At 36.6% G+C, this 144,179-nt stretch overlaps 1 protein-coding gene across 3 annotated transcripts; it reads right to left on the bottom strand.

Moving 5' to 3' along the window:
• Positions 1–42,336: 42,336 nt before the first annotated feature.
• On the bottom strand, positions 42,337–134,874 carry PKIA (cAMP-dependent protein kinase inhibitor alpha). Of its 3 annotated transcripts, XM_027620535.2 has the most exons (4): positions 134,726–134,874; positions 70,296–70,421; positions 48,977–49,154; positions 42,337–45,826 (listed from the first exon to the last, which is right to left on the bottom strand). In XM_027620535.2, exons 3-4 carry the CDS (start codon positions 49,125–49,127, stop codon positions 45,747–45,749), a joined length of 231 nt encoding a protein of 76 aa, XP_027476336.1. In that variant the 5' UTR covers positions 49,128–49,154; positions 70,296–70,421; positions 134,726–134,874; the 3' UTR covers positions 42,337–45,746. The 3 variants fall into 3 exon arrangements, with proteins under 3 accessions (XP_027476336.1, XP_027476343.1, XP_027476329.1); XM_027620542.2 differs by lacking the exon at positions 70,296–70,421; XM_027620528.2 differs by lacking the exons at positions 70,296–70,421; positions 134,726–134,874 and adding an exon at positions 56,065–56,199.
• Between the last annotated feature and the right edge of the window lie 9,305 nt (positions 134,875–144,179).

Here is a 144,179-nt window from a genome sequence, read left to right as displayed (position 1 = left end):
ATGACTGAATAGATATGAGTGAATGGTATAGTTTTCAAAATAGTTCTTTTAAGTAGGCAGAGAGATTTTATTTAACACATAATGGTTAGGGTTAATATGTTACTATGCTTACCATTTTCCACAAACTCTCATGTTGTCCTCATAACCTACCTGTGAGGTAGATGTTATTCTTCCCATTTTCATGTTGAAGACACTGAGATTCAATAAGACTAAGTGACTTTTTCAAAGTTACAGTGAATAGTAGTGGGGTTGGAATATGTAAATAGATTATCTGACTTGAGATCCATATACTATAGCAAAACTGCTTTTTCTTAGTAAGAATAGTGAGCCTACTGAGAACGACAAGGGAAGGCATTGGATGTCTACTCTCTCAAGTTTCAGATCAGGAAGGAGAGGACTGATAAACTGTCCGTGGAATGAAATAAAAGCAAATAATATGAATTACTCTTTATTTCTCTTAAGGACAGAATCTATGTGTGATGGTTAATTTTATGTGTCAACTTGGCTAGGCCAGTTTCTGGATAATTGGTCAGAAATTATTCTGGATGTTTCTGTGAAGGTGTTTTCTGGATGAGATTAACATTTAAATTGGTAATCTTTGAATAAGGCAGATTGTCTTCCATATTGTGGGTGGGCCTCATCCAGTCAGTTGAACAAAGACTGTCTTTCCCTGAGCAGGAAGGAATTCTGCCTTTGGACTCAAACTATAACTCTACCCTGGATTTCCAACCTTATGGCATAACCCTGCAGATTTTGAACTTGAAAGCTTCCACAATCATGTGAGCCAGTTGCTTAAAATAAACCTTTCGCTCCATATATATGTATATACACACTCCATATAGACATGTGTTTATGCACATGTATACATACACACATGTACATATGTATTACATAAGTATGTACTATACATATATGTATAGATCATGTATAGGATGGTTCTGTTTCTCTGAAGAACTCTGATTAATACCTCAATATGATTGACCCACATAGGTGGGTAACCAACACCTAAAAAGCAACAAAGTAAAACCAAGAATATTCTCTGGAAGGATTCATAATCTTTATATAACCTTTGCCATATTCACAAACTCCATTGGCTGCTTCTAGGTGTTAGAGGTCTCCTTTGTTCCCATCCTCTTTTTAAAGAGATACGTAATTCATCTCTTAGTGTATCAGTTTGGACTGATACACATAGAAGCAAACTATGGCCCAATTTCAAAAAAGAAATTTTTAAAGATTTTAACAATCTCCTCCCACTACAACTTTATTTTAGAAAGACTCAGAAAGATTTATTAAAAGACTTCTAACATGGGTGGTTGGTTAGCTAAACCAAGGACTAGAACTGAGGTCTTCTGTCTTCTAGCCCTTTGCCCTCCAGGCTATAATTTTATGTCTCACATACACAAAATTTTACATAGTTTAGTTCTAGACTTTAAATGAATAAAAGCCTATGACCTCAAGGGATTTAAAATGTAGTTAATAGAGCAAGAGCATGTGAAGAATATAATAACACATGACAGATAGCAAATTAATAGCATATTAGATATAATTAATGGCCAAATGAAAACTATAGGAAATTCGTACTAGATATTCAAAGTAGAGAGATTATCTGGGGCTGAGTTTCCAGGGAAGGATTGATGAAGAGTACTGGGTATAGAGAATGGAAGCCCTATAGATGTTTACAATCTAGATGAGGTGATAAGATAATTTAAAAAATGCTACAAATACATGCTCACATACCCGATGCATACACTGCTAGAATGAAAAGTTTAGATCAAAAGAAAAGTTTAGGTCAGAGCAATTATAGGGGAAAATGTCCACGTGGTTTGGAATTGGAAAAGTTTCTTGTAAGAAATACATTTTGTATTTGTTCTTGGAAGATGTGTAGGATTATGACAGGCATTTTGGGTAGTGAGTCGATCACAGGATGAACAAAGGGAAAATGCAGGAATGATAATGTCAAGATCAAGGGACAGTGAGAACATGTTGAAAAAGGAAAATTAATTAGATAAGTATTTACTGAGCACTTATTATATGTGGGAAATTTAAATTAGGCCCAGATTATAGAGGATCATGAGCTTTCAAACTAAAACATTTATTTTTTATTTTATTTATTTATTTGACAGAGAGAGACACAGCAAGAGAGGGAACACAAGCAGGGGGAGCAGGAGAAGGGAGAAGCAGGCTTCCTGCCGAGCAGGGAGCCTGATGTGGGGCTCGATCCCAGGACCCTGGGACCACGACCTGAGCCGAAGGCAGATGCCCAATGACTGAGCCACCCAGACACCCCCAGGGTAAAATATTTTTTTAAAAGTATAATTTAAGTTGAATATGTCTGGTAGAGACAGTGAATAAGGTAATCTCTTGGAAGGACCCTGAAATGACCCAAACCTAAAAGGATAATGGTCCGGCCTATTGTAGTAACAGAGTTGGTAGATATAGGGGTATAGTTTTATAATATTTAATATTACTCATCTCCAGGGTACAAGTGCACACATCTTCTCTTGCTAATTACACTAGCCACCAAAGGGTGCCTTTAAGTAGATCACCCACAAAAAATGGTAGCAAAATGTGAAACAAAATGCTACTTTTTTTATTATTGGTTGGGTTACTATCCAATACTTCCATTGTTAGAACTACAATAAAGCATAGTTGGGCTATATAACATAAGTTATTTAGTCAGCTTGGGCTGCCATAGCAAAGTACTGTAGATTAGGCTTAAAGAACAGAATCTTATTTTCTCACAAGTCTGGAGGCTGAAATCTGAGATCAGGGTGCCAGCATAGTCGGGTTCTGGTAAGGCTCTCTTTGTGGCTTATAAAGAATAAATTTATTGCTGTGTTCTTCCACTGGTAGAAAGAGAAAGATCGAGGCGCCTGGGTGGCTCAGATGGTTAAGCGTCTGCCTTCAGCTCAGGTCATGATCCCAGGGGCCTGGGATCGAGCTGCTTAGTGGGGACCCTATTTCTTCCTCTCCCTCTGCCATTCCCTCCGCTTATGCTCTCTGGCTCTCTCTATCTTTCTGTCAAATAAACAAATAAAATCTTAAAAAAAAAAAAAAATCTCTCTCTCTTCTTCTAAGGTCACCAATCCTATTGAAGTAGGACTCCCACCCTTATAACTTCATTAACCTTTGCTACCTTCTAAAGGACCTATATCCACATACAGTCACATTGAGGGTTAGGGCTTCAACATATGAATTTTGGGAGAACACAATTCAGTCCATAGCAGCATTTATTTAGACATAGTATTGGAAAACTAAAAAGTGACATACAATGTGTATGGCAGTGTAACTTATAGTGACTTACTGTTAAATGTCACCCAAAAAGAGTGTGTGTGCACAGGTTGACAGGATGAGGCAGAGTGTGTCTTTCCTTAATATTAGTATGGAAATCAAAAAGGATATAATAAATATTTCAAAGAGAATTCATAGGCCTTGTCAATGGGTCAGATGCATTTTTTTCATGTCATCTGCATGCATTTATCTACTTCCAGTATTAAAACAACTTCTAATAACATCATTAAAATATAATCTTACCATAAAAATCATGGATAGGGCCGCCTGGGTGGCTTAGTGGGTTAAGCGTCTGCCTTTAGCTCAGGTCATGATCCCAGGGTCCTGGGATCAAGTCCCGCATCGGGTTCCTTGCTCAGCAGGGAGCCTGCTTCTCCCTCTCCCTCTGCTGCTCCCCTGCTTGTGCTCTCTCTCTCTCTGTCTTTCTGTCAAATAAATAAATAAAATCTTAAAAAAATAAAATCACAGACATAGAAATAAAATTATAATAAAAACTAGTTTTAACTTATTACATATAATACATGCTCATTAGGTATTTGTTGAATAATAATTTATCTGTCAGTTTTACACAAACTAGATAAAATGGCTATTATAATTGAGGATTAACCATAACTCTATGGCTTTCTGGCAGTTAAGGTTACCCAAACTAAGAAGAAACAAACTGAGTCACAAGATCTTTTTTTATCAGTTATTAGGAAGTATTCTGATTCCTCAGGAATTCTCTCCTAAAACTGAATTATAAAAGCAATTTATGGTGAGACCATCGAATTGAAGGCAAATTAGAAAAATTAAGATGACCAGTCTGGACGATTAGAAGAATGGAAATGCTAATGGAAGAAATAGGAAATTGGCAAAGAAGTTCATTTGAAACAAAAATATGCATTTGGTAATTTATAATAATGGGAAACTTCAAGACAAAATATAAAGCTAAATATGGTATTTTCAATAATGCATAAGATGTATTTTGTCAAAGAAAGACGGATTTGTGTTTCTTTTTAGAGATTATTAAAGTTGTTGTGTTTTTTACAGATATTTCTGTAGCAAGATATGAAGAACTAAAATTTGGGTGACTTACTAACAAGTCAAATCATTTGTATATGGGAAATTACAGAATAAAGATAATGAGTTAATTATCACAAGATCGGGGGTAAATTTAATCATCTTCAACTTAAGATTCAGCGTTAAGTGAACCAACACACATTTCCAAACCAAGTGAAATTCCCTATAACTGTCATTGCCTCAAAGTTATAAATGAAAATTCCTTAAAACTATAAATAATAGTATTTTCACTGTTTTATGAAAGCACTTTGACTCTCTTAGCAAATAGATAAAAATTAAATGGTAAATAATGGTAAATTAAAAAAACAACTTATGGTAAAAAAGATACAGAACAAAATAGATATAACATAAATTTTTTTGATGTGGAATTATAAATACCCATAAACTTTATCTATCTAGCAAATATAATGACTCTGTTTTTTCAAAAGCAAATATGGCAATTGTCTTTCATTCTTTCAAGATTTGTCATTAAATTCCTAATGGAGGCTTATAGATTCTGGCTTTGATATATCTTTGCAGCCAGAGTTGAAATAATTAATATAGGGTTTATACTTTCTACTTCCACATGGTAAAAAATAAATAAACATGATTGGGTCTGTATTGAGCTATGTGGTATATAAATATGAAGTCTAAATATTTGAGGTTTCAATACTTTTTTTTTTACTATTTTTATTTACAGAGATCTAGTAGTACCAGTGTAGCCAAGAAATTTAAGGTAAATTTATTTTGAAATTAAAAATGAAGTTTTCATTATGTATCCTTTACAAATGGACCTTAGAAATGCAAAAATCGAAAAGAATATTCTATGTTGGAATTTTTGGGTTTTTACACAATGAAGCATCTTTATAGCAAACACTTTATAGTTCTTCCTTAGAGACAACAGAGAGAAATTACAAAATTACATTTTGTGCTCCAACTGATGAGCACTGTTGCCCAAAAATTCTGTGAAGTCTGGCTAAAAATTGCAGCAGCATCACAGTGTTAACACAAGTCTAGAACAGAATTGACCTAGTTGAGGTCAGTCTGTCCTTCGGAAGTTTATTTAAATTGAACACTCTTTTTTTCCCCAAGAACTTTGCCAGTTTATATTTTTATGTTCTCTTGGTCATATCTGACTCCAAGGACATAGTTTTGCTGAATTATCAACTTTATCCCTGGTGCTTGGTCCTCCTTGCCCACACTCAATGATGATCCCAATGTGGAAGTCAGACCCAATTCTTTTTTATTCCCTTAATGCCATTCCCATAAACATCTACATGTATAGTAGATTTGTGAAAACTTAGCATTAAGAACAATACGTTGAAACCACAGGTTTGATTATGATACTTAGAAACTAAAATATCAAAGATATAGTTAAAGTCTCTTATATAAGCTTCTCCAGTTTGCATTAACACCGATACTAAATTTTGGTTCTAAATACCAATTTTTAACAAACATACTACACAGGTGAACTTACTCTTAGGTGAAATTAAAACAGCTAAGCCATATCATAAATTAATAACATTTTTTTATCATTGGAAATTTCCATTTTAAGTTAAATCACTTCTTCAAATTTTGAAAATGAGATGAAGAACTTATCAAACTCAACACTCAAAAAACAAATAATCTAATCAAGAAATGGGCAGAAGACATGAACAGACATTTCTCCAAAGAAGACATACAGATGGCCAACAGCATGAAAAAATGCTCTACATCACTCAGCATCAGGGAAATACAAATCAAAACCACAATAAGGCACCACCTCATACCAGTCAGAATGGCTAAAATTAACAAGTCAGGAAATGACAGATGTTGGTGCAGATGCAGAGAAAGGGGAACCCTCTCACACTGTTGGTGGGAATGCAAGCTGGTACAGCCACTCTGGAAAACAGTATGGAGATGCCTCAAAATTTGAAACAGAGCTACCCTACAACCCAGCAATTGCACTACTAGGGATTTACCCCAAAGATACAAATGTAGTGATCCAAAGGGACACCTACAGCCCAGTATTTATAGCAGCAATGTCCACAATAGCCAAACTATGGAAAGAGCCCAGATGTCCATTGACAGGTGAATGGATAAAGAAGATGTGGTGTGTGTATATGTGTGTGTGTGTGTGTGTGTGTATACATATACATATATATATATTTAATGAAATATTAGCCATCAAAAAAATGATATCTTACCATTTGCAACAATGTGGATGGAACTAGAAGGTGTTATGCTAAACAAATTAAGTCAGTCAGAGAAAGACAATTATCATATGATTTCACTCCTATGTGGAATTTAAGAAACAAAACAGAGGATCATAGGGGAAAGGAGGGAAAAAAAAACCAAGATGAAACCAGAAAGGGAGACAAATGATAAGAGACTCTTAATCAAAGGAAACAAACGGGTTTGCTGGAGGGGAGAGGGGTGATGGGGTAACTAGGTGATGGACATTAAGAAGGCCACGTGATGTAATGAGCACTAGGTATTATATAAGACTGATGTATTACTGAATTCTACCTCTGAAACTAATAATACACTATATGTTAATTAATTGATTTTAAATTTAAAATTTTTTTAAAAAATTGAAAATGAGAAGGTATGTTCTTTTTATTATTTTATATGTATTTCCATATAGGAACTTTCAAAATATCCAAATGATTTTTCACATTTTTTCACATCTCAGTCTAATGTTTCACTCTTAAACAGCAGTATCTTTTATCCTTACTTTTAGTAATATAGGATATGAAATTGAATAAAATGTAATATGTTTTCTAAGTAAAAAGGTGACCATGAGGAAGACAGACTAATATGTTAAAGTTTAATATATTTTGTGAATGCTAGGATGCTAAAAATCTATAAATTGATAGAATTAGATTGAATACCATATTGAAAATAATAGAATTTAGAAAAACTTAAAAAGAATTAAGTCAGATAATGTTTCATGCTATTTTCTCCAGGGAAAGAAATGTTGAATTCACTTTTTTTCCCTCTTCCATAAATTATTTTTACCATTTCGTAATCCCTCAATTCCCTTTGCCATTTCTGTTTCTCAAGGCAGAAATTCTATTTGGCTACTTGTCCAACTGCAGCTTCCAATGTAATTTTGTATTGATGTTAAGAAGCATTGCCTAAAATCTCAGAAGGTAACAGAGTCAGTGACCATTTTTGCATAATATATTCTGGCTGGCTATGTTTTTCTACAGAGGTACTTGACGGACTAGAAATTCATCTCATTCAGTAAATTATGGGAATTGATTTAACAAAAATAAATAGTGAAAAACAACAAAATAATGACAAATCTCAAATTAAAAAACTCACTCTGACTTTAAAAAGTACACGTATTTCTAATAACATAATAATGTAATCACAACTAATTCTAGTTTTTTGTCATAAAGGAAAAAGGTCAAGTTCATAGAGCTGGCTGGTAGAAAGATGATTGTGTGGGAAAAGAAATAGTGCAGAATAGTGATTAGACCTTTGGTCTCTAGAGCAGGAGTTGGCAAACTACAGTCCATGGTTCAGGTGCCTGTTTTTATAAATAAAGTTTTATTGGAATATGGCCACCCACATTTATTTACAAATAGTTTTTTTTCCCCAATATAATGGCAGAGTTGAGTATTTACAACAGAGACTGAATGGCCTGCAAAGCCTAAAATATTTACTTTCTGGCCCTTTAAGGAAAAGTTTATCAATCCACCCCTGCATAACAAACCTTGATTTGTACCCTTCCTTTCCTTGAAAAATGGATTGAGCTTCTCTGAGCCACCCATTCCACACTTGTAAGATGTGGATAACAGTAGCTAATTTACAAGGTTACTATGAAGATTAAATGTGGAAGTTCAGGTGAAGCACATAGTACATAGTACGGTGTTAACAAATAGCTGGAATTATGAGCTTGTGTTAGGGCATGTTTTGTTCTGTATTATCTCACAGATCTATTTATAGATACTACAATTATTCGCCAACATAATTCATAATCTTTACTAATGTTATAATGGCTAAATTGTTAGCCTAAGTAGAATATTTTAAAATACCAAAAATATGCCATATTTATTCATAAAATTTAATGTACAATACATAATTATGTTTCTTAACACAAGTAGTTTTATTCTGATTTAAAATATTGTGAAGTGCCTCCAGTACTGATTAAGGACTTTCTCCCCTGTCTCTCCCACCTAATGCAACTAAAATCCTTGTACAGAGGTATGGAGCAGCTATCTGAAGACTCTGAAAAATAAATGGTAGCAGTGAGACTGGGAAAGAAAGGCACTACTCGGAGTATTTACAATTTGGCAGTGAGTTTCCTGTTATTATTTTTGTTTTTTTTTAACCTCCCAGCCCAAACTGAAAGGCAGTCCAAATCTCAGAACTGTGCACCAACATGGACAAAAAAAAGAGCTTTCGGTAGAAGTGCTATCTATCTGGTTTGAGGAGTGAGAAGGGGAAGGTCCATGGAATAGAGAGAGAAGGGGAATCCGCTGGATGTTTTCTCTTCTGGCCCTGCCATCAGGCAAGCTCCAGTCTTGAAGCTACAGTCTCATGGTGGCAGGGCAGTTGCAGAGGCCCAGAAAGCCCTAAATCTGTGAAAGAGGCCAATCCTTGTCTCTGACTCGAGAGAGTATGGTCAGAAGACTGTGGAAAGACTCCCCATTGCTTTTATTTTTTCTCTCTATCCCCTTGCACTGGACCTGGAGGTCAGCTCAAGTCACAGGATGAATGTGGTAGAGTAGAGAGACTGAAGCCAAGATTACTCAACATAAAAAAAAAAACAAGGAAATTTCAAGAAACTTAAAGGGAAAAGTCTACAGACCAACTCTGAGATGACCTAGATGTTGAAAATAATCAAAGACTTTAAAGCAACTACTATGACCATGCTCCAAGAAGTAAGGAAAATTTCTATTGAATAGAAACATGGAAAGTCTCAGTAGAGATAAAGAAGCTATAGAAAAAATATCAACCTTATATTTTAGAAGGGAAAAAATAAATCACAATCAAACTGCTAAAAGTCAAACAAAGAAAGAGTCTTGAAAGCAGTCAGAGAAAAATATGAACTACTATAGGGGAATCATGACTTGAATGACTAGATTTTTCCTCAGAAACCATTGGAGGTCATAAAGCAGTAGAAAAACAATTTTAACATGCTGTAAGAAATTACCTAGGGTGGTTTGAAATTCTCTAGGAGCTACTTGGGTATAATCTGAAATTGGCCCCCAAAAGTGGAGTGCAGGGAAGGACCAAAGAAAGAGGCAGGCCACTCCAGGTTGGGAGGTGACTGTTTTAATAAGCGAAGGAAACCTGCATACAAGGCTTATCTTGGATGACAGCAAGATGAATGGATCATCAAATCTTAAAAATTTATGAAGAGGCCTTAGTCACATATGCTGTGTAGGTGTTCTCAACACCACATCACTATCTCAACGTATGTCCTTGGAGCAGCCTCTGAGAACAAGAAAGGCAAGTGAAATCTGCATTCCAGGGACAGGGAATGGGGGTGAAGAGGCTCCAAGTGCTCCTGTCCAGCTCATGGGTCAGTTGGTGGTCACGTCTTTTCGATGACATTCCTCAACAGCCTGTCAGCCTAAAATTCCATATTCAGCAAAAATATTCTTCTTCAGGAGCAAAAGAAAAAATCACGTGTGAACGAAAACTAATAAAAGAATTTGTTATCAACAGACCTGCTCTAGCAGAAATGCTAAAGAAAGTTTTTTCAGGTGGAAGGAAAAGATATTAGAGGGAAAGTTGGAAGCTCAGAATTGCAGGAAAAGCAACAGATATGATAAATCTCTGGGTAAGTATAACAATAGAGTAATTGTTTCCTTTTAATGTCTTTAAAATATGTATGATGATTAAGAACAAAAAATTATGGGTGCCTGGGTGGCTCAATCATTAAGTGTCTGCCGTTGGTTCAGGTCATGATCCTGGGGTCCTGGGATCGAGCCCCTCATTGGGCTCCCTGCTCTGCGGGAAGCCTGCTTCTCCCTCTCCCTCTCCCTCTCCCCCTACTTGTGCTCCCTCTCTCGCTGTGTCTCTCTGTCAAGTAAATAAATAAAATCTTTAAAAAAAAATTATGACGGTTTTCAGTGTTTATAGGTGAAATAATACAACAATTACAATATTAGGGGGGAGTTAAGGGATCTCTCTAGTGACAAGATTTCTACATTCCACTTGAAAGTGGTAAAATATTAATTTTAATTATAATGTAAAAAGCAAGTATATACATTATTATCCCTAGAACAACTACTAAAATAGCTGTACAAATATAGTCAAACCCCAAAATAAATTAAAATGGATTACTAAAAAATATTCAAATAATCCAAAAAAGCAGGAAATGGAAAACAGAATAATTTAACAAATAATAGAGGAAACAAGCATAAATAATAAAGCAATAGACATAAATCCAAACAGATAATTACATTAAATGCAAGTGGTTTCAAGCTACCACTTATGAGATTGACTTAGAGTCAACAAAAAAGAGAACCAACTATATGCTGCTTACAAGAAATCTACTTATGATTGGTGGTTTAAAAATAAAAAATTGAGAAAAGATACCCATGCAAACAATAATCACAAGAAAGTTTGAGTGCTGTATTAACAACAGGCAGAGAACACTTTGCAGCAAGAAAAATTAGAAGGAATTGAGTGACATTACATAATCATTGGAAGGGTTAGCTCAACCAAGAAGACATAACATTTAGATTATATAACTAACAACAGAGCTTCAAAATGCACAAAGCAAATGCTGATAGAACTAAAGAAACAAAAACTCAAAATTAGTCTGGAGATTCCAACTTTCCTCTGTTAGTCAATAGAACAAATAGACAAAACAATAATCAGAAATGTTTAAAAAATCAAACAGTTGAATCAATTGACATTTGTAGATACTCCCCTCAACAACAACAGAAATACAAATTCTTTTCAAGGCAGTTGGAGCATTCGGTGAGATAAAGGATAACGTTAAGAGTTTGGAAGAATTGTAATCACCAAAGTATATCTTTGACCATAATGAGATTAAAGTAGAAATCAGTAAATATGGTACATGGAAAATCTCCCCATAGTTGGAAATTAAACGATACATTTCTGAATAGCCCACAGGGCAAATGCAAATAAAACCACAATGAGATACCACTACACAATATTATACATTTTTTAGAATGGCTAAAACAAAAACAAATAGACAATTCTAAGGGCTAGCATGCATACAAAGCAACTTTAAATCTCATATTTTGTTGATGTGAATGCAGAATGCTACAGCCACTCTGGAAAAACAGTTTGACAGTCTCTTACAATGTTAAATACAGATTTAACCATTTGATCTAGCCATTCCTAAGTATTTATCCTAGATAATTGAAAAGTTATGTTCACACAAACCCTTTGCATAAGTCTTATAGTTTTATTCATAATTGCCGGAACTGGAAACAACTCAAAAGTCCTTCAACAGCTTAATAGATAAAGAAACTGGCATATCCATACAATGGAATACTACTCACCAATATAAAAGAGCAATGATAGATACACTCAACAATATAAGTGGATCTCAAAGGCATTATACTGAGTGAAAGAAATCAGTCTCAAAACGTTATATTCTAGGGGCACCTGGGTGGCTCAGTCGTTAAACATCTGCCTTCAGCTCAGGTCATGATCCCAAGGTCCTGGGATCAAGCCCCGCATCGGGCTCCCTGCTCCACAGGAAGCCTGCTTCTCCCTCTCCCACTTCCCCTGCTTGTATTCCCTCTCTTGCTGTGTCTCTGTCTGTCAAATAAATAAATAAAATCTTTAAAAAAAGGTTATATTCTATATTATTTCATGTTTTTGACATAGAAAAGTCAAGTTTACAGGGACAGAGAATGGATTAGTGGTTGGTTTGGAGTAAGGGTAGAAGAGGGAGAATGTATGACTATAAATGGATGGCACAAGGGAGTATTTTATGGTGATAGAAATACAGAATATTCTTTATCCTGATTATTATGGTGGTTACATGAGTCTGTACATTTGTTAAAACCTGAGGAACTATACCAAACAAACAGTTTGCATTTAAGTTTTTAAAAAATTGTTACAGTAAACCAAAATGGCAGTTTGGGATTTATTTACTTCATTAATTAGAATAGAAATAACTAGTCAGCAGGCAGAAATTAGGTCAAGATGAACTTATTGTTTATTCAAGCAGATTAACACAACTAGTTGGTTGGCCATTTGACAACATATTGGAACTAAGAATGCATTTTTTAAATTGTTGTAATGGATCCAAAGACGAAAACCAAACGTGAATAACTTCTTGATAAAATTTTTCTCTCTCATGGTAATATTTGAGATCTCTTGGTATGTATGATATTCCTCTAATGCAAATATTATTTTATAATAATTTTAGGAAAAATCTGTTTATAAATGTGAGGTTCATTTCATAGTTTAGACTTAACTTTTTAAAAATGTATTCAAAGAGGTCTGACATTAGTGTTCTTGATCCTTTTGAATTCCTATACTTTTAGCCCAGTTCTTTCACTAACTAGCCATGCAGTCCTTGAGCAAATCAATGACCATCTCCACCCTGAGTTTCTTCTTTCATAAAACAAGGATTTTATACTAACTCTAGGACCCATTCCATCTGAAAACATCAACATTTCATTATTCTATTAGTATTCTTTACCCATTTATGGAAGGAATAGCTCTGGGTAGGCCTGCTTCACCAAAAATATCTTTGCATTGCTTGATGCATCACTACATTAGACAATATAAAGCCAATCTCAAATATTATTAGTAATACCTGACTCAGCCAAACTGTTAAGGATAAGGCAGATTATCTACTTAAAAAGGCTATTTTGATTAAATGCTAAGTCTCTGGACAAGGACAGATGTATGTTAGAATCATGATCCTATCTCCTATCTCCAGTGACTTTTGACAACTTTTACAAACTCCATTAGAGGTAATAGTAGCTCCTCAAAAGGTTGTTGTGAAGACTAAGTCAAGTAATACATGAACATACCTAACAGAATGTCTGGCACATAAGAATTTACTATTATTAGACTCAGGTAGGGATGCCTGGGTGGCTCAGTTGGTTAAGCGTCTGCCTTTGGCTCAGGTTGTGATCTCAGGGTCATGGGATCCAGTCCCCGCATCATGTCAGGCTCCTTGCTCAGTGGGGAGCCTGTTTCTCCCCCTGCCTGCCACTCCCCCTGGCTTGTGTGCTCTCACTCGCTCTCTGACAAATAAATAAATCTTAAAAAAAAAGACTTGTAAACTCCAATTTCTATTTTTCTCTTGAAGTTAAGTAATTGAAAACTCAACAATACTCTGTATTTTCACTAGTCAAGAGTGATAAGCATAACATCAAAGACTCATCAGGAAACACATGTACTACTGCCTCAACATTTGTGGGAGGAGGAGGCCAAGACAAACGTGTGTCAGAAATGCAGAACAGTGAGAAAAACCAGGTGAACAAATCAGTCCCTTAAATAGGAAACTACTCACTTGTTCTGTAGCACCAAGAGTGGACATAAAAATAAAAATCCAGGAGTACTTTGGAAAACTCAGCTGTCACTAATACTTCAATTAGAACATCTCTATCCAATTGCAAAATTTTGCATTACTCAGAACACACATTTCTTGCATAAATCTTTCCATTTCCTAGCTATAATTATTTATGTATTCTTTCTTGATAACTGTGATGATTTGAAAAGAGGTTCCTCTTTCCTAGAGCTGCTGTAAAAAATTCCCACAAACTGGGTGGCTTAAAACAACAGAAATTTAGTTTCCTTCCCCACTTCCTTTATCTTCCCCTCCCTTGCACTCCCATTAACTACACTAGCTCATTCTTATCTTTAAGTGTAGAGATCATGGTTTTATATTTTATTTCAGTCCCTCATTAAATCCAGCATAGTGCCAGGCCCTAAGCATGAATTTATAATCATTACAATTCTATTTTATAGTTCCAGAAAATTTTGTTGAATTGAATTAAACATCTAAATCCTTGAAATGGGATATTTTGAGGAACCTGTAAGGGAGAATTTGAAAGCTAAGAGAGGTGGGAGTGGTATAAAACAATAATGATTCTGTCCAAGGGACAATGTTAGGGGTATTGTGAAGATGATGCATTCTGTCCAACTTATTCATCAAGATGCAGAGCTTCCCATATAATAATAACTCTACATTTATTGAGAGGGAGATTTGTGCCAGGCATGCTTCTTAATACGTTATATATAGTATCTCAGCTAATCTGCTGAGCAGTCCCATGAGATAGGAACTATTTATTTTCCCAACTGTGGCTTAGAGAGGTTAACTAGTTTTCTCAAAGTTACACAGTTAGCAAATGACAGAACCTGATTCATTGATTTCAAAGCTCAGTAGTTTGACTCCAGAAGCACACTTCATCTGGAAAATAAAATAGTATTGACTTGCTTACTTATACTAGCCTGCTTCCTGGTCCAAAGGCTGGGAGAGTTGACAGGTAAGTACTTTTTTTAGCCACTTCTCTTTCTGTTGTCATTGATTTAAATAAATATTTATTCCATTTTTGTAAATAAAAGAATTCTTTATTGTGTACTTGCTCATAGTTTCAGAAATGTCAATAGATATTTTAATTTTAATTTTCCCAAATTTCTTGTTAAGCTTCAGACCTTTGAGAGTTAAAAGTATTAAAACTATTTCTTTTTAAGTTAAGACTATTATAATTTTTATTAAAGTTTCTCAAGGTAAACTTCAGGAAAAAATAGAATAAAACAAATTTAACTCTGTGCAAACCAATTGATTACTTCTCTCAAAACAGACTTACCATTTCTTATAGTTCATTTTCTTTATGTTAGCATATAATTTTTCAAATGCTCTCAAGAATCATTGTTTTCAAATTACATATTAAATTTTCAGGCTTGTTAATTTATGTAATACATAATATCAGAGGGAACACAAAATTCACTTCTGGTGGAGTAAACAATTCATAGTTTACATTTGGCCTTTAGTCAGATTTTAAGAGGATTGCAATCGCTTAGTCAAAGATTTGTTTAAGACTGAACAACATGGGGTGTTTTGAAGTACTTAAACTTCTTGTGAATAATTTATATTGAATTCAGTTTTGTTCAGACATTTCTAGTAGCTTGGAAAATCTTCATGAATACCAATGAATTAATTGATAGTAAAACATTTACACAATGTTAGTATTATCTAAATAATATTAGTAACCAGAGCAAGAGAAGAAAAGGAAATGATGCTTGGTCACCCCCTAGTGGTTTTTTCATTGGGAATTAGTATTGGTTAGCCTATGCACAGAAAGAACTGTGAAAGATTCCATACAAAGTTGACAATTTGTGTTCTGCTATGATTTAGAGCTTCCATGGTCTATAAAAATACTCTGTTGTTTCAAAATCTGAGAACTTTCTGTGAAATGGAGATTTGGTGAAAGAAAGAACAGAAAGAGGAAGGAAGGAAGGAAGGAAGGAAGGAAGGAAGGAAGGAAGGAAAGAGAAAGAAGGAGTGAGTATCCTAGATACTAGGATAGAGTAGTAGACATATAATCTTTGCCAATATATATAATAAAAGACAGAAGGTAGGGAAATTAAATGGTATAAAATTATTATTCTATTCATTACTCATTAGAGCAAGAAAACTGGAGCATGGAGTTAACAAGAATATAGATAGATCTTAGAAGAATATTTCTGTACCATATTTTTAGTATAGAAATCCACTGGTGGCACAAAAGGTATTTAAGAAATATGTGCCCAGTTCTCATGGTTATGTGATGAGTAATCATAATGCTAGTAACATAGCTGTTGACAGAGCTCTAGGCATTCCCATTTCTGATGGCCTATAAAATGTTTTCTCTTGTGTTGGCTAACTGAACATCATAAAAAATAAAAAAATAAGATGTTTTCTCTTGAACATACTGTCATGATCCTAAATAAAATATATAGTATTTAAATCTATCAACATCCCCTAAAAGTCTTTCTTCCTTCAGAGCTTCCCCAGTTTCTGTCAGTGATTAGTGCCATTCTTCAGGGGTAGAGGCCATGATTAACTTCAATCTATTCTTTTTTTTTTCTTGTGGTAAAATTATTTCGAAAATAAAATTTCATATCTGTGAAGGGTTTTGACTATGTATTTTAAAAGCCCCACTTAACACAAACTTGCATCTATAACAAAAAGACCATTTGATTCAGAAAACATATATAGCTGACACTATATCAGATGGGTATTAGGGATAATTCAGGTTTCTAAGTAAATCAGTTTGAAGTACTAAGAAACACTGTAACTAGCACTAAAATTCATACCAGGAAAGGAGAGTTGGCTTCCATACACAGATAGTCAAAAATTGTGTGTTAAAATTTTAAAAAATAAAAATCTAATCATGTTTCCATAATCCCTTTCTCCTAATACATGGAAGAAAGCTAGAAGGCAGAATCTTTTAGAATAATATGACAGACTTAGAGCTTTTCCTCCATACTGAAGTTTTCTCCCTTTTAATCATACGTACCATAAGCATAGCTTTGAGGATAGCTTCAGGAACTTTAATTAAAAAACATATCAGAAAAATTGAGTGGATCTGGGACAGTTCAATACTGAAAAGCCTGAGAAAGAGAAAGAAACAGAAAAAGCCAGGGCTGTGTTGCTAAGAGCTCTACAAAGGTAAAAGGGCACACAGCATACCTTATAGGAGATTATGATAAGGAGGATAATGCTAAACTGTATTCAGTTGTGTTTTTAAAAATATTTTGCTTTATCCATAATATTTCTAGATAAAAATGCTTTTTCTTTTCTTTTTTTTTTTTTGTCATTATGTCCAAGATGTGAAGGTATATCTGGTCCCTCTTGCTCTATCTTGGTCAAAAGTGAAGTCTATATTAACAATTTGATTTTTAAAATATGTAACAAATTTTATGAACCAATGTGATAGAGATTTATTTATCTAAATTTAGAATAATAGGTAGTGAAGAGGCCCTTATTATTTGTTTAATATACAGTCAGTGCACATGAGTATTCTTTGAAGTATCCAGACCCGATCTCTTCCTGTTCATGTTACAGAACCATCTTGTCATGTTTTTATTTCACATTTATTGTGAAATGTGCCGTTCTTTGTTAATGTCATGTCTCCCATAGCAATAATTGTTATGACAATGCCTTGGCTGTTTGAAAATTGTATTGAAAATATAACAGATCTTCTTGCCTATATTTCCCAAATATAATTTTAAAACCATTACATCATTACTCATGATGCTGTATCACTCATCTTGCTACGTGTGAATGAATATTTGCTATTATATCTCTCAAAGTTTGTTGCTATGCTTCATTGATAATGCTACAAATTCAAGGCTTAATCAGAATATGCAGGAAAATGTAAGCCATATTCATTTTTTGTCATGTTAAATTTAACATGTTTTTAATTTTATAATATATACTAAGCACCATGTCTTCCGACCTTGTCTTCTCTTAAACTCTTTGCACTGAAATCAGTGCATTCCTAAAATATGATCTCTTTCAACGTTGACTATACTTCTGCCTTCTACACATCATCACCAGTGGTGAATATGTTCAGATTTAGAAGAGCATTTTCATTTGCACAAAATAAAGGTTCATTCTTTCTCTGTCAGTATGATGTCACACATTAGTCAGAGACAAGAGAGGACTTCAAATTAGTAGACAGTTTTCAGGTCATATGTTATAGTCAACAAAGTATGTATAAAGCTGAATATCAAAACTTTTGAAGAAATAAAAATTGAAATACTAAACCCTACTAGCTTTTTAAGAGAGCTACTCCTATCGTCTTACTGAATAAAATTAGATCAGTAAATATTTGAAGTGTCATGTGTGCAGGGCACCTGGCTGATTCAGTCAGTAGAGCATGTGACTTTTGATCTAAGGGTTGTTAAGTTCGAGCCCCATGTTAGGTGTAGAGATTACTTAAAAGTAAATTTTTTTTTAAAGTGTCATGTGTGCTCTGTGTGTGTGTGTGTGTATGTGTGTGTGTGTGTGTGCGCAGCCATAGCAAGCAATATGTTAAGACATTTTTTCCAGGAGAAATTAGGTATTACAGTTCCTCTCCTCAAAGAAGTTTACAAGTTAGAAGATACATATGTGTATACAAATACACAAATCATGTGTTTACATGCTAACAGTGGGAAGAGGAGGGTTTGAGTAGGCTGTCTTCCTAAGATGCTTTAGACTGTCAAAGCAAGATATACTTACTACAAAAATATGAATTGTTCATGAGTAAGTAATAGATCATAAACTAGATATCATGTTAGTTTCCTATTACCAAAATTACTGCTGTTCTATGGCATGTTTAAGTGTTCTCCCTGCATTTCTTGTTATAGGGCCTATAATGGAAACTCAGTGGGGGAACTGAGTTGAAGAAACAATTGGTAACAGTTGCTGCTAAATATAAACCTGATGCTCATGCAGCCATCATACTAAGGATAGGGGTAGCAGTTTAATTCCTTTCTGTGGAGCGTGTACAAAAATATTTCTAACAGAATGGGGCACGTGGATGTCTCAGTCAGTTAAGGTTAAGCTTCTAACTCTTGATTTCAGCTCAGGTCATGATCTCAGGATCCTGGGACCAAGCCCTGCATTGGGCTGCTTGCTCACTGCAAAGTCTGCTTGAGATTCTCTCTCCCTCTTCCCCTCCCCCATGCTTGCTCACTCTAAATAAATAAATAAATCTTAATATATATATATATTTATATATATTTCTAACAGAATGACCTGAATATGAACATGCAATAGACCATTCATAATTGATAGCTTTGGAAAAAGAGATAATTCTATGCATCTTAATCCCCTCCTAGATGAAAGGGGCAAAGAGCCTTCAACATTCAAGGACCAGGTGCAGAGACCTTTAATCCATATCGGTCCCTCCCCGCTTCCTGACTCTAAATTATCCATTTGTAACACACTTATTCTCTTCAAGTTGTCCTTGATATTTCATTTTACTGTAATTCTATCTGTATAAACTTCTGGGGCTGGAGAGTATACCCCATAATTTGCCTAGTGACACTCACTGGATGGCTTTTTTTATTCTCAAATTTTGTAGTCCACAAAACTTGCAAAATATTTAATCTATGACAATTCCAGAGCAATGTGACAGGGTATGTTAAACCACAATTGAAATCAAAATAATTGCCTCAAACTGTTAATATTATTTTATCCCATATCCTTAGGATAGTAAATCTTTTGAGGCAACTGTAGATAGGAGTTTATTTCCTGGGGAAAGTATTCTCTGTGGATTTGTAACAGAAGCTTTGTTACTAAACTCTGATGTTATTCTCAATCATATTTTTTGTTATTTTTTTATAAAATAAATGTGTTCTCTCTCAACCAAGGTTAGGAAAGAATAATAATTCTGTTATTCTTTAAATTAAACTGCTTTCTAAACAAATAGCCTATCCTAAGGGGCAAACTGGGAAATAAAGAGGCCATTTGGTGGTTTGCTTAACAGACAAAGGCAACTGCAGGACACCCAGAAGACACATTTAAATTCTGTTAAGAATAGCAGCAAGTATTTTGGTTCTCAGCAGTATAGCACCACTTGTGGTTTCCTTGAGCACATGAAATAAGTCAGCGCAAGCTTGTGAATTTTTTGGGTGAATGGAAACAACTCCCCTCTGTCCTTGTTCCTTACTGGAATGTTGATATGTGCAGTGCTTGAAAATTCAGATCATTGATGGGAATGAGCCAGAGTTTACCCTGGCACTTGAAAAGGAGAAACGATTTCAATAGTACAGCAGTGTCAATTTTTTTCGTTAGCAGAACATGTATATAATAATATTCAGAAAGGCAGGATTTGCTGGTTATGTTGCCTTTGGGGTAATACAAATACAGTACGGTAGGTGAAGAGATGAGTAATCTTGGTTAGCTGTTACATTTCTTAGACTTGGTGGAAGTAGTAGACAAGAACAATCATTGAAATACCACCCCTTTTACTAAAATTCTAGAACGTAAAAAACTTACGAATCTTAGATTAAAATTTTTCATAAATTTTACTAGTACTCCGCAAATTTAAACCTTTCCAAGTCACTATGTATGTGGTTTGGTTTTTCAAGTGCTTATGGGTTCTATTTGTGTTGGCTGCCATGAGCACAAATGCTACCCAATAAAAAAATCAAGTGGAAAATGGAGGTATAACTGGCAGTTACAATAAGAATAAAAATTTATTGAGAACTGGGGAGTGGGTTTATGTTCAGTCAAGTTAGTGTTAGGGTTAGTGATGGTAATTAAGAATTGTATATCCTATAATCAGAGTCACTCCCAAAGATAGCCCAAAGAAAGAACCAACAAACTGCATGTCCCAGGCAATCAAAGAGCCAAACTCAGTTATGCGAATGAGAAAAGCAAGAAGACAATAGATACCTTTGGGCGAGAAAAGATCACTGGATTTGGAAAGGAAGGGACAACATGAAATTTTGTTTTCCTCTTTCAACTGACCACTGCAGACAGATTTGGCAGAGCTGATTCTGCAGAGCTGATTCTGGGAAGAGTTTTCGCCCCCTGCTGGTTTTGGTATTTACCCGAATTTTCCCTTGGCTCTATAAGGGAATAACAGCAGTTTACCAGAAAATCCCTCATTTTGATAACTTTGAAAGGGGCCCATATGGAGGCCCTCCTTTGAAGGTAGATATGGGGGTGTCTCTAAGGCCATTAACTTGACAGACTTTTGTTTATGGTTGTAGTCTTTTTAGAATGGAAAGAGATGAGTACTTAATGGAGGAAAAAGGGAAGAGGTAGGAGTTAAATCAATTTTACAGTCTTGTTTTAGGTACCTCTTACATTTCTAATTTCTCATTAACCTTTTGTAATGACTCTTTTAATGAGAACTATTTTGGAATTTTAAAAACCTTTTGGAGATTTCTGCTTGCCCATTAAAACAGGTATCACATTCTGTTTAGTTTGGCAACTCCTGGTGTTTTTTGTTTGTTCCTTTGTTTTGTTTTGTTTTTAGAGGGGGCAGGCAGAGGGAGAGGAAGAGAGAGAATCCCAGGCAGGCCCTTCTCCCAGTGTGGAGCCCAACATGGTGCTGAATCTCACAACCCCGAGATCATGACCTGAGCTGAAATCAAGAATTGGATACTCAACCGACTGAGCCACCCAGACGCCCCAGGGAATTCCTGTTTTTAAATGTACTTCTTAAATTTTATCAAATTGGAACATTTTCCATAATGGTCATTATATTTCTAGGCTGTAATTCCCCTGACGGCTGACAACAGTTTGGTAGGACCCTGGCTACAAATGGAGTTAACCCACATTTTTGTCCAGCCATATCTAGCCACAAATGGAGTACAACTCACATTTCTGTGTGGCCTTATTTTGGGACCCCTGACCTGATAGTTACCAAGCCAAGAACCTCAAAACACAAAAAAAGCTTAAGATTTTGCCGTTTTTGATAGATATCTGCAACTTCCTGGACATAAAATAAGCTGGTGTGCTGAAGGTGGTATATGTGACTCTTTAGAATTTAAGGATCGCATTAGCTAAGCCTTTGGGTTTTTCAGAGCCAAAATAATAGCTAAAAGGGACATGCTGCTGGGTTGGGCATTGTGTGTGTTTTACAGTGTACCTCACTTCATGGAAGTTGTCTTGAGTTTGGTGGGTAACCTAGTGTCAGTCTAACCTGTTCCAAGACTAACATCCTATCATGGGAGTCCTCTGGAGGTGGTGAGTGCTCTAACAGCCTTTAAATGCTCTACCCATGCCTACCAATTTTTGAGGCTTTTTGGCCTCCAAGATCCCCCTGCCCCAGCAGTAGCCTTTATTTACATAAAACAAAACAAAGAAACATGCAACTCAGTGTATCAGCAGTAACCAAGAGATGTTACTGAGTCCTGGCCATGAGAAGGCCTTGTGTGCACCATCACCAATTCTGTGGAAACTTGCTGAGGTTTTCTACCCAGGAAATTGTGGTCTGAAAGGCTAGGAACTTGGCTCTGGGCATATCCTTCTGTCAGCTCAGTCGGGCTCCAGGCAAAACTACCAGCTCAGTTTGCTCTGGGCAGAACCACCTGCCAACTCAAGCTGACCTGTGTGTAAAGGAAAGCCAATTAGATAGGGAACTCAAATGCACAAAGAGTGGAACTCAGAACCCAGAGGAGTTTACCCACAGCCCTCAGAAATGGCATGAAAGACCATGAAGTCAGGGTTCCAGGGTACCATGTCTGTGTTTCTCGTTGTCCCCAAATGCTACTGGACATTCACTTCAGATCCCATCACTGCCACCAAATCTGTTAAATAACAAAAAATCCAACTGAGTAAATTTTAAAGATCTAATTGGTTTTATTAATGAATTCATGAACCATCAGCACCTTCTCTAGCAAATAGGAGCTCCAAAGGACTACAGAAAAGGAAAGGTTTTTAAAGGTAGAGAAGGAAGAGAAAAAAGGAAATTATTAGCAAAGACTCCATTGTTTTAGGCAAAGTTACCCTTCTAAGGGGAATGGAGAGGGTCTATCAGTAAATTTCTTGGTGCTGACCAGAAAATTCTCATGTTCACTGGTTAAAGTTCACATTTGTGGGGGATTGAAACTACCTTCAGTTTAGGTATTAAGTCTTGGTTTACTGACTTGGGGTCTTAACCTAAGAGATGCCATTTTGGACCTGTAGTTTTCTTTTTAACAAGCTAAAACTATCTTTGCAGGTTATACCATCATATCATTAAAAACCAAGAAGTATCATGGAAAAAGTACAGCAATTAATTCAATATATAATAATCAGTGGCCTTCATACATATAAACAAAATTTAATGAAGAAAAGATCCTATACACTATAGTAAAAACAAAAATCAACCAACCACTGCCCACCAAAAAAAATCTCAAAACTTGGCATGAACCCAAAAAGAAATGCCCAAACCTATCTAGCAAAAGCTATAAACTACTCTTTGAAGACACAAAAGTAGGATTAAGTGAATGGAAAACAAATCATGTTCTTGAAGAGAAAAACTGAGTATCAAAATGATGTCAACAAGTTCATGTATTAATTTTACATGATTCCAATGAAAATACCATCAGAATTTTTTTCTGGAGTTTAAATTTTGATTGTAAAGTTAACTTGGAAAAACAAATAAGCAACAAGTAGTCACGAATAAAATTGGGTGAACAGGTGCAATGGTGTATATGATAGACTCCTGGCCTTAGCAGATGTTAAAGCATATTATAAGATCACTATAATTAAAAGGGTATAGGATGTGAATATAAGATGTGGTATATGTAGACACAATGGAATACTACTCAGCTATCCCAAAGAAAGAAAAATGAAATCTTGCCATTTGTTATGATGTAGATGGAACTAGAGGGTATTATGCTAAGTGAAATAAGTCAATCAGAGAAAGACAATTATCATATGTTCTCACTCATATGTGGAATTTAAGAAACAAAACAGAGGATCATAGGGGAAGAGAGGAAAAAATAAAACAAGATGAAATCAGAGAGGGAGACAAACCATAAGAGACTCTTAATCAAGGGAAACAAACTGAAAGTTGCTGCAGGGGAGGGGGTTGGGGGGAATGGGGTAACTGGGTGATGGGCATTAAGGAGGGCACATGATGTAATGAGCACTGTGTATAATATAAGACTGATGAATCACTGACCTCCACCTCTGAAAACAATAATACATTATGTGTTAATTAATTGAATTTAAATTAAAAAATAGGTAAAAAAATAAAAAATAAAGTTTGCATAAAACAAGTAAAAAAAATAAAAGGGTACAGGATTCTTCCTTGTATAGACATACTAAAAGTAGAAGACAATATAAATTCCAGAAATAGACTCAATTGTATATGAATATTTAATATATGGTAATGGTGGGCATTCCAAATGTATGAAGTATTATCTTCAAAAAGATAGACTTTTTAATAAGTAGTGTTGGATACCTGGGAAGCTACATGAAAGAAGATAAAATTTTATTTGTTCTATCATGATACATTCCAAATGTGCTAGATATTTAAATATTTAAAAAATGAAATCACAAAATAACCATAAAAAGCATTAATTCATCTACAAATTGGGAATGGGAAAAACTCTCCTGTGACTCAACATTCAGAAGTAATAGTGAAAAGGACTGATACATTTTACTACATAAAGTAGAGAATATTTTTGTGTGGTAAAAACACCAAAATAAAAATGTTTTAAATGACATTGGGAAAAATATTATACATTAAATATGTTTAACTTAGATCATAAACAAAATATTAACACTAATATATAAAAAGATTCTCAAAGAATAAAGTAAAGTATTTATTCATGAGAAACAGAGAGAGAGATGCAGAGGGAGAAGCAGGCTTCCTGCTGAGCGGGGAGCCCGATGCAGGACTGATCCCAGGACCCTGAGATCATGACCTGAGCTGAAGGCAGACGCTTAACCAACTGAGCCACCCAGGTGCCCGGAATCTATATACTTATAAGAAGAGAAAGTGCAAGTGGCATATATCACTTAATGAAACACAAATTAAAGCTGTACTGGGATACCATTTCTCATCTAAAATACTCTGTTTGCAGTCTGAGGGAAAATAGGCACTCAAACATTGCTGGTGGAAATGCAAAATATTTCACTCCTATTGAGGTGAATTTGTCATTATCAGGCAACATTACATATGCAGTTACATTCAGATCCAGAAATCCTATTTATAGGAATCTATCTCTAAGATGCATTGGAAAAAAATATAAAAACATGTATCCACAGTGATATTTATTGCTGTACTATTTGTAAGAGCAAAATATAGGAAACAATGCAGATGTCCATCAATGGAGGGCTGGTTCATAAATTGAATGATTTATCCAAAGAAAGGAACTCTGCAAATATGAAAAAGAAGGAAAAATATTTTTATATGCTGCTATGAAGTGATCTCCAACAAGTACTGTCAAGTGGAAAAAGCAAGGTGGAAAAAAAAGGTGTTTAAGTGTCCAAATAAAAATATGCATTAGGGGCGCCTGAGTGGCGCAGTTGGTTAGGCGTCTGCCTTCGGCTCAGGTCATGAACACAGGGCCCTGGGATCAAGTCCCACATCAGGCTTCTTGCTCAGCGGAGAGCCTGCTTCTCCCTCTGCCTCTGCCACTCTGCCTATTTGTGCTCTCTATCTCTCTGTCAAATAAATAAAACCTTTAAAAAATATACACATCAGGCTCCCTGCTCGGCGGGAAGCCTGCTTCTCCCTCTCCCACTCCCCCTGCTTGTGTTCCCTCTCTCGCTGTGTCTCTCTCTGTCAAATAAATAAATAAAATCTTTAAAAAAATGCATTTATTTAGAGTAAAATTTTAAAAATACTAAAAAAAATCTATCATCTATCATCTATCTATCTATCTTATAGGTTACCTAAGGGAAAGAGAGAAAATTGTATGAAGAGCACAAAGTTAGAGTCTTGATTTCTTTAAATGTACTTTGTTTTAGAAACATGTAAACAAAATGAAATCATTATTAAAATTAAAGCAACATAAATAAATGAACCTAATTGTGTATGTAGTTGATGACATAATTACACAGAGAAGAAATAATTTCAAGTTATTTTATAAGACATTAACAGTACATTCATAGTAAGCAATACGCAAAGGATAAAAAGACTTGTACAATCCTACGTTTTTGATAATCATATTGTGTCTGTATGATTTTGTGTGTATACATACACCTGTATATATTCTAAATATATGAAAAATTATTTGTTTTGATATGTTATATATAAAATATCATTAAGAAAGAAAAATTTGGGTGTGCCTGGGTGGCTCAGTAGGTTAGGCATCTGCATTCAGCTCAGGTCATGATCCCAGGGTGCTCTCCACTCAGCATTAAGTCCGCTTCTCCCTCTCTCTGTGTGATCTCTCTCACTTTTGCTCTCTCTCAAATAAATAAATAAAATCTTTAAAGAAAGAAAAATTTAATATAAAAATACAAATATCAAAGAGATTAAGTAAACACTATAATTCTAAATTTGAAATGTGAATACCAATATGAATTTATGATATACTATCTTTGTTTAGTTATTTCTTGCCTCTTTTCACTGAAACCCCTATGAAATTATGCCTAACCCAGTAGCAGTGAGCATCCCTAGGCATTTAGCACTCAGATTGTGGTCTTTAAATAGAGAAATGGCTAATTCAAGATCTTAGCACAGAAGGGGAAGCCTGCAACATCTTGTCAATGGAAAACAAAAATTTAACAAAGATGATGGAGTCTTGGTAAAAAGAACTCTGAAGCCACTAAGGAAGAATAAATGCACTGTCTGAAGACATATTCCAATACTTATATATTTATAATGTCATTTAAATATAAAAGGGTATAGAAAAGAAAAATTTCCTGGTCACTTGTACATGGGAGACCAGCCGACATAGTTTGTTTGAAATACTCTCAGTTCAATCTGATGTCCCACTGTAAAAATGAGGCAGAATTGTCCAGAATGTTGTCTATCTTGGTCAAAGATCATGTGATTTTGAGAAGAATATGTATTTTGTTGTTGGATGAAGTAGTCTATAGATGTCAATTACATCCAGTTGTTTGATGATGTTGAGTTCCAATATGTCCTTACTGATTTTTTGACTACTGGATCTGTTCATTTCTGATAGAGGGGAAGTCTCAAACAATGATAGTGGATTCACCTATTTCTCCTTTCAGTTCTGTTAGTTTTTGCCTTTCATAGTTTGATGACCTGTTGTTAGGATCATACATATTAAGAATTTTAGGTCTTCTTGGAAAATTGATCTCATTATGATTATGCAATGCCCTTCTTTATCCCTGATAACTTTCTTTGATTTGAAATCCACTCTGTCCAAAATTAATACAAATACAGTTGACCCTTGAACAACACAGGTTTGAACTGTGCAGGTCCACTTTTATACAGATTTTTTTACAATACAATATTGTAAATGTAGTTTCTCTTTATGGTTTTCTAATAACATTTTCTTTAGCTTACTTTATTGTAAGAATAAAATATATGTGTATCTGTAAATATATATTTTATATCTATTATATATTATATTATATTAATTATATGTTAATATATGTGATATGTTATATATAAGTATATGTGTGTATATAATACATATAATATATACATGTAATATATATGTATATAATACACATAGCATACTGAATATGTTTTAATTGACTGTTTATGTTATTGGTAAGGCTTCCAATCAACACTAGGCTATTAGTTGTTAAGTTTTGGGGGAGTTAAAAGTTATGTGTGGATTTTTGACTGTGTGGGCAGTCGGTGCCCTTAACCTCCACATTGTTCAAGGGTCAACTGTATTTCTGCTTTCTTTTGATTAGTGTTAGTATGGTATATTTTTCTCCATTCATTTACTTTTAAGCTATATATGTCTTTATACGTAATGTGGGTTTCTTATAAACAACATATATTTGGGTCTTGATTCTTGATTTACTCTGAAAATCTCTATTATTTGGTCCATTTAGAGCATTAACATCCAAAGTGATAATTGATTTAATTGAATTAATAACTATTATTACTGCTTTCTATTTCTTGCCCTTATTCTCTGTTTCTATTTTGTCTTCCACACTTTTTCTGCCTTTTGTGGTTTTTAATTGACCTATTCATCTGATTCCATTTACTCCTTTCTTGGCATATCAGTTTCTTCTTCATTTTTTTTTTTCTCTTTTTACCTTTTTTAGTGGTTGGCCTAGAGTTTGCAATATACATTTACAACTAATCCAAGTCCACTTTAAAATAACACTATGTCACTTCCTGGGTAGTGTGAGTATATTATAGTAACAAATAATTCTAATTCCTCTTTCTTGTCCCTTGTATCATTGTTGCCAAATCAAATATATTGTTGCTATTTTTTTTTATTTTAAACAAGCTGTTATCTGTTAGATTGATTAAAAATAAGAAAAATAGGGGCCCTGAGGTGGTTCAGTCCCTGGGATGGAGCTCTGCCTCAGGCTCCATGCTTGGCAGGAATCTGCTTGAGGATTCTCTCTCTCCTTCTGCCCCTCCCCCCGCTTAGGTGCTCACTCTCTCTCTCTTTCCCTCTCTCTCTCAAATAAATAAGTTAAAAAAAAAAAAGAAGAAAATAAAATTTTTATTTTACCTTCACTGATTCCTTCTTTGATGCTCTTTCTTTCTTTGTGTAGATCCCAATTTCTGATCTTTATCATTTTCCTTCTCTCTAAAGAACTTTTAACATTTCTTGCAAGACATGTCTACTGGCAACAAATTACCCCATTTTTATTTATGTGAGAAAGTCTTTATTTCCCTTTCCTCCTTGAAGGATAATTTTAGTTATTTTTGTCAGGTTTCTCCTTGGTAAAGTTATTCTTTTGCTTTCCCCTTTCCATGTCATGAATAAATGAATGTTTGTCCTTGGTAGTCAAATATATTATTTCTTTTAATAAATTCATTATTTCTTAAATTATTTAAGAGGGCACTTTTCTATGATAATACAGCTCTTCTATTCTCAACAATAGTAAAAATAGTTCAGTGATTTTGGTTCAGTTAACTTTATTATGTTTATTAGTTGCATTAAAATAATATATATTCAATCTTTTCCTTTCTGCGGAACAACACCAATCAAAGGAACATTGTGAGATATGTGGAATAACTCATAAATATTTTCTGTATCACTTTCCCACCTAAATCCTCATATTACAATCAAAAGTCTTCTAAGTACTTAGTCTTGAGTTAATTCATCAACAATCTCAAAATTACAGATTTTATCAAATTAATCTTAGTCACTAAGATTGTCTGTTGAAACATGGGACTTCTCTTCAAAAATTATTCTGTATCATAAGCTTGTAAGTGCTTAAGTTAAATATTTATTAGTGACATGACATATAACATATATTACTATTATTTCTACTGAGTTAACCCTTTGGAAACTGACTCAGATTTTGATAAATCATAGTTTTTTAAAATTGCCTTAATAAATTATTTTGACAAAACCTCCTGCATTTCTGATATATGGTTTTAGTAAGCAATTCTATGTTCCTGTCAAAGCATGTTTGATACTTCCCAAAAGGTTTTATTCTATTGCCAAGTAAAGGTACCTAAACAAAGAAGCATACATTTCTATGGCCATATCAGATTGACACAAGTGACCTTACATCAGGAGGTGTGTCAGGAAGTAATAAATATTATGAAGAATATTCTGTTTGGAATAGAGAGCCCAGAAATGGACCCTCAACTCTATGGTCAACTAATCTTCGACAAAGCAGGAAAGAATGTCCAATGGAAAAAAGACAGTCTCTTCAACAAATGGTGTTGGAAAAATTGAACAGCCACATGCAGAAGAATGAAACTGGACCATTTCCTTACACCACACACAAAAATAGACTCAAAATGGATGAAAGACCTAAATGTGGGACAGGAGTCCATCAAAATCCTAGAGGAGAAATTGGCAGCAACCTTTTCGACCTCAGCCACGGCAACTTCTTCCTAGAAACATCGCCAAAAGCAAGGGAAGCAAGGGCAAAAATGAACTATTGGAACTTCATCAAGATAAAGAGCTTTTGCACAGCAGAGGAAACAGTCAACAAAATCAAAAGACAACCGACAGAATGGGAGAAGATATTTGCAAATGGCATATCAAATAAAGGGCTAGTATCCAAAATCTATAAAGAACTTATCAAACTCAACACCCAAAGAACAATGATCCACTCAAGAAATGGGCAGAAGACATGAACAGACATTTTTCCAAAGAAGACATTCAAATGGCCAGCAGACACATGACAAAGTGCTCATCCTCGCTCGGCATCAGGGAAATCCAAATCAAAACTTCAGTGAGATACCACCTCACACCAGTAAGAATGGCTAAAATGAACAAGTCAGGAAATGACAGATGTTGGCGAGGATGCGGAGAAAGGGGAACCATCCTACACTGTTGGTGGGAATGCAAACTGGTGCAGCCACTCTGGAAGACAGTATGGAAGTTCCTCAAAAAGTTGAAAATAGAGCTACTATATGACCCAGCAATTGCACTACTGGGTATTTACCCCAAAGATACAAATATAGTGATAGAAAGGGGCATGTGCACCCCAATGTTTATAGCAGCAATGTCCACAATAGCCAAACTATGGAAAGAGCCAAGATGTCCATCAACAGATGAATGGATAAAGAAGACGTAATACACACACACACACGCACGCGCGCACACACACACACACACACACACACACACACACACACAATGGAATATTATGCAGCCATCAAAAAAACCAAAATCTTGCCGTTTGCAATGAATGGGTTGGAACTAGAGGGTATTATGCTAAGTGAAATAAGTCAGTCAGAGAAAGACATGTATCATTATGATCTCACTGATGTGAGGAATTCTTAATCTCAGGAAACAAACTGAGGGTTGCTGGAGTGGTGGGGGGTGGGAGGGATGGGGTGGCTGGGTGACAGACATTGGGGAGGGTATGTGCTATGGTGAGTGCTGTGAATTGTGTAAGACTTATGAATCACAGACGTGTACCTCTGAAACAAATAATACATTATATGTTTAAAAAAAAGAAGAAGAAGAAGAAGATAGCAGGAAGGGAAAAATGAAGGGGGGGTATCGGGGCGGGGGGGAGATGAACCATGAGAGACTATGGACACTGAGAAACAAACTGAGGGTTCTAGAGGGGAGGGGGTTGGGGGGATGGGCTATCCTGGTGATGGGTATTAAGGAGGGCATGTACTGCATGGAGCACTGGGTGTTATATGAAAACAGTGAATCGTGGATCACTACATCAAAAACTAATGATGTAATGTATGGTGATTAACATAACATAATAAAATAAAATTTAAAAAAAAGAATATTCTGTTTGGCTAAAGGTAATAAAGGCATGTTGCACTGTAACCTTAGGACCTTGAGGCTAAGGGAAGATATTTGTAATAAACATATCACAATTACCAGCTAAACTTTTTAATTTTATCACAACTGGTTTTAATGAGGACTCTTTGGAGTTTATGTGCATATATTTATGGCTTCCAAGCCAATGGAGTCTAAAAGGGAACTGTTGGGTTCCACAGTGTCCTTGGAAAGCACTGATGTTGGCTGCTGTTTCTGCTTTTCCCCTTCTTGGTACCAAGCTGACCCACCATTGCTTTCCAGAGTGAACAGCTTTCTAAAAAAAAATTCCAAAATAAAATCGGTGTTTTAAGAGACAGGGTATTTTTGCTTTTAGGACTGCATATGACCACAAGGAGGCAGATATCTATTACTTATTATTTATCAATATTTACAGAAATACAAAGTAGAAAATAGAAGTATAGAAAAATGTAGAAACATAAAAAAGTATAAAGGTATATTTTTATTTTTCACTTGAGATATGTACAAGAAAAGACTGGTTTAACTACTGCTAAATAACTTGCAAGGGGAACCAAGAGAATGGGCTTTTGTCTGTCCTTGAATCAGAAGCCTAAAAAAAGAAAACAGCTCTCAGAGGTGCCAGAAAGAGATAACAGAGGAAATCAGTATCATCAAATGACTAAGCCTGTCCAGTGGTTTCCGCGCCGCCCCCCACCCCCCTGCCCCGTCCTGGTGCCAATCCCTCATGGCTTTGCATTTTATTTTGTTATGAGAACTTATGTCTCCTTCTACTATTTATTGACATTGTGAAACTGCAAAGGTAACAGTTGTAAGAAAAAATCAGAGATGAACTTGAATTGACTCCAAGACAGTCCTGAAATGGTTTCCCTGTCTCTCTTTCCTCTTGATGGGAATTTTGCTCTTCACAATTTGGCTTTCCTACAATAGACTAGAGGAAATGCTCTAAGTATTTCATTTGCTAGGATCCAACTAAGCCAGGCTTTACGAGTCTGTGAGCTTTACATGGCTGGAGATCATTCCTGTGGTTAAATCATTGTTTAGTTATCATCCTGTAAGTACCTGCCACATAGAAGGAAATCATTCATATTTGTTCAATAAATGAAAAAGTTAAACCTTTGTGCCATTAGGTGGCACTACTCATTTAGAGGTTAAAGGGGGTGCCTGGGTGGCTCAGTTGGTTAAGCATCCCACTCTTGATTTTGGCTCAGGTCATGATCTCAGGGTCGAGATGGAGTCCCACATCAGGCTCCGTGCTCAGTGCAGTCTGCTTGTTCCTCTCCCACCCCAGCTTGAGTGTGCTCTCGCTCCCTCTTTCTCTATAAGTAAATAAGTAAAATCTTTAAAAAAAAATAGGTAAAAGCCATTTGACTATGCTCTCTAAGTAATCTAAGACTGTATATCTCATATAACAACACAACAACAATAACATTAATAGCTAACATCTATACTAAGTGCCCAGCACTGTTCTCAGTACTTTATACGTATTAACTAATCTCAACCTTTTTTTTTTAAGATTTTATTTATTTATTTGACAGAGAGAGAGACAGCAAGAAGGGGAACACAAGCAGGGGCAGTGGGAGAGGGAGAAGCAGGCTTCCCGCTGAGCAGGGAGCCCGATGCGGGGCTCAATACCAGGACCCTGGGATCATGACCTAAGCCGAAGGCAGATGCTTAACTGACTGAGCCACCCAGGTGCCCCTCACCTAAACCTGTTAACATTCTTCTTAATATTATTCACAGTTCCTAAGAGATGCTATTATTATTTCCTTTTACAGACAAGAAACTGATACCCAGAGTAGTTGAGTAAATTGGGAACAATGATACATTGAATTAGTAAGGAATCTTGATTTGGAGACAATTTTATTAAATTCAGTCTCTCCTGAATATATTTTCCATGTGTTTCCTAAAATTATCAATCATTTGGAGTTTCAGTGAATGGACAGATGAAAAATTAAGGTGTCTCTCTGATATTTGGCAAATTTGTGCAAAACTTGTAGTGGTGGCAGTTAGTGGCACTGGGTATCCTCTACCCCCTCTCCTAGAGTTGATAAATGGCTTAGTGGAAATCTATTGTAACAGAGGTGAAAATTGCCCTTGCCGCCAGTGTTATGCCTTTTTCCCCTTCATTTTTTCTTATGCTTCTCTTCCTCCCCAATACCTAGGGTTTATTTCCATATTTCCAGCACACTTCAGATTGATCTTAGAAGCCTCAATATGGAACTTCTTTCCTTTTTCTCTTTTTCCCACATAAGTTAGGTAGGGCTGAGTAGAGTGCAGAAAGTGTGAGGCAGAGGGCTTAAGGGAGAAAGCTGGATTTGGGAAGATGGAGACTGGAAAGCAATTGAGTATTCTTGAGGGTTGTAAGAATTATGAAGCAATAAAATGGAGGAAAGTAGTGGTATGTGAGCAGGAGGAGAGGAAGATGGAAACAGTGAAAGTGAAGAAGTTCAAATGGGAAACTCTTGGAATGAGGCAAGTGGGCCGAGAAGAATGGAGTCAAGGAGGAAGACAACTGTGTTAGGATGTTGTCAGATTGAACCATGAAGGGAGAGAACAGATGGTCATGTTTTGCTATTTTCAGCTGCAAATGCTGTCTTTGCAAGTCAGACTCATTCAAAATATTCTTGTATGGGCTGGAAGTACAGCAAGGCAGTGTTCTGAGAGCAGGGGAAAAAAAAAAACAATACTGTGAAGCAATTGTAATTCTGACAAATGGCAGGCTGAATATTGCTGGATATTTAATGCTTTAAGAAGTTCTTTACTTAGGACTTACTGTAGCATGGAACTCACAGATTCAATCCACTTTTATATTTGCTCAGGTTGGCTTGAGCTAGGAAATGTCTTAATTGTGTGCGTGTGTGTGTGTGTGTGTGTGTGTGTGTGTGTGTGTGTGTGTGTGTGTTTCTGATGAAGCCCATGAGGGAACACCTGTTGCAGACACAGTTTAACTTTTCTTAGAACTGCACTTTAAATCACTTAGATCTGGGGCAGGTAAAAGACCAGCGGAGAGAAAAAAATTCTGTTTCCAAAGAATTGAATTTATAAGACCAGAGGCTCTGTGTGGTAATGAGAAGGCCTGGAGCAGAAGGTTGGGCAATTAAGTACAAAGGAAAAGGGCATTAACTTGGGACTTAATATTAAAGCCTGTTCAGCAGGAAATTGAAATCTCTATTACTGGCTTCACAAAACTGTTGTCCATGTGATCTGTTGCTAATGAGGGAGGTAAAACTCGGGTGAGAAAATAGGTGGATTGTGCAGGAAGGAGGGAAGAAGTCCAAATCTTTGGGATCATGCAACTAAGAAGGGCTGAATGAAGACAGAGCCAGTGGTTCAAGACTGAGTGGAGATGACCTGCGTGGACCAGGGGATATAGTAGTTTGAAGGACCTGTGTTTCCTTGGGTAGAGATCCTCTAGAAGATAGATGAGTTGGCATAGAGTTTATTATTTCTGGGGCTACAAACTGACCTGAGAAACCTGAGCATAGGACCCTGCAGAAGAGCAACCTGCAGGAGCATTAATGTATTAGGTGACAGTTTTGGGCTGAACTCCAGGGCCTGCTCTGTAAGAACAGATGGAGATTCACCATTTTATCAGTCTCAGGGGATGTAGCCCTTTGCAGGGGTGGTGACTAGAAGAGAACCTGACGAGGACTTCTAGGGTATTGGAATACCTTGATCTTTGATCTGGATGATGGTTACCTGCGTGTGTTCATTTTATGGAAATACATAAAACCGCACACTTATGAGCACTTTTTAATATTTATTATACTTCAACAAAGTTAAAAAATAGTTGATGCCTTACCCTGCAATAAAACCAAAATCCATAGAAATGAGGCCAAGTTCTTAATATGATTAAAATTTCCTGGGGCGCCTGGGTGGCTCAGTTGGTTAAGCAACTGCCTTCGGCTCAGGTCATGATCCTGGAGTCCCGGGATGGAGTCCCACATCGGGCTCCCTGCTCGGCAAGGAGTCTGCTTCTCTCTCTGACCCTCTTCCCTCTCGTGCTCTCTATTTCTCATTCTCTCTCTCTCAAATAAATAAATAAAATCTTTAAAAAAATAAATAAATAAAAACCATTAAGCTTTCAACTAATTTAAAAAAAAATAAAAATAAATAAATAAATAAATAAAATTTCCTGGTGATTCTGACAGGAAGCCAAAGTTGAGAATCATTGAGAAAGAAGTAAACCCAAACATGCACACTCTACACCCCCTTGCCCCAAAAGTGAATCCCTTCTCTGCTAAATTCTTGGAAAACAGAGGCATATAGTTTGTGGCCTATGATATGTGCCCTTTGGTATGGATGTGCCAAATGGTAGCCAGACCATTTGAAATGTAGGTAGCCTGAATTAAGATATCAGTATAAAACAGACACTGGATTTTGAAGAATTGGTACCAAAAAAAGAGAATATGTATTAATTTTTATTGATTGTATATTAATGTCAATCTTTTCAATATATTGGGTTATTTATTGCTTTCTTATTTTGACGTGGCTACTAGAAAATGTAAAAATGCATGTTTGGCATGTAAAGTTGTTCTATTGGACAGCTCTGGTGTAGTTGATGGAGCATGGGAAATTGTCATCAGAGAAACTGAACATAGGTTTCCGTCCTGGCTTTGCAACACAAAAACTGCATGACCTTGGACAAGCCACTTAACTTCTCTGCACCTTAGGTTGGTCATTTATAAGGAGAGAAGTATATTCATATTTTAGAGTAATTGTGAGAAATAGAGGCAGTTTAATCAAGTGTCCAATGCATATTCAGAACCTGATAGCTATTATGTCCCTGAGAAAAGGTCACCTATTGGGGCGCCTGGGTGGCTCAGTTGTTAGGCGTCTGCCTTCGGCTCAAGTCATGGTCCCAGGGTCCTTGGATAGAGCCCCGAATCGGGCTCCCTGCTCGCCGGGAAGCCTGCTTCTCCCTCTTCCACTCGCCCTGCTTGTGTTCCTTCTCTCACTGTGTCTCTCTCTCTGTCAAATAAATAAATAAAATCTTAAAAAAAGAAAAAGAAAAGAGAAAGAAAAGGTCACCTACCTATGGTGCTATATAAAAAGACCTCTTCCTTTTGTACTTACACCACATGTCAGCAGAGAAGTATGGTGCCTTTAATAAAACTGAGGAGTGTATCAGGGCACGAGTGGAAAGCATGGACAAAGGACAGCAGCAGCTGCTCTGCCAGGCAGGATCCTGTCTGTGCCTCTTGTGTGCATCTCGGCAACTTCTCGCTTTTCCTCTGACATTTGGTTTTTTCAGCCACTGGATTCTTAACCTTGGAATACATCCTACTTTCATCTCCAAGCCCTTAGCCTATCTTCAAAAACTTAACTCCCACTTTCAGAATTCTTTCGATTCTATGTTGGGCTCCTTGACATGGATGCCCTCTGTATTTCAGATCTGTGTGCCTGAGACATGCTCTAATGCCCACACTCTTCCCTCTGCATGACCTCATGGAGCTTGTCAGCCACACCTCAGTGTCTCACCTCAGACTTAACACATATACTGTGCTCTAGCAAACTGGGATTATTTAAAAAATATATGACCCCATGTTTTCCTACCTGTGTACCTCAGTTTGTATCATTTTTTCCTATGTAGAATGTCTAATCTCTTTTTCTTCAATGAAATAAATATTTCAGGGAATCATTCTATCACATCCTTCTCCGTGATCTTTCCTGTTGAGAGACATTTCTCCCCCAGCATATGCATGGGATATTCCATGTTCATCTGTTATTGCTCATCATATGCAGACATTTATTATAAATATATATGTACTTGTCTTGCCATTACTATTAAATGAGTATACTTAATAAACCTTAGGGTCTCATGTGGCCCTGTCTTTGCATGGAGTCACATTAAAAAAAAGTCTCACCCAAAAACCAGAGATAATTGAAAAGTATTCTCAATCTTTACATATATCTCTTAGAAAGTCTAGTTCACAGCCTATAGAAATACTTTTTATTCTAATTTTCTTTGACTGTTTCTTCATTGAAACCTCTTGTCAACCCTCCCTCCGGAACTTTCTTTTAGAAACCCCAGTTTCATTGCTTTTCTAATGGTCTCCCTAATTCTTAGCTTTTTATTATGCAAATTGACTTAAATGAGTTAGCTTAATTTTTTTTTGTCTACTTCAACAATTACTTGATTTATTTTCAGCAAAGAACAACCTTTGTATTAATTCTTCATGAAAAAAATCTTTTTCCTCTTACTGCTCTAAGCTGTGTCTAGAGCGCATTGGACTTCTAGATCTGTTCTTCCAATTCTGTTACAAAGTCCTGGGAATCAGCTGAGCAAAAAGGAAATTCTCATTACACGGTGGGATTGAATGAAAATTCCTTATAATGAAGGATTGGAGTGGCATTGGGAAAAGGCTGGGAATACTGACAGAAGAGCTTTAGGCTCACTATCACATATTCCAGTTTCTATTAGTCAAAGATTTTTGTGGTATTTTTTTTTTAATTTTACTCCTCACTGCACCTAACGCAGCAACTTAAAATCACTAAATGCCCAACAAATATTTCCTAAATAAAATTGATGATTTACTAGATTTTGCTTAAGACCATCCAGGAAGGTAGGTTCTGTTTGTTGTCACTCCCTAGCTATAGCTATTTTTACATAATTTTTGCCCTTAAAATTCACAGTTACATATTGTTTTATGGATTTTAAAGAACATGTGGGATAAAAGAAAACTTAAAAATTCAACAAGCGAGTCATAATAGTCACACCATCCTACTCAAGGGAAATGTGTAAAATTAATCATGGTAGCCAAAGTGCAAACATGTGTTCTGTTAGGAGTAACCTACATCATTTCCTTGGCCACTCTTATTTCTTAGTTTCAGAGTCAAAAAGTACACAATGCTTCTTTAGTTAGTCCTGCCAGATTTCCAGTGTTAATTTGATTACTACTATTTTTCTGTGTTTTCGAAAAGATACAATATTCAGGAAAAAGACCTTAAGGTTTTGTACATCTGTATCAGTGCCCTTTCCTTCTTGAGTGTATAGACATGTCTCTTGGTCCCTTTGTATTATTTTCTCCTTTTTTTCTGTGAATTCCTGCCATTTTGAAGTTCATCATATTCTATCAAAACTCTCATTTCTTTAGCCTATTAGAGTACATTAGATTTTATTTCTGTGAAGCATATTCTTAGAAACTTCAGTGTCCCCTTGTTTAAGGACCAAGTCTGCTTAGAGATCTTGCTCTCTGAATAATGTGTTGTTTAGGCTAGGAGACTATGATATAATCTCTCTCTCTCTCTTTTTTTTCTTTTTGGTCTATTCTCAATTCTGGCAAATTGAAGGGGATTTGTACTACAGAATGCCAAATACCTTTACCAGGTTTAGCTGGATGGCTTACTCTAATTTGCTCATTTATTTATACATTATCCTATTGGATATTTCATCTCTGTATGTCATATCAAATCTCTGTGTGTGTGTGTGTGTGTGTAAATGTGCAGCATACAGTTTGAGAATCAAATTTAAAAATAGTTACATTAATAGGGCACCTGGGTTGCTCAGTCGGTTAAACATCTGACTCTTGATTTTGGCTCAGGTCATGATCTCAGGGTCGTGAGATGGAGCCAGCTCAGGCTCCCTGCTGGGCGTGGAACCTGCTTAAGATTCTCTCTCTCCTTCTGCCCCTCCCCATTCCCTCTTTTAAAAAAATAAAATTAAATTAAAAAATAAAAGTAGTTACACTATTTCATAAACTGGAAAAAAATTAAGCTTTTACCTTCTGTAAGGTGGTATTATACAGGCTTTACTATTTTCAACTATCAACTTTATCTCTGTATTGCATTTTTCCCTAATCAATCTGTGTGTAAATTTTGTTTGTTAACTACCTTGTGAGCTTCAGCAGGTCAGACATTCATTTACAAATTTATTGAATTTTAATAGACAACGAGGAGACAGAGATGAACAAAACAGGGCTTTTTCCCTGAAAGAGCTCATATTCTAGTTGGAGAGATACACATGTAAACAAATAGCTATGATCTAACAAGATACATTTGCAAATCAAGTGTTAGGGGATCAAGGAGTATAGAATAGCTAATTACCTAGGGTGGGGCTTGGGAATGAGGATGCAAGTCAAAAAGGCTCTAAAGGGTTAAATGGGACACAATCTGAAAGGACCAATGAGAACTTGCTGTCAAGCATGAAGAAGAACATCTCAGGAACAGGAAAACAGCTAACACAGAACAAGGCATTATATAAAAACAAAATGTGGCACTTATACCAAAAAGTTTTTTGTCTGGCTAAATTTAAGAATTTTTTTAAATTAGGGGAGTGAAGCAATCAGACTTATGTGTTAGAAAGAGACATCTGGTTGAGAGAATGCCAGATAAGGCAGGTCCTGATGAGCAGATTATTGCATTATATTAAATAAGTGATGATTTAAAGTGTTGTAATTCAGACAAAAAGAAGTGGGAAGTTTCAAGAAGTAAGTAATAATTAGAATTGATGGACTGAAAAACAAATTGGAGGAACAAGAGTTAAGAGAACTGTAAGAATTTTGATTTAAGTTTGCTGAGAAACCAGTGCTTCCATTATATGAGATCTGCAGCATATGAAGAAAAGCAGTTTTGGGAATGGATTTAGTGTTGGAACGTTGAATTTTAAGATATTTTTGGGAAATCCATATGGAGCTGTCCAATAAGTCCGGTGGTCAGGAATGACCTCTGGGATTCATCAGAGTAAAAGTGATTGATGACGTTGGCCTAGAAGAGGTCGTGTGAACACTGGGATTGCAGAAGAGTGAAGACAGAATCCCAGGGAACCACAGTACTTAGTGGGGTGGTAGAGAAGGAGGGATTTGTCAAGAAAAGTGAGGAGTTGCCAGAAAAAAGGAACAAAGGATTGAATACATACATATATACACCTGGGGGTGAGGGATAGGGTAGGAAAGTAAAGGAAGCATCTCAAAAGATTCCATGGTGAACGGGATTAAATGCCATAAGATAGGCTTGTAAAACATACATAAACTATCCATTATATTTGACCACTGGAATTGATATACTCACTTAGGTCTAATTCAGAGAACTAGAATGGGACTGGGTACAAAGAAGTTGAGTGGTTTTGCTTGTACATGGCTGCTTTGAGAGAAACTAGTGATACTGCTGGCAGTCATCCTGGAGTGGAATGGAATACAGAACTCTAAAACATCACAAGCTAATCTTGCCCATCTCTGGATGTCCAGGCTCCAGGTTAGCACCTACATATGTGCAACCATCCCTATAAAGAAATGAGTACTGTAGGACCTGGGGATGTAGCAAACATTATGGGGAGAATGTGGTGGAAGAGAAAAGGCACATCCATATTTGATGGAAGATGTGAACCTGGAGAATCTATGGGATACAGAGATTCCATCCTTAATTATGTAGCTACACCCTGGCAAACTATCAATTAGAATTACAGAACCATTAAATTTTATTTTAAGAGAAGCTTGAGTCCTCTGGAATATCATCATTTTTTAATTTCCACATTGACTGGGATTTTAGTGACAATACTAGGAGTCCAGAAACTACTGAAGATGTTGTTGGTAATAAGAAAAATTTAATTGGAAGTCAAACTGCAAAAGGATAAGAAATGAGGAGAAACATGAAAACAAGAGCAAAGATTACTATTTTGAGAAATACAAGTAGTGAAGTTAAGAGTGGAACTGAGAACTTGAATACATTTGTAGGAAAGGGTAAAGTCAGTAAAGAAAAAAGGATAATTAACAGACCTCCTGAAAGAAAATGGTTTAAAAATGTCAAAGATGACTTGGGAGACCTGGGTGGCTCAGTCGGTTAGGCGTCTGCCTTCAGTTCAGGTCATGATCCCAGGGTCCTGGGATGGAACCTTGTGTCGGGTGCCTGTTTCTACCTCTCCCTCTGCCCGTCTCCCCTGCTCATGCACTATCTCTCTCTCTCTCAAATAAATAAATAAAATCTTTTAAAAAATAAAAATAAAAAATGTCAGATAAAAACCTACATCTTAGACAGTAGTGGGAAACTTCTTCTATCCTTCGGGATATGATGCAAAAATCTGTACAGTACTCATGTCTAAAATGCAGTTGCAGACAATGAATAAGCATTGTTAGAAACTTTACAGTCATTGTGAAGACAACTAGAGTGAAATCAGATGGTTTGATGGGTTTTCATTGGGCGGAGATGGCAGAAAAACAAGAAAGTGAGCAATCAGGAGCACTGAGGAGGTTAACAGTGGATTCAGACTGGGAGGAGAGTTGCTACAGAAACATCCATCTTGATATAAACAGAAAGTAGATGTGGTGCAAACTAGAAAGTTAAACCAGTTATAGTCAGAAAGTTTTGTTGATTTTGACTTTATAGTGAGAGATGGCCAGGATCCCAAATCCCCACATTCTGGCCTACATAGAGGCAACAAATATACAAAAAGAAGAAACACCAGAGACAATACAAACTTGTTTTGCACTGGCTAGCATTTTGTTCCAAATCCCTGTGTAGTGTTTCATCCGTGTGACCAAAAAACATGAACTTAAAGATCTACATCCTCTTTTACCCTGTCTGCTTAAGACCTTGCCTGAACTCAGGGTGTTATTCGATGCTTACTTTCTCCTGGGTCCCACCTTGGATTCTGCTTGGTCTTTCCTGCCTTTATCTGATAAAAATAATATAATGAAAAGAGAGCAACACCAAAATAAAAGAAGTTAAACTCTCTGCTTTTTTCTATCCCAAGATGTTATTCCTTAATATAGTAAAACCATGGGTGTTTGTGAACACTCCATTTTGTTATTGACTCATTTTAAAGCTTTTTAGTGGCATAAACAGAGCTGGTGCATCTGGAAACTTTGCATTTTTTTCTAAATCAGTGGTTCTCAGGTTGTGAGTGTGAAGGTGGGAGCAGGAAAGATGCCAAAGTTGCAGAGGGAGTGTTTTCAAGGAGCAAGTGTGTTTGTGTATGTGTGTGTGAGAGCAAGAGAGAGAATGTATATGGGTGGAGGAAGGAGTGTTGTAAAATTTTCAGGGGATTCTGATAAACATTGGTCTTTCTTCTGATTGAAAATCACTGCCCTGCAGATGAGCAAGTAAGAACCATAAGAGCATAGTGTTTGTGGGGCTTACAATTAATTTACGAGTTTACTCTGGTAGATGATGAAGTCAAGGAAGTGGGCTATGGAATGGTGGTGAAAATTACTGGAGTAAAGGCCCCGAAAAAGTGAGGCCAGAATGCTGGTATGTCCACCACAGGATGGCTGAGGCTTTGAATTTCTCCTTTCTCATTCGAAGCACTTTCTCAAGCACCAAATACATAGTGTAATAAATACTCTTAATAGACTGTGCACATTTCAGAAAAAATGTATTACTTTTAATACCAATTATGTGAGCATGCAACATTACTAAATACAAAAGTCATACAAGCTCACAAATGACTTCAGAGACTGCCACTCTTTAATTAAAGAACAATCTAGGGCCTATTAAGACATCATAAGTCATAGATGCTTTCCTCTGTTTACTTGATAACTATACATTGTCTTCCTATTGCTACAAGCTTTACTCAGAAGCTAGGCTACCTGGCAGTTACATTCTTTACCCGTTATTGCTTCTCTGAAGAGAAAGAGCAACATCATTCATCTTATAAAATGGTGCATCTTCACTGTGTCTGAGTAAAACTCAAGTGTAGGGCATTTACAATGGGCAGTTCTTGGGATGTTGCCTAAAAATTGAAGACTGCCTGTTATATATTGGAAAAACATTTCTATGAATTATGAGAACAATATATTGGCATAGGATGTTTACAATTGATAAAAGGTAAATTTGACAAGTTCATACTTATTGCAAATGAGTAAAACTGAAATTTTCATATTTCTAGTTAATTAAATAAAACGAGTAGCATGGAACATAAAAAAAAATCTGAACCATGCCAAATTTATAGACTTCATGACAGAAAAATATTTGGGGGAACGTATAACACAAAAAAATAAATTCTAATTGAATTTCTTTTTTTTTTTTTTCCAAAGTGTACTTTCTATGATCTAGTCACATCTGTGTCATTACTTATCTAGGTAACCTTGAGAAAGACAATTCCCTGTTCTGAGACTCAGTTTCCCTCTATAAAATATGGAGGTTGAACCAGTTCATGTCTAAATGTTCCCTTACAGATAAAGATGCTCTATAATTGGCTTTAATTTTATGGTCATGTGCAGTAGAAAGCTCCTTGGAAAAAGACAAAGATAGGTTCAAATCTTAATTTCAACATTTATTAGCTTTTTAAACTTGGAAAAGTTATACCTTATTGAGCCTTAATTTCTTAATCTGTGAAATGGGATAACACTACCTCTTTAATCAAATTCTCTGAGGAGGAACTATTAAATGGGAGAAAATGTGCTGGGAAGTGATTAGCATAAGTTATTGGTTAGTGGGCATTCAATGCATAGTCTCAAACCTAACGCCTTAGTTTTCTACCTTTTCCTTTTGTCCTTAAAAATTCAATTCCATGTACATTATTGACTTGCAAGTAAAAGATATGACAATACAATTTGGAAGACACTGTGGACTTTTGCTGAGCAACATTGTAGGATGTGGACATTTTGGAAAGTAGATTTTTATCTTCTAGCTTGGGAATGCCTCTGGGTTTGAATATAGCAGACAAAGTAGCAGTAAGAGGTCAAAATAATTCAAAAGCTCCATATGACTTTGCAATTTAGCACTATTATATATTCAAAGACAAGCATGACACCACATGCATTAATAATAATATATCACATAGGAATATAAACTCTCCACATACACTCAGCACTAGTCCTAAACTTTACAAAATCACGTAACCAGTTTGGAATTCCACAACTTTAAGGATGGAGAGAACTTTACCTAGATTCACAAGAAAGCTATGAGGATAGCAAATGAGGATACTGAAAAAGTGATTTTATGGGTTGGATATTTTAAATGGACTACCAGAGATTGTCTAAAAATGCCTCAGGAACCTCTCTTCCCACTTGTGAGTCTATTAATAGGTGGGTTTCTTTGAATTTTAATAGGGCATTTGGGACCCTAACTGGTTAGAATGAAGTACTCTAATATTTACTATTTTCTGAGAGACTTACACTATTAACATTTTTTCTAGTAACGTATGATTGAGGACTGAATGATACCCTTGCCCTTATCCTACTCATTTGGAAAGTATTGTAAGGGGGGATGAGGGAAGATTGACCTTTCTTAGGGCTGAGTTCCCCATATATCCATGGAGATTATCTGTGGAAATGCTGCTTAACCTACCTCAAATGGGACTGTATCTAAGACCTTGAGGATAATTTAAGTGGGTCCTTTATTGTAAAGGGTCTTCCTGTTATCTGCTATTTGTCCAGTAACCCATGAGCCATTGGCATATTACCGGTTCCTTATTTATTACTACTGATAAATGATTTTATAATACTGACCAGTGGGATTACACAGCTCACAGAAACTTTCCATATAAGAATCATGAGATGTCAAAACACAGCAGAGGCTATCAACAGTATTAATGAGGATTTTGTTAGCTTCTAATGATAATTATTATTGTATCAGAATGCAATTCACACTAATTATTAGTAAAAGTTTACAAACATTAAAAAGTGCATAATAACATTTGTATCTGATAGGGCTGAAAAAAGACATGAAAAAACACAATGCAAGGGCTTTACTTTTGTGATTGGTGTCCACATGATTGCAAGATAATTTTTTCCATCTGTTACAGCTCCATCCAGATAAGCTGTCCTCTAAATTTAAATAGTAGCATATAGCACTGAGTAATTTGATTCCATAAGAACAAAATGTTTCCTGTTCTTAATATTATCTTATCTTTCCCACCATCCTGATTCTCCAAAATCCTCATAATTAAAAACTTAAAAAAATATATTAATTGGGGAAAGTTCTCCAATTGAAAATAAAACAAAATTTGCATATTGAATTCTGGTCTGTGCAGACACCAAACAGACTGAATTTCAAGTAAAATTCACATTAGCGGATATTTTCAAATGCCTCTATAATAAAGCAAAAAAGTCTTGATGAATTAGTTAGACTTAATTCATCAACAGTGAATCAAGGGGAAAGGTTAAGTTAAAAAAAAGTGTGATCTATCCTGTGTACACCACCACACTGTGGAGAAGGAAAAAGGCAGCCCTTTTAAAAATGAGTGGTATAAAAATTCACAGTCACATACATTATTTTTGTTTCTCATAAGCGATCAAAGAAGGGGGCAGTGCTGAGCGTCTATTTTGTACAATACAAAACAGTGTAAATAACACAGCAGGAACACACAGATACATAATGCTAAAAACAGTGCTTTCTGGATGGTTCTTTTACTGGGTGAATACTTAGACCAGAGATATTTAAACTCTGGGGTTCAACCAACCCTTTGCAATTAGACACAATTAAATCCTCTGACATTGTGAGGGGCCAGATGCTACAGGAAGAATCATCTAGGTCAGTGCTACTCTCTACAAGCATTTTATCATATGGTCAAGTGAAAGGATCCATATAAAAATGACATCCAAACACAAGTCACATGATTTCAACCATTGCTAATGACAGAGGTAGAGAAAAGTCTGTCTGCAGCCACAGCCTCTGCCCCCATTTTTAACATGATAATGAGCAGATTCCTACAATGCAGCACAGCTATTTTTCCCACCCCCTTTTCACTCTTGGAAACAAATTCATTCCAGCCAGGCCTGGAGATTTGAGACATTGTCAGATGTTGCTGAAGTTATCAAAGTGGGGTGTTAGCTTTCAGATTTTGCTGCTTCCCCCTGGGCTTCCCCACTTTGTTCTGTAGAAGTCCGTTGTGCATCTTCTTCACCTTCTGTAAGAGACAATAAAAAAAGGATAAAGGCAAAATAAAAAACTATTGCCTATATTTACTGACTCTTAACATATCATATTGGAAATTTCAGAAATACTCAAAAAGTCTGAAATTCTCATAGAGACAAGTGTATTTTTTTGGTAATCAATTCCTCAATTAGTGTTTCAAGGGCTGGCTAATTATGGTTCTATGAACTTGGGACAGCATGGCTCAAAAACAAAATAATAACAATTTTACAATGGTTAGTGATAATTTATGCTAGGAAATCTCAAGGCCAGGTCATGGCACTTATAGTTTCACAGGTTGCAGAAATCAGAAGTGATTTTAGGCAGAAATAAAAAATGGGAAGCAAGTTTACCGTTTCACTCCTGTCTTATTTTAAGAAATATTTAAAAATTGCATTTTATATTATTTATAGTACTTGTTGATAATCCACCTGATTTTTTAGAGGTTTAGTTAATTTAAATTAAAAGCAACAGTGGAAGATGAAAGGACATTATGTTAGCTCATTGGTCCCTTGCCAGATAGTTATGATGGCCTCTGGTCTGCCCTTAAAGAACATATGCACAATGCTAATAAAACCACTCTCATAATTGCATACTCAGCAGCAATCTCAGCTTGTGACATAGCAAACACTGAAATTAAACAACGCTTTCTTCCCATATTAGGTCACTTTATCTACAGTTCAATACTTGCAAGCTGTAGGCCAATCCTTGATTCAAAGATTCATATATCTGCATGTATTAGTTCATTATTAAGCAACCGATATAGCTTAGTGGACAAAATATTTTTGGATGTTCAATAACGTAAACTATATCAATGTTTGCTGATTGTTTGTTACCAACATTCAAATGGATAGAGGTGAGTGGGCCGTTCCATTCTTTAAATGAAAATGTTGAAAGGCAATTTCTCCTTTACTCTTAACAAGTATACACAAAACATTTCACCAGATACCATACTTTAGGGAAATTAAAAGCAGTTCTACATAAATATATATATATTCTGCTCCTAAAGGAGTTCTCAGGGTATGACTATATATATATATATATATATATATATATATATATATATATATGACTATACATATATATATATACACCCATACACACACACACACACACACACACACACATAATGCTCATAAACTATTTTTGTTATTACTGCAATGAACAACCTCCCAAGATGTGTAGATGGCCTGAATCTGAGGTGTGGAGATTCGCATGCAACAAAAACATGATAAATAAGAAAAGCTCTTGATAAAAGAATGAAGTCAAATTAGGGCAGATATAAGACAGCAGAATATATAAGGATGAAACTGACTGCTTAAATATAAGATGAGGAATTTGACTCCCATGAGGCTTGGGACTTTCTAGGTGTCTGGTAACACTTCTCAGGGCTTAGCATAATGCTGCAATTGCAGACCCGTTGCTAAAGAGATGCTTGTTAACAAGTCAAGGTAAACATGGGACAGCAATATTGAGTATAAACTAAAAAGAAGTTGAAACACTCATGAGTTACAGAGGAAGTCCTTCACAATACTCAGCTATTGATATTTCATTTGTCATTATATGTTTGTCAGTATTGCAGTTACTATTTTTAGTTCTTTATACTTAGAATAATAAAAAAGTTACTATTATTTATATTTTGGCTGGCTCTGGACTTTAGGTTTTGAAGACAAACAAAAATTTTCAGGGGCCTGGAGAATGGCAATTAAAATGTAGAAATGTTTAGAAAAGAAGGCATTTGGTGGCATAAAGGTATTTTAATTATTTTAAATTGTTTAATAATACCATTTGTATAAAATATAAAATTATTTTCTTATATTTATTAATATAAAATATCAATTTCAATTGTTATATAATAATTTAATATATTGTGTAAGATAGGTCTTGATGCTGATGAGTCTCAATTTTGGTGAAGACAAAAAAAGAAGAAATGGAACTGCTCTATTAATAATATTAGGAGTGTCTAAAATTAATGCAGATTATTTAAAATAGAATATTAACATATAAATAAAAATATAAATCTTATAAAAGAAATTAGCAAACTCTCAAAGACTACAGAAGAACTTTACTTACCTCATGCCACCAAATAGCAGTAATTCTCTAAGTCCCTTCTGAGAGCTGCTTTGATAAGTAACTTCTGGTAATTAATAATAGGGAAACAACAAAAGCTAAAATATATGTTAAGTCTGTATATTTCAAGGTGGTGATGTTAAAGTTTTATTTTCAATTTGAATTTGAAAAGACCAATCTATGACCTGCTGACCTTTAGCCACTGAATAAAGTACTATCCCTAGTACTTAGGGTAATATTGTTAAGCTGTTTCATTAACCTATACTCTGACTCAGTTTTCCAATAACTGGAAAGCTTTGTCATAAAAACTCTAATAGCAAAGAAGTACTGAGCGGTTACCATGAGCCAGAAACTGGTAAGTGCTTTTCATGTACACAACACTGTGGTTCCTTAATCATGAACTCCTTTTTTTCACTTTTAAAGGTTATTTTTATACAAGATTTGTTAGGGAAATACATCCAGTTTTAAATCTTGCAAAAGTATGGATGAAAGAACTATTGGGATTCATTTAAGTACTCAGAAGTACTTTGATATTACAAACTTGTTTTACTTTTCCATTGGTACTTGGGTAAGAAGAGTACAAAGCCCAATAATAAGACAAATTTTCCAAAAACCCATTCTATCATGAAAAGAAAACTGAAAGACCTTTTTACCTAAGACATTGATGTAACAAATTGTTTTACTTCCATTTTCAATAGAGACCTAGAGACCCTTTTCCTTCAAAATAGTTATTGAAATGTTATAGGTGGCCAATGTTACTGAAGGTAGGAGCTCCAACTTTGTTAAATATTCTCTGTAGAAATTTCAGAGCTTTTATGGAGATTAGAATTTTTTTAAAACCCATGTGCTTTATTGATTGCATTAGTAAAATAAAATTAAGAATTCTGCATTTGAGTGGGAAACCCTGTAAAGAGAAGTCACTGAAAATGGCGTAGTCCTTGACTTTCATCTTGCCTTAGACTGTTCTAACTCTACCAAATTACTTTCAAAGGTGGTTTTTCATGTTTTAATCCTCCTCAGTGAAATGCTACAAATAATCCCATGTTCACAGAGAGATGTGTGTCAAACAACTCACCTGTCTTGTTGATATCAAGACCTGCTAATTTCAAGGCTAATTCATTGCTGTTGCCACTTGCAGAGGAAACCAGGATATCATGTATTGCATTTCTTCTACCTGTTCTTCCTGAAGCAATGAAATCTGCATATGTAGTTTCCACATCAGTCATTGCTAACAAATATCCACATAGCAGGGACTACAAAACAAAGAAAAACTAATAGGTAAATATAATGTTGGTCAATGGTAACATTTAACAAAGACACTTGTTCAATTACTGGTCTAATATATGAATGTGAAATAATTGTCTTGCTGACGTGTTTGCAAAGCAAGTAATGCTTTAATCGTTGATCAAAGGTCAGCGAATTTTTTCTGTAAAGGCCTGGTAGTAAATAAATTAGGCTTTGAGGGCTATATGGTCTCTATTCCAATTACTCAATTTTGTGGTTATAGTGCAAAAGTAGTCCAAGTAAAATATGTTAAATAAATGTAATAAACTGTATTTGGAAACATAGTAATAGGACCAGATTTGACCTGAATACTATAATTTGAGGAAACCTGATTAGGTCATAAAATTCTCCTTTTCTAATATCATTTTAGTCAGTCTTCAACCTCAGAGATAAGAACTTGAGAGCAGTAGCATACCAAGGTTGGGGTTGGAATGGAAGTGGTCCATCCTAGAGATAAGCAGAATGCAAGTACATTGTCTGCAGAGTCTAAGAACAATAATGAAATTGGACCAAAATTCAGTTTGCTTTTTATTATCACCATGTACCAGCAATTCTTTTTTTAATTTAATTTAATTTATTTATTTGAGAGAGAGAGGGAGTGCACGAGCATGAGTTGGAGGCAGAGGCAGAGGGAGAGGGAGAAGCAGACTCCCCGCTGGCAGGGACCCTGATGCAGGGGCTGATCCCAGGACCCCGAGATCATGACCTGAGCCAAAGGCAGATACTTAACTGACTGAGCCACCCAGGTGCCCCCCAGCAATTCTAAGCAATGTCAGTGACCAAATAACTGCTCCCAGTCCAGGAGGATGGTTCCCTGTGGCCCCTTTGTTAAGTCATTGCTTGAGAGGAATAACAATCCTTCTTGACTGAATCTTTGAAATAAAATGTTCAGGTTTAAAAAGGAGTCAATTAGGAGTGCCTGGGTAGCTCAGTTGGTTAAGTCAGACTCTTGATTTCAGCTTAAGTCATGATCTCAGGGTTGTAAGATCAAGCCCTTTGTTGGGCTCCATGCTGGGCATGGAGCTTGCTTTAGGGTGTCTCTCTTCTCTCCCTCTGCCCACCCCCAAAAAGGAGCCAATGAAAGTGAGTTTTCTAAAAAAAATATTTTCAAGGTAAAATATGATATATGTATTAACAAAAGACCACCAAATACAAATCTTTGGTTTTTTCTATGTTTAAATTTATGTCCTTCCTGGGGCACCTGGGTGGTTCAGTTGTTAATGTCTGCCTTCGGCTCAGGTCATGATCCCAGTGTTCTGGGATTGAGCCCTGCATCGGGCTCCCTGCTCAGCAGGAAGCCTGCTTCTCCCTCTCCCACTCCCCCTGCTTGTGTTCTCTCTCTCGCTTTGTCTCTCCCTGTCAAATAAATAAATAAAATCTTAAAAAAAAATAAAATCAATTTATGTCCTTCCCTAAAAGTCAAAAGAAGGATGGTAAGATAAGAAACAATAAATTTCTGTTGCATTAATTTGTTTAAACAGAACTTTAAAATAATTTCCCTCCTATTCCTAAATATTCCAATTACATTTTATTATAGTTTAAGATTAAAAACATATCAATAATCAAGAGAAAGGAATCTTTTCAAAGTGTAAGAAATAGGGGGGAAGCAAAAATGGTGGAACCTATACATCATCATGGGCATGCACACTTGCACTCTGAAATAACTTGATGCCATCTACACTGCAATTTAGGATGGCAGTCAGTTGCACATCCTTTTAGGCTGAGTTGCCCCAATGCATATTGATGAGGGAGCTATTAATTCAATCTGGAGAAAACTTTTATGTTTTCTCTTCTTTAAGAGGAAGCTGAAACAGGAATGAGGGAGGAATAGCATAATACACTTTTGAAATAGGAAATATATGTATGTACATGCTTACTGTGACTATATTATGAGTAACTTGGTTTCCATTCACTCAACTATATCTACCATTATTTTTTAAGGGAATATGATTTAATGGCTATTATTTTATTTAAAATTTTAAAATGCTCTTCAGAAGATCCTGGGTTTAGTCATGGAGTGACTTTTGGAAAATCACTTGACCTCCTGTTCTTCCATTTTCTAATATGTAAGGGGAGAGCTGAAAGGCATGATGATTAATCGCACTTCAAGTGAAGATGTAAAAACAATGATCACTTAAAACGATCTCATTTCTAAAATTCTGAATTTGGAGATTCCTTTCATGGCCATAACCACCTATTCTTTTTTTCCCCCTCTTCCTCTTAATGAATCTGTTCTTCGCACTGGTTATATTTTTAATTCCTTTAACCCTTTCTTAGCTTCCTCCAGGTTCAGTCTGGATCAATCGCCAACCAATTTCATGTAACTTCTTTTTGGCATCAAGAAGGCCCTTTGACCTACTGTCACCTTGATCTTCCTAAGCCTCACCTAGGAAAACAGCATGGTGCACTTTCTCTGATCTCATTAACTGGGTAGCTTAGTGTTACCAGAAAAAGTCACAAAATTGTGCCAATTGGCTCAACTAGAAATTTTTTACTCTATTATTAGTATACACTCTGAGTTGTTCAGAAATTCTTTTGTTCACCTCTAGTTGACTCTTCCTTATGCTTTTCTCTGTGGGAAGGATTCCAAATGCTTTACAGGCCACACAACCAGATACCACCTGCCTTAAGATATGACTTTGCATCTTCCTTCTCTGAGAAGATATAGGACATCTGCTTCAAATTCTCTTAAATTTCTTCCTCTCTCAAACATATTTCTCTGTAAAACACTATTCTTTCTTTCCTAGATGAACTGGTTTCTTTCTTTCTAAGGCATGCTATTGATTCTATTTCCTGTCGCCTCCTATAGGACCTTGCTCCATTCATTATTTGTTTTCCTCAATAATTTGAGTCTTCTTTCTCCTCTGCATTTCTCCCATAAGTCTGTAAGCATGTTCAAGTCCTCTTACTAAAAAAAAAAAACAAAAAAACAAAACCAGAAAACAACAACAAAAAACCCAATCATTTAACCAAATATTCTTCCTCAACCTTCATACATCTTTACACAACCATCTCTTTCCTTTTTTAAATTTCTCAGAAAGGGTCAGCTACTTTTATTTTCTCACTTTCCTTGAACAAATCTTTAAAATGTCTGTATTCCATTGGCTTTTATGTAGTATGTTTTATGGAGATTACGTTCTTATGGATCACTAAAATGATTTGTATTAACATTAAGTTACTGCTTAATTATTACATTTCTTGTGAATGCCCATCCTGGTTTGATCTCTCTACAATACATGACATTGACAATTACATTCTCCTTGAAACTCTCCCCCAGCACATACTGCAAGCTACAGAGGCAAGATTATCACAGGTAGTATTATAGATATTATAGCTATCTGTATTTGAACCTAGACTTTCCATTAAGTTGTTATGCTATATCTAATATTTCTGTACTCATTGTTTCATCTATAAATTGTCATAAATATACTTAGTTCTCAAGGCAGCTATGAGAATTTATTTGGATTACATATCCAAAGAGCCTAATACAATGTTAAGCACATGGTAGGTGCTGATAAAAAAACAAAAACAAAACAAAACAAAACACCACAGCTATCACCTTACCATCCTGGTTCCATCCTATTTGACTTTTGTATTCTTCACAGATTTCTCTTCCTAGGGAACATTTTGTAGGAATTTAAGGTCAGTCCTTGACCTTTTTTTCTTCTTTCTTGTCTAACTTGAAAAACTCATCTAATCCATGGCTTCTAATTCCTCACAATGGATAATGCAAAAGTATGCATCTCCTGTTTAGACTGTTTTAACAGGCACCTCACACACAAGGGCAACTGCTTGCTACATAGATATTTTCACCTGGTTTTGCATAAGCATTTCAAACTCAATAAAACAAAATAAGATGACAACAAAACATAGAATAAACTGGCCTTACTAATACACTATGTTGAAGCATACTTTTGCTTATTTCTTTCACTTGATAGCCATGTCTAATCACTTGCCAGGTCATGTTGATTTTTATTTGATGTCACTCATATTTGCTCCCTGTAAAACACAGGGCAAGCTCTTCCCAGGATTATTGCTGAGCTTTTCCACAATCTGGAAAGAACCCACTTTTGTTGCTTTAACTTCAATCCCTAACTCTCATACTTGGTACGTTGCAGAATAATGCAAAATATTTTTCCAGAGCTTCTCTGCTGCTCTATTGCTGAAGTCTGTGATTCTCCCTGGAATGCCTTCCTCTAACAAACTTGCTTGTTGAATTGCTTGTTGAAATGGACTTAGCCCTCAGAATTCAGCCAAATAAATGCCATCTTCTCTTTGTCTTCTTTTCCCTGTCTTTTCAGCTGGCACTCCCACTTGGGCCTTGATTTGTGCATTATAGGGCACTTAAATTCTAACTAGCATTTTAGTACCTCTCCTTCTAGACCGAACATAAGCTCTGACTTATGTTCGGTCAGGAAAATGTAGTTCCTGTCTTAGGAACTACATTTTAATGTTTTAGTTACATACAATTTCTAGTAGAGTCCTTTGCATACCGTCAGTGCTAAATAAAAGTATGCTGAATAAAACTAAACAATGAAGAAAAAATATATTACATCCTTCATCAGTAGCCACAGAGAACTTCCCTCTTCCCTGTTTATACTAAATTACCAAATCCTAAAAATCCAGAAATTTTTACAGGTGAGGAATCTGAGGACTAGACAATTCTATGATCTGCCCATCTTCACACATTTAATTAAGTGTCTGGAATGAAGGTCTAAAAGTCTCACTTCATTTTTCTACTTTACCAGCTTGCCTGTCTGTGAGTAAGTTGTAAGTTTGAAGAAAGGTTTGACCTTGGAGTAATTCAGTGTTATTAGTTATAAAGATATTTTCATTATCTATTCTACCACCATTAACCAACACAGTATCTAATTTCTATGTTACTTTGACGATTTAGAATTGGACATGCATATCAACCTAATAAATATTATCTCATAAAAGTTAAGGAAAGGTGGAGTTACAGGAATAAGTTTGTCTAACAATCACTGTTACTGTCTCTCACTCTCAGTCTCTTTATGGCTTTTTAAAACACAAGCTTTTTTTTTTTTTTTTTAAAGCACAACCGCTATCATTTCTCATCTGATAGCAATGCTATGGAGTAGGCTAAAATATCCTTATTTTCAGATGAAGAAAATAAATCTCAGAGATACTAAGTGACTGCTAAATAACACACAGAACTCTGACTTACCCAGGTCTATGGGTTTTGCATAGAAAGCATTGTATTTTGCAATAGAAGTTTTCCCTTTTTTGCCATTATCATTTTTATACATAGACTCATAATAATACATGTGACTGTGGGGGTTTAATATCTAATTCACTTTGCTTTTAATAGTTTTAAGGAGATTTTAATAGTTTTAAGGAGATTTGAAACAGATAAAAGTGGTGACATTTTCCATGACAAGATATGAATTAAAAGAATGTGTGCTGTGTTATGATTTGTATATCTGGGAACGTTAAAAGATCCTGGCAGTAATTCTGCTTATAAAGAGGGGAGCCAACAACTTAATTTGAATTTTCGCTTAGTGTTCTCTTAAGTAACAAGAACATGGAATAAGAAAGAAGGTTTTGACAGATGTAAGTGTATATTGTGTTCACCTTTAAAATGTGTATATATGGTTTTCAATTGGCTTGAAAGACACTAATGGCATTTGTGAGAAGAGCTCATTCCTATAAACTTCTCTCCTTAAGTACTTACAAAACATAGTTACTAGATTGCTGTGCTGAGTACTGGGCATTCAATTATGGTCCATTATAATTATTATTATAATAATAGTTATCATAAAAGTAGTATTTCATTTTTATTACATTTTTTTCTCTGAACAATAGACTTATTTTTCACTAAAAAGAAAAATAGCTGACAAATAGCGCACATGTAAACACATGAATGAGGAAGAATACAATTACATTTTTAGACAAAATATATAGATGCTATGAACTCTTTTTTTTTTCCCCTCTCTTTCCATGATTATAGTTCTTTTAGTGAATTCCCATTAGGTGCTGAAAAAAGAGTTATTTTTACATGCATGGCAGCTATGTTATTTTTTCTTTCAGTTAAACAGACACAGCTCTTCAGTTTAGTGATATGACTACCAGAGACCGGAAATATCTTTGACACCAAATACACCACTGTATAATGACTTTGTAATTTTGCTTAGATATTCTGGGACGCTATTGCCAAATGATTATGTCTAATAGATACTCACCAAAAAATGATAAAAGTTAAAAAAAAAATCTAATGTCAGCAGCTGGTAGAGGTTTAATAGAGTAGTAGCAATTAGCACACATTCTGGCCTTATAAAAATAATTAGAATAAAACCTGCAAAATTTACCAAAAGTGGGCTCCACTAAAGTTTCCTGTTTATGTTGCTATAATTAGAATTTTGTAGATAAAGCAAAATGGTAGTACTAGATATAAACAAGATAAAATGGTTTTTTATTTTTTGTATCCAGTTAGAGAAAAAAAGCAAATTATACTAATATTCAGTCTGATTAGAGAGAAAGAAACACATTTCATTATTTAAGTACTGTACCATTTAAAGTTAGGTTAAATTTTAAACCATAAATCTCCAAATATTGATATCTAAAAAGCCAATCAAAATTCAGGACTAAGGAACAAGCTTGCTCTTTCTTTTCCCCCTTTTTAAAAAAATCTCACTTTCTCACTCTAACAAAAGAAACAGTATATTGGTATTCTAAAAATTCTTCATTTGTATAATGGATTTCTAAACTGAGATTCATGTTGGTCTTTCCCTTGTTTATGTCATTATCTTTTTAAATATCATATATACAAATTATTTGAGACTAAACCAAAAGATTTTACCCTTGTAGATTTCACAGATTTGAATAGATTGCAAGAGGCTAGGAAAAGTATGTACTTACGTCTCCTATATTAAATAAGTTGAAGCATTCCACATAGATGTGTATCTTAAAAGAAGTTGGGCGTATGAAGCTGCTAAAATGATTTTTATAGTGACATTGAGTCATGAGCCAAATGGTGACTAGATAACATGCTAATTTTACTCCTGTAAATGGGGACACATGAAATGAGACTCACAGACTTGGAAGAAAGAATGAAGAGAATGCCATCAGCAGGCACTGAAGTCTTCTCTCTAGTATGAATGGTATGATTTCTTTTAAGTTTAAAAGAGAAGGAAAATTCTTCCTGTCCTATATTACAAATGCAATTATATAACTTCTCAAAAGTGTGTTAAAAGCTTCTGAGTAGTTTACTATGTGCTTAGGGCTTGGTCTACATTAGTGTTTCTGGAGCATTTTGGTCTCAGATATCCATTACATTCTCAAAAATTATTGAAAACACTAGTGAGCTTTTGTTTATGTAGTTATAGCTGCTAATATTTATCATATGAGAAATTAAAACCGAAATATTTTAAAATATTTATTAATCCACTTAAAAATGTAAATAATAATCCTATTACATGTTTCCATAAATAATATATTTTTAATGAAATGAAATATATTTCCAAAGCAAAAAAAAAAAATAGTGACAAGAATGACATTGTTTTACATTTTGCAATTCTCTGGCTTAATTTTGTAAATGTCTGGCTTTATAAAAGACATCTGGTTTCTCATATCTGCTTCTGCATTCAATCTGTCTCAATATGCTGTTTTAGTTGAAGTATATGAGGAAAATCTGGACTCACACAGATTTTTTAGTTGGAAATGTTAGGAGAGTTTAAATAGCCTTTTCAGATGATTGTGGATTTTTTTTTTTTTTTGCAGTGTGGAATCTACAACCATTATCAATATGCTTTCCATACTCTGTTTTATTAAAATCTATTGTCTGTCTTGTACTTTAAATGGACCTTTTGCTTATGCATATATATATACATATGCATACATATATGTGTGTGTGTGTGTGTGTGTGTGTGTGCACGCACACATTTAGTATCAAGCATTGGTCATTTGGAAGATACTGCTCACTGGGTTATGCAAAAATTCCAAATGGTACTGTATTATACAATATCACATATGTTAGTTACACCACCTATCTCATCAGAAAAGTCTTTAAGGATTAGGAAACTGACAAGTTCACAGGGGCAGATAGTAAGTTTTCCAAAACTGTAACTTTTGTTTGAAAGCTCAGATTTAATCATTGCCAATAGATACAGTTGGGTTTTGCTTCCCTTGAAGTGACAAGCTCATTTTGTTCATTTTTAAGAAAATCTCTGCCAAATATCCAAGTTTGAAAAAAACCACAGTTTGCCTGTCAGTTGTTCTTTCAAGTAAAAATGGTGACTTATGAAAAAGTGGCTAGTTCAGCTCTCAACCCCAGTAGTCACCCAAGTAGTTTACTGGAGACAACTATTCACTTTGGTACCTGGCAGAAGTGCTTCATGTGACTTCCTAGTTCATCACAAAGAGGTTAAACAGATCTGTCCTCAGGGGACAAGATTTGACACAATATTTGTTACTGCTTCATCAAGTATATCTGTAGGCAAATCTAGCATTTTAAAAATATTAACTGTGAGTGTGTGATGGTGAAGAATACCAGGGTTACAGGAGAGTTTGGTGTTGCAACTTGATAAGTGCTGAGGTGCTAGCAGTTTTTCCCACCAGGCTTCTGCACCATTAGTGCAAATGACAGCCAAGTAAAAAAGGCAAGTATCATCAGTATTATTATGAAAATTATTTTGAACTTATGAACGCAGTGAAAGTATCTCAGAGACTGAATGAAAGAGTTTGGGGGACCTGAATTGTTGATATCATAGTAACAGGAAACTGATAAACGCTACAGATTGTAGAAGGAAACTCTTTGGTAAATAATTTAAGCAAATTTTTGATTCCTAAAATATTCTGGAAATATCAGCTGCTCTATTTCCAGGCGAAGGACTATCCATCTTTTTCTCCTCTTTTCCTGTTATAATTTCTTCTTGTTTATGTAATTCAAGCTTAAGAATCTAGTAGCTTATTTAAAAAAAAGCCCTTAATCTCACAAATCAGAGGGCTTCACACTAAGTGTGAAGCTCAGAGCAAAGTTCTAGAACTCGAAGCTACCTCAATTCCCTTTTTCCTTGAATTGAGCTATATTCTAGTCGCACTTTGGAGTTAGTGACAGCAAAGAAGAAATAAAAACCACAACCCTATTAATAGCCACAACTTAAAAAATTCTACAAAAGTTTCTTCTGTTAAGGTATAATTATAATTCCTGCACCAGGTGATGACATTGCATGCTCTAGAGTATTATTTAGTATAAAAAGAACAGGTATTACACTTCTGAAGAGTTTGGATAGTGTCCCATCAAAAGCATTCTTTCAAAAAGCAATCTCATATACTGAGTTATATCACACAGAGAGATGGCAATTTTTATTAACTAGGTGAAGTCAAATCTTTTTTTATTCTGAATCCAGGGCATTGACCTCTCTATCACAAAAACATTGCTAGAATCAATTCTGCCGAATATGAGAAAAAAAGTAGAATGTCTTTTTGATGGTTGTTTTTTTTTTTAAGATTTTATTTATTTATTTGACAGAGAGAGACACAATGAGAGAGGGAACACAAGCAGGGGGAGTGGGAGAGGGAGAAGCAGGCTTCCCGCCAAGCAGGGAGCCCAATGCGGGGCCTGATCCCAGGACCCTGGGATCATGACCTGAGCCGAAGGCAGATGCTTAATGACTGAGCCACCCAGGCGCCCCTGATGGTTTTTACAATAAGATTTTGACTAATACTATTAAACATGGTATCCCATCTGGCTTGGCTGAAGGAAGTACTTCACTTTCTCCCTGATTTTCAGTGTATATAAAAAATTCTCAGGTTCAAAAAAGTTTCAATGTTTGATACTAATGATTATTCTTCTCAATCTTTTCTCTTTTTCTCTATTCATCAATTCATCTCTGATCCCAGTGATGTGATAACTGTGACCCTTATGTCTTCATTCAAGGTTTTATATATAGATATCTACCTAGATATATATCTCTATCAATCTATCATCTATCTATCTATCTATCTATCTATCTATCTATCTATCTATCATCTATCTGCATATATATTTCCTTTTTTTGACACGGGCCCATTTTCACACTGGTTTTTATAAACTCATAATCTAGTCATTTGTATCATTACGTAAATTCTCTGAAACTTCCTTTAGCTCAGATTCAAATCTTTTTTTCCTTTCCACAATGCTTAACAAATCAAAACTTTGTAATGAGAAAGTCAAGCCTAAAAATGTTATAAAGCCAGAAGTACAGGCTATATTCTGTTAGGAAATAATTTCACTGTTGATAATCTCTTCTACCCCATAGTCTTAACTGCCACCTGTATATAGAGGACTATCAAATTAATAATTTGATATTTTTCTGAAGTATAGGCTGAGAAGTTTTTTTTTAAGATTTTATTTATTTATTTGTTTGCACACACAGGAGTGAGCAGGGAGAGGGACGGGGGGAGAAAATCTGAAGCAGACTCCTTGTTGAGCCTGGAGCCCAATGTAGGGTTGGATCTCACCACCGGGAGATCATGACCTGAGTCAGACACTTAACCCACTGAGCCACCCAGGTGCCCCTAGCTCAGAATTTTTATTGCCTACTAAATATTCCACCATTGATTGTCCTCAAAAACTCAAATTTGGTAAGTTCAAAACGGAATCTCTTTGCTGTATCTCCACCTCCACCCACAAACTATTCATTATTCTCATTATTTTAATGTATATTACTACTATTTTCTCAGGTACCTATTATAGAAATCTTAGAATTGTCTTCAATTACTCCATTCCCATAATTATTCACATTTCATCTTTACATCTAATCATTTCTCAAACCTCATTGTTTTATTTCTATCTATTCAATGTCCATTTTATATTCTTCATTTCCATTTTTCCTCTGGTCACTGGTTTCATCATCTCTTTCTTGACTACTGCAATTATATGCTAACTACTTACTTAACTAAATGTATTGTTCTCCAACTTACCCTTTACACTATCACCAGAATTAACTTTATAAAACATAAAGAACTTAAAAATCTTCAGTGGCTCCTGGAAACCCACCAAACATAGTTCAATTTTTTTTGCATGGCCTTCTAGAATTTGAAACCAACTTACTTTACTAGTATCTTTCCCTAAACTATCCCTCTCATGCATACTAAGGATCATTCACAGCTAACACTTGCAATATATGTTGTATTCAACTGGTTTTCTAATGCTGTTTTCTCAACCTAGAATGCCCTTCTCTCCCAATGACAACAAAATCCTAGTCATCTCTCAAGCCGAATTTATAAACCACACCCTCTTTCCATCTCCAGATATAATGAATAACTTTAAGAGTGTTCATTTAATTTGGCACTGTGCAAGAACTATTTTCCTGTTGTTCTTCTCTTACATTTTCCTTGAGATTTGGGTCTTTAATTTTTTAGTCCTTTACAGAGGTTGGCACAGGATTTTTATGTTGTTTGTACATCTATAAAAAGCATTTTGTAGATTTGTTTTCAATTATCTTACTCAAACTCCTTATTGGTTAAGTAAATTTGTCAGGGTTATACCATTGTTAATAGTAAAGGTAGTCTGAGAAAGTGTGTTTCCTTATTTTTATTCAGTTCTTTTCCTTCCTTGAAGAATTTTCATCAATTTAGGGAGGTAACCTATAATCATTTCCTCTAATATACTTTTTGTTCTATATATTCGTAATTATAAGAGGATTTTTTTTAAAATAACAGCAACAAAAAGCACTCTAGAATTCCTAGTAATCTATCCTATTTTCACTGTACTGAGGGCTACCTCTTTCTAGGGTGTTTTTTGTTTTTTTTTTTTAATAAACTATATATGATTAAGTAGCAAATTAATTCATGGAATGATTTGTTCTGTCCTTCTCTTGTTAGAGCTTTTTACATCACTTATTTAATATTTCAAGGGGTTTATAAATCATTTATCAGCTAATCTTTGCAACATCCCTGCTGAGACAATTAGCTGAAGAAGTACTGCTGGTTGGCAAGTGGTAACTAATGTTACTTGCACTTTACAGATGAAGAAACTAAAGCAGAGAGAGGTTAATTGACTTGACCATGTCTTAACACAGTCTGTGGTAGTACTGATGTTAGAAATGGGAGCCTGGGGTTATTCACATCAAAATTAAAAAAGCATTAAAAGCCTGGGGCTGGTGCTGTTCTTTGTTATATAATACTTTCTAAATCCTTTGTCTTATCTTCTTTTCTGGGTCTGTATGAGTCTAAGGAGGAGAGATACTTTTAAAATCTATACCTTCTCATTGAACTAAGATTTTTTTTTCTATATCAAGTAAATAATTTAGCTTTTGAAAGGATGTTAGAACACTGACACATTTCAAAATAATTCATTATTAACTTTTCCATCTTTAAAATAACAATGAATGGTCAAATCAAGCTCAGTAGTATTGTCTGGTCTGCTCCAAGTTGTAACAATAACCATAAGAATAATGAAACAGTTATTGTTTACTAGTGCTTTATCAATAATAACAAAATATTGCCTATATGCCAGATTCCACACTAAACAGTTTATGAGAATTATGTAATTTAAATTTAACAATTCTATCAAATAAGTATTCTCATTATCTCACTTTTAAAGATGAAATAATAAGGATTTGGAAACATTAAGTCATGAAGCTAGTAGGTGATTTAACCACTTATAAAACCAGCTGCCATTTTCCAACATTTGTTTTGGAGCGTACTAAACTTCATTTTCTTTTGATTGTTTGTCAGCAATATTTCTTTTTAAGTATGTACGAAGTTCACATACTGTTTTAAGACATTATTCGATGATATTTTATTGACATCCCTACAGTACCTAGCTTTTTAATATTATCATCTGATATACAACATAATTGACACCACCATATCTTTCTTGATTTCTGTATTTGTTCTAGAAACATGTTGCATTCCAACTCCCACAGATCTGGTCTACTCATCCAGGTGATGGTCCCCATCTTTAGATGCCTCAGTCAGGGCTGTTCAGCCTCTGACAGTAAAAGCACACTCACCAGGGACTAGGAATTTGAGAAGGACTTACTAAATTGACATCTAAAAAAAAATGGTTTCAAATATGAAAAAAAAAAATCTGCAAAACTGAGATAAAAACTTGTTTAAGTAATTTTTTCAAACACTATTGTATAACTCATCAGCTGCTACGTTGCTCAATTCTCATAGAGTTATCTATAAATTACATTGACTATGTGATATGGATACATTTTTAATACATCTGATAAGATGTCATGTAAAGCTTCCAAAAGTACAGTTGCCTAGGACTGAGGAAGGTTTAAAAATGATCCTGCCCACAGTGAACTAGAAGCAACTTCAGTAGGAGGCTGAGGCAGAGATGTTGGGCCTACAGAGTGAAAGTGCAGGCATACATTGGAGAGAGCTGTCTGGTATAGGAGGGCCAGGAATTTGTGACCTATGGAGTGGGGAACATGAAGGTAGAAGGCCCTTCAGTGAGAATGCTGGGATTGCTTCTACATCTCTAACTTGGATGAATGATAAGATGGCATTTTTGGGTGAATGCTAAAGGAAAAGCAGCAGCAGAAAAAAGTCTAATAAAAGGCACTTTAACATTTCACAATGTCACATTTAAGGTAAATCTGGCATTCTTTTCTTAGTGAACGAAAATGCATTAATTGAAAACACACATTCACACACATGCTAATATCTGCTCTTCTGCAATCAAGTATTTTCTGCATAATGTCTAAATATCTATTCCAGTTGAAATAGTGCTTAAGCACTCCAATATGCCTCTTTTCAGCCAAAAAGAAAAACAGTTGCTATGATTATGTTTTCACATATTTTAATATATGTATTATCATTGCCAATTATCTGCTTTGCAGACACGAGTTTTCTATGTAATATTTAATATCCCCCTTTACTGAAAATGAGGGGCACCTCAGTGGTTCGGTTGGTTAAGTATCTGCCTCTGGCTCAGGTTCTGATCCTGGGGTCCTGGGATTGAGCCTCCTGTCAGGCTCCCTGCTCAGCAGGGAATCAGCTTCTCCCTTTCCCTCTGCCCCTGCCCCCCACTTGTGCTCTCTCTCTGTCTCAAATAAATATTTTTTAAAAAAATGAAAAAAAGAAAATGGCATTGTTCAGTATTATAATGTTTTTCATGTTTATTGTAGGTCTGAATGTTAGAATTACTGATTAATCTCTTTATTCAATGTTTCTTCAGCACAATGCTTAATACTCTCTTTCTCCACTATCATTATATTTTAAGATTTTCCAACCATCACTTTATATGGGATTTTCAGATTTCTCAGGCTTTTTGAAGTCAGTAGGATAGGCTCCAGAGAGAAAAAGGAATGCTGAAGAATGGCAACATAAATTAAATAAATACTTTAAGAAATTAAGAATGTATTATTCTAGCCATTGAGAAATATATATGAATATTTACATAAAATATAGTAGCTATATAAATAATATATATAATATATATAAATAAGTTTTAAAATGAGATAATCACAAAGCAACTATATTAAAATATGAATTTTAAAATGTGGTAAAATCACTATGAATAAGAAGCTTTTTAAAAGGTGAGAAGACAAATAAGTGCCTTTTTGTCTAGCAGACAAGTTGTTATTCTGAAAAACCTCAGGACATTTTATAGATTGTCAAAATCGCTTTGCTATCAATATCGAGCATCTCTATTATTAACTCTATTATCAGTATTGAAAATTATCATTATGACACAATTTCATTACTAGGAACATTTAAGAAACAGTTAAAGTGGTAAACAATGATTTTAATAAATAGAAAAACAACTTATATGATGAAGTTCCAGTAAACTGAGGAATTAAAAGATCTCAAAATAGAGATATTTCATTGACCAAAGTATAAACTACTTGAGGGTGGAGCGTTTGTATTTTTCTTGTTTGTCCTCCAATTTTCAGAAAAGGGTTATAAGTACAGTGCAGGGTACTAAATATATATTTAACAAATAACATTTTTTGAGTTCATAACCTTTGGTGGTACAAATCAGGATTTCTTTTGTACTGACATAACCAGAAGATTTTTATTTCAGCACTATGAGTTATTAATGTCTTTATTTAATTTCCATAATGTCTGTGTCAACCAAACTTATTTGAGTGATAATTAGAAGACCGCATGCTTATCCTATCTTCTAGGCTTTCGTTTTTGCATATCACTTCATTAATTCACACCGACTTTTGGGAGTTTTATAGCATAACTAAAGAATATAAAAACACATAGAAGCATTTGCCAAAGAACTCTAAATAAAACAGATCTCAGATATGAAATTAGAGCCATGCTTGCTTATACTCCCATCTAAGTGCTTCAGCTGAAGCAAGACTTGCAATCTCGCTGCACGTATAAATCACCTAGGATGGCTTTAAACTTACCAATGCCTGGCCCCACTATCATATCTAGATGACAATAATAATTTTTTGACTGAAAACTTTATTTCATTGTTTGCAAAGTCAGCAGACCAGTTGATAGGAAATGTGTTTATATCTGTTTATGCACATACATACAATCCCTATTGCTTTTAAAATTATGGGACAGGGTTAATCATAAATATTCAGCTAAATTCCATTTATCAGCTTATTAAAGTGCAAGGAAGCAGGGAAATGATTCAAAGACAAGTCTTTTGGTTTTTATTTAAAAAAAAGTCTTGTAGAAATCTTTAGGAAATTAATACAAAATGGTGGAACACAAAATATCTTGTTTTGTTTACTCCCTAGTCTACAGCAATGCAAACAAGAGAAGTTAATCTGGAATTTAAATTAAGTCAGGCTATATTGTATTAAGTATAGACAATAGCCAAACATGAACTTGCCATTAATTTTCTCCAAACAACTCACATTTTTGTTCTCTTCCTTCTCTCTCCATCTCCCTTTAAGTCATGTCAACTGTACTCTTTACCATGTTGCCCTAACACTTATCTCCTCTACTAGAATGTGTTTCTGTACTTATTACTATTCAATAATTCAACAGTAAAAAATCATAAATGCAGGCAGAGGCATTTCAAGAAGGAAAGAAAATGTCCTCACATATTTTTAACAGAAAAATAGCAGTTCAAAGTAAGTTATAAAACAGCAAAAATTTTAAAATTTAGTAATAGCTAAATTTTGCAGTTAGTTATCATCTCTCTTAAAGAAGCAAGAAGGGTAAGGCATAGAAGGAATGTGCTAGGGGCACCTGGGTGGCTCAATTGGTTGGGCGACTGCCTTCGGCTCAGGTCATGATCCTGGAGTCCCTGGATCGAGTCCCGCATCGGGCTCCCTGCTCAGTGAGGAGCCTGCTTCTCCCTCTAACCCTCCCCCCTCTCATGTACTCTCTTTCTCTCTCTCTCATTCTCGCTCTCTCAAATAAATAAATAAATCTTAAAAAAAAAAAAAGAAGGAATGTGTTGTTGAGGGCAATGAAAATAAGCAGGTATTACAAGCTACTCCATGCCATCCATGTTCAATGGATTTAGAAGACAGAGGTTTGAGTGCCATCATTATTACTTGTTTTACCATTTGATGCTGAGCAAAATATTGAGTTTCTTGGGCCTCAGTTTTCATGCCTTCAAAATGTGGGTTCCCAAACTAAGAAAATACTTCAGAGCTTTTTTAGGCCTAAAAGTCACTGACCTGAGTGTCCATGTGCCCTTTACAAAGGCCAAGTTTTCACAAAAGATAGCACATTTCTAAAAGCTTTTAGAGAAAGAAAAAGCTATATTTAGAGTCTGTTCAGTGTCCACAGGTGTTCTTAAGTCTTACTACTATTTTTAGCCAGGTGTAGAACAGCAGGACAACACATTTGCTTTAACTAATAACTGCCCAGATTTCTTGGAGTTAAAGATACGTTTTTCATTATTCCCAATGTTGACTTAGGAAATTGTTGAAAACAAGAACTGTTTTAATTTATTTACTGAATTGCCTCACTGTTATATGGCCTGACCCGAAATGTGATTTTCAAGGTTGCATTTTGGTTTGGACATGCAGTCTTTATCCTTCTCTTTCATTATAGACCTCTTACAGGATAAACATGTGCAACCATTTTGAGTTCCTGAGTATGAGTGTTCCTTACAGTTTTTTGTTTTGTTGTTTTGTTTATGAATTTCAGGCTGATTTACTCCAATTTGAATGCAGGTAGGAGGTTATAAATTTCTCAAGAACCTAATTTCATTCTTATGAATCCTGTTGATTTTATTTTAATACAAATAAGACTTTACCAGATTCAAAGACATTTGATAGAGTTAAAAAAAAAAAAAAGAACAGTAACAGCATTAGGAAAAAACCCAAAAACCTCAAATGGAAAATGATACAACTGGCAGAAGTTTATGGTGTTAGTAAGAGATACCAGCACAAATAGACTGAGAAGCAGACTACCATTATAAACTTTTAACTATGCTAGTCTAGGAGGAGGATTAACTATGCTAATCCAGGAGGATTACCTGAATTCAGTAGTTCTGCTTTTTGTTATTTATGGTTAAAACACATCTTGCACATGTGTACCAGGAAACATTAAAATAAGTGTTCATGTAAGTGCTATTCAAAATATGTCCACAACAACCCAAATATCGTCAACAGAGTAATAAACACATTTTCTTATATTTACAGTGAAATATTATATAGTAGTAAAAATTAATGAACACTAACACAACATGGATGAACCTTAGAAACATAAATGGTGAGTGAAAAAAAGCAAGCACAGAAGACTACATAAAATATGAAATCAGGGGTGCCTAGGTGGCTCAGTCATTAAGCGCCTGCCTTCGGCTCAGGTCATGATCCCAAGGTCCTGGGATCGAGCCCTGCATCGGGCTCCCTGCTCGGCAGGAAGCCTGCTTCTCCCTCTCCCACTCCCCCTGCTTGTGTTCCCTCTCTCACTGTGTTTCTCTGTCAAATAAATAAGTAAAATCTTTAAAAAGTATATGAAATCAATTTTACAAAAGTCAATAATAAGCAAAATCACATATATAGTTTAAAAAATACATAAAAATTAAGTGAATGTTGAACATAAAATCAAGGTTAGTTATTTCTTTGATGAAAGCAGGAAGGTATGATCAGAGTAGAGCAGAATGATTCAGCAGTTTAGATTCTAGTTCTTAGTTTTAGTGGTGTATTTATATTTATTTTATTATTATATCTCATAACCTAATATATTTGAATATATTCTTTTGTGTGTATTAAGTATATATAATAGTATTTTTAAAGTTAAAATCCCCTACATACCAAAGATAACCCCTAGTCATTAATTATAGAGAAGGGAGTCGGCTTTGACACACATATATATTTACTCTTTAATCTTTTAAAGTTGAAATCATTCAACTATGAAAGTTTTCCCTCTTCATATGAAGACGTTATTTTCCATAAAGAGACCTCCTACTTTGGGACAATTTGCTGTCTTTATTTAAGTGACAACTAGTCCTGTGGCTGCTTAGGAAATTTAAAAACAACTGATAACTACAATCTCCTACCCCAAGAGAATTCAGAAAAAGGATGGAGTGGTGGAGGTAATTCCATACATTATTGATAAATACAAAGACAAAAATGTTACGAAGCTATTTCCCCATCTAGCAACTTAGTTTTTATTAATAAGTATATTAGAATATCAGACATTAATAAAAGAACAAAATAATCAAATATGGATGGATTTCCTCTTATTTTGCAGTGAGATCCAGGGTGCTATTTTAGATTGTTACTTCATCTTCATATCTGAGAGAGAAGCAGAGAAACAGAGAGACACAGAGTTGTATGTGTGTATGCTTGGTTTTATGGACGCTGCATTATGCAAAAACGTACATTTCTTTCTTTAATTAAACTGCTTTGGTTGTCCCTTGGGAAAGCAAAAGAAGGCAACAGCAGATTACAGAGAAATAGCTGATGCAGTACTATGGCTATACCTATGGAAAAGTATAAATAACTTTAGAATTTAATGATTCTGAAATTGCCCTTACCTTGTCATTATAAAAATGCTCCAAAAATCATGTTTTGCAAACAATATGGCACAGAAGTTTATCGGGATTTTCTTTCCATATGTGAGTCATTTAATAGTATGGCTACTGTAGGTACTATGCCTAAATGTAAGGGGATGATATGTAAATGATTAAAACTAGATAGATTCTCTACAAAGCTGTAGTAATCAAAACAGTATGGTACTAGCACAAAAACAGACATATAGATCAGTGGAACAGAACAGAGAGCCCAGAAATAAACCCACACTTATTTGGTCAATTAATCTTTGACAAAGAAAGCAAGAATATGCAATGGGAAAAAGACTGTCTCTTCAATAATTGGTGCTGGGAATTGGACAGCTACACGTAAAAGAATGAAACTGGACCACTGTCTTATACCATATACAAATATAAACTCAAAATGGATTGTAGACCTAAATGTGAGACCTGAAACCCTAAGAATCCTAGAAGAGAACACAAGCAGTAATTTCTCTGACAGCTGCAGCAACAGTTTTCTAGATATGTCTCCTAAGGCAAGGGAACAAAAGCAAAAATAAACTATTGGAACTACATCAAAATAAAAAGCTTTTGCACAGCAAAGGAAACCATCACCAAAATAAACAGGCAACCTACTGAATGGGAGAAGATATTTGCAAATGATATATCCAACAAAGGGTTAATATCCAAATTGTATAAAGAACTTATACAACTCAATACCAAAAAAACAACAATCCAATCAAAAAATGGGCAGAGGACTAAATAGACATTTTTTCAAAGAAGACATACAGATAGCCAACTAACACATGAAAAGATGTTCAACAATCATAATCATCAGGGAAGTGTAAATCAAAACCACAACGAGCTATCCCCTTACACCTGTCAGAATAGCTAAAATCAAAGACAAGAAATCCCAAATGTCGGTGAGGATGTGGAGAAAAATGAACGCTTGTGCACTGTTGGTGGAAATGTAAATTGGTACAGCTACTGTGGAAAACAGTATAGAGGTTCCTCAAAAAATTAAAAATACAAATACCATATGATCCAATAATTCCACTACTGGGTATTTACCTAAAGAAAACAAAAACACTAATTTGAAAAGATGTGCATCCTATGTTTACTGCATCGTTTTTTCCAAAACCAATTATGGAAGCAATCTAAGTATCCATGACTAGACAAATGAATAAGAAAGATGTGGTGTGCACACACGAAGGAATATTACACAATTATCAAAAAGGATGAGATCATGCCATTTGTTAACTTCTTTCATTCATTCATCCATAAGTCATTCCCCAGGGGTCTTACATTGAGTACTGAGTAGGGATCAAGTGGTGTGCTAAATACTGAGTATATAAGTGCAAATGAAATGGATAGGCCCTGATTTTGATGTCTCTACTGCCTTTTGTCTTACCATATAATGAGACATCTTTATTCTTTTTGCCTTAAGTTTTTATCGCAAATTTTGCTAGTGAAAAATAAAATTGTTAGTGGGATTTTGACATGCATAGGTAAATAAGGTCCCCTTTTCCATGCCCCATTTTCCTCCCTTTTAACTCTCTGTGTGTACTCACTTTTTGCCAAGACCAAAAATAGATGTGCCCCAACAAGAACCAACTGATTTCTTCACAACACTGACTGGAGCTACTCCTCACTTAAAAGACTACTTGAGGGCGCCTGGGTGGCTCAGTCATTAAGCATCTGCCTTGGGCTCAGGTCATGTCCCAGGGTCCTGGGATCAAGCCCTGCATCGGGCTCCCCGCTCAGCGGGAAGCCTGCTTCTCCATCTCCCACTCCCCCTGCTTGTGTTCCCTCTCTCACTATGTCTCTCTCTGTCAAATAAATAAATAAAATCTTAAAAAAAAAAAAGACTACTTGATGTCATCATGGCTATTAATTTTAATAAGCAACTAGAAGATCATGAAGATAACCTAGAAAATGATTTGTGTTAGGAGAAAGTAACAAAAAGATTAATCTGCTGCTCCACATGTCTAACCTCCTAGGATTAAGCCAGTCACCAAGATCACTACATGTACTAGGCAACAAAGAGCTAAAAATGGAAAAAAAAATCATACTGTTATTGTATTCATTTTCCTCCAAGGTACTCGCTGATAAACACCACAACCGCCAAGGGAATTGCAAACAGCATCCTTGTAGGTTATATATCTATCTTTTTCCAAGTAGTTATATCCAGCCATCAGCACACTTTATTTAAGGTGGTTGAATGTGTGAGATTAAGTGTTCCTACCTGATTGGAAACCTTCTTGTCCTTAATTCATTGGCTATACTTGATTTTTTTTTCGTGATCACACTTTCGGACTTCTACCAGAAACTGCTCTTTTGGGAAAACCAGGCCTTCCAGAAAGTCAAGAAACTGAAATGCAGACAGCAAGAGAGAGGGACGTTATCTATATTTATAAATCTCAATTTTAAAATTTTAAGTAAATGTCCAAACCTAGATCTCCTAAACAGTATAATAACTTAAAGGAAATCCACAGTTTATAAATTTGAATACTCACAAGTGAACATATTATGACAAGAGTACAGGTTGCATTTTGGGCCTTCAAGCCAAGCCAAGCCAAGCCAAAAAAAAAAAAAAAGCCATTATCCTTTGTCCATTACAACACAAAGGGTAAAAAAAAATAAGTTTTCTATCTTTTTGTTTAAAATTTACTTCCTTTCTTCAGTCTTCATCTAGATCTTCAGTAAATTATTAATTTGACTAAACTAAATTTTTCATAAAATAAACATAGAAACTTAACAGAAATATATTTCACAGAGACCCTTAATATGTAATATCCATTGCACACATGCACCATGAGCTTGTCTTTTCAAGCACTGATGCATACAAAAGTGTCTGTGTCTCAGGGGAAGCACACACATGTGTCTCTTTGTGATGGGGTGGTAGGGAGAGAATAAATCTGTTGACTGCTGGTCAATGATTTAGAAAAACAGATATTAAGGTAAAAGGAAAGACTGCAAGTAAAGAAATAAAGTCCTGAAGCTGCGCTTCCAAAATAACAGCAGTTTTCTGAGTAGCTGAGGAAGCAGTCTCCTCAAATTATAGTCACACCTGTTACAGACCATCTGCCCATAAATTCCACAGCATCATTAATGGAAAACAAATGGCACTATATTACCTTCCCTTTATCCATTGGCCATTCTCATATGAATTATTTTTCTCTTCAAAGTCATGTTCTTTCCTGTATGTTTACATTAGGATCTAGGAAGAGTGACACATAATGGGCCATGCCTTGGTACTTTTACAGTGATGGCTCTGCAAGGAGCACCGGATTATTAATAGGCTATATACATTGTTGAAATTGTTTCAAGTTGAGTTCCCTTAGATTCAGAACCTGAGAAGAGAATTTGAATGCAAACTGTTTCTCTGGGCGGTAGTCCCAGGAATCTCAAAAGTGGAGTGGAAACTGAGAATAGAGGCATGGAAGGAGGCCACTAGTGGTGCATTACTATACAGATTACTCTGGGGGGACTACTGTCAGTCCTTCAGGGGAGTTCCATGAGACTACAGAGTATGACTCAGAGTTATCCCAAAAATGGGTGAGAAACTTGAAGTACTTATCTTCCAACCCCCATCTGTCATAGTTGAAAGCCACACCCAGATACATTAACTCTTAGACACTCCTGGCCTGCCCTAAGGTAGATAATGACAGGTGACAGCATGATTCTATCAGTCTATACATAATGATGAGTGCTGAGGGAGATATGACAGGAGCACCGACAGCATCTGATACTGCAGACAGATGGAATAGAAATTCAGCTCTCCTCTTGCCTTGCTGATACCTGCCCCCCAAAGTGGGACCATTCATATCATCTTGTTGCCTATAAGTGGGACTGGAGGTTCAGCTCCCCAGCAGGTTCCCTGACGTTAGGGGAGGTGGAAGTGAAGTGTTAATTTTCCTTCTTCACACCATCTCATTCCATTTCGTTGATGCTGGTTGTGGGTAGAGGCTCAGCTCTCTGCTGACACCAGGGTGGGAAGAAGAGAACTGCACACTAGCCCTACTTTGTGCTACCTCATTCTATCTTATTGCTTCAGGATAGATACAGGTATTCAGCACCCTACTGGGTCTCACTTACACCAGGTATCAGGGAAAAGCAGAGTGCCTACTAGTTCCAATTTGCAATGTTCTGTTATTGATTTCAAGTAGAGGTGGAGGCTATGCTCCCAAACTGGACCCTAAGACTGTGTGAGGGCAGTTGAGTGTTTATTAGCCCCATCTTACGTCTCTTTGCTGATGGATAGCTGTGGAGCCTCAGCTCACTGATGGACCACACTGAAATAACCCTCGTAGGAGAATCAGAGTGCTGCCTGCTTTTGGAGGGCAGGAGTGGGATGGTGTGGAAGATCAGTTCCTCACTTGGTCCCACTGAAACCAGGGGGTATAAGTGGTAGGTGCAATTTTTCCATTGGATTTTGGCTTGGGCACAATATGTATTGCCAAAATGGTTTTCTGTTGTTAGCAACACTTTTCCTCATACTTTGGCTGGGGAGACCAGATTTTCCTTTAAGCTTTTTTTGTCTCTTGTTCTGTTAGTGGTTATGGATTGGAGGCTCCTGCAGTGCATTCTGCAGGATAAATGAGAAGCAGTAGGAAATAGGAAGTCATCACCATATCATTCAAGTCCCAAGGTTCTTAGTAAATCCGCCTTCTTATTTCCATCATTCAGTGTCTTCCTATTCTTGTTTGTTATGTTATGTTCAGGGTTTTAGTTTTAAGTGTGAGGACCTGGGAGAAATGAGCTACTCTATCTTGTTGGAAGCAGATGTCTGGAAGTCTATTGGTGTTGGAAGTGCAAATTTTCACACTTTTAGGGAGCCTGGGTGGCTCAATTGGTTAAGTGTCCAACTCTTGATTTTGACTCAGGTCTTGATCTCAGGATTGAGCTCTGCGTCAGGCTCCATGCTCAGCAGGGAGTCTCCTTAGGATTCTCTTTCCCTCTCCCTCTGCACCCCCACCCCACTCTATTTCTAAAAATAGATAAATCTTTTTTTTAGAAGTACTGATTTTTACACTTTTAAAAGTCAAGTGTTTTGTTGGATTTGAAATTAAAAAATAAGCAAGGAATGAGGCAAGAATGACTTATATGGTAATAGATCAGAGTTGGAAACTTCAGTATACATTCATAATTAGATTAATATTGACACACATGGTTATATACAGAAATGTTTATGGATATGTGTATATACATGGTTAGTACCACACATATGTCTCTTTGTTCAGTCAGCTAAAAAGATCTAAAAACAATGACATCCCAGCAGCAATGAGCATACCTTCCACCCAGATCTTAGTATCTAATACCATTCTCCAATAAAAGGATCTAGGAAAAATGACTGATGCTAGGGCTGGGACTGTAAATATACAAGATGAGCCTAGACTATCTTTCGGAAAAAAAAGAAATATTAAAAAATACAGACCTATATGGATCAGGACATATCAAAGTAGAAGAACCAATTGAAAGAGTTCAAATTGGTCACAATTAGAACAATTTGAGCAACAAAGTAAATAAAGTAATATTACATTATAACCCAAAGTATAAAATAAAAGTCTGTGAGTTCTTGCTGATAAAATAATTGAATACATAATTAAATGGGGATGAACAGACAAATCTCCAATGCAGAATTCCAAATAGCTTATATAGATACTCTACCTTAAGCATAACTCCCCATTCCTTAGTTGTGGGCCAAGCATAATGACTTTCCTCCAAAGTGTACAGTATGGAATTGGGAAAAAGAGTAACTTTATAATAGTAACTGAAAAACCCTACCTCAGCCAGGTGACCAAGGTCACCCTCAGCAGTCATAAATCAAGTTGATAGCATGTACACTTGATGTGATCTGACAAAATGGCCCTTCTACTCTGCGGTCTTTCCCCACAAACACATAATCCCAATCTTATCATGAGAAATGCGTCAAACAAATTCCACTAGTGGTATTGTACAAAAATCTGATTTATACCACTTAAAATTGTCAAGGTCATCAAAACCAGGAAAGTCTGAGAAACTATCAAAATCAAGAGGAGCCTAAGGAGATATGGCAACTAAATGTAGTGTATTATCCTGGATAGAATCCTGGAACAGAAAAAGGCCATTAGGTAAAAACTAAAGAAATCACGGGTGCCTGGGTGGCTCAGTCGTTAAGCATCTGCCTTCGGCTCAGGTCATGATCCCAGGGTCCTGGGATGAGCCCCGCATTGGGCTCCCTGCTCCGTGGGAAGCCTGCTTCTCCCTCTCCCTCTCCCCCTGCTTGTGTCCCTCTCTCGCTGTGTCTTTCTCTGTCAAATAAATAAAAATAAAATCTTTAAAAAAAAAACTAAAGAAATCAGACTGAAGTACGGACTTTAGTAAATGATAATGTATTAATATTTGCTAATTAATTGTAACAAATGTAACATACTAATATAAGTTGTTAGTAGTAGAGGAGAATGGGTATAGTGTAGTGTATATGGAAACACTATACTATCTTCTCAAATTTTCTATAAAATTAAAACTGTTGTAAAAAATAAAGTCTATAAAAAAGTTGTTTTCTTATTTTATAATTGTGTGCCTGTATTTCTTAATAAATATGTAAATTTGTTTTACTTTCATTGATATTGGGATAAAAGAAAAAAACTATCTCTGAAAGGATCTAAATTCCAATTCAATAAGCAATGATTCTTGGTATCATCTTCTGCAAGAAGCACGGCATAAATCAAAGCAAATTCTCTTTAAATGCTGAATTCTTTTCAGTGCTTCACCTTTTATATGACTAATGTGTACCATGGGCATGATTCCACTTCAGAGGGCAGCGGAATTGCCTCTGAAGTTACAATCATAAACACTGATTGTAGGCAAAGTCTAAAGTACAGTGAAATATTAATGGAAGATATAACAACTTTGGTTAATGTATTTTATGTTTTCAAAATGATGTATTATTATTTCAGTCTATAAAGCCTTCGCTGTTATATATTTCCTACCCACCTTTTCCCAAAAAACATAAGAAAATGATACTATCATTTGATTGTATGTTCATCAATTTAAATTGAAGTTTGTTGGCACTTGTAGCTGCCAGTGGTACTGGCATGTGTGGTACTTTTGTAAATCCATTCCGTGGCAAAATATGACCTTCACAAGGGAAATCTTTGACACAGTAGGTACCTGAAAGTCATATGACATATAGCTTTGTAGTGAGATTACCAAACGTTTTACTTAGAGGCAAAATAGAATGTAGAAAAGGCCATCAGAAACGCTCCATAAATTTAGAGTACATAATGTCATTTAATGTGATTGTACCTCAGCATTCTATCTCTAATATGGCTAATCCCACATTATTTTTATTGGTGCCAAATACAAAAATCATCAGGGAATTTTATGCTTAACTTTTAAAAATAAAGTAAATTATTTAACACGTTCTCTTTTTTGTGTGTGTGTTTTTAAGATTTATTTATTTATTTTAGAGAGAGAGAGTGAGCACAAGCAGGGGGGAGTGGCAGAGGGAGAGGGAGAGAGAATCCTCAAGCAGACTCCCTGCTGAGTATAGAGCCCAATGCAGGACTCGGTCCCAGGACCCCGAGATCATGACCTGAGCTGAAATCAAGAGTTGGATACTCTGGGCACCTGGGTGGCTCGGTTGGTTAAGCAACTGCCTTCAGCTCAGGTCATGATCTTGGAGTCCCGGGATCGAGTCCCACATCGGAATCCCTGCTCAGCAGGGAGTCTGCTTCTCCCTCAGACCCTCTTCTCTCTTGTGCTCTCTATCTCTCATTCTGTCTCTCTCAAATAAATAAATAAAATCTTTTTAAAAAAAAAAAAGAGTTGGATACTCAACCAAGCCACCCAGGCACCCTTCTCTTTTGCATTTTTCAAAACAGAGTTCTTTTTAGTCTGACCCTGGACACAAAAGTGAGTTGGCCATGTTTTTTCCCATGGATCATTTTCTCACCTGTTCCACTGTGTCATGTGTTCTACCTTCTCAAGAAATAGCATTTAATCATTCATCCATGCACTCATCTAGTCATTCAATTATTTATTAAATGAATCTTTATTGAACACCTACATAAAGCAAAAAAAAAAGGAAGAAAACTAATCTGGGTTGCATTGAAAAGTAATGAACTCAGTTAAAATCTTTGCTGATAACAAGAGTTACTCAATTTACTGGAAACTGCATTTCATTATGGAGACTGAGAGACTCAGGGGAAAGCAAGACCTACATAATAAAAAAGGTAATAAAAATCAGCCATATATGGAGTGCCTGCTTTGTATCTGACTCTGTAAAAGAAACTCTAAAATGATTAGGGATGAAAAAAAAAATGATTAGGGATGTTTTGAAGATTGTCTGTTATAACTGGAATCCCCATTTTACAGATGAAAATAAAAAGGCCCACAGAGTAGGTTATTCACCTAAAATGAAATGGCCCAATAACAGCAGAATTGGAATTATAACTTTAGACTTTATAATGCCAGAGCCTGTGCTCCTAAGTATAATACGTGTGTGTGTGTGAGAGAGAGAGAGGCAGAGAGACAGAGAGGAGACCGAGAAAGAGTTTAATAGGGAACTTCTGAGAAATGACAAGAGTACTGCCAGATATCCGTCAACCAATAATTTAGGAACTCCTAACTATGCAAATAATTGTTAATCATAAGGCTGAATTAAGGATCTCTCACTTTTGAACTAAGAAATTAAAAGACTTCCAGAAGTTGAGTCCAAATTTACATTACATAAGATACTTATTACAGAGAGTCAAAGTATAATTCAGTAACTGAAGAGCTCTGAAAATACTGGAAGCATTCATATCAGTGTGGTTTCATAATGTGGATAATAGAGGATTTAAGAAATTGGCAGATGTACCTGTAGACTCATCTGTTATCATTTCTGTGAATATAAGTGAATAAAAATGAGAAAAGTGGAAATGAGTGGCTAGCAATTTTAAGTAGTCTTCTTAATATCCACACTAGGAAAGACTAAGCACCAAAAAAAAAAAAAAATGGATCTTGAAATATTTTTAAAGCACTTACAAGTGCATCAGGTCTTTTTATATCAAATAATTTGGAAATATGAACTATAAAATAAATCTAGTTTTTGATGATAGAATTGTTGACTTTTTTGAAGCTATGTAATGTAACATGATGTGATAACTAGAAAGTCTTAAGAAAAAGGTAGAAAACCACTACTCCTCTTAAAAAGCAAAATTATAAAAAGAACCATGTTAAAAAATATTTTGAAACAAATAGAAAATTCCCATACTGTTACAGAGCTTTTAAATTTTTATTTTGGTTTAATTTATAATAAATATTCATATGTTTACATAGTTGTCACAAGGTAGACACAATTTTGAAATCAGTTTTCTTCATTCTTTCATCATTAAACCTCCTAGTTTGCTGCACTGTCTTGTAATTATAATAACTATAATTTTCTACAAAGGAGATATAATTAACTAAAACATTCCCCTATTGTTGACTATTAAAGATGTTTCAAATTTTGTTATTAGAAATGACATGACATGGGGCGCCTGGGTGGCTCAGTCATTGGGCGCCTGGGTGGCTCAGTTGTTAGGCGTCTGCCTTCAGCTCAGGTCATGATCCTGGGGTCCTGGGATCGAGCCCCGCATCAGGCTCCCTGCTTAGGGGAAGCCTGCTTCTCCCTCTCCCACTCCCCCTGCTTGTGTTCCCTCTCTCGCTGTCTCTCTCTCTGTCAAATAAATAAAATCTTTAAAAAAAAAAAAAGAAATGACATGACAATGAACACCTTTATTTATATAATAATTTTCTAAATACGAATTATTTTTTAGAGTATTTCCAGAATTAGAATTAATGTCTAAAACCTATAACATTTTACCTTGCTAGACATTACCAAATTACTTTTCACCTTTATTTATATAATAATTTTCTAAATACAAATTATTTTTAGAGTATTTCCAGAATTAGAATTAATGTGTAAAACCTATAACATTTTTACCTTGCTAGACATTACCAAATTACTTTTCAAGATCAAATCAAATTATATTGCCAAGAACTTTGCCAACATAAGATATTATATAAAATTTTTGATTTTGCTAAATTAATAAACCAAATCCTCATGTTCCATTTCTTTGACTTTTTTGATAACTACCAAGGTTGAACATCACATATGTATTTAAAATACTAATTGTGGGCACCTGAGTGGCTCAGTCGGTAAAGTGTCTGCCTTCAGCTCAGGTCATGATCCCAGGGCCCTGCTGAGCAGGGAGCCTGTTTCTCCCTCTCCCTCTGCCTGCCACACCCCTGCCTGTGCTCTATCTCTCTGTCAAACAAATAAATAAAATCTTTAAAAAAATACCAATTATATTTTTTCTTGACTGTCACCTCTAACATTGTTGTCTCTTCATAACTTATAACCAGGTAGCTAGAGAAAAAAAATCACATGGCAGGGCAAATTGGTATTACAATAAGCTAGATTACTAATTTCAGAAATTTTTTTTTTTAAGATTTTATTTATTTATTTGACAGAGAGAGAGACAGCGAGAGAGGGAACACAAGCAGGGGGAGTGGGAGAGGGAGAAGCAGGCTTCCCACTGAGCAGGAAGCCCAATGTGGGGCTCGATCCCAGGACCCAGGGATCATGACCTGAGCCAAAGGCAGATGCTTAACTGACTGAGCCACCCAGGCGCCCCTCAAATGCATTTTTCAAGACTGGAAATATGACTCTGACTTAACAGTAAGTTTTTTCTAGTTCTTAAAGGTCTTCTTTTTTTTTTTTACAAATCTTCTCCAGTCTCCTCAAATGTCCCTCTATCCTCTCTACCTCCCTTGTTCTCAGCAGATGAGTTACCTCCTATCTCATTAAGCAAATAGAAGTCAGGAAATAACTTACTGTCAAATCCATTAATTCATTAGCCTTTGCACTGATCCTTGCACTCCTTTTTGTTTTAAGAGTTAAAGTTAAAAAGCCATTCACAGTACACATGGCGGGTATTCCATTTTCTCTCATCTTCTCAAGTACTTCACAGCACTGCATTTTCTACAACTCAAATACTCCTTATGAATTATTCCCATCAAAATTCAACTTATTCTAGACTAGAAACTCCTACTTAAAATGTTAAAAAGTATACATGCAACATCGTCCCTTGATCCCTGCCTACCTTCTTTATCCAATTCACGGCTCAGCTTTTCAAAATTATCTTCATTTATTGTTTCCATTTTCTCACATCCCATTTACTCTATAATTTAGCTCCATCTGGCTTCTCTCACCCCAACCTCTTTGCCCACTGCCTTGAAATTTTACTTATGAAGGTCACCAGCTGTCTCCAAGTCAGCATAGCCAATGGATAGTTTTTGTTCTCATATTTCTAGGTTCTTTCCTTCTTTAAAAAAGAAAACAAAAACAAAAAACTTTTTTTCTTTTACAGCCTCATAATCTTCTATCTCAGTATATTTTAGTGGCTCCCCTTCTTTAATCTGATTTCTAAATATTCTATTAGTCTTATTTATCTTCAGTGGAATATATAACTATATGAAGGATTATTCTCAACATTTAGTTCTCACAGTAATACTAATGGCAGCAATCAGTACTTCTATAATGCTTCCATGTGCCAGGAACCATTCCAAGACACTATAATATATATATATATATATAATATATATATTATATATAAATATATACACACACCTATGAGTTTATATATAACCTATGAGTTATATATATACCTTATATATATAAATGAGTTTATCCTCCCCATAAACCTATGAGATAAACCTTGTTATTATTCCCATATTACAAATAAGGAAACAGGCCTGAGAGGTTAAGTATAATTTACCCAGTGTCACGATCAGTAATTGGTGATGTCCTGGGCTGAGTTAATGCTGGGTAAGTTAAAGAGTTTAGAGTAGACAAGTTAAATGATGTCTCATGGATTGGCCTTAAAGTGTGCAAAATTTAATTAATAACTTGTAAAGAACCAGAAAGCAATGGAGTATTTTTTACTGAATGCAATCTTCTAAGTCATATATCGGTAACTAAGTATGATTGATTCTTACTGAATGAAATTATTTCTCATTTCTCTGTTCTTTTGAAAGAGAAATATTCTTTTTCCAGTGTTTCACATTTTTTTCATTCATTCACATATTTACTTATTTATTAAGCATACATTTCCTCAGCATTTTCCATGCCCCAGTCTGCTGAAAGCCTCAGAGGATTCAGTGGTTAAGGACAAAACACAAAGTCCTTGCTCTTAAGCAAATGCCCCAGAGATGGGGGAAGCAGAGTAAACATGTAAACCAATTTCATATAGGGACAGAAATTTAACTGGATAATGGGATAGAGAGGCACAGAGGAGGCATGTCTCTGGCCAAAACAATAGTGGCAACATTTGAATTGAGACATTAATGATCAGAGGGAAAATGGTCTAGGTAAAAGGATCAGCCAGTGCAGAGCTGTGAGGTAAATGTGCCTGGAACCAGGTGAAGGTTGGGGAAAGATGTAGCAAGTGGCCAGAGCATATGGTGACCATAAGCCTCACTCAATCTTTTATATTTTAGTCTCTTCACAGTAGATAGTCTTTAGAGGTGAGACACAGGCCAACGATATCATCTGATTTGTGTTTTTTAAAAGATTACCTTGACTTTGAGTCTCCTACAAAAAGCCAAATTACTGTGCCTCTATGAAGTGTGGATAATAAATTTTAAAAAGCCCCAATGACCTCATAAATGGTTCATTAATTATCATCATTAGTCTCAACTAGATTGCATTAATATAAGCTTGGTGACCCAACAGTCCTGGGGCATGTTAGATTAGGGAAACCCAACTATTTTCAAATGGTGTGATTTGAAAAATTCTCAAACTTGCTGGGGTTCAGGAATATTATTTTATTGATGGGGGCTGGATGAGAGGTTTAGAATAAGAAAAGAGCACACGATAGTTGGCTTCTTCTGTCTATTCTACCTTTCTGTGGGAGAAGTGATGGGGGGGCTACTACTCTGCATTGATGCATCACTTAAATTTCAGAACTAGTTCAATCTCATAAGTATTTGCTAAAATCTATTCTGTTAGGCACCTAGCTGAGACTGGGAATACAAAGTGAATAATAATAAGAGTAGCTATTACTAATAAGAGCTAGGCACTGTGCTAATCAATGCCTAACATGTACCATCTCATTTTATATTAATTTATGCATTAACTCTATGCAGTAGGTACATTTATTATCCCATCTTCCAGATGAGAAATCTGATGCTTTTAAGGTGCTTCAAGATTAAACAGCTATTCATGGGTGTAGGCACTATTTGGACTCAAAGATCACCAATTCTCTTAACCATGATGCTCTATTGTCTGCAAGGACCTACTAGAAAAGTGCAAAATTAGACATATATGGGTAAAACTAACCCCAACACCTTCTGGCACAAACTAGCTGCTTGACAAGATTTGTGTTTATGTAAGATGCTCTTGGAGAGAAGACTGTGAGAGAGGATCACAAAAACATGCTCTCTCTACCAAGGGGCAATAAAAGTGAGAAAGAATTAGCCTAGGGCACTGGGGTAGGCTAACAGTATGATGTTGAGGACCAAGAGGCAGTGTTTCTCTCTTTTTTTAATGCATAATCATTAAATTATATCTGCTTCACAATATCAGAAAGAAGTCACAGTGTAGTAGACAGTTTGTAGACACATCTTACCTTGAATCCTGACAGATATAGGGTATATAGTACAATACGGGCACCTAAGTATAATTTTTAAAAAAAACTTTCATTTTTTTTTTCAAAGATTTATTTTATTTAATTTAGGGAGAGAGTGTGAGCACAAGTGGGAGGAGGCAGAGGGAGACGGAGAATTCTCAAGCAGACTCCTGGCTGAGCAGGGAGCTGGAAGCAGTGCTTGATCCCAGGACCTAGGATCGAGGCCTGAGCAGAAATCAAGAGTTGGCTGCTTAACTGACTGAGCCACCCAGACACTCCAAAAAAAAAAAAAAACCTTTCATTTTTTTCTTTAGCCTTAAAGCCCAAAATAGTTTTCTGATATGTATAATTTAGGAAAGTCTTCAGAGAAAATATTTAAAGCATACTATCTGAGAGGAAAGCGATTTTCAAAAGATCTATCAGTAGAAGCAACTCCAAACCCACTGATCATTTAGTGGTATATCATCCCTCATGTTGTTTCTTTTTCTTTTTTTTTTTTTAGAAACATATCTTTACTTAGTGTCTGTTTCTTCCGTTAGGACTTCATCTTTATTTTTTTTTAAGATTTTATTTATTTATTTGAGAGAGAGAGCAAGAGAGCACAAGCAGGGGGAGCAGAGGGAGAAGCAGGCCCCCTGCTGAGCAGAGAGCCCATGTGGGAGCTGGATCCCAGGGCCCTGGGAGCATTACCCAAGCCGAAGGCAGAAGGCAGACACTTAACCGACGGAGCCACCCAGGTGCCCCCCTCATGTTGTTTCTTTATGCATTTTTCTGGAAGAAGGCTCATAAGAGTTCATTAATTCTCAGCGATAAAGATCCACACTGACGGCAGAAAAGAGCTTTGCTTTGGAATTAGATCAGTTTAGGTTTTCCTACTTACTAGAATTAGGTAACATTCTTTATCTTTCTGAGCCTGTTTCCGATCTGCAAACAGGGATAACACTATTACAGAGGGATGCGTTTAAATTGAATGATGCACATAACCTTCCAGATTATAAGAACATGCCTAATAAATGTTAAAAGTGATGTGCAAATATTCTGCTTCCTTGAAATGTATGAAACCTGTTTTCATGCTCTTCACACTATTTCTTAGCTAATGGTCTAAATATCAAGGTAATGTTTAGTTACAAATGATTTTTGTTCTGCCACTGTCCATTTCTATTTCCAACATATTCTCCTTGATGAAAATCTCCATATCACATAAGCTATTACTGTTCATATTTTAAGATATTTCAATGTGAGATAAGTTATTACTAAAAGAGATGGCTAAGCTGGCTTTGCCAAGATTTCAATGAGATATTAATGCATCTTATTCAGAACTAACTTTCAAAGAAGAGGAGAGCAATGATTCAAGATGTGAAGTGAAAAAACATTTCTTTCTTTTTTTTTTTTTACAAAATGTTATTTTCTTTTGCTTTGGTGGAGAAAAAAGTTTATAGGTAATTTATAATATAGTTATATTTATAATGTAGTTAAATATAATATAGTCAATTTATAGCTTATAGTCTAGCATTTTGTGGTTGGCTTAAAAGAAAGTGTCAAATTTACAATAATAAATCAGTCTTCTTTAATCAGTAATGCAGATTTACAAATATTCTTTTCTGAGAATAACAAAAGGAAGCACTGTTTTTCCTTCAAGTCCACAGACTCTGTTAGTTGTAAACACTAGTAACTCTCAAATGCAAACACAACCAGTATTCCACATGTGGCAATCAGGAAACAACTTGTGTACCAGCTATCTTAACAAAAGGCATACAAACACACTAAATGAGTAGTGAAAGTCAAAATGATGCCAAACGTGTGTGAAAACAGAGCATACAGAATTGTAAATTATTTGGGGAGATTAATTATAATATTCCTTCAGAATGATTTGTGTGAGCAATTATTTAAACACAGAACATAGGGGCGGGCGCGCCTGGGTGGCTCACTCAGTTAAGCAATGGGCTCTTGATTTCAGCTCAGGACATGATCTCAGGATCGTGGGACCGAGCCCCACGTCAGGCTCAGCACTAGACATGGAGCCTGCTTAAGATTCTCTCTCTCTCCCTCTGGCTCTCCCTATTCCCTCTCTAGTAAACAAACAAACAAACAAATAAATAAATGGAGATCACAGATGATCTAGGTTATCAAGCTGATACTATAATACCACCAAAAATTTACATGTGATAATATCTTATAGGAATAAATAAAATTTTATAGGAAGAACTAATTAAATGAATTAGAAATTTCATTTTATACTCTGGCATAAATATATATATATATCAAGTTGGGTTTTCTTGACTAGATGAACAATAACTACAGATAAAAGGAAATTGTGTTTGTTGTTGCTGTTCTTTTTCCAGAGTGTAAAACACTTTCTTTCCTTCCTTTCCTTCTTTCCTTCCTTTCTTTCTTTAAATTCAATTAACATATAATGTATTATTAGTTTCAGAGGTAAAGTTCAGTGATTCATCAGTCTTATATAATATCCAGTGCTCATTACATCCCATGCCTCCTTAATGTCCATCATCCAGTTACCCTATTCCCCGACCCCCTCCCCTTCAGCAACCCTCTGTTTGTTTCTGATGGTTAAGAGTCTCTTATTGTTTGTCTCCCTCTCTGAGTTAGTCTTGTTTTATTTTTCCCTCTCTCCCCCTATAACCCTCTGTTTTGTTTCTTAAATTCCACATATGAGTGAGATTATATGTTAATTCTTCCTCTGATTGACTTATTTTGTTTAGCATAATACCCTCTAGTTCCATCCACATTGTTGAAATGGCAAGATTTCATTTTTTTTTTGGATGGCTGAGTAGTATACCATTGTACATATACACCACATCTTCTTCTTTTTTTTAAGATATTATTTATTTATTTGACAGAGAGAGAGAGCACTCACAAGTAGGAGGAGTGGGAGAGGGTAAAGCAGGGTCTCTGCTGAGCAGAGAGCCCAATGCAGGGCTTGATCTCAGGACCCTAGGATCATGATCTGAGATCATGCTTAAACGACTGAGCTACCCAGGCACCCCTATATACCACATCTTCTTTATCCATTCACCTGTCAATGGACATCTGGGCTCTTTCCATAGTTTGGCTATTGTGGACATTGCTGCTATAAACATTGGGGTGCAGGTGTCCCTTCAGATCACTACATTTGCATCTTTGGGGTAAATACCTAGTAGTGCAATTGCTGGGTCGTAGGGTGGCTCTATTTTCACGGAGTGTAAAACACTTTAAAAAGGAGGGTGGGGATATGGAGATGTATTTATGGACTTGGGAAGATAGCTCCATGGACTCTACCTCTGTAATATAAACATTTATTCTAGAACTGAAAGAGAATTTGGATCAGTTATTTCAACACATCCACAAAACAGTCATGTTCAAACACAAAGACATCAAGAGATACCAGTTTATATTTTTTTCAAATTGCAAGAAGAAACCTCCTTTCAGTTTTCATCAGAACCCCAGTTTTCCCATTACTAGGGTCCACAGTTCTTAAGCAAAAACAGTACAGCACTTACGTTAGTGCTTTCTCCTGCTATGAACAGCTTTCCAGTCTTCTCACCAGTGCTCATCCCTTCTCTTAATACGTTGGTCAAAATTCAAGCATCAACCCAGGAAATTTGTTCCCAGTTTCACTGCTGGTACCTGATCATGTTATTTCAATCACTTTAGCATGTTTATACTACCTACTTCAGAGGGTAGGTAATATATATGATATGTGAGATTTAAATAAAAGAATGCCCATAAAGTACTTAATGCTCAGCTTCAAGCACAATATGAATATTCAGTAGCTACTGGCTAGCATTATTATTATAGCATTTACATTAAAACTAATCTGTACTAGTTGCTTTTTGATCCCCCAAATGGGGTAAAGGAAATAAATGGACATGTATTGATTATCTACAGTGAGAGGCAGTGCAGGGTATATAGAATTAGTGGTTCTCAAGTTGAAATTGACCTGGATTTCAATTCCATCTCTGTCACTTATTTAGACTTCTCTATGCCTCAGTTAAATGGAGATAATAGATATTTCAGGGACATTGTAAGAATTAAAAATAATTGTACGGCTCAGTCAGTAGAGCATGTGACTCTTGATCTCGGGGTTCTGAGTTCAAGCCCCACACTGGGTGTAGAGATTACTTAAAAATAAAATCTTAAAATAATAATAATTATTATAATAGTATTTGGATCCAGAGGTATTCATTACCTCATTTAATGTAAATTATTAGATAATATTTGACTGAGTTTTGAGAATCTGATAACAGCTCTGTATCCCTTCCCTTAAATATAAACAAATAAATAATTCTTCACATCATTTTGCATGTAATTCCAAGGCTTTGTTAATATAAAAACCAATCAAAACTTTTAGTTGGCACACACAACTCAGAAAAATTGTTACGGGGAAAGAACTATAGTTGTTCTTAAAACAGAGACTATCATCCTGGAGAAAGACAAGCAACATTTAAATCTCAAAATTTGGGTCAAAACTCTGAGCTTGCAGAATGGTATCTCCACCAGGTCATGATTTGACCAGGATTGAAATTCCTGCCCTGACTGTCCTCAACCCAGGCTTGAAAACCTGGTAGATAATCAAGTGCAACCTGTAACTGAACAGCCTCAGTCGCTTGTCTATAAAATGGATACATTAATACTATTCTGACAATAGCATTATGAAGATTAAGTAAGAAAGCACAAGTAAGCTCTCCTAGCACCTGTGGGCCAAGAAATAAACGTTTCAGCTTTCATTTTTCTTTTTCCTTCTTGCTTTACTCATTTCCTTCCTTGACCTGAGTTCTCATTTTGTTTCATGTTCCACAATGGTGAAGTCATTATAACGCTTTTACTCCAATAATGTCATATAATTTCTAGCATAATAAACAGAGAAAGTATAAGAAACGTGATTGAGGTAAATAGTACCATTATTACTTCATTTTATTAACCTCATTTGTCTAGGAATACTAGTTTTTCATCATCCATGGACACAAACTGGATGTGTATCAAAAATAATAAAGCTCTGGAAAATCATCTCTGGTGCCATTTGGGGTTCCATTTATATACTATATAGCTTTCCTAAAACTAAACTATCATTTCTAATCCTCTTGTTTTTATACCCTAAAACATGGCTTCTAATTAATGGTTATATTGGCATTACATTCATTCCTCTTAGCTTTTTCTCTGATTATAACAGGTACTACTGGACAAGTTAATGACATGGGGTTTCTGAATACAAGGAAGGTCAAAGAGGAGAACAGAATGAGTAAGGTAAGATATTCACATATAGAACTAGTGGAGCTTTAGCAATAACAAAACCAGTGAAATTATAGATAATTAATCAGGAGTCAGGAAAATTTTGTGATGTGTTGCCATTAATTGGACAACCAGAGTAAACAGTCTCAAACAATAAAGAGTAAAGAGTGGAAAATCTATCTTTCCTGTCAGCTTCTTTTGCTTGTTATCAGAGCAATTATCTCCTAGTTTGTGAAACAATAACAATTTATGTTCGAGGGGCGCCTGGGTAGCTCAGTCGTTAAGCGTCTTGCCTTCAGCTCAGGTCACGATCCCAGGGTCCTGGGATCGAGCCCCGCATCTGGCTCCCTGCTCCGCGGGAAGCCTGCTTCTCCCTCTCCCACTCCTCTGCTTGTGTTCCCTCTCTCGCTGTGTCTCTCTCTGTCAAATAAATATAAAAAAAATTAAAAAATAACAACAACAAAAAAACAATTTATCGTTTGATTTAAATGTTATCAGTGTAAGATATGGAGATAGATGAAACCTATAATACTTTATTCATAAATTTAGTATTACAGCATCATATATTCCACAGTAAAAATGATTTAGGAGAAATGTGGAATTCATGCAAAGTACAATAATTTTTAAACTTAAGAAAAATTTTAAAAAGATTGCTATGTCTTGGCATACTTTCCTTTGCAAAATATGTTAGAGCCAGCACTTTTTTTTTTATTAAGAGCTACTGTACTATAGAGAAAACCTCTATTCATATTCATAATCATCAGGCAAATCAAGGAGCTGACTTGCTTAGAGTTAGTAACTCCTTTTTTCTTCACTTCGTTTACTTTTTTTAAAAGATTTTATTTATTTATTTGTTTGACAGAGAGGGAGAGAGAGACAGTGAGAGAAGGAACACAAGCAGGGGGAGTGGGAGAGGGATTTGCAGGCTTCCTTCCTGCTGAGCAGGGAGACCAATGTGGGGCTCGATCCCAGGACCCTGGGATCACGACCCAAGGTGAAGGCAGATGCTTAACAACCGAGCCACCCAGGCTCTTAACGAAGAAAGGAACATCTGACAAGAAAAAATAAAATCCTTCTTTTGTTAAAAAAATAGTAAATGATAAATGTTAGAAAATTAATTTATTTTTCACAAATAATGACCACTACTAAATATTGACCCATGTATATTAAACAGTCTTTTCTTTTGCTATCTGATTCTAAATATGAAATGCATCCATGTTCAGGAATCATTTCAAAGCAAATGTGTTTTGGGGCTTTTTTTTTTTTTTTTTTTTGGTGACTGAATAACCATAACGAGTCCTAAGATCAATCTGTTTTAATTTACATAACTGCTAAATATAAAATAAAATTTAGAGGTCTTTTCACTTTTTCATTTTAACGTTGTAAGGAGACAAAGAAAACTGTGCTTTCTATCATATTATAGTTTTTCCTCAACTCCTGATGCCAAAATCCTTGACAGGTAGTATTATTTATCTGTGTCCTTTCAGAACAACCTCCTTACATACCAGTCCCATTAAAAAAAAAAAAAAATCAATAGCCTTAGGAGACCTTTTAAGGAAGTCATTGCTATTGATTCATTTCTCAAATATGACCCAATTTAGCAATAAAATGTGTTGAACTTTATAGCTTCTTCTCAGTGCATTAACTTGGGATGTCTTTTCCTAGATGACAGAGATAGCTTCTATACAAACACATATGGATAGGGGCCCCTGGGTGGCTCAGTCATTAAGCATCTGCCTTCGGCTCAGGTCATGATCCCAGGGTCCTGGGATTGAGCCCCACATCAGGCTCCCTGCTCAGCAGGAAGCCTGCTTCTCCCTCTCCCCCTCTGCTTGTGTTCCCTCTCTCTCTGTGTCTCTCTCTGTCAAATAAAGAAATAAAATCTTTAAAAAAAAACACACACATGGATACACATACACATATCATTTGACCTACTTTCCATCTGTATTTCCACACTGAATTTTCCTTGCCATTCACCAACACCAAGGCCAGTTTATCAAATTCCTTTTCCCTGCTAGCTAGTTTGTGTTCAGGAAACAGGGAGCAATTTTTGTGTACTCTTTAATAATCTATATCTTATTTATGAACGACGAAGAAATTATTTTTATTTACTGGCATTTTGATCCTTTCATACAATTACTTCTCTCTAATTACATATGGCTTGCAGGACTAGCTTTTTGACTGGAGATATACAAGAAAGATCTAAGCCTAAAAATGCTTAACAGATGCTTGACAGTCAATGTGCACCCCTTTACCTCCACACTTCATCCCTTTAGCTTAAATCTTCCTTCCCCATTGAAATTCAAATACCCATTGTACCTTAAGATCTTAGTCATTTTTTCCTTAGCCAGAATGATCCCAAAGCAAATTCTGATGATGTGTAGGAGGGAAGAGAACTCGAGGGCATAAGGTTTCTGCAGAGGGTATTAGGTAACAGAGGGGATAGAATGGTAGACTCACAGGGGAAAGACTCAGAAAGTGGAGCTTGATGAAACAAGCAAACATTGTAGTTTTGCCTCAGGTCTATTCTCATTAGTTAGACAAGGAAGTTTTGAAGGTGACTACTATTCCTGCATAAGAGTTTGCCTGAAAAGCATTACTTATAAAATACTGTGTGCCCCTGTATATTACAGAATGTATAATATAATTCAAACTGCAAGAAACAGGCACATTCCCAAATGGCCTTGGCCATGCACCATTTTGTAGCCTGCCCACTTTGAGCATCAGAAAGTGCCTTGTAGAAATCTGGTTGATCTTAAACTTCTCACTTCCCAAATTGAAACAATTTTTATTTAAAAATGAGGCTCTTTAAAAGAGCACAAAAAGACTGTAAAATTATTCATTGACAAGAACCAAATGTTTACTACTATAATATATTGTGTACAATTTATTGACTGTTTCTCCTACGTATATATTTAGGTAGTTCATAATCTAAAATTTTCAATAGGTATAACTACAATATGATTCTGGTGTCAACCATAACATCCTCTCTTACAAAGCTGGTGAAATCCTTTGCTACAAAAAATATGTCTCTATCTTATATTATTGTTTCTGTATTGGTGGTATCCATATTTCCCAGCAGGTTACCTTTCAACCTAGTAAACTTCTTCCAAGTCACTTCCTTGAATCATGGATGGAATACAAATTGCAGAGAATTCTCCATTTTTGTTTATAATTTTACAAATTTCAACTGAAGGTGCAAAGTCTTCATTGATGATTTCTGTAGCTTTCTCTCCTCCTAAACTTGTCAATATTAAGTTTCCGGATTTAAATATGTGATGCTTTTCTAATGTGTTCTCTGTTATAAGCTCTCTATTCCTTTACAACTAATAGTAGAAGTGGTATTTTCATGGGAAGAAAAGAGTAGCATCTCTACTACTTTGCTTTCAATACTCTGGGACTACATCCTTAGTTGCATAATAGAAAACCTGGCCTCACATCAACTGGTGGGATTAAAAACCACTGTTTCACTTCCTTGCAATTAAAATATTTACATCAACTTCTCTTTGTTTTGAAAATGGCACATAGGACCCAGTGTGGGTGTGGCCCATGAATCTTCTTCTGTGACTCATATCTTAGACTTGTTGCTTCCAACTTCTTTATAAATAAATTTACCAATTACTGGGGGCCAGGTTTGGTTACTGCTGTTGGTTCTCAACAGTTTAATATTATGAGGCATCTCTTGAAATTATTTCTTTGCTATGTCTGTAAAGGAATTCTCCCATATCCACCACCCCCCCAAATCTTGTATTCTGCTGCCTATTTAAACTTAGTATCTGTATGTAGTCTACCGCGTTTGTTTTGTTGATGCACTGGCTATTTTCCAAGGTTTTGTTGTTGACCTTGTCTGACTGTTTAAGGATGACCTTTTGGTGATGTTATAAAACTTCTTAAGAAAAGTAAACACTGGGATCGAGTCCCGCATTGGGCTCCCGGCTCCTTGGGAGCCTGCTTCTCCCTCTGCTTCTCTCTCTCTCTCTCCCTCTCTTTCTCCCTCTGTCTCTCATGAAGAAATAAATAAAATCTTTAAAAAAAAAAAGAAAAGTAAACAGATATGCTCATCTAGCCCTCTTCTAAAAACTGAAAAAAAGCCAGTTGTTTTAAAACAGAATGGCTTGGCATAGAAGGCTGTGGCATATTTCATCTGCACCTGCATGTTTTAAGCTTCCAGAACTAAAAATTAGCTCTGCAACATATAATCACACACAAAGGAAAAGCAAAAAGGAAATCAGTAATGATATTTTTCTGCTAGATACGTGAACAGTATTGATGGATAGGCTTGCTACTTTTAATATTCTCAGAAAGACCAATTAACCAAATTGGTTATTTGGTAGCCAAATAACCAATTCAATAAAACAACCACTTCTTCTATGAGAAGAATTAATGGACATGGACGTCAGGCGCATTAGACCTGGCAAGAATTTTGGAGGTCTCCTTTTATAGAGGAGGAAGATGAGGTCTAGAATGGTTAAGTGACTTGTTGAAAGCAGGGAGAGGATGAGGATCAGAGTTGGGATTTTCTGCCTCCCCATTCAGGAGACCTGAGCTTATTCTTTGAATTTGCTGAGTGTTTATGCACTTACATCAAGAGAGCCCACGTATACCAGATTTGTTTTCATTGTTATTAGCAGAAGCAAGTCAGTAATTTTACAGGTATTATAGTATAAAATTAGCCCAGTCAGTCAAACTAGTCAAAAATTAGTCAATTTAATATTCCCAAAGAGACAGTGCTTTGTAGGTTCTTTTTTAAAAAACTGGAAATGAGAATTAGATAATGTATGTTTGCATATGTGTGTATGTTCAAATTTAAAAGATAAGAATGTAATTTTTGAGTTTTTTATTGTCTAGTTATATATGATGACAAAAAATTGAACACTTGTAGTTTAATCAAATATACTTGGGAGTGTTTACTTATTTTTGAAGCACCTTTATATATCTCTATAGTTTTAACGATAATTAATGGGACAGCATTAAAATATTATGTATTTTCAAGCTAACCCTGATAAAAAAATATTTTTTAAGTATCCTAAATTATGTGAAGACTGGAAGTACTATTGCTGTATCTACTCTACAGAAAGTAGTTGATGGTTAGCCTTGAAATAATGTTGCACCAGTATCAGGAAACAATTCTTAGATTAAAAAACTCATTCTCCTCATGACGTATTATCTTTTCACAAAAATTTAGTTCAAAGAATTTGCCTTTTTAAGGTTTCAATCACTTTTCAGCATTGTTTCCATGCATTTTCTTGTTAAGGTTGCCTGATCCTGTTGCTAAGCAACCTCGTATTCTTACTGGGGCATGATGATGTAATAACAATTATTTTAAATATACCCATTTGTATATAGTTTATTTAAGAATATCCTGATACTTTTGTCTAAGAGGCTTTTGTGTAAGAGGCTGTGTAAGAGGATTCTTCATTGCAATTCAAAGTTCTATAGGAATATAAGTGATAGAATAGCGTTTTCCAGAAGACTTGGAAGAATGACAACAGTACACTGGAAAAACACTAGATCTTACTTCCTACCAGTATGCTTTTTTCTAGAAAAGGGTAAAATCAGTGAGATGACAAGTTAAGGGATTCACCAAAGGATTTCAAAGAAACATAAAGAAGATGTTCCTTTTACTGACTAGCTTATTGTTTTCCTTCTTACCCCAAATTCTGAATAAAAATTGTAAATCCATATTATTTTGAAAAATAAGTTCCATATAAGCCTGACATGGGTAACTGAATTTGATCAGACTTTCAGATCAAACTGAATGGTTCATTAAATTCCCTTCGCCCGTTTGCTTTTGTCCCAGACCTCCCTCTTCAGTTCGGTACTATCCAGATGGGCCTGGCATCAGTAGCCTTACTATTTCCTGCCTGATATGTAGGGAGATATAAGGGAACTACCAGCACATCTCTGGCATATGGTGAGAGTTAATATATAGCATTCCCAATGTGTATCTGAAAAAAACAAAAAAGGTTGTTCCTTTAAACAATCTTTTTCAGTGATAATAGAATCAAAGAAACAAAGGTATTTTGTTACTGAAGAATCATGGAGAATGTCCTCAGTACAAGAGAAGAACTCCACTAATGCCAACCCAATAATGCAGAGCTGACGGTGCTGCCAAGAGACAGTCTCCTGTGGTGAAACCACCTTTGGAAGTTCGGAAGGTACCCCAAACATCATCTGTTTTCTTTATTACCTTCCTGTCTCTAGCATTTAATGATACATCTAATATGTATTAATTCTATTTCTATTTTGGGGGTGATCCCTTCTTAGAGGGTATGATCTAATATACAAAGTTTAGAGTGTTGATTATTTGCCCCTTCTTCTAAAACTTTAAACTATTACAATTTAAGTTTATAATTATATGGCCACTCTAGATGTCAGTCTCCTTACTTATAAAGTGGGGCTTGCAATGCTTTCCTTTCCTTTCAGAGGATTAAATCTGATATGCTAGGGGCGCCTGGGTGGATCAGTCGTTAAGCGTCTGCCTTCTGCTCGGTCATAATCCCGGAGTCCTGGGATCGAGCCCCGCATCGGGCTCCCTGCTCGGCGGGAAGCCTGCTCTCCTTCTCCCACTCCCCCTGCTTGTGTTCCCTCTCGCTGTCTCTGTCAGGTGAATGTATAACATCTTTAAAAAAAAAAATCTGGTATGCTAGCATGGTATCTACCATATAGAGAACATTCAACGTGAGCTCCCTTTCCTATTATTAGCTTCGCTGTGTGTGGCCCACTTCTAGGTTTCTAAGATTTATTGGAAGAGTTCATACCTTCTAGGAATACATGGTCTCTGATCATATTCCCTTACCAAACTAAAGGCTCTTAATTCTTTTGTAATTCCCACATTCTTATTTCCCAGCTCAGCTACCTTTTTCTGAAATTTTCAGAATTCAGTTTATTTTAGCAGGCGTCAATTGAGGTACTGTAAGGTGGGGGGCATTACAGTAGGTCCTGAGATTACAAATGTAAACAGGATCCCTGTCCTCATGAAGTTTGTAGTCTAGTGTCAACAGTACTAAAGAGATAAAAAATTGCAATTAGACCTGATAAATTCCAATATTGGCCAGACTGTGCCCCTGTGAGAACACATAAGTGAAACATCTAAATCAGATTAGGGAGAATGGGAGATTAGGAGAGCTTCCTCTTCTTACAGGCTTTTCTCTAGAGCTGGCAAACAGATCTGTATCTGCGTTCCAGGTTTAGGATGACCAACCAACCAGCCTTATGTTCCTCTCAGCGTGACTAACTTTAGACAGTTTTCTTCCCGACTACAGGCCCCTACCTCTCCTTACTTCAAGCATTTGCATTAGAAAACTTGCAACTGGAAATTCTTTCTCTGTCCCTTTGAGATGTAAATCTCTTCCAATCTCTTGGTAGTTTTACAACCAAGGAATATCTTTCTCAGTGACCTGGGAGCCAAGTGTTTGAAACATAAACAAGAAAGATAGCACCCCCATCCTCTGTGGGATGGTAAGAGTTTACTTCAATAAATGCCAGTTAGAAAACACAGATGGCGTATTTGCCACTGACCAATCTCCCCGCTTGGTGTCCTCCAGTACTAGTCCGCTAGTTCGCCCCAGCACTGAAAAAAGCTCTCTTGCCTTTTGTTTCAGCAGCGTTGAGTCCAATCTCTCCCCTATTGCAGCAGTCTTGAATAAATTTTCCCTTGCGTGTTTAATTCTGCCCTTTGATACAAGGATGCATCTAGGTTTCGTACAAGGAGGAAAAGCTGATTTTTACCCAGTAATCTACTTACTGATGTCTAGCACTTAGTCAGTCTTTTTAATTGCTGGTTAAAATAAGCCCATCATGTCAATCAATGTCTAGAGGGCTCTAAACTCTCACCAGCAATAAATGAAGCCCCAGAGGTCACTACCTTCTAACTGTAACTAGAATTATTTTCCCAAAAATATATTTCTTTACACCTACGCACAAGATATGCCTTTGCTTCAAAGAGACTGTGAGTAAGCTAAAATATTCACTCTTCCTAGTAGCTGTATACTCATTCTTTTGGTATTTCAATGATTCAAAGGATTGGAATCATGAGCAAACTTGGGAGCAATTCATCCTTCACCATCAATAAATTACGCAGCAAGGACTCTACCTGCTGTACTCTCCATGAAACTCCCTATAGGATCAACTGAGGCACTGACCTCTCATACACTGAGAGAGTTTCAGATAATTGATGGTTTTAGCCAAAGTTTTTATTTTTAAAATGGACGGAAATTTCTAAATCAATCATAATAAATTATAAATCATCTTCAACAAAGATTGCATAATTAAATTTTCTAACAACTGCTAGAGAAATTAAGCTTAAATTTAAATTTAATTTTAAAGTAAATAAAATATTTACTGTATTTTGATACTTTATCATTATAAAATTTATAAAAACCAAAATTTTATTCCTAATGTGCACATTTGCTATACCAGCTTTTTCTCTTTCCAAAAAAAGTGTTACAAATTTAGTTTAAGGGCATACCATACAACATATGGTACCTTAGAATTAAAGAAATATGGGAGAATGATTCTGATTACCTCCCATGCTATGTGAAAATTCATGACTCCAAACTTTCTTGGACAGTTTTTTTTTTTTTAAGATTTATTTATTTATTTGAGACGGAGAGAGTGTGTGTGTGAGCAGGGAGAGCGGCAGAGGAAGAGGGAGAGATAGTCCCAAGTGGACTCTGCACTAAGCACAGAGCCTGACACGGGGCTCAGTCTCATGACTCTGAGATCACAACCTGAGCTGAAACCAAGAGTCAGTCACTTAACTGAGTGAACCAGCCAGGGACCCCTCTTGGACAGTTTTTTTTTTTTTTTTTAAGATTTTATTTATTTATTTGACAGAGAGAGAGATAGCAAGAGCTCACACACAAGTAGGAGTGGGAGTGGGAGAAGCAGGCTTCCCGCGGAGCAGGGAGCCCGATGCAGGGCTCAATCCCAGGACCCTGGGATCATGACCTGAGCCGAAGGCAGACGCTCAGCGACTGAGCCAGCCACCCAGGCGCCCTTGGACAGTTCTTTTAAAAGATGCCAGTGTGGGACGCCTGGGTGGTTCAGTTGTTTGTTAAGCATCTGCCTTCAGCTCAGGTCATGATCCCAGGGTCCTGGGATCAAGCCACAAATTGAAGCCTGCTTCTACTTCTCCCTCTCCTCCTGCTTGTGTTCCCTCTCTCGTTGTGTCTCTCTCTGTCAAATAAATAAATAAAATCTTAAAAAAAAAGATGCCAGTCATCTAACTTACACAAACACCCCTAAACATGTATCTTACTTGTTGGGGAAAAGGCTTGGTGTAAATAAGTGGTAATTAAAGTTAGTGTGTTAATTTATGTAGTTATAATTTACAATACAGTAGAAATGTAGTTTTAATATAAAGATGTATATCTTTTTCAAATATATGGGACTTTTACTACTTTAATGAGTTGAGTGTATCTTATAATCATACCTTTGCTTTTATAATATGTTGTGATGCAGAGTCTTCGGTGGGAAACATATCCCATGAATTATAATAGTACCATTAGTGGAAAATGCAATATTATTTTAATATATAACAGCATGAAACTAGGACAGATTTTCAGCAAAAGAAGGGAGTTGCATATATTTGGTCTTTATTGTCAGGCCTATTTCTCCTTGGTAATTGCCCAGTCTTTATGTACACGTTACAGTGCAGTTCTCTTATGGAAACCCAGCATTCTTTGCTCTGTAATCTTTTCTTCCTACAAAATACTTGGCAAACATAGCTATTAGCTCAATGTGAAGGGGTTGTATATATCAAAATTTCTTCACAAGCTCACTTAACCAAGGTACCAAATAATTTATCCAGAATCCAAAACAAATCAGTTGAAGAGCTAAGTGTACAAAAAAAATCCTGTAACACCCTAGATTCCAATGAGGTGCACTTTTTATTAATTTTATATCACTTAGCAAGCTCAGGTTGTATCTTTATTTTTTTTTAATTTTTAATTTATTTATTTGAGATAGAGAGAAAGAGATAGCATGAGCTGGAGGGAGAGAGGGAGGGAGGGAGAATCTCAAGCAGACTCCACGCTGAGGGCAGAGCTCAACATGGGGCTCAATCCCACAACTGGGAGATCATCACTTGAGCCGAAACCTAGAGTTGGCCATTTAACCACTGAGCCACCCAGGTGCCTCCAGATTGGGTCTTTATGTTGAGTTTCTTTAACTAACAAATGCTTAAGAACATACTTTAAATGCCATTACACCATGAGACCAGGATAGGAAATGCATTAGGAATATAGCCAAAGGGGAAAAAAAACCACTCACATATGCCCTGTTTTCTGCTGAATGGAGAATCTCAGCTCCATAACAAGGTTATTAACATGTTACATATTTCTGTTAGAAAGTTCTTATCTTTTGAGAAAGAGCATTAAACATATTTATACAGTTCAATTTTTTGTTATAATTTTTGTTATAATCTTTGTTATAATTGTTTGAGAAACCAGCTATTTCATAGCCATTGCTCTCAGTATTCAGGTAAGATACTTATGAAAAGATTTTATTAATAATTTTAGGAAGATATTTAACAACAATTTAGTATTAGAATTTTAGAAAAGAAAATAGGCCAATAAAGGCGGTTTTACTGTAGAAATGAAAATTCTGAAGTTAAGTAAATTGGACAAAGTATGTTGCTCTTTAGTAAGTTAAAGAAACTAAATTAAGATGTCCCCCGTTCTTTTATCACATTTTATAAATCCATTCAGATTAATCTGGAAAACTTCCTCAGGAGGTTTACTAATATTTGAAGGTGGAACATTTTTTTTTATTGTCTGGCTGATTTTTAAAAGAGTGACTAGGGCAAGATTATATAAATCAAATTGGTGCAAACAACATCCTGGCTAGTCCACATCAGTCACTTTCCTCAATCTCAAGGTTATTAATTACTCAACTTTTCTTATCACTTTAATTTTAGAAAGCCTCAAATTAGCAGCAAGTTTTTATCTGAGTCAAAGCAGTAGGGGTTCTACAGAATGATTTATTAGGTTAATTTCTCCTCAATCGAAATGTAGACGATTAAGATACATATTAATTTACTACAGAGAAGTCACATATTTTTCAGTGAATAAAGTCTTCCCTTCTCTGCTCCCGATGGCCATTTGTGTGCAAAACTTAACAATATTGGTTCAGCTCCCTTTTTTTTTTTCTGATTATAAACATCAGTATGAGTGGTGATTAGCTGCATGACTAACTGGACAGGAATCTCCTCAAACATTTTTTAACTCACTAGCAATCTTTTATATCAAGCAGTAGCTCACTAAGTAAGTGTTGAATGAATGAGTGGACAGATCCCATTCATACACTATTATAATAACTAGCCATTTCTTTAAAAATCTGAGGTTTAATTTTGTGGTCAAGTACTGAAAAATGGAAATAGAAGTCAGTACTTCCATTTATTTATAACATGACCTCTCTCCTCAGTAGATGGTTAAAAAGGTTAGTTTTACTGGTGGCTTCAGAAAACATACTAAATGGGTTAGAAGAACCGAGATATTTATGATATATATTTTATTGGTTTGGGAACTGAGTGAACAGGTATTAGTTCTAAAGACAATCTGGTGCCGGTTTCAGTGATGCAGCCTAAACTGCACAGGTTTCAAACTCAGCCCCACACCTTGTTAATTTTGGCTCACTTAATAATGCTTCCTGATGCTGCCACACAGGCCCTTATTTTGAAATAATAGGTGATTTAACTATGTATATGTGGGGTTTTTTTTAATGTTACATAGAAAGCTATACTCAACATTTTATATGTGGTATGAGAAATATGATACTTGGGGTATATTGTTATTTATGACAAACCCAGATTTACATAAGTTTACATCAACTGAAAAAAATGCTAATTAATATTATGCTCTTTAATGTAATTACTGACAATCTCTTCCCCCTTAACTATATGGCCCTATATCCAGGGTACTTATTTGTGCAAGATGCCAAAGTTATCACCACTGGAGTATGCCATGAGAAAGACAGATGTTCCAAGTAAAGTCAAGTAACCTCATGGTTTTAGCATGATCAAAAAATTAGCAGTTTTAGTACATTAGTTGCTATACAAAGCCATGGATTTCCTTAGCTATTCAGGAATCCTTCAAAACACCACATGGCCAGTAGGCTGGGCCAAGCTTTTGCAAACTACAGCAAACCAGTCTTCATAAAATAATCTAAGGGGCATTCTTGATCTAAACTCAAACAGAATGGGATTAAATATATAAATCCTTTTGGGAAGCTTGGACGTGGAAAAGATCTGTCACTTAGGATGGCCAATTCAGCTGAACAAGTGAGGCAATGAGACTGATAGAATACACCCTTTCCAAGGAAAAAGTTATAACAATTTCTATTGATGGTGACAGTATTTCTATAGGCCTCTGTTTCCAGGAGGTTATATACAGTATCACAGAAGAACACTGAAAACACATAATTGAGTCTTTATAAAGAACGAGAAAAATACATCAAATCTCTCTTGACAAGAAGAAAGAAGCTTTTTAGTTAAGAATAACCATTATTATCATTACAGAATTATATTAGTATTAATATTTTATTATAAAATAAATTATATTCAGGGAAGACAGATTGGCATCACATCAGCATTACATCACTAAAACGTAATCAGTACACAAAATGTGCTAAGCCTAAACTAAGGATTCTCACTTTGGATCTTAAGATTATGGCAGTTTGGGGCACCGGGGTGGCTCAGTCATTAAGCGTCTGCCTTCAGCTCAGGTCATGATCCCAGGGTCCTGGGATTGAGCCCTGCAGCGGGATACCTGCTCCTCGGGAAGCCTGCTTCTCCCTCTCCCACTCTCCCTGCTTGTGTTCCCGCTCTCGCTGTCTCTCTCTGTCAAATAAATAAATAAAATTAAAAAAAAAAAGGTTATGGCAGTTTATCACAATTTTTCAGTAAAACTGATTCTCATATTTATTGTATCTCACTCTATCAGAACTATTTCAAAAGGGATCTTGTTAGTCATCTCCATAAAGAAAAAAATCCAGTCATGCCTTTTCTATGAGATCTCTGGAAGTTGCTATGACAATGGTATTTTAGCTTACCTCACAATTCATGTTCTTTAGTTCTTACCCAAAGTAAGCTGGTTCTGCTTGCTAGGTATCATCTTCTAAAATTCCAAAAGATAGTCCCAAAAGTTTGCTTCAGAGATTGGGATTGGGAAACAATAGAATTATTAAATGCTGAACTTTAGGGGCACCTGGGTGGCTCAGTTGGTTAAGCATCTGCCTTCGGCTCAGGTCATGATCCCAGGGTCCTGGGATCAAGTCCCACATTGGGCTCCCTGCTCAGCAGGGTGCTTGCTTCTCCCTCTCTGTCTGCCCCCTGCTTGTGCTCTCTCTCTCTCTCATTGTGAAATAAATAAATTAAAATCTTTAAAAAAAAATTAAAAATTAAAAAAAAATGCTGAACTTCAAAAAAATCATTTCTACATATAAACTACCAAAACTGAAACAGGAAGAAATAGAAGACCTGAAGAGACTGATAACCAGCAAAGAAACTGAATCAGTAATCAAAAATCTCCCAAGAAACAAGAACACAGGGCTAGATGGCTTCTCAAGGGAATTCTACCAAACATCTAAAGAAGAATTAATACCTATTCTTCTGAAACTGTTCCAAAAGATAGAAATGGGAGGAAAACTTCCAAACTCATTCTATGAGGCCAGCATTACCTTGTCCCAAAACCAGACAAAGACCCCACTAAAAAGAATTACAGACCAATATCCCTGGTGAACATGCATGCAAAAATTCTCACCAAAATATTAGCTAATAGGATCCAACTATACATTAAAAGGATTATTCACCATGACCAAGTGGGATTTATTCCTGGGTTGCAGGGGTGGTTCAACATCTGCAAATCAATCAACGTCATGCACCACATTAATAAAGAAAGGATAAGAACCATGATTCTCTCAACAGATGGAGAAAAAGCATCTGGACAAAATACAGCATCCTTTACTGATTAAAAAAAAACAAACAAAAAACCCCCAAAACCTTGGGGTGCCTGGGTGTCTCAGTCCGTTGGGCAGCTGCCTTTGGCTCAGGTCGTGTTCCTGGGGTCCTGGGATCGAGCCCTGCGTCCAGCTCCCTGCTCGGCAGAGAGCCTGCTTCTCCCTCTCCCTCTGCCTGCCACTCTGCCTACTTGTGCTCTCTCTCTGTGTCAAATAAATAAATAAATAAATAAATAAATAAATAAATAAATATCTTAAAAAAAAAAACCTCCACAATATAGGGACAGAGGGAATGTTGAGGTATCTCAACGTCAGAAAAGCCATATATGAAAGACCCACAACAAATATCTTCAAAGGGGAAAAGCTCTCAGCTTTCTCAGCTCTTAGCTGAGACCTTTTCCCCTACGGTCAGGAACACGACAGTCCATTCTCATCACTGTTGTTCAACATAGTACTGGAAGTCCTAGCCTCAGCAATCAGACAACAAAAAGAATTAAAAGGCATCCAAATCAGCAAAGAAGCCAAACTTTCACTCTTCGCAGACGACATGATACTCTATGTAAAAACCCATAAGACTCCACCAAAAAATTGCTAGAACTGATAAAGTAACTCAGCAAAGTTGAAGGATATCAAAACCAATGTACAGAAACATGTTGCATTTCTATACAGTAACAACGAAGCAGCATAAAGAGAAATCAAAGAATTGATCCCATTTACAGTTGCCCCCAAAACCATAAGATACCTACGAATAAATCTAACTGAAAAGGCAAAGAGTCTGTACTCAGAAAACTATAGAATACTCAGGAAAGAAATTGAGTAAGACATAAAGAAATGGAAAAACATTCCATGCTCATAGACTGGAAGAACAAATACTGTTAAAATGTGTATGCTACCCAAAGCAATCGACACATTCAATGCAATCTCTATCAAAATACCAACAGCATTTTTCAAAGCTAGAACAAACAATTCTAAAGTTTGTATGGAACCAGAAAAGCCCCTGAAGAGCCAAAGTAATGTTGAAAGAGAAAACAAAGGGGCGCCTTGGTGGCTTAGTCAGTTAAGCGCCTGCCTTTGGCTCAGGTCCTGATCTCAGGGTCCTGGGTTCAAGCCCCGCTTGGGGCTCCCTGCTCAGCTGGGAGTCTGCTTCTCCCTCTCCCTCTGCCCCTCCCCACCCCCGCTCATGTGCTGGTGTCCCCCCCCCAAATAAAGAAATAAAATCTTAAAAAATAAAAAAAGTAAAAGAAAACCAAAGCTGGAAGCATCAAAATTTCAGATTTCAAGCTATATTACAAGGCTGTAATCATCAAGAAAGTATGGTACTGGCACAAAAACAGACACATAGGGCACCTGGGTGGCTCAGTTGGTTGGGTGACTGCCTTCGGCTCAGGTCATGATCCTGGAGTCCCAGGTTCGAGTTCTATGTCGGGCTCCATGCATGGAGTCTGCTTCTCCTTCTAACCCTACCCCCTCTTGTGCTCTCTCTCTCAAATAAATAAATAAAATCTTAAAAAAAAAATACAGATCAATGGAACAGAATAGAGAACACAGAAATGGACCCCCAACTCTATGGTCAACTTATCTCCAACAAAACAGGAAAGAATATTCAATGGAAAAAAGACAGTCTCTTCAACAAATGGTGTTGGGAAAACTGGACAGCCACATGCAGAAGAATGAAACTGGACCACTTTCTTACACCATACACAAAGATAAACTCAAAATGGATGAAAGACCTAAATGTGAGGCAGGTATCCATCAAAATCCTAGAGGAGAACATAGGCAGCAACCTCTTTGACCTTGGCCTCAGCAACTTCTTGCTTAGTCATATCTCCAGAGGCAAGGGAAACAAAAACAAAAATGAACTATTGGGACTTCATCAGGATAAAAAGCTTTTGCACAGCAACGGAAATAATCAACAAAACTAAAAGGCAACCTATGGAATGGGAGAAGATACTCACAAATGATATATCAGATAAAAGGCTAGTATCCAAAATCTATAAAGAACTTATCAAACTCAACACCCAAAAAACAAAGAATCCAGTCAAGAAATGGGCAGAAGATATGAACAGACATTTCTCCAGACATCCAAATGGCTATCAGACACCTGAAAAAAATGCTCAATATCACTCAGCATCGGGGAAATACAAATCAAAACCACAAAGAGATACCACCTCACCCCAGGAAGAATGACCAAAATTAACAACTAATGAAACAACAGATGTTGGCGAGGATGTGGAGAAAGGAGAACCATCTTACACTGTTGGTGGGGAACGCAAACTGGTGCAACCACTCTGGAAAACAGTATGGAGGTTCCTTAAAAAGTTAAAAATAGAACTACCCTACAACCCAGCAATTGCACTACTAGGGATTTATCCAAAGGATACAAACATAGTGATTCGAACAGGCACATGCACCCCAATATTTATAGCAGCAATGTCCACAAGAGCCAAACTATGGAAAAAGCCCAGATGTCCATTGACAGATTAAGGGATAGAGAAGATGTGGTTTACACACACACACACACACACACACACACACACACACACACACACACACACACAAAATGGACTATTACTCAGGCATCAAAAAGAATGAAATCTTGCCATTTGCAATGACGTAGATGGAACTAGAGTGTATTATGCTAGGTGAAATAAGTCAGTAAGAGAAAGACAAATACCATATGACTTCACTCATATGTGGAATTTAAGAAACAAAACAGATAAACATATGGGGAAGGGAAGGAAAAATAAAATAAGATAAAAACAGAGAGGGGAGGCAAACCATGAGTTTGTTCTTAACTAAGAGAAATTCTTAACTACAGAAAACAAACTGAGGGTTGCTGGTGCGGAGGAGGGTGGGGGGATGAGGTAACTGAGTGATGGGCACTAAAAGAAGGCATTTGATGTAACGAGCAGTGGGGGTTATATACAACTAATGAATCAATAAATTCTACCCCTGAAACTAATAATATATACTAACTAAATTAAATTTAAATGAAAAATTTTAAAAAATCATTTCTATTTTGGGCACCCTAGTTTAGCTATCTTTGTTTTGCATAGTCCCTTTTTTTTAAACAGGGATACACATTTTTACATGGTCACAATTATAGCAAACATACAGTCTTTCTTTATCCCTTCCACTATTTTCAATAGTGAAAGCATTTTCCATATATATGGCTTGGGGATTATTTTAATTTTAAAGAATATATGACATTTAGTGGCTATAATCCACATTTAATTTAATAAGTTCCCTATTAGTAGCTATTTAATTTGTGATCACCCCCCCTTTTCACAGATAAATTCCCAAGTAATATTATTATGAATATGCATTTTTCTCCTAAGGAATTATTTCTTTAGTATAATTTAATAAGAGTGAGACAAGGGTTATGATTTGTTTGGCTTGCATTTACAGTATTTATAAAAATGTAAAACTGAATGTGTTTAGATGAGGCATTTACAGTATTTATAAAAATGTAAAACTGAATGTGTTTAGGTGAGGCATATATGGTATCCTGTTTCCACTGCCTTCCCTCAGGCCACACTGCACATATACATTACTTGTGTGACCCTTGAAAGCATTCAAATTTTTGACTCCTGGAGTAGGGGGTCAAAGATATAAGTATTTTTATAACTTTCAATAACTATGATCATTTCACTCCTCAAAACCAATTATACCTATATTTTTGTTTTATTTTTTTAAGTAAACTGTATGCTCAATGTGGGGCTTGAACTCAACCCTGAGATCAAGAGTTGCATGCTCTACCAACTGAGCCAGACAAGTACCCCCAATTATACCTATATTTCAATATCGCCAACTTTCATCCATTTGAATGCTTTCTACATGCTAGATGCTGTGTAGGCACTGGGTTACACAATGATGAAATAAGACAATGAACAGGGAGTTACAATAAGGTGTGATATAATAGATGTTGGAATAGGGTGCTAGGGGAACTCATGAGAAGGGTATAAACCAGCCTTCCCCAAATAGTCATTGTTGGGAAAGGGATAGCAGGCAGATGAAATATAGAGGAAGGAGAATTCCATGCAAAGAGAGTACTACATACAATGGCCTAGCAAATATAAAGCAAAGCATATCTTAAGTATGATGAGAATGTAGAAAGTGAGGTTAGTGTTGAAAGACATGAATATATATATACTATATATTGAATGAATATATAAATATATATACACACATATATATATTTACCAGTTTTATATTAACATTGCCATCTTTAGGTGTCATTTAATATTTTTTTTCTAATGTATTAACAAATTATAATGATGTTTTTAATATGCACTGCATCTGAGAACATCAAATTCCTGGCATAATGAAAAGTGGCACAAAGATTAGGAAACTCACCAGCACTTGAAAGAAGACAGGCTTGTGTGGTTTGACAGCAGCATGGGCCTAGTGTAGAAGAGGTGTTGATGGAACTGTAGCAATAGGTGGGAACAGTTGAAGTATCTGAAGTGCCAGGCTAAGCAGTGTATTTTGGATTTTTCAACAGTCAATGAAATGACAGAGAATGTCAGAGGAAACAAAATCATAATGAAAGTTAACACTGGCTCTCTTATTTAAAGCTAAATTCAGAATATTCTGGTTTTAGCACTTGAAAACAATGTCCAGTTAATTGAAGGAGGAAAACTACATCCATTAAGAGATTCTCTCATTCTGATTATCCCTGGCATCCCCCATGCCAGCCTCTAGGCCTAAACTGTAACACTTCTGTGAAGGTATAGACAAAATAAAAACATCTTGTTTTGTTTCACTTTAGTGCAAACGATATAGAAGAAACACCAAAAGAATTTATGAAATGATAAGAGAAAATAACTGGGAAACAGGGAGTGTGAGAAATATATAAAGAGTCTGGTTTGCAAAGAACTAGTTTATTCTTTATAAATAATTGATAGCCTAGAGTCCATGGAACTTTACACTGGACTCCAAGCATCTGTTAACCTATGAAATAATATGTAAGACATTGTGTGCATTTGTATAGTCTATGTATAAAGGATGGAAAAGGACCTTTACAAACAGAAAAGAAATTCTTGCTGTTGTGTATTATGCAAGCCAAAAGCAGATGGGGCAGTTTGGCAGAAAATAATACTATAAGGGATATAAACAATTTGGTCCAAGTACACAGCTCTCAGGTTTGTGTTGAAAGAGTTGTGCTACATTATTTAAAAGTAAATTTTAGAATGTCTGGAACAAGAGTTCTTTCCCCAGTGTTCAAGACACAGAGGGTTTCTGACAATCTCTTTGAAATCACACTGAAAATTCTGTGCACATGTATATGTGTATATATATTTTCTGAAAAGTCATTAAAAGGTTCAAAAGCCCTTCGATGGCACTTTCTCATTCCATTTCTGTGCTGGGTCTCCCATTTCTTTCTTTTTTTTTTTTAAATGTTTTATTTATTTATTCATGAGAGTCAGAGAGAGAGAGAGAGAGAGAGAGGCAGAGGCAGAGGGAGAAGCAGGCTCCCCACCTGGCAGGGAGCCCGATGCGGGACTCGATCCCAGAACCCTAGGATCATGACCTGAGCCAAAGGCAGATGCTTAACCATCTCAGCCACCCAGGCGCCCCTAGGTCTCCCATTTCTGAAGGTAGAAATTCCAGCTTCTGAGACCTAAATCAGCAGGTGGTGGGAGACCCCTCTCCAACATTCTGCATCTTTGAAGTGTCCTTAAGCGAAGCAAGCAGCCATCTAATTATGCACATCATTACTGTATTTTAGAAGATTAACAGATGGGGAAGAAATGGTAAGTAGACAAGTGACTATTATAAGGGCCAAGGTGAAATGTAACAGAATTTAAATGATGATGGTATGAATGGGGATACAAAAGTAAGGATGGGAAGGAGAGACAACTTGGTATTTGCTCCTGTTAAAAAAGAACACACCCAAAATTGAGTCACTTGGGCTAAGCCCTATGTCAGTAAACCAAGACTTAATATCTACCTAACCTAACTGCAGTTTCAACCTCTCCTAGGAATATAATCTTAACCAGACAGCCTGAAATTTCCTGGTCAGCACTAGTGAGGTAATCCACCCTGCCTTCCCCCAAAGGAATGTGACCTTGCCTGAAATAATCCTTTCTTTTATGATTTCCCTGTTCTACCCCTTTCTGCCTTTAAAAATCTTTCCTTTCCAGCAACTCTTGGAGTTCCCTTCTATTTGCTACTTGGGATGCTGCCTGATTCATGGCTTGCTGAATAAACCCAATTAGATCTTCAAATTTCCTCAACTGTATTTTTTTTTAACAGCACATACCACAACATTTTTTATTTATTATTTATTTTTTAAAAGGTTTATTTATTTACTTTGAGAGACTGAGAATGAGAGAGAGAGAAGGAGTACATGAGAGGGGGGAGGGTTAGAGGGAGAAGCAGGCTCCTTGCCGAGCAGGGAGCCCAGTGCGGGACTCGATCCCAGGACTCCAGGATCATGACCTGAGCCGAAGGCAGTCGCTTAACCAACTGAGCCACCCAAGCGCCCCGACATACCACAACATTTTTTAAACCTAGGTTGTCATTCAGTGTTTGGAAAACAAATTGTTGTTTTAAAATTGTCACTAACTGGGAAAAGAATGAAACAAGAGACTCAGTACCTCGTGTATAATAGGAAGATAATATATTTTGGAAAAAGGCATAGCTACAAATTTTAGTATTAGCCATATATTAATTGCAGAACAGACAGGAGTTGGACTTTTATATTACAAATGTTTACAATATTTGAACTTCCAGTTATCTCAAGTTCATTAGACCCCTGATTATTGTTGCACTGGAGTCCTAGAAGTTTGAATTTTGAGATACAGATGAAAAATGAGGTCATGGCATAGATAAAGAGAGATGATGAAACTATAAAAATGATAAGGAGCTTAGCGAACCATAGTTGACCTCATTCAGGAAGGTGTAAGTGGGCACTGTTTCTGGAGGATACAACAGTGACTTGAAGAGAGAGGGCCAACATTACTTCCTAATATTAAATTCAAATTAGGGGAGGACAGAGAAGGTAGAATAATAATCAGAAAGTGAAATAAATGTAAGGAGCAGATTGGCTTTCTTGTACTAGAGAAAGAGAAAGCTAAATTTCTGTTGGAAATGGTAGGGGAATCATTTGAAAAACCCAAATTTTGGGATGCCTGGGTGGCTCAGTTGTTAAGTATCTGTCTTCAGCTCAGGTCATGATCCCAGGGTCCTGGGATGGAGCCCCGCATCGGGCTCCCTGCTCCGTGGGAAGCCTGCTTCTTCCCTCTCCCACTCCCCCTGCTGTGTTCCCTCTCTTGCTGTGTCTCTCTCTATCAAATAAATAAATAAAGTCTTAAAAAAAAGGAAAAAAAAAGAAAAATCCAAATTTCAATTGAACTGAGGAGGTCAGAAAATATTAAGAATAAAGAAAACTTAGTCTATTCATGAGGAACATGGAAGTTAGAGTTAGTAAAAACCAGTGTTAAAACATGTCTTTGCCACTCATCATTTGAATAATTCTGGACTAACCAGGAAAAAATATGAACTATATTTCACATTAAGTTAATGTTGAGGAAAGTAATATATATTTATGTAAAGTATAATACAGATGGTAATTTGCAGTACCAACTTTTGTTCAATAATGGGAACAAAAAGTTCACATTAAAATATATAGAGAAAATTACAAAATCATCTACCCATTTAAAGGAAAGCAGCATTAGCCTTTTCTTAAAAAGTCCTGAAAGTTAAAGACAAAAAGCATGAAATGTAAATTATTCACTGAGGTTTCTGAAGTAGTTAGAAAGTCTGAAACAAAAGGAGATTACGTTTGGGGTGCCTGGCTGGCTCAGTAGGTAGAGCATGTGGCTCTTGATCTTGAGGTCATGGGTTCAAGCCCCATGTTGGGCACAGGGCTTACTTAAAAAAAAAGAGCGATTATGTTTAACAAGGATGTGTTACTGTTCAATGCAATGGTTAAAGAAATAGAAAAGTTCAGTGGAAATACTCTTCCATTGAACTTTCCCAGGCAGGCAGCTGTAGTACCAAGGAAGCCAGTATCTGCCCCTCATTTCCCTTGAATAGGGGTTAACTTCTTCTAGGAGGCTTACACTTCATGGTTAAGAGCCTGGGGTTGAACCCTTTGTGCCTGGAATCCTAGACCTGCCCACTTGCTAACTATACTTTTGACAAAGTACTTACCTTCTCTAGGTCTCTTTATTTTTATTTGTAAAATGTGGGCAATACTTATGAATTGAATACTGAAAAAATTAATTAGTATGTATTTAAGTTCTCAATAAATGGTGACTAAAGGGGCGCCTGGGTGGCTCAGTGGCTAAGAGTCTGCCTTCAGCTCAGATCATGATCTTGGCCCGGGATCGAGCTGTGCATCAGGCTCCCTGCTCAGTGGGAAGCCTGCTTCTCCCTCTCCCTCTGCTGCTCCCCCTGCTTGTGTTGTTACCTCTGCCGCTGTCTCTCTCTGTCAAATCAATCAATCAATCAATCAATCAATCTTTTTAAAAAATGGTGACTAAGAATGGTGACTATTTGTCATCGTAGGAATTTGGAAAGCTAGATGGAGATAGTAGATGGATTCATCAGGGAAATGCAAGAATGTTAAGGTTAGGCTGAATTGGGTTAGAACGAACCCTTTCAATAGGGCGCCTGGGTGGCTCAGTCATTAAGCGTCTGCCTTCGGCTCAGGTCATGATCCCAGAGTCCTGGGATCGAGCCCCACATTGGGGCTCCCTGCTCCGCGGGAAGCCTGCTTCTCCCTCTCCCACTCCCCCTGCTTGTGTTCCCTCTCTCACTGTGTCTCTCTCTGTCAAATAAATAAATAAAATCTTAAAAAAAAAAAAAAAAAGGAATGAACCCTTTCAAGAAAGGTAACAACTGAAAGGTGTCCTCCTTCCCCTTCAGTTGCCAGAAAAAAGAGGTGAGGTTAATAGGAGAGAACAGGTTGAAAACTTCTATTTCTTTTCTTTAAATTGAATGTAATTTTAATTCTTTTTTAAAAAATTTTATTTATTTATTCATGAGAGACAGAGAGAGGAAGGGAGAGAGAGAGAGACAGAGGCAGAGGGAGAAGCAGGCTCCCAAAGAGCAGGGAGTCCGATGCGGGACTTGATCCCAGGACTCCGGAATCATGCATGACCTGAGCTGAAGGCAGACGCTTAACCATCTGAGCCACCCAGGCACCCTGTAATTTTAATTCTTTTAGGAAGGGCACAGCTTCTCCAACTTGCCACAGGCCTCTTCTCTCTTACCTGTGCCCTGGCCTAATTTGCTTGGCCCTATGGGCATCTGAGTAAAGGAAGCACGTTTGAAATGTTTCACACACAAAAACAGAAGAAGCTATTAAATACTACCATCCAAAAGAGATGCAGATATATATTTATGTGTGTCTGTGGGTCTATTTGTTCAATACCTCTCTTAACAAGAGCTTTGAAGAGAGACTTCTCATCCTCTCTGACACTTGTTTGAGCCAGGGACAGCAGCAGGGGTAGCAGAGAAATCTCAGACTGAAAGACAACCCACCAATACTCACAGGGACCTACATTCCTATTTCTTACTTTTTCCTACCATTAGAGCTCTCAAAGAAGTTTGAGAGCCTTTCATTGCCTTTTTCATTCATTCCTTCCATGTATCTCCCACAATCAGGTTTACATATTTTACTTCATTTTCTTCTGTGGTGTCATAATTGCAAAAATGAAGTGAACTTGGTTCATTCTTCCCTCTTCTTGACCCCAGTGAACTATGAAACCAGTAAATATTTTTCCTCTTTCTCTCTCTTTTTTTTTAAAGATTTTATTTGTTTATTTGACAGAGAGAGACACAGCGAGAGGGAACAGAAGCAGCGGGAGTGGGAGAGGGAGAAGCAGGCTTCCCGCGGAGCAGGGAGCCCGATGCGGGCCTCCATCCCAGGACCCTGGGATCATGACCTGAGCTGAAGGCAGACGCTTAATGACTGAGCCACCCAGACACCCCTTTTCCTCTTTCTCTTATCCAGCAATCCACCCTGTAGGATATGAAATCCTACAATGTGTAAGACAAAATTTTTCTCTTACAATATATTGAATTGTGTATATACAAATCTTCACATTCATTATAGATATATAATATTTATTATTCATTATCTATTTATTATATTCATTTACATATATAAAATGAATGTGGATATTAATTTTATCCCTAAAAACTTAAACCTTCCAGGTAACAAATATTTTTGTCTTTGTGAGCTATCTAGGTCTGTATCGAATACTCTGCTTTTTTTTTTTCTTTTTCTTTTCTAACAACGGTCTAAAAAAGTAATAACCATTCTTAGCTCAAGCATGGAATTGGCCTGGAGGCCATAGCTTATTTACTGCTGCTTTAAAATAACTAGTTCAAGGAATACACAACAAAACTAAGTAGTCAGTTACTCATGTTCTATATTGCACATTTTTAATGCAGGTGAGAGACAAGTACTACAGTGAGAATATACTTATACCAGTTCCCAAGAAATACAAGAACCTAGGTAAATTGAGTCTAATTATTTATGAATAAACCAGGCAAGTTCTTATCTCCTGGTTCATGTCTCTGAGTCTCCCTTTTCTTGCTTTGTACAAACTGTCATTCCCGACAGTGATTCCTTGCTTACACTGAGGTAGAATTCTCATTTTTACGTTAGCTCTAGCCTTCTGAGAAAGGGATTGTTGTACTTTATTTTCTCAATCTCTTATCATATACAGCCTTTCTTCTTTGATATAACAAAAATGTTACTGTTGAGAAAGCTATTTGCTTTGCCTGCTAGTTGATCTCACCAACCTTTTCCTGTGCATTTTCTATACTATGTTTAATCAACTTAAATTACTCACAGTTGATTTCCAGGCCTAACCAATAGACCACTTCTGCCTTTCAATACTCACTCACCTTATTTCCCTGCACTTTTTCTTTTGGTCTATCATACAGATTTCCTGTATTTAAGTGTCTTGTTAATATTATGCATAAGACACTCATAGATACAGGAGAAACAGATGTAATGCCTTTTTGCCAAAGCAAACACTCTCATTCACAAAGCACAGTTGTTTCTTCTCAATTGTGTGCATGATCTGTCTGCTGGGATGGGTGATTACTATCTTCAAACATGTAAGACTAAGTTACATACCAGCTGAACATCTCCAAATTCTGCCTATCTCCCAGGCTATAAACTTTAGAACAAGCTTTGATCTTTAAGCATCTATTACGGTCTGAATGTCTGTGTATCCACCAAATTTGTATGTTGAAATCCTAAAGTCCAATGTGATAGCATTAGTAGATGGGGCCTTTGGAAGTTGCCGAAGTCATGAGGGTGGAACCATCATGAATGGCATTAGTGCCTTATAAGAGAGGCTCCAAAGAGATCATTTGCCCCTTCTACCATAGGAGGACATAGGGAGAAGGTGCCAGCTTACGAACTCCAAAGAAGACCCTTAACAGAAGGTGACCATGCTGGCACCTTGATCCTGGACTTCCCAACCTCCAGAACTGAGAGCAATAAATTGCTGGTGTTTAGACCCAGTTGGTGGTATTTTGTTGAAGCAGCAAAATCGGACTGAGACAGAATCTTTCTCTCCCCTAGGGGAATAGTTTCTAATAGTAAAATTAATGTATTACCTCAGCACATACCAAGTGATGCCCTGATGAGGTAACGTCCAGAAACAGGTTTTCTAAAGAGTTTTATCATGATCTACTACCACATACCTGAGAGATACACTTTCATTAGTATTAGAAGCTTCATATGGCTGTGGTTTTCTTCATGGCAGTGTGGACACCAGCACCTTACTACCTCAATCTAAGTGAGCTTAGATGCCTCTCTCCTTGTCCTTGTTTGGGAATTACTCTAGTTTTGAGACTTGGACTTAGTTGATCTTCAGACTGGTTATGGTCATAAGTATCTATTCTCTTGACTTTCAGGAACATTACTTATCACTCTCATATCCCAGGGCAATTTTACAAGGTGTAAGGCAAGAAAGAGTATCTTAACATGATGAGAGGGAAAAAAAAAAAAGGAGGATTGTTGTTCATTTATTCAACATTTATGAGTAGTTGACATGTGCCAGGCATTCAGGCATTATGCTAGAAATAGTGAACAGACCCTGTTTTCAAGTGGTTCATAGTAAAGTTGGCATGACTTTCAACTAGACAGACAATATAATGAGTAGGTTAAGTGCCAGGATAAGGGTTAGGGTCAGAAGGGGGACACAGAGAAAGAACAGGTTTATCATGAAATACTTTTGGAGAACAGGACATCTGACTCATTTTTTAAAGAAAACACAGGAGTGTGAAAAACAACAAAAATGTTCAGAAATGAACGTTCAAGGCAGAGGCAATAGCATGCATAATGAGCAACCATGCTTCTAAAGAACAGCCAATGGTTAAGTAAAACTGAAGTATAAGAGCCATTTGAGTAAGTAGCACAAGAGATGCCAAAATCTACAGTGAAAAATCTACTGTAAGAATATATTACCCTTCAGGGCACCCGGCTGGCTTAGTCAGGAGAGCATCTGACTCTTGATCTCAGGGTTGTGAGTTTGAGCCCTACACTGGGTGTAGAGATTACTCAAATAAATAAAACTTAAAAAAAAAAAAAGGATATATCACCTTTTTTTCTTTCATTCTAGAAATATTTACTGAGTGGCTCTTATATGCAAGTGATTGTTATAGGTTCTGCAATGAAAAACCAAGACCTTATCATCATGGAATTTGCATTCTAACTGTGAAAGAGACAATTTAAATAAACCAGTACTAAAATATATTGTCTGTCAGATGGAAACAATGTAAGGAGAAAAATATGTCAGGGATGGGATAAGATCATGTGTGTGTTAATGTGTGCAAGGGTAAATGTTGCACTTGCATGTTCATGTGCAAAAGTTATTTTTTATAGGATGATCAAGCCCTCACTAATGAGGTGGCATTTGAGCGACTTGAGGGTATTTTTATCCTATTATTATACCCTCTATTATAAAATTCTAGTTGTACGCATATGAATTTTCTAGAACATTCCCAGCAGATAAAATTGTAAATGCAAGGGATGGGCGAATGCTGTGTTTTGAAAGCACAGCAAGGAGGTTAGTGTTCCTGGTGTGGAAACCTTAAAAAGAATAGTGGATAAAGTGGAGAGCCCGTGGCAGTAGAGGGGGTACAGATTAGATGGGGCTTTTTAGAGAGTCTCTTTAAGTACTTGTACCCTTGTAGCTCTCCCCTCTTAGGGAGAGAAAAGGAAATGTCTAGCTCCAGGCAGTAAAGAACAGGTATTTGGTATTTTTAACTAAATACTCAAAGCTTAAAAGCCTAAAATCTTCATGGAGAGAGAGATTTTGCTAAATTTTTATAGCTTTTTTTAAAACTACATCAGAGTAATAGATGAATAAATCCAAAGAATTGTCAATGTAGGGAAAGTACCATCAGGATTTGTGTGTTTTGTTTTGCTTTGTTTTTTTTTTTAATAACAGAGAAGAGAAATAACCATCATTACTTTGAATCTGAAAAAAACTGGAGCAAAGAGAGGCTAAATGGCTTATAAAACTGTAAACCTTGGCCTAAGACTGGAAGAGTAGGAGTGCTGTACAGGCTGCCCTAGGCCAATCACCCACTCAGAGGAGGGCCATTTACTTTCAATTGGCTCCCCAGGGCAGGAGCAATTATCTTCCCAACAACTTGGACAGCTCTGTAAACAAGACAGAGGCTGGTTTCAGAGGTCTCATTCCTCTTCCCGAATCTCCAAACCCTTTTATTTATTTATTTTTTAAAGATTTATTTATTTATTTTGAGAGAGTGAGAATGAGAGAGAGAGAGAGAGAGTACATGAGAGCGGGGAGGGTTAGAGGGAGAAGCAGGCCCCTCGCCGAGCAGGGAGCCCGATGTGGGACCCGATCCCGGGACTCCAGGATCATGACCTGAGCCGAAAGCAGTTGCTTAACCAACTGAGCCACCCAGGCGCCCTCCAAACCCTTTTAACTTGAGCAGTGGTTCATCAAATGTATACCAGCGAAAAGTATTTCCTGGGAACTTGTTAGAAATGCAAATTACCAGGTGGAGGCCCCAAAATCATTGTTTTGACAAGCCTGAGAGAGACAGAGAGCCAGAAAGAAAAGGTGGGGGAGGGAGGGCAAGGAGGAGGAGGTGGGAATGCCCAGGAAATTGTGCTGGAAAGTGAATCCAAATAGCTTTTTATTTTGGGTTTTTGCCATGGTAATTTACAAATGATTGTAAATAACCACAAATTGAAACATGTAGTTACTTTAAGGTCTCTTTAGCAGAAATCAATCTTATATTGTGGCAGTTCTCCTATACTCTGGTCTATTACTTGATAGGTCATTTCCTCACAGGGATGACTAACAGCAATTCAACAGAAAATGCTCTTTATATTTAAACAGCACTTTCTATTCCAAGATGTCAAAATGATTGACGAGTAGTGAAATGTAGCTCGCTAATTTTCTCAACCCCATGGCAGTAAATAGTCAACATCTACCACCACCACTGTTTACTGGTGATTTCTTGGCAAGGAAGGTTAAAATACCTTGGCTGTCTGTTGGAAGTCAGTGGCTGGAGAAAATATCGTTCATTTTGGATACCATAGGGCAATAGTTGATGGAATACTCACTGAGTTCTATTATTACATCCCAAGGATAGATAACTACTCATCAAGGAGAAAGCCCAAAGAACATTCTTATACTTTAATTAAAACTGTTTTTTGAAAAATCACATAATGATGGTAAGAATGCTACTCAAATCCCTGTTACTTTTGGTTGCCTAGAATTAATGCCACTTGAAGAATAAGAAGCAAAGGCTCATTACATTGGAGAATTCTTGAGAACCACAACTGCTTTAGTCATCCTTGATTCCCCAGTTCCCAGTACAGTATTTGGAATAGTATATGTGATCAGTAACTATTTTTTTGAATGTATGGTGCATAAATAAGTCAAGATACTTTTAGAGTCGGAAACTACCTGTCAGGAGAAAAAGTAGTTTAAAAACTACTAAATTCTCAAAACCTAGTGTGGGATGAACGCTGATAAAAACTTGACCATGCCCTGTCACTGCATATGATTCTGTGACACCAACAGCTACTAACTGATGTGGGAAACAAAGGCAGAAGAAAAATTATTAAATTTCCTTACTACCTACAGCCCATTGATAAGTCCTTGAAACAGGCAGAATGACATTCCTCTAGGAACTCAGCAGTCTCGATGTTGACACTTTGCTAAGGGCTAAAGGCAATCCCAGCCGGATGCCTCCCCCCAAGATCCTGTAAGCCTACTTCAACATATAAAAATTCTTTTGGAAACTTCCCTTATCTCTATGCCCCAAGATGCATGTTGGCAATCGTCCCCCAAGCATATGACCCACCGATATACATCTAAAGAGTCATGTGACTGAGTTTTTACTAAACAGTTATAAATGACCTTTCCTAACAATAGCTATTCCCCTCAGGACCCTGGAAACCTTGTTTCCAATATAGCCAAGAGACTTAACACTATCCCTAACCCCTCCCAACGTGAAAATATATAATGGGGCCACTCCTCATGACCCCAGTGCAGCTCTTTCTACCCACGGGTCCTGTCCCCATGCTTTAATAAAACCACCTTTTGCACCACAGACTTCTCAAGAATTCTTTCTTGGCCATTGGCTTAGAACCCTAATGTCTTTTCCTACATCACCAACCAATCAAAAAAAGTTTCAGAATTCAAATTTGGGTATGTTTTCAAGATGAAGATTCCCCTTACCTACCATTTCTTATGATAAAACTTGGAAGCCTAGAATCAACAGACAATACACTGGTTTGTGACTTAAAATTGGAAAGTTTTATCCCATTTTGGAGGTGTGAAATAAAACTGATGCACAAATATTAGAACTTTCCTTAATGAAAAAACCTAATTTCCAAAGTACTGAAGGTTGGTTTCTCAAAATATTAAAATGACCACAGGTCATAAGCCAAGGCACCCTATATTTTTTAAAAAATAAGGGACCATAGGGACACCTGGCTGGCTCCATTGGTGGAGCATGTGACTCTTGATCTCCAGATCGTGGTTCAGGCCCCACGTTGGGTGTAGAGATTGCTTAAAAATAAAATGAAAAAAAAAAAAGAGAGAGACTGGAAAGTTGCACAATTACTGTTAATGATTTGTTGACTTTGAAAAAAATTGTTTGTTTTAAATAACACAAAGTTCAACTAGACTGACTATATATTACTAATCTTAAACTTCCTGTGTTAGATTTGTTCTATCCCCAAAATGCCAACCATGCATATTAAAGCTGAGATTTGTTTTTTGTGTATGATTTCTGTATCCCTTTCCTGTTTGAATTTTATCCTTTTTTTTTTTTTTTTTTTTAAGATTTCATTTATTTATTTGACAGAGAGAGAGAGACAGCGAGCGAGGGAACACCAGCAGGGGGAGTGGGAGAGAGAGAAGCAAGCTTCCCCTAAGCAGGGAGCCCAATGCCCGGCTCGATCCCAGGACCCCAGGATCATAACCTAAGCCCAAGGCAGATGCTTAAGGACTGAGCCACCCAGGTGCCCCCGAATTTTACCCTTTCTTAACAATCTTGCTGAAAATCAGTGTGATTTATAACCAACCACTCTGTTTAGCACTCTATCACCAGTACCTAGGATAGTGGCTAGTACATAACAAATAATACAGTTTCTAAATCACTTTGATGAAAATATACTTACCTGGCTTTAAGTACTTGAAGACAGAAATAGTTTCTAACTGCAAAACAACATATGAATAATCCAGAGTAAATGTTAACTATAAATACAAATTATCTATTAAGATACAGAACACACCAGGGGCGCCGGGGTGGCTTAGTCCTTAGGCGTCTGCCTTCGGCTCAGGTCACGGTCCCAGGGCCCTGGGATCGAGCCCCGCATCGGGCTCCCTGCTCCGCAGGAAGCCTGCTTCTCCCTCTCCCACTCCCCCTGCTTGTGTTCCCTCTTGCTAAGTCTCTCTCTGTCAAATAAATAAAATCTTAAAAAAAAAAAAAAAGATACAGAACACATTTGGAATTACTTCCTGATAATCCTGAATTCAGAGCTATGGTAAAGACTTCCTTGAGGCATGTTACCATTTTCTGAGTACATACTGAAGGAAGAAGCTGACAAGAGAATATCTAAGATTTTCCAGGCTCCAACAGAGCTTGACTCAATTGCATGGATAGAGCCTATAAAAGACAGAAGGGTCATTGTCTGCTGGATTAAGAACCCGTGGCTGCAAAGCATGCAAGAGGGAGGAGATTGAGATCTAGGTTTCAAGGATCCTTACCCTACTTATCTGGTCATAGGATCAAATTATAGGCAAGTAAGAATGTGAGAACCATTTCTGTGTACCTTTAAACATAGAGTAACAATAAAATGTGGCTCAATGAACAGCCCATTCAATCTGACCAATCAGAATAATTCCTCCTTTCTTGATAGAATAATTCTGGTGGAAATGAACAGAGGTAGGCACGGGATGGGAAGGGGGTGCTTTCCTTCTGTTACAGATTCTAAACTTTCTTTAATTTTCCTATGGTTTAAGCTCAACTTAAAATCTTACTAAAACTTATGGGCTTTTTTAAAATTAAAATGAAATAAGCTGAGTGCTGAGGGTGAAAAAAAAAACCCGGATAATAATTTTAAGATAGATTTATTGCTGTGGAAATTACCAGAATTGTTTTTGTTCCAAATATGAGACTGCCATAACATTTCAATTATGATTATTAGTAAATAGAAATTCACCGGCTGTGTCCATCTGCTAATATCAGAGACTTCACCTGAGAAAATTTAAAATTATTTATTGTATTGAAAATGCTACAAGATCCTAACTGAACTTCATTATGTAGCACACAGTTAACAAACCGGCAGAATTTTGACATCTCTCCTGCCTTCAGCTCTTCCTCCTTTACCTCCTCCCCTCCCTTTCTTTCCACAAGTAAGTAAATGGGCATATAACAAACAGTAGGGATCAAAACCCTTATATTCATTACAGGGGTTGGGAATGTGGACTCTCTCAATAACAGGTTTTAGATACTTTAAACTGGTTTTAAATACTTTATCTGTACCTTACTAGTTCTGTGACCATGGATAACTTAATCACTTTGTGTTTCTGTTTGCCTGTCTGTAAAACAGGTAGCAATAGTGTCTACCTCTTAGGATTATTGTGAGGGAGAACAGTTAGCACAGAGTAAGCAAAATAAGTATCATTTTTTACTTCTCTGAATATGTAAAACATTTAGTATTTGGATCCATAGTCTCAAAATCTATTATTCATTGATGTGAATGGCTGATTAGTTAAATGGAGGGGGAAAAATGCTATAGTAACTATTCCTTTAGTTTCTCAATTTTATTTTTTTTAACTGAAAACCAGAATCACTATTTCCTGGTATCATCTGTTATTGATAAACAGTTCAAAACCATAATGTTGTTTCTGAGAAGACAATGAATATTTGAAATGAAGGGAACTAAGAAATAGTAGAAAATAAACTTTTTGATTTTACTAACCCCCCAAATGAAATTAATGGTGATATACATGAAAACTACAGAAAAGTCATACAAAAAGAACCTCAGAATAGTTGGAATTCAAATGACAGCAAATGACTAATTCTTAAATCAAGAACCCTTCACTAAAATTGAAAACATAAATGCTTTCTTTTTCTTGCTTTCTTGTAGGAGGTGAAAGAGTACTCGGTAGGTGTCAGACTATTTTAAAAAACAGATTATAGTGGTGATGTTTCAGAAGCACAAAAGTCCTGAGGCAGATCTTATAAATGACTTGTTTAAAATACTTTTATACTTAATAGAAACCTAGTAGAAATAAAATAAAAGTGTCCAATGTAGTTACAGAAGAGAATTTTCTGTGAATTTTAGTTATTAACTTTTAAAATGATAGATTATATGGCCAAGTGCTCCAATTAGGTTGCAAATTATACAAATAATGTTCTAGTTTGAAGCAAAATTACTACTTAACTTTCACCTAGTGTGTGTGTAAATAAAATGATACAATCTCATGAATGTTAGCATTGTGTCAATGAAACTAGATTTGTGTATTATTTAACCCAAATAAGCCATCAGCATCATCCATGTTTATTAAGCAATGCAATCCTTTAAGTAGAAGGCATGGTTCTCTAGAAAAGAAGTTGATAATGGCAAAACATAAACTGGAATCTGGTGAAAATAGACAATAGAGTTTGTTGGTTTGTTTGTTTTTAAATTAAACCTAGGAGCTTATTTAACCTGACCACCTCTTTGAGTTGATGAAAGTAATCCATGTAGATTTTCCTGGTTCAGGCTCCAGTGAAGTCTACAGGCAAATTTATAAGTAGGAACAGATCTAAGCCTATTTCCATTTTCCTGCTTACCCTTATACATGTCTAGTTCTTGTGGCATCTAGGAAAGCACTAGATTGACCATGGCATGAAGCAAATCTGAATTCTGGCCCTGCTACTTAATAACTCTGTGTACTGCTTAAGTGGGCAAACTGCTAAACTTCATGAACTTCTGTTTTTCCCCTTTGCAAAAGGAAGATAATCGTTGCTCTACCAACTTTGGAGAGTTAGGATAATCCAATGAGAGAATGGATACAAAAATGCATTGAAAGTATACAGTACTTTTAAAAAAATTTATCACTGTTATTTCAGGATGAGGGAAAACTTCCCTTCTAATGTGAACTTTCAGAAATCTATATAAAAATTGAACATTTCAGCAACACTTGGCAATGTTTAGATGTTACAAAACACATCCAAACCAGCATATTTCTTCTTAAACAGTTAAGTAATACATACACATTGTAATGAGTTTGGAAATACCAAATGAGATTGGTATTGAGAGGAAGTAAAGGTCACCCTTTCTATTAAGTTAATTATTGATAATTGATTTTTTTAACTTTCTTTGGGTCTTTTTCCTCTATGTATGTGATATTCAAAACCAATATGCTTTATTATCTAACATTCTTCTCACTTAACATTTATCAAAAAGGAAATTTTAGTTAATTAGTTTCTATACTGTTTCCTACTTTAAGGATCTTAAAATAATTAACAGTGAAGGTTATGTGTGAGCTGTTATGTGGATGAATGAAATAAAGTTCAGCATAGATAACCTAAATAAATACATTAGAAATTCATGTTTGCAAGTATATCCCTGTTTTTGTGTTTGAATATTTCAAATGTTTCATATTTTCTAATATTTATACTTAATTAGACCATGTAAATTTTTATTTAGTATTTTTAAATGATAAATGTTAAACAGACTGCTCCACTTGAAGCTGACAAAAAAGCACTAGAAAGCTTCCTTCACCTTAAGTGAGGTGGTAGATATAAAAGCACTATAAAAATAGAGATTACAGGGCGCCTGGGTGGCTCAGTTGGTTAAGTGCCTGCCTGTAGCTCCTGTTATGATACCAGGGTCCTGGGGTCTAGTCCCGATTCAGGCTCCCTGCTTAGCAGGAACCTGCTTCTCTGCCCCTTCCCCAGCTCATGCTTGCTCTCTCTCTTTCTCTCTGTCGCTCACTCTCTCTCTAATAAATAGATAAAATCTTAGTTTAAAAAAAAAAGGAAATACAGATTACACTTGAGTTTAAATAAAAATCTGAATAAATACTATAGAACTGTTGCTTACTCAATATTCTCTTAATGACTTGTAAAAGGTATATGGAGAATCATTAACCATTAATAGTCACCTGCCATTTATTAAGATCACATTTGTGTGATATAAGGAATCTGCAAACTTGGAATATCAGTTATATTTTATTATTGAAGGTTGCCTGCCAAGTGGCAAGTCATTTCATAGGCTATGCTCTAAAATATATCATTTTACTGATATCCAAGAGACATCCCAGTATGTGATTAATAAGGCAGAAGAAACTTTAAGCCAGGGATATTTTTGTCTTGGTAATGCATTTATTTGAGACAGCAGTTCTTAGAAACCAGAAAAATAACACCAACAACCTTCAAACTAATTCTGACTCTAAAGTTACAGAAATTTCAACGGAAGTTAGCATATTTATATACTGAATTAAAATTCCTGAACTTGTGGGGTGCCTGGGTGACTCAGTTGGTTAAGCATCAGACTCTTGCTTTCAGCTCAGGTCATGATCTTGGTCGGGGCATGAGATCAAGCCCTGTGTCAGGCTCCATGCTTAGCGGGGAGTCGGCTTGAGGATTCTCTCTTACTCCCTCTATCCCTAACCAACCCCCTCGCCCCCACATGCATCACTCTCTGTCTCTCAAATAAATAAATTTTTTAAAATGTAAAATTATGTGCTTTTTAAGCCCCCAAATTCATCATACTAAAGCATGTGTGTGTATTAACAATGCAGTTTTTACAGGTGGTGTTTCTACTCAAGTTTTCACATTAATTGAGGCTTGATGTTTTTATTTCAGTTTAAAGGTGTTGGTATTGATCAAATCTAATCAGTAGCACCTAGTAATGAACAAGACCCTGAATATTAAAATGCTTATATGTTCTCTCTAAATTCTTTGGGCTTCAGTAAAATAGAAAGATATCATATACCAAGAAGAGTCCTTGGCAAATGACATACAGTGGAGTTACAAGTTAATTTTCCTTTTGGACAATTTAATGATATGAACAATGAGAAACTTCTTCAGTTGTTATACATAAAAATATATATTTGTATTTGGGTGGAAGGCAGATAATTAGCTGGCTCTTCAAAGCCTTTTGTTAGTGGAAGTGAATGTTAACAATTCTTTATAAATTGAAGTTGTTCTCTCCCAGGAACTTCCACACTGTATTACCAAAAAAAAAAAAAAAAAAAGTCAACTCTTGCTTTTAAGTAAAGGAGCCTCTCCATCTTATCTGTCACTTGCTTCTGACATCAACACCCTATTCACAACCTTAGTATCATTTCTGATAATGGGTAAGTGACAAGAGTGATTAGACATATGATAAAATTCAGAAAAAAATAAGATGCAGAATTAATAGCCAACTGAGTTTTCCTAGGCCATCCAATCAACTACTTGCAGAGTTAAAAATAGAAGTTAAGTCTAATTCCCACAGCTACTGCCAGATCAGAGCCCGACAACTCTGTGTTGGCTTCAACCTCTCCCACCAGTGGTGTTACCTGCACAGAGACATCTTCCCATGAGGCTCAGGGTCATTTCAAGGCTTAGTTTAACTAACATGGGGGGGGTGGTAGGAAAAGAGTTCATAAACATTTGGGAAAAGTTGTGGTGATGAGGTCTGGTTGTAAACTGTGCATGAGAATAAAAAGGACAAAAATTGGAAACATTTATTAACCTTTACAATGTTTCACATACTGCACTAGGTTCTCTTTTATGTTCTCTTCTTTAATCTTCATAACAACTCTATTTTCCTGTTTTAAATACCAAGAAACCACTCACAGAGCTTAAATAACTGACCCTAAGTCACATAGCTAGTAAATCGTACAGGTGGGATTCAAACTAGTTGGGATTCAAAGCTCAAATTCACTTCTTAAAATATATGATTAAAAATATTAATAAAATATATGATTTAGACAGAAGTGGTAACCCAAACACCCCAAATAAGCAAACAAACAAAGGGAGGGAAAGTTCTAGTGATCAGCATACTTGGAAGATGATGTTTAGAGCTTTCTTTTTTTTTTTTTTTTAAAGATTTCTATTTATTTATTTGAGAGAGTGCATGAGCATGAGAAGGGGTAGGGGCAGAGGCAGAGGGAGAAGCAGGCTCCCCGCTGAGCAGGGAGCCCAACACGGTACTCCATCCCAGGACCCTGCGACCATGACCAGAGCCGAAGGCAGACACTTAACCAAATGAGCCACCCAGGTGCCTCATGTTTAGAGCTTTTTGATTCGTTCTGAAAGTGATCAAAAGCTGCCTGAGAGCTCTGAGTAAAATTAACAAATTGTACAAAAAACTAATTTTATATTCAAACATTTTGAGATCAACTCAATTCCTTTGCTTTCATAACACTGTACTGCCATGTTATTTCATTTTCCTTTTCCTTTATTAAGGGGAAATTCAAACATTTAAGTTTTTGGCCTGAACAAGTTAGTGTTTTTTTAAAAAAATGATAACCGAGATGCCAACCTTCCACCACTTATTCAATGAACTGTTTAGTGTCAGATCATTTTAGTGTCAGATTTAATGATTGTGGTGAAATAGCGTCTTCACAAAGCCCCAGTGAAGATGTTACAGGACCACTATCTCAAACCTGCATACAGGTGGAAAATGCTTTCAATCAACTGAAATTTTGCTTTCTCCATGACAGTGTTCTTTACGATAAATGAGATTGAAGAAGGCATGGAGATAAGAGAACCACTGACTAACAGTTTATTATTAAAATCTGTATCTTACACTATGAAGTTTCTGAAAGTCCAAATCCACTGTAGTTGAAGAAAGAAGGGTAATATCATATTCTTCTGTCCTGGGTAAATGGTCTGTGCTTGGCTGAGTATCTTAAACTGCTTACTAGATATATCTCAAGCTTTAATATGCATCATTTCTGGAGCACCTGGGTGGCTCAGTCCTTAAGCGTCTGCCTTTCAGCTCAGGTCATGATCCCAGGGTCCTGGGATCGAGCCCCGCATCGGGCTCCCTGCTCAGCGGGAAGCCTGCTTCTCCCTCTCCCACTCCCCCCGCTTGTGTTCCCTCTCTCACTGTCTCTCTCTGTCAAATGGATCTTAAAAAAAAAAAAAATGCATCATTTCTAATTCCCACCTTACCCAAACCTCAGAGGGAAGAGAGTATGGTTTAGCAAAAAGCAGGGGAGGGTAATTCCATCCATAACTCATCCCCACCACACCTACAAAAATAATCACAATGAACATGTGTAGAATGCCAATTATTTTGTGTTGGGGGGCAGCTTTCAAAACTAAATGGTATCGGGGCACCTGGGTGGCTCAGTCAGTTAAGTGGCTGCCTTCGGCTCAGGTCATGATCCTGGAGTCCCGGGATCGAGTCCCGCATCGGGCTCCCCGGTCAGCCGGGAGTCTGCTTCTCCCTCCAACCCAACCCCTTCTCATGTGCGCTCTCTCTATCTCTCATTCTCGCTCTCTCAAATAAATAAATAAAAATCTTTTAAAAACAAAAAAAAAACTAAATGGTATCGATTTATTTTGTTGTTCAGCAAATATTTTATAAATGCCTATAAAGCCAAATATGAAACTAATCATTTGACTTGCAGAAATTTTTATGCTCTTGATATTTTAGTTTTAAAATAACTGTATACATTTACTGAGTGTTTACCATAGTATGTGAAACTAATAAGCTCTGTAGAAACCTGAACACTTACAAAATATACCAAATACTACTGTTTCATGCTTTGCTTTGCAATCCTAGGCTGTTCTCTAAGATGGAGAAGATGTAACAAATGAAATTTAGATTTGTCTTCTACAAGAGCACCACCCATGTCTTGACTAACTTTTATCAATGAAGATTCTCAGGTTATTAAAAGACTCTAACCAGTAGACAATCCTAATAAATACGGATGTGTCACAATAGTTAAGAATGTCAGCCCTGTTGCATTTTGGCTTGATCCACTGCAGGAAAGCACAAATTACTTGAAGGCAGTTTCCCCGAAAATAAGTCACTTCCTTAAGATGAGAGATTAATTTGGATGAACAATGATTCGTCACAATTTATTTTGGAGGGTAGTAGTTAAAAAAATGCGAATGCAGTCTTTTCAGAATGAAGCCTAAAAGTGCATTGTTCTCCAGTGAGCTTATCTTTTTTTTCTTTAAATTTTTTATTGTTATGTTAATCACCATACATTACATCATTAGTTTTTGATGTAGTGTTCCATGAGTCATTGTTTGTGCATAACACCCAGTGCTCCACACAGAACGTGCCCTCTTTAATACCCATCACCAGGCTAACCCATCCCCCCAGGCCACTACCCTCTAGAACCCTCAGTTTGTTTTTCAGAGTCCATCGTCTCTCATGGTTCGTCTCCCCCTCCGATTTACTCCCCTCATTCTTCCCCTCCTGCTATCTTCTTCTTCCTTTTCTTTTTCTTAACACTGGGTATTTACCACAAAGATACAAATGTAGGGATCCGAAGGGGTATGTGCACCCCGATGTTTATAGCAGCAATGTCCACAAGAGCCAAACTGTGGAAAGAGCCAAGATGTCCATTGACAGATGAATGGATAAAGAAGATGTGGTATATATACAAATGGAATATTATGCATCCATCAAAAGGAATGAGATCTTGCCATTTGCAACGACATGGATGGAACTGGAGGGTGTTATGCTGAGTGAAATAAGTCAATCAGAGAAAGACATGTATTATATGACCTCACTGATATGAGGAATTCTTAATCTCAGGAAACAAACTGAGGGTTGCTGGAGTGGTGGGGGTGGGAGGGATGGGGTGGCTGGGTGATAGACATTGGGGAGGGTATGTGCTATGGTGAGCGCTATGAATTGTGCAAGACTGTTGAATCACAGATCTGTACCTCTGAAACAAATAATGTCCAGTGAGCTTATCTTATAAATAAACCCCATATGTGTAATTATGCTTTTCTAAAATTTTCATGTTACTGTATAGAACAAATTTTAAAATCTTTAAAATCTTTTAAAGTCTTTACAATATTTAAAATATGACAGTCTTTGGGGTGCCTGGGTGGCTCAGTCGGTTAAGTATCTGCCTTTGGCTCAGGTCATGATCCCAGGGTCCTAGACGAGCCCCACATCGGACTCCCTGCTCAACAGGGAGTCTGTTGCTCTCTCTCTCTCTCTCTCTGCCTCTCCTGCTGCCTCTCCCCCCACTCATGCTTTCCCCCCCTTTGTCAAATAAATTAATAAAGTTTTAAAAAATTTTGACCATTTTTAATTTGTACTCGGACTTGGTGAGTCTGACAGATTATTCTCAGTGATTCCATTGGGTATCCACAAATTCATATTCAACATTATTTTTTGCAAGTCCTAGCAGGATTAAGTTTTGTGAATGGATAGAAGTGTCTTAACACCCTGGTTGTTTTTCACTACATTTCAATTATCAGAGAACCTGAGTGTGAAAAAGCACGGAGAGGAGTGTTAGAAATGGCATTAAAGATTACTGACTTCTTGGTTTATGCAGTCAGATTCTGCAGTATACAACAGAAGGAACAAAGTAGGTTGTACTGCTGCTATGATTGCAATGACCAAAAAATCCAGTATTTCTACCCTTAGTCTCATCAACATGGCAGTGCATTGATTAAGATGTGAGTCTCTTGTTGCTTATTTGGGCAAAGGTCAGAATGCTTATTGTTTCATGCCTGCTTTTAAAAGAAGGTTTGATCAGACAGGAATAAAGACAAAAGTAAATAATAGAGAAATGCTTATTAAAAGGTTCTCCATCCCATCAACCAAAGAAAAGGCATACCTTAAAATACTATTGTGAAACATCTAGGGTGTGTCTATCTATGTTCTTGCAACCTTTCAGTTTTAAGTAGCTTTTCAAAAATATGTTATAAACATGTTGTTTCATCCTTGACATTGTAGCATGTTAATGTCTAATTCGGGTAAAACATGATGCAATCCCCAGCAAGCTCTTTGTTTCCCCCTCTTGGACAATGGAAATCAAGACAATCTTCTGAGAAGGGTAGTGAAAAGTTCTGCCAATTCTGTTTTACTTCATGTGTACCAATATTCTGTAGTTTAGCTTAAATACAACACTCCTATCAGGATAAATTAAAAAGGATACACTAAAGAGAAACTAAAGAAAAAACCCCTCGAGATAAAAGATTTACTATAATACAGGTACATAAATTTGAACTAAAAAACAGACCAAATTTTAGATTAGGTTGGATTCAAATGACCCATTGCTGGAGCTTAGAACACACACACACACACACACACACACACACACTGTAGCTGTAAATGTTTCTAGTTTTCTACACTGTTGTTATAAGACTTGAATGACATCTGTGATGTACTCTGTAATATCTTTGAAATGATAGAATGTGTTGAGAGACTTGAAATCTGTCAAGACTTGTGTATAATATTTTTCCTCCATGAACTAGAAATGAAAAAAGTGAGAATATTTCCTTGCTCAAATCATGATAAATGGATTCCCTTATATTACTTGCATTCATTTTTTTTTACTTGCATTCATTTCTAAGATAGCTTGAAATGGCTATAGAAAATACATAAATACTCTCTGTTGAAGTTTATGATTTTTATAGTCAACGTACTTTTTCAAACTATAAACATTCATGCGTTGTCTCTCACCCAACAATGCCACTCCAAGAATTTTTCCATCGAAAGTTAAAGCACCAGTCCTGGGTCTCGGCACCATCAACAACAACAACAAAAAAACAAACAAGAGTAAAAGCACCAACATATGAAGATGTGTAACTTTGTGTCCATTACCATATACCTCCAAATCATAAAACAATTTGGAACTTATATTTATCAATGGGTTTTCATTTAATAAAATTATGGCACATTCTTTGTACATACTAGGCATCTACTAAAGGTGATATGGTAGTGTTTTGTGCTAGATATCATTAATATAATAGGCAATGTACTGAAAATGGTCTGCAACTAAAAAACACCATGGGGTGTGTGTGTGTGTGTGTGTGTGTGTGTGTGTACACACACATATATATTATTCAGCCTTAAAAAGTAATGCAATTTTGACACATGCTGCAACATGGATAAACTTTGAAAACATTATGCTAAGCAACAGAAACCAGACATGAAAGGATAAATACTGTATGATTCCACTATATGAGGTGGCTAGAATAGGCAAATCCACAGACACAGAAGTAAATAGAGTTTACCAGAGGCTGAGAGGAGGGGAGATGAGGGGTAACTGTTTAATGGGTACAAAGTTTCTGTTTGGGAGGATGAGAAAGTTCTGAAAATGGAGAGTGGTGATAGCTGCTCGACACTGTGAATGTACAATCAATGAATTGCATACTTAAAAAATGCTTAAAACAGTTAATTTTGTTATTGCTATTTACCACAATAAAAAACAAAAATCCACTATAAAATAAAGTATAAATTTGCCTTGCATTAGGAACATTATAAAGTTTCCATAAAATTGCCCTTCTATAGGGCACCTGGGTGGATCAGTTGGTTAAGCATCTGCCTTCAATGCAGGTCATGATCCCAGGGTCCTGGGATCCAGCTCCCACATCGGGCTCACTGCTGAGTGAGGAGCCTGCTTCTCCCTCTTCCTCTGCTGCTCCCCCCAACTTGTGCTCTCTCTCTCTCTATGAAATAAATAAAATTTTAAAAATTGCCCTTATTTTAGGAGCTTATACAGGTATTATCATATTTTGGGAAGTATAAGGAAAGCAAAAGCTTAAGTTGGCCTCTTGAGTTTTCTTTCTCTCCGTCTGTTTTTTTCTAGATCAATGTAGTCACACTTCTTTTTGAATACTAGCATCAGCAACCCATGCTAGCTAGTACTGGTCTCTTCAGGTATCAGTTAAGAAATTTTAATGCACTTTTATGCTGACAATTGTTTTATAACCTAGGAGGGATGAACGTAACTTGTCGCTCCTCCCTTAACTTGGCAAAAGCAAATACATTACTGCAGACAGCATTCCCAGAAACAGTAACTTTGAGGCCGACATCCATCCATCCTAAGAAAACTGAGTATGTTTCAAAGTAGCCTACACTGCTCAACGGCTGGCGATGTTCTTCTACATATCTCGCACTACAGTACTCTAAGTGTAGAACTGTTTCTTTTTTTATAAAAAGTGGTTTTGATTGGAAAACCCTAAATAAGTCATTTGGAATGTGTAACATTCAGAACTCCCCCTGGGATTCCTTTACCATGAATCAGGGTTCTTTGAATCACTTTTCTCACTGGCACCTGTTTCTGAATCATCTCAGCTGTCTTTGTGCCAGTGATAATGAAGAGCTCTCATTTTACGTTCTAAAGCAGGGAGAACAATAGAAGGAGAATGTCATTTCAAGTACCAAAAATGTCTGGGCTAATAAAGGACACATATACTGTCAAAGTGAGCCCAGAGTAGATGTTCTGAAACCATTTGCGAAGGAGTGCTTTAGTGGGTCCTTAAACACCTGCAATTGTATGCAAAATGCTATGTGTATTTGTGTGTGTTTGTGTGTATACTTGGGGAGTAGATGCACAGCCTTTGTTGAATTATCAAAGGGGACGTTAAGACCCAAAAGTTCGAGAAACAGTAGAAAGATTAATTACAAAACAATTTTTAAACTACTCTGATAGGTCTGACCTTGCATTTTTATAATGCTTCTCTTCACTCTTAACACTCCAAAGGGCGGCATGGTAACATGGAAAGAATGTCTGCTAAACATTTAGGTGACATCTTTGAGTCTGTTTCCTCAAAGTAAAATTAGCGTAGAGTAGAAAGCTGAAATTTGATACCACAGAGGAAAGTACCTGGCAGAGTGCCTTGAAACTGGACAAGTACTTATATATGTAAGGCACCTTCTCCTGCTTATTCTTTTTCAGTAGAAGGCAAGCATGTTGAAAGAAGATACAATATCTTCTTTAAAGTTTTGTTTTGGGGGCGCCTGGGTGGTTCAGTCGTTAAGCATCTGCCTTCCGCTCAGGTCATGATCCCAGTGTCCTGGGATGGAGTCGTGCATCGGGCTCCCTGCTCGGCGGGGAGCCTGCTTCTCCCTCTCCCACTCCCCCTGCTGTGTGTGCTCTTGCCTGTTCTCTCTCTGTGTCAAATAAATAAATAAAATCTTAAGAAAAAAAGTTTTGTTTTGTTAAGCTTAGCATACTTTTAATATGTATGAGCTAATATACATTTAATGACATGTAAGCCATCAGTAACTTTTGTTGAATTATTTGAATGGGCTTTCACTGTATTTATTATTATATAAATATTTTTAAAAAACTAAACAGTACTTGCACACATTTTGGGAGCCAAACTTGATGAATGGTGAAGAGTAGATAGAGATATACCCCTGAAATAATAACCAGTTTCTTCACTAAAATCAAATTGTTGAATGTCTACTATGCATATACAAAATGTTCCTGACTTATGATGGTTCAATGTATGATTTCTCAACTTCATGATCGTGCAAAAGAGATACGCATTCAGTAGAAACCACAATTCAATTTTTGAATTTGGATTTTTTCCCAGGCTAGCAAGCAGTACAATAATCTCTCATGATGCTGGGCAGTGGCCGTGAGCCACAGGTTCCAGTTAGCCACGTGGTCATGAGGGTAAACAACCGATACACTTAACAACCACTCTGTACCTACATAATGATTCTGTTTTTTCACCTTCAGTATAGTATTCTATAAATTACATGAGATGTTCAACACTTATTATAAAATAGGCTATGTGTTAGATGATCTTGCCCATCTGCCAGCCAATATAAGAGTTCTGAGCTCGTTTAGGGTAGGCTAGGCTAAGCTATGGTATTTGGTGGGTTAGGTTTATTAAATGCATTTGACTTATGGTATTTTCAACTTATGATGGGTTTATTGGGATGTAAGCCCACTGTAAGTCAAGGAAGAACTGTATGTAGCTAGGCACTATACTATGAGTTGCAGGTAATAAAAGGTTATCAGTCACAAACTGTGCTCTCCAGAGCTATTTTAGGAGAACAAGGCATTGGTTCACACTAAGGAATAGACCAAGACAGAAAGTGCAATAGGAATTTAGACAAGGGAAAAAATTCATCTGATACAAGGATGGTGGGTATGGGGAAAGCTTCATGGAAGTGGCAGTGTCTGATGTGAGCAAGGTTTCAACACATACAGGGTGAGGGAAAGGAACAGATGAGGACATATAGGCATGACATCATGGGGCACAAAGTAGAAATAAAAACCACTTGGTTTAGGCTGATCATAGAGTAGCTTAAGGGGATTGGTGAGAAACTAGATAAAGAGATATCTCAGTGACTGATGCATATTACTTATTAATAATACTTTTAAACATGAATATTTAATTTAAAAAGAACATGGATGAGAACTTAAAAATAAAGACATAATGAAAAAGGTGAAATATTACATAAATTTGGCAGTTAGGAGGGCACTGACAACTTTGAAAATAGCACTTTTTCTACTTATTCTCAGTGGAGACACTGGGTGAATAGAAATACACTTCTTTAGCTTTATTATTTCTACTTTTTTTTTCTTTTCCATGTTTCAAAATCTCAAAATAAGTCTATTTTAGTTGTAGCTAATGGCAGTAAGACAGCACCAGAAAATGCCTTTTGTTATGAGAGGTCAACTTTGACGCCTAAATTTGTACTAAGTTACTGATAACACTGACCACCCACCATACTAAATGGTTTTTTTTAATGTGATTAGAAAGCAATAGATTGACTTCATTCTATCTTGTCAAATCTACAAAAATGCCTGCAGTTCATTCAGCATCTAATAGTGCACATCCCCTTTTTTAATTCCTCCTCCATCTCTTGAACACCAGGTAATTAATTTTTCCTTTCCCTGGGAAACATTTAAAGAAAAGGAAATAAAGTCATAAATCAATTTCAGTCATGAAATCTTGAAGTCATACACATATTTCTTCTTAGGGCTCTGAATTTTGACACTTTTCTCAGAAAAGTTGTTTTATTTAAACACAACAAAGTCCAAATTCAGAAATCCTTTACATTTATTTATCTTCCTCAGTTGCACTGAAATGAAAAATTAAATTTTCTAACTTATTTTCTCTCTCCCCAAAAAGGCTTCTCCGATGCAGGTCCATACCTTAGTGAATTCATCTCCCCTATAAAATCACTGGCAGGTATGACGCCAGCTTAGGCAGTACTAGTCCCCTAATTCTGACCCATTTCTTTTCAAAGAATTCGGTTTCTTCAAGAAACCAAGTAACAGACACTTTCAATTTCTAACTATTATTAGGATATTCTCATGCACTAATAGTCAACACAAAGAAAACTCAAATTACAGAAATTATTATTGTACCTAAGATCAATTATACTAATCTGTACTTCATAATTTCTTAAAAATGAATGATTATATTAACATTTATTACCACTTATTATTCAGAATAATTATATAGTTAAATATTTTAAGACTAGTAAAGGTGGTAGAATGAAGGGTTTTGTTGTTCTTGCTCTTTGTTCCCTTTTCTATTTGGTGTGCCTGATTCAAAATTATAGAATCTTGACATTTTAATATTTCAAACCCAAACCACACTCAACACATAACAAGAACATGCCAAAAAAAAAAAAAATCGGTGCTGAGGTTTTCATGATCCAGGGGAAGAGTTCCTGGAGTGGGCCACTTGGAGTGGGATTTGCCCACCCCCTCCACTCCCTCTGCCACATATACTAAAGGTAGAGACAAAGAAACCAACTCAAATCCTTCTAAAGTGTATTTTATAAAAAGAATTTGTATTCAGAAAAGCAATAATGGCATTTAATAGAATTAACATGATTTTTCAAAACTAATAGCTTTGTCTAAAAGCAATATTTTAAAAGGAAGGTAACCAGAGATACATTTTTAACTATAAACCTTGCCTCTCTTTTTCGTTGATCTTTCAATTTGCTAAAACAAAATTACATGGCTATGGGTCAGACTGTCTCATTTCAAATGTAAAAATAACAGATCCCCCCATTAAATAGAGTATTGGCACAGAGATACTTAGACACTGGCTTATTGCAAATGTTCTCTGTTGGTGAAGTGGCACATTTACAATCCCCATCACAGCCATCTTACCCATTTCAAAGCATATTATTCAAAAGTACATCATCCCTAGGTGGGAACAGGAAAAAGGCACTTGAGCTCAGTTGCAAGAGGTTTGTGGGGGAGATCTTAGAACAAGTGGTCAGAACCCCTAAATGGCAAGATTGACTTGAGGATGCTCAAATAACCTGAGGCTTAGATTGGCCAGCTCAAGTGGCTTTCTGAATGCCTGTGGGGAAAGCCTCTCTGGAAACTCTTCTGAGGTTACTGGGGAATCCTAGGACAAACACACTGCTTGCTTTTTGGGGAGGACCTACCCCAAATCCTATTAAGGTGGTGTCTCACAACCCAGCGGGACTAAAAAAAGCTTCAAGAAAAACTGGATAGACACATTCACATTTGTACTTCCATCTATGCCTATGCACAGGCTGCAAAATATAAGTATGGTCCTCTTTCTGACACCCCAACAGATTCCGCTGTCCTCGAAATCCTCTTCTAGCCGCAGTGACTACGGCGAAGGGAGTTATCGGGAACCATGTTGGTCCGAGGCTAAAAGAAGGAATTTTCGTGCCATGTATTTGGGGGAAGGACACAGGTAACGGTAGACAGAGAGAATACTAAAACTGGTGTAGGGCAATGCCCTTTGTAGGTCCTTGACAAAAATCAGTCATGGAGCAGAGGTTGTGAATAGAAGCTGACAAGAGCTGGCCTGTGAATGGACCCGGCATCCCAGGGAAATCAATGAAGTAACTGACGAGAGAAGATGGTAAACGAAGGGAGAAGGTGGAAACAAGTGCTGCTCAACCCAAGCTGAACTCCAGGAGATAAGAGAAGTTTCTTCTCTTATCTGAGCCTCTTTCTAAAGGTTCAGTATTGAAGTAGGTGTTTGACATTGAAATGGGCACAGACCCATTCTGATACCTAGGAAGGGAGAAGACAGAGGAAGGTAGGAAAGATTGCTGATTACTTCCCCAAGCTGCCTCCAAGGACCTGCTGCTCCAAAACCACAAAATAAGCAAGTGAGGCTTGAAGCAGAAAGATAAAAGTGCAACTCCAGTTATTTCACATTTTGAATCTTCTTCAATGTCTAAGCGAGTCTGCCATTGAAACGGTCGACTATCTTTAAGAGTATAGAGGCTGACCGCCTTCTTTGTTTGCCCAGTAACACCGCTCCTCCAATCTCAAGCACTTGGCTGATTAACATTTCAATTCCAGTTGTTGCTCCTTTTCCCATTACAGAAGGCAGCAAGGATATTTCCCTTCTCTGTGGATTGCAAACCCCATTGTCACCCGAGCGGAAAGAACTGAGCGGCGTGGCGGAGGCTAATAATAGCCGAGCTGCTTACCTTGTCCGGATGGAGTCAGCGCAAGTCCCAGCGCCCGCTGCCCCGGGGCCGCAGTGCCACCGCGCCGGGCCGAGTCCGTGGTCAGCTCCGCCGGCCCCCACCCCACCTGCCGGCTGCAGCAGCTGCTCCCGCCGCCGCGCTCCGGCTGCATGAAGTCATCCCCCGCCCCGGGCCGGATCACCACATTCCGTGCCAGTCGCGGGGGGAGAGGGAGCTCTCCCGGCAGCGGGTAAGGGCTCCTGGAAACTGTGCCCGACGACCGCTACCCGTCCGGGTTTTAGGTTTCTTTTCTATTAATGCTTTTACGCAGGAAGCGCTGCCGGGTTGTGAACCGAGAGAGAAGGGCCAAAGAAACTTTCTCTGCATAGCGCCTTTCCTCCGAGAGCTCCCCTGTCACGCCCGCTGCATGGACAGCTCCATTCGGCTGTGTGGGTTTCCCACCCTCTTCATTTGCCTTATCAGTATTGTTCATTTCGCTGAATTTGAGACCGGGATTGTCTTTTTAAGATAAACATTCAAACACTCCGGAAATGTTTTAAATCGGCAATCGATCTTTGGAAGCCCCTTGTAGCACGCCTCACTTTCCCCCAACGCACACACACAAGTACGCACAGGCACACACACAGTCGAACCACTCAAAAGCATGAAAGCTGGGACCTCTCACCCTCTTGCCTACGTAATAGAACAGGAAACTCCCAAAGGAGTGGAGAAATAGGACCGACCAAAGAAAGCACTCGAGGAAACAGAGAGGGCTGGCCCCAGGATTTTGTTGCTGTTTAGTGGTGCATTTAGTGGACAGATGTTGCCTCTAACACCTTCCCCCCACCCTCACCCCTCGATTGGGCGGGCTGCTCTGGTGATAGCTGTAACATTTGGAAGCCAAGAAGCAGAAACCACATTAACAGATGGCCGTATCTTTTTTTTTTCCGCCCCGAAGGATTTATCAGAATTGGCCTTTGGAATAATGTAAGCAAATACACATATAAGCCCCTTCTTAACCTCTTTAAATTGGCGCCAGCTATTAACCTCTCTCTCTCTCTCTCTCCTTCTTTCTCTCTTTCTCTCCCTCCCTTCCTTTCTTTCTGCCAACCAGCTCAGCAGTTTGGGGAGTTAAGGGAAGAAAGGGCCAAGGATTTGCTCTCTTTATGGTGGAGCCAGCGATTCTTTCTCCCATTGTTAAGCCATTTTCAAGTAGAGACCTTCTTTGACAGAGTTCAGTGTAAGTGGAGTTTCCTCATTTAACTTACTTTTGGAATTCCCCTCATTAGGTCCAAGCCAGCTTTATCTTGTGGATTTGGACAGCAGCATAAGCAGTGCATTGCACAAGGCCAGGGAGGCACATCTGATCCATGAAGAGTTCCCATCTCTCAGTTTAGCAGTTCCAAAATTGGGAGGTAGTGTATGTAGCAACAGAATTCCAACAAAAATCATTAAGAATTCTTGGCCCTAGAATGAACGCTTTTTGGAAGCTGCAGCAATCTTTCATGCCTCTGAGCCTCAATTTCATAAAATTAAGCCGTTAATATCACCATAGTTCTTAATCTGTATCAAAGGGTATGTAGAATCTGGATGGGAGTATTCCATCTTTAGTTTTACTAACCTATAACTGAAATTTAGCATTTACTAACCTATAACCTTTAAATATAAATGCAGACAATGAACCACAATAATATTAGGAGTACCTGTGCCTTTGTCACCAACAGAAGTACAGATAATTTCCTATTTCAGTTTTTATAGATATCTCAAAATCACTACTCTGATGTAACAATAAAATCATCATCACCTTTTTTTGGTTTTATTTAATAGATTATATATTCTTAGAATGGTTTTAGATATACAAAAAAATTAAGGAGATAGTATAGGGTTCCTATATATTCCACTCCCAGTGTCCTCTGTTATTAACATCTTACATTAGGGACGCCTGGGTGGCTCAGATGGTTAAGCGTCTGCCTTCGGCTCAGGTCATGATCCCAGGGTCCTGGGATTGAGCTCCGCATTGGGCTCTCCGCTCTGCGGGAAGCCTGCTTCTCCCTCTCGCACTCCCCCTGCTTGTGTTTCCTCTCTAGCTGTGTCCCTCTGTCAAATAAATAAATAAAATCTTTAAAAAAATCTTACATTAGTATAGTACCTTTGTTACAATTAATGAACCAATAATGCTACGTTAATATTAACCAAAGTCTGTACAATTTCCTTGGGTTTTACCTAATGTCTTCAATTCTTTTCCCGGCTGCCATCCAGGACACCACATTACCTATGGTTATCATGTCCCCTTAGGCTCCTCTGAGCTGTGATAGTTTCCCAGATTTTTCTTGTTTTTGTTGACCTTGACAGTTTTGAGGAGTACGGGTCAAGTATTTGGTTTTTTTTTATATTTTGTTTATTTATTTGACAGGGAGAGACACAGCAAGAGAGGGAACAGAAGCAGGGGGAGTGGGAGAGGGAGAAGCAGGCTTCCCGCAGAGCGGGGAGCCTGATGCGGGGCTCGATTCCAGGACCCTGGGATCATGACCTGAGCTGAAGGCAGATGCTTAACGACTGAGCCACCCAGGGTCAAGTATTTTGTAGCATGCCTCACTATTGCAATCTGTCTGATGCTTCTCTCATGATAAGACTGGGGTTATGGTTTATTGGGAGGACAACTGCAAGATAAAGTGCCATTTTCATAACATCACATCAGGAGTATATACTATCAATATGATTTTCAACCGTTGATGTTGACCTTGATCACCTGACTGGGGAAGTATCTCAGATTTCTCCAATGTAAAGTTACTCCTCCATCCTTTCCATACTGTACTTGTTGGAAGGAAGTCACTATGTGAAGCTCACACCTAAGGAGTGGAGAGTTATGCTCCACCTTCTTGAGGGCAGAGTATGCACATAAAGTATTTGGAATCCTTCTGCACAGGAGATTGTCTTTTCTCCCCTAAATATTAATTTATGCAATTATTTATTTATAGCAGTATAGACTCATCCATATTTACTTTATACTTTGAGTTATAGTCCAATACCACTTTATTTTGTTGTTCAAGTTGTTCCAGCTTTAGCCATTCCGAGTTCCTTGTGTTGGCTCCTATGCAGCTTTGAGTACTCCCTTTGATGTGTGTGGTGTGTGTTATTACTTTGTTACTTTCTGGCATTACAAGGTGCTTCAGGCCCATCTTGTATTTTCCTACCCCGGTCCTAGAATCAGCCATTTCTCCAAGAAGCCCTGATTCCTTTTATTGGAGGATGATTAATACCAAGATCTGGGCTTTAGGTGTGGTGGTTGCTAAGGGAGGTACCATTTGTTTAGGCTCTCTGAGACAGCAAAGAAATATATATTTTTACTAACCCATGCATGTGTATATATCCATAAATATTTCTATATGTAACTATCAGTACTTATATTGAGCTAAATATGAGTTCATACTAATGTCTTCAAGTCTAATCCATTAACACATAGATCATTTTAGCTTCCTCCCCTGGCTTATCCATGAATTCCTACAATAATAGTAAGAAATGTGGCTCCAACAATCTTTCATACATTTACTTAATTGTTCCATTCCAGTGCACATGTATAGCAATATAATAATTGACCCATTAGCTCAATATCACTATTTTTTAAGTAAGTAGTTAATAGAATAACTGTTACATCTTGTTATTTAGTGGATTTAAATGTCTGTACATTTCTATATCACAAATTTTATTTCTTAAATATTTTAATAACTGCATTTAAGAATTGGCAGTTAGTGTCCTTTGAAATTATGTATATTTTATGAATTTAAAAGTTATTTTTTCCTTCCTCTTTTTTTTTTATTTATTCATTTTAGAGGAAGAGAGAGAGCGAGCAGGGGGAGGGGCAAAAGGAGAGGGAGAGAATCCCAAGCAGACTCCCCACTGAGCACAGAGCCCACCTCGGGGCTCCATCCCAGGACCCTGAGATCAGTGGAACTGAAATCAAGAGTTGGAGGCTCAACCAACGAGCCACCCAAGCTCCCCAAAAGTGTTATTTTAAGAAAAGTTAAAGAAACTGCTCCAGATTGTTAAAGGGAACCGTGGTAAGAAGGTTAGGATCCCAACCACAGAAGATTTTTTTTTTAGGATACTCTGAAATGACATGAATTGCCCAGTGCAGGCATTAGAGGGAGTCCATGCTTGCTAAGTGCTACCCTTGGCCACTTGGGCAGGCTCCCATCTTCTTTGAAAGTTCTAAATACCTTGGAAGAGAGAATATGCTGAATCTTGTGGTTAGTAATTATAATTTAGGGGCCTGGGTGGCTCAGTCAGTTAAGTGTCTGACTTCGGCTCAGGTCCTGGGATCTAGCCCCATGTGGGGCTCCTTACTCCACACAGAGTCTGCTTGTCCCTCTGCCCCTCCCCCCACTTGTGCACACACGTTCTCTCTCTCTCTCTCTCTCAAATAAATAAAAATCTTTAAAAAAATAATTTATAACTTAGTTGCAGGATTTGCTAGGTATCCGGTGCTGGAGGTAAAAGTCTGTGCAATGTTAAGGAGAAGGGGGATGGGAAGATGAAGGGAACCAGAAAACTGAGAGGACTCTGAATTTCAGGGGTTTTGTAGTTGAACAGATCTGGGCTTGGATCCTTTCATTCACAGTCTGACTTTGTCTTATTTTTGAAATAAGAAGAGCAATGGCTATTACATAGCCTTGTCCTTAGATGTTTGGTCTTTTCCTTCAATTTGTCTGAAACAATTGAGATTAAATGTGGTGACTTAGGACAGTCCTAGAACATAGTCTGTTGTCCTTCCCAGTCTAGTTTCCATTCTATGAAGCAAGACTAACTGGAGATATAGACAGTGTCTCATGATAATTTAGGCTCCTCCATCCATCGAAGTACTCTTGTCAGGTGCTTTTTACTCATGGTAGAGAATCAGTATTGATGGTGCTAGGGAAAAGACAAAAATTAAAGATGTAAAATGGCAGAAATTAACTGTTCGGATACTATACCAAAGCAAGAGGCATGACGGAACTAGAAAGAAAAAGAATAACAAATGAGAAATATTTTATGTCAACACATAGAGCTTGAATCTGTCTTCTTGGAACTTGGCATACACCAGTATGCCAGATAACTTCATTAGTGGAGGCTAGAGTAAGGTGAAAGATCATTTTTTTTTTTTTTTTTTACCCCATGGACTTTTCATTGCATGGTCTTTTATTTTTTTTTTAAGATTTTATTTCCTTATTTATTTGAGAGAGCAAGAATGAGAGAGAGAGAGAAAGAGAGCACATGAGAGGGGGGAGGTTCAGAGGGAGAAGCAGACTCCCCGCCAAGCAGTGAGCCCGATGCGGGACTTGACCCCGGAACTCCAGGATCATGACCTGAGCTGAAGGCAGTCGCTTAACCAACTGAGCCACCGAGGCGCCCCTCATTGTATGGTCTTTTAAAACAATAATCTTCTGCTCATGACTCTGAGGTCTGCAATTCTTCCTTTCTGTTATTCTGGAGTTAGAGATCAAATGGCTTAAGGATATCATGAGTCTCAGCAAGAGACAATGTGAAACCAGAGCCAGAGGCCCTGTGTGCCTGAAGCTGTCAGCAGTGGAACCAGTCCTTTGGGTTAGGGAGTCCTTCCAGAAGGGGCTCATTTAAATGCAAATAACTGTCAAGGAGTGGTAACCCAGTATAGAGTATCTCATTAGCAGCCATTAACAATTTAGCAGAGATTAGCTTCTCAGATTTATTATGGAGAGGAGTTGTCAGGGTGATTTGGCTCCAGCGTCTGTCACCCACTGACTTGCCAGGTCTCCTGCTCTCATCACTCCACTGGAGTCTGCTTAAAGCTGGGAATTTGGTTTACTAGGAAAGAATTGGGCACTTAGTACGTGACAGTCAATATTGTCTTACATAATTTTGATTTATAAGAAAGGGTAGGAGGAGAATTTTTGTAACAATAGTACCCGTGTGTGCGTGTGCATGTGCGTGTGTTTGGTGGCTGCTCCACTTGGGTTGACTAATTATGCTCCACAGATCTCTTAAAATTTTATGCCAAATATCTCTTTCAATGAGGTCAGAAAATATATCTTATAAAACGTACAAATGCAATTCAGGGGTAGCAAGGTTATAGTTATAGTAAAAGTTGCATTCAAATAATTATAGATAGTGTAAGATTTCCTGCATTAATATGAAAACACTGATGCAAGACTACTAGATAACAATCATTCATATGAAGATTGGTATTAGATAATGAATAGTATCAGCAGATACAAGTGAAAGAAGGGAAGTGACTTCAAACAGAACAGAAATTGTTTCTTTAGACATTGCTACGAATTCACCTTGTTTTTACTGGTAAGGAATCGACATAATACTGGATCAATATAATACAGGAAGTATTCTGTAATATTTAATTGTGAAATGTATATTAGCTTACATGAAATGCTTAGTAAACAGCATATGATACATTCAACAGCATGGTGTAGGTAATTCTCAAATAAACCTTTTTTTTAAATCATTATGAAGTCATGAAGTATAAAACAATCTACTTAGGTAGTACTCTTTAAATTCTTTTCTAACTTCAGGTCTTTTAAAGAATCTCACCAAACCAATAAATCCCTGCTGAAGAAATGAAATGAAATGAAATGAAAGAAGAAATGAAAACTTTTCTGTTGTAATGAATGGATTATTAAATAGTATTTATAAAGAATTATGTTTCTATAATTCTTCATTTTTTTCATGAAAAAGGAATATTCAACTCCTCAAATCCAATTTAGGCTAATAAAAAAAGGAAATTTGGATTTGATTTAAACATAAGTTTCAGTGAATGTTTGGTCAGCAGGAAGTTGCGGTTTATTCAGCAAATATTGATGGAGTGTCCAATATGAGCTGCTGTTCTAAGAACTGGAGTTACAGAAGTGAACAAATGGATCTCTTCCTTATGGGTCTTACGTTCCAGTGGAAGAAGACCATAAGCAGATGAATATAGCTCTTTAGTTTTGGGAAGAGCCATGAAGGAGCCGTGTAATGATACAAGTGTGGGGGCAATTATATAGGGTGGTCCATTGACATTTGAGCAGAGATTTGGAAGAAGTGTGGGATATTCATATATCAAGTCATATGAATACAGTTGATCCTTGAACAACATGGGTTTGAGCTGCATGGGTTCACTTATAGGTGTATGTTTTATAGTACAGTACTGTAAGTGTATTTTCTCATGATTTTCTTAATTTTCTTAACATTTTTCTCTAGCTTACTTTGTAAGAATAAACTATATAATACATATAACATACAAAATATGTGTTAATCAATTGTTTATGTTATCAATAAAGCTTCCAGTCAGCAGTAAGCTCTTAGTAGTTAAGAGTTGGGGGAGCCAAAAGTTACACATGGATTTTTGAATGCACAGGGTGTTGGCATCCCTAACTCCCACATTGTTCAAGGGTCAACTGTACTTTGAAAATGAGGTTTGGCATATGTAGGTAGATGGGCTTATACTTTATGTGTTCCAGGCTAGAAGGCTAGTTTGTTTGTAGGGAATTGCTCAACGGGGAGAATTGTTAGAAGATGAGGTTAGAAAGGTAGGTGAGTGAAAAATCATTTAGAAACTTTTGAGCAGTGATCAAGAGAGAGCTTTAAGGGATTAGAAGTTTGTTTGGGGACCTGCTAAATTTGTGATGCCTATCAGATCTTAGTGGCGATGTGAAGTAGACAATGGATATACGCGTCTGAAACTCAGGGAGAGAGATGACATGGCTGTAGTAGAAAATTTGTGAATCATCATAGTATTTGAAGTCCTTAGACTAAATGAAATTACTTTGCAAATAAGTGTAGGCAGAGAATACTTGATGTTGGATGACTGAGCAATGGGACACTCCAGTATCTAGAAGATCTAGTAAAGGGTAAAAGACTTCAGCAGAGATAAGACTTGTTCCAGAAGTTCAGCGGAAGGGTATTAGAAGGAAGAGGGAGTGATTATTAGTCATCTTGCTGCTAGTAGATTAAGATGAGAACTGATAATTTAGTATAGTATTTGGCAACATAGAGCTAACTAATAACCTTGATAAGAATAGTTCTTGTATAATGGAGAGAACAAAAATCAGCAAATGGGAGAAAAGTAGTGGAAAAATTAAGTAGAGCTATCTTTTTTGACTAGTTTGCTATAAAGAGAAGCAGAGCCATGGGGCAGTAATTAGGGTGTGATACGGGAGCAAATACAGTATTTTTTTTTTCCCTTTACGATGGGAGGTATTACATCTTTGTATCCTGATGGGAACATCTAGTAGAGAGAGGATAATTGATGATATGGGAGAGAGGAGACACAGTAGAAGAGAAATCCTTAATTAGGTAAGAGGAGAGGAATCCAGTATAGAATGGAGGGTTTGACCTGAGATCAGTGGACAAATATTTCTTCCACCAAAGGAGGGAAGGCAGAGTGTGTGGTTTCTGATAGCCCCAAGTAGGTTGGTAGATTGGATATTTGGAGGTTATGGAGATTCTATTCAGATTCCACTTGTATTCTTAGTGAAATAAAAAACATCTGAGAATTTAGAAAGAGAAATAGGTGTTGGAGATGTAAGAAGAGAGAAGTTGTGAAACTGTCACCTAGGAAAGAGGGAAAGAAAATTGATTAGTCAGTTTTCTGTAAGTACTGAGTTCACATAGGGTTAGTGATTATGAATTAAATGAGACCAATTAGCAATTGTCATTTTTCTCCAGCCATATTTACCTGCTTGGCATAGGTGCTGAACTGGCATAAGTTTCTATTTTGCAAGGGTTGACATTTTGGACAGCTAATACAACAGAGAGTGAGGGCCAAGGGACTTGAGAAGCTACAGGAAGGAGTGATTCTAGTGACGGACCATAGACTCTAACTGGGTTAAGTAGGGAACTGAGGAATTAGACCTTGAACACTACACTTGATTTTAACTGTATATTGGATTGCAAGAGCTGAAAATTCTGACTGATAGTGGTATGTTAAGAGCAAACACAGCTAGAGCTCCCGTGGTTCACTGTCACACAGGAATACACAGTGTGTGAGTCAGCTTCATTCCTGACTGTAATTTCTTGACTCTTAAATCAATGAGATCATCTAAGTGAGGTATGGGGGCGCCTGGGTGGCTCAATCGTTAAGTGTCTGCCTTCAGCTCGGGTCATGATCCTGGGGTCCTGGGATCGAGCCCCACATCAGGCTCCCTGCTCCATGGGAAGCCTGCTTCTCCCTCTCCCACACCCCCGTCTTGTGTTCCTTCTCTCACTCTCTCTGTCAAACAAATAAATAAAATCTTTAAGAAAAAATAAAGTGAGGTATGCATTTTTCATAAGGCCTTCAGAAATGTATTTTACAAAACTTTTTAAATTAAAAAAAATTTTTTTAAGATTTTATTTATTTGACAGAGAGAGACACAGCTAAAGAGGGAACACAACGAGGGGGCGTGGGAGGGGGAATGGCAGGCCTCCAGCGGAGCAGGGAGCCCCACGCGGGGCTCGATCCCAGGACCCTGGGATCATGACCTGAGCC

Source organism: Zalophus californianus, chromosome 4, assembly GCF_009762305.2.
Source record: "Zalophus californianus isolate mZalCal1 chromosome 4, mZalCal1.pri.v2, whole genome shotgun sequence".
Classification (NCBI taxonomy): Eukaryota; Metazoa; Chordata; class Mammalia; order Carnivora; family Otariidae; genus Zalophus; species Zalophus californianus.
This window is presented reverse-complemented; position numbering and strand designations above follow the sequence as displayed.

What these genes read in the sequence shown, in the direction of transcription:
- PKIA (XM_027620528.2), bottom strand. Translation starts at nt 56,169, where the DNA reads ATGACTCAATGTCACTATAAAAATCATTTTAGCAGCTTCATACGCCCA. An exon ending in ACTTATTTAATATAGGAGAC is followed by an intron (nt 49,155 to 56,064) that starts GTAAGTACATAC and finishes TTTGTTTTGTAG; the next exon opens with TCCCTGCTATGTGGATATTT. An exon ending in TCTTGATATCAACAAGACAG is followed by an intron (nt 45,827 to 48,976) that starts GTGAGTTGTTTG and finishes TGTCTCTTACAG; the next exon opens with AAGGTGAAGAAGATGCACAA.